Genomic DNA, 121896 nt, shown 5'->3' with positions numbered 1-121896 from the left:
TGGGCAGGGATAGGGAGCAAGAGGAAGGGGGCTGATGGCCTGAGCCTTTGCTCAACACATGAATACCCTGGTCGGACCTCTCCTAAGGAACGTGGCCACGAACTGCACTCTGGACCCCCCTCCTCCATGTACATGGAAGGGAGCAGGGCGCATTCTCACTCCCCAAGATTAGGCTACCTTTCTCCACACAAGGGGGTTGAAGAGTAACTAGAGTGTTTTTCTAAAGACAAAGTAACAGCATGGGGAAATAGCAAAAAGGAGGAGGTTAAATATCCCTGGTGAGTTTCAGCATGAAGTTCATCTCATTAAAATTATCCCACTTGCAGCACATGTGTGTGCAGCACTCATGCTGATTGCACCTCACGGAAAGCAGAAGGGCCTGGGAACTGCCCTCCTGAGCAGGGCCGGTGCACAGGTTGGGGGGCGGGGGGCGGGGTCAGGGGAAGGAGAAACGCAGTGACAGCACTCACTCTCCACCTCCAAGAGGAAGAGAACTCCCCTAGTTCAAAAGACCAAGTTTTACTGAACCACGTGCTGATCTTAATAAGAGCAGAGATAGTTGTAAAAGACCAATTTTAATTTATGCTGAAAAAAATTTTAGGAGATAACATTCTGATGTTTCTTGGAAGCAGGTAAATTGGAGCATTCAATGTTTTCTTTCAACACAGGTAACACCGGAGATCCTACAGACAAGAAACGTGGAGAAGATAAATCCAAAGACATGTGCATCAGGTACACTCCAAAGTTCACCTGTGAATGAAACAGCAACAACAGCAGCAACAAGCTAGATTATTTGGCAGTTGAAATCATTTTGTAAATAATAATGTTCAACTAAAATTAAGTCAGATCTTTAAAGACGTGTCCTGGGACTTGATCGGTCACTTAGTAAAATGGAGTGGGAAACGAGGAGAATCCTCATTTCAGACACCAAAGATTCTGATTCTAAGGCGTCCTTTCCCAAAAGTCACCCCATCCCTCTTTATGGCTGGGCCCATTCTTTCTCCTTCTTCCTGTCTCCCCTGCATTTTCCTTTGAGAACATGTAGTGCGAGTTAAGTTCTGCAAATTGTCCATAATAGGTAAAAAGTCCAAAATGAAGTCTATTCTTGGTTTGCCATCAATGCCAGCAAGCCAGTAAGAACACTTTGGAGTCTGTGACGTGCTCCCAGCTCTGTTCACTCCTGTGATAACATCAGTTGGCCACTCCCTCTCCATGTTGCAGGCGCCAGACCAGGGGCTGGGGCCAAATGAATTCTAAGGTTTGCACACTGTGCATGAAGAGTACACAGGAACTCTCTGAGCACTCTGTAATTTTTTGGTAAATCTAAAAATATTCAAAAATTTTAAAACATAATAAAAGATTTCTGCACATGAGAATTACAGCGATGCTCTGATGCATCGTAATATCTGTGCCCACCCATCCCCTCTCCTGGCAGCCTGCATGGGGCAGGCTCAAGGTCCCCACGCCCCCAGCTGACACAGCCTGCCTCAGCGGACAGAGAGGCATGTTGGCATAACACTCAAGTGCAACACCTCTGAAGGCCGTATCTATCCCAGGTCTGTAGGGTGACCGTGTCAATCAAATACTGTGAAGCGAACGCTGGTTTTGGAGAAACACAGGAACAGTGCAGGACATTTTACCCTGATTTAACCTGCCAATTTATTATTGGAGAAAGATTAAATATTTGCACTATTTCAGTTAATTTTCAAGAACTGCTCCATGCAGCCTAACTGCTTACTTGACTTCCTAGAATTCTTTGCAAACAAAAAGTCCTAATAGAGAGTGATCCTGAAAATAAATCTTCCTAAAGAACCAATCTGTTAGAAGTTTAGCTTTTCTAGACAAAAACCACATGATCATCTCGAACCACATGATCATCTCGACAGACACAGAGAAAGCATTCAATAAGGTACAACACCCATTTATGATCAAAACACTCAGCAAAATGGGAATAAATGGGGGCATTCCTCAACGTAATAAAGGCCATATATGAAAAACCTACAGCCAATATCATACTCAACGGGCAAAAACTAAAAGCTTTCCCACTAAGATCGGGAACACGACAAGGATGTCCACTTTCACCACTTCTTTTCAACATCATATTGGAAGTCCTAGCCACAGCAGTCAGACAAGAAAAAGAAATAAAAGGCATCCAAATAGGAAAGGAGGAAGTAAACTATCATTGTTTGCAGATGACATGATAGTGTACATAGAAAACCCTGTAGACTCCACCCAAAAAACTACTCAATCTAATAAGTGCACTTGGCAAAACAGCAGTCTACAAAGTCAATATTCAGAAATCAAAGGCATTTTTGTACACCAGCAATGAAAGAGAAGAAGAAGAAATCAGAAAAAAAATACCATTCGATATAGCAACAAGAAAAATAAAGTACCTAGGAATAAATTTAACCAAGGAGGTCAGAGACCTGTACACAGAAAACTATACAACATTGAAGAAAGAAATTAAGGAAGACACAAATAAATGGAAGCGTATACCGTGCTCATGGATTGGAAGAATTAATATCATCAAAATGTCCATACTACCCAAAGCAATTTATAGATTCAACGCAATCCCTATTAAGATACCAATGATGTATTTCAGAGAAATAGAACAGACATTTCAAAAATTTATATGGAACCATAAATGACCCCAAATAGCTGCAGCAATTTTTAGAAAGAAAAACAAAGTAGAAGGGATCACAGTACTGGACATCAAACTATACTACAAAGCCACTATCCTCAAAACAATCTGGTACTGGCACAAGAACAGAGCCATAGACCAGTGGAACAGAATAGAAAACCCAGAAATAAGCCCAGGTCTCTATGGACATCTAATATTTGACAAAGGGGGCAGAAGCATAAAATGGAGCAATAATAGCCTCTTCAACAAATGGTGTTGGGAGAGCTGGACGGCTACATGCAAAAAAATTGAAATTGGATCATCAGCTGACACCATACACAAAAATAAACTCAAGATGGATAAAAGACTTAAATATAAGTTGCAACACCATAGAAGTCCTAGAGGAGAACATTGGCAGGACACTCTCAGATATCCCACACAGCAATTTTTTCACCAATATGTGTCCTAAAGCAAGGGACATAAAGGAAAGAATAAAGAAGTGGAACCTCATCAAAATAAGAAGCTTCTGCATGGCTAAAGAAAACATCAGCAAAATGAAAAGTGAGCCAACCACATGGGAAAATATATTTGCTAATGATACATCAGATAGAGGTCTGATCTCCAAGATATATAAAGAACTCACTCGACTCCACTCCAAGAAGACAAATGATCCAATCAAAAAATGGGCAAAGGATTTGGGTAGATGCTTTTCTAAGGAAGAGATACAGAGGGCCCAGAGACATTTGAGAGGATGCTCGGCATCACTAGCCATCAGAGAAATGCAGATCAAAACCACCATGAGATACCTCCTCAGACCGGTCAGAATGGCCGTCATAAACAGATCAACAAACAACAGGTGCTGGTGAGGCTGTGGAGAAAAGGGAACCCTAGTACACTGTTGGTGGGAATGCAGACTGGTGCAGCCACTGTGGAAAGCAGTGTGGGATTTCCTCAAAAAGCTGAAAATGGAACTGCCTTTTGATCCCATGATTCCCCTGCTGGGACTATACCCTAAGAATCCCAAAATGCCAATTCAAAAGAACCTATGCACCCCAATGTTCATAGCAGCACCATTTACAATAGCCAAGTGTTGGAAGCAACCTAAATGCCCATCAGTAGATGATTGGATCAAAAAATTATGGTACATTTACACAATGGAATACTATGCAGCAGAAAGAAAAAAAGAACTACTAAACTTCGTGACAGCATGGATGGAACTCGAGAACATTATGCTAAGCGAAATAAGCCAAGGAGCGAAAGACAAATACCATATGATCTCACCTATAAGCGGAACCTAACCAACAATACAAAGATGCAAGGAAAATAAGACCAGCAACACTGAAAGGAAAAGAAACAAACAGAGACAAGAGGGAAGGAGGGAGGGGTGGGCAGGGGAAAAGGAAGGGAATGGGAAAGTCAAGGAACACATAGCAAGGACTCATGGACAAAATCAAAGGGGAAGGATTGAGGCAGGGAAAGCGGGGAGGGGGCAAGGGAATGTGGTGGAGGGAAGGCAGAGACAAATGTAGTTGAAAAAATAAATTAATTAATCAAAAAAAAGAAGAAGAAGTTTAGCTTTTCTAATCTGGACTCCGCAACAACAGCATTTAGTTATTTTAACCCTCAAGAAGATGAGTTACAAGCTTAGTACAGTGACATTTATTGACTGTTATTATGCAGCTACACTATTTGCCATAAGGTACCTTACATTTCATAAGAGCTCTGCAGTGAAGAAAATAATGATTCAAAAATAGAGTTACTTTACTTATCTACTTCTTATTTACACTCTATATCTCTTCAACAAGATTTGGGGACATCGAACGTACACATAATAAGAGCCCTATAAAAATGAAGATATGTATGAAAAAGATAAGATGGTGCCACAGATGAAATCAGAAACTTAATGGTAGCCCATCAGCCTTTGAATGTTTCCCTGCTTCTAAAAATTACTCAGCACTCTTAGGGATATAGTTCTGTGGTAGATAACATACCAGGGTCTTAAATTGGGTTATCATATTTTGCATTCATGCTTACCTTTCGCTCTCGACATTCAGAAAGCTTTTGGAAAACATCTTGGTTTCGTTGCCCAGTTTGCTGGTCAATGCAAATCATCTGGCACCTGTGACAAGGCCCCAAAACCTGGGTGGGGAGGATGGAAAAGACAGCGTTGCAATGAAAGTAACCAAACCCCCCAAATCCACAGGGAGGACTCTGTGTCCAGGAGGATTTGGGTTGTACCAGGCCATCCTCCCGCCAATTTCAAACTGATACACAAATCCCCAATACCCTACTCTTAACTGTAAGGAACCAGGACGTGGCCCCCCTTCACAATGACACTGGAGAATCATCCGTATTTTTTTATCAGCTGAAAGGTTGCTGATAAAACCTTCTGGGCTTTGCAGAGAAACAAGAGTGGTTGTGAATCTCACATGGTTACTGGGGAATGCTGGGGAGCCTCCAGCAAGAAGAGAACTAACTGACTGGAAGACAAACTGGGAGAAGATAAACAGCCACAGACCCGGCACTGAGTCTCTGGGAGGAGGCCATCAGAAAGCACCCGAGTGCGTCCCTGTCCTTTGACCCAGCAATTTCACTATTAGGAATTTAACCCAAGAAAACAATCAGAAGTACCAACAGAGATTCACATACAAGGATATTTCTCACATTATTTATAATGGGGAAAATCTGATAGTATTTTAAACATCAAATAGTAGAGAAGAATGGTTAAACCAACCCCGCTACATCCTGTCATACAACCTGTGTCATGCACGTTTTAAAATTAATGCATAAAGGGCTTTAAATAAAATGGCAAATGTTTATTTTTACAACTGCAATAAGCAGGAAACAAAATCACATATGTATTCATGTGTATGTGTATGTACACATGTATACACAATACACACACTACATAAAACACAGTACACAGCCTCTTACCAGGGGTCATACTCGTACTTCTAGTCTGGACGGTCCACCATGGGCATGAATTGCTTTTATAGAAAGAAAATCCCCCATAAATGTTAACATAGAAAAAGAAAGAATGCTGCTCAGTAGTGACAAGCTGCTTTTTTCATTGCGCACAGAAAAGGTGCAAAGGTACTGGATTTTCTTATAACCATTTCCTCCTCTGCTCACACACAGGGAAGCACAAAGTGGGCACTCAACTAAATCTGGTTGTGTCTTGGCCTCTGCCTATCACTGGCATTCTCGCTGTTGGGCATTAAACCAGGGGAACCTGCTGAGGTCCCCTGGGTAAGAGTCAAAGGCTAGGAGGGATTCCCACCTGCCACCTGCCGCCGTCCTGGGCTAGGCTTCAGTCTCCATTAGCAGCCCTTAAGGAAGGATAACAGAACTCACCTGGAAATGCAAGGAACCAATTGAAATCTCATCCCATTTCTCTTCTTCGAAAGCGCTTGTTCCATTGGTGATAATATTGGCACGAAAACGGGGGATGAGATCTTTCATTGGGAATAATTCCTCCTTTCCATTCTCATCACTGTTTAAGACATATCAAAAAGGGAAAAGGGAGGGGGGTGGATAATTACATTGTTTTGACAATTCAATGTTTCTACCACTTAAAACCTGACTTCATCCACTGCACTCTGTCCTGAGGCCTGGGTGATCAGAACAAGCTCTTACCGTGAGGCCAAGAGCCACCACATGTTAGAGAGACCTCAGCGGTCTCCTCTGGGATAGGGTCCCAGGTCTGGGGAGAGGCCCACAAGAGGCGGGGCAAAGGGTGTGTAGACCTTAGTTTAAGGTGTGAAGGATTTTGGAAACCAGGAGAACAGAAGTGAATAAACTTCTGAGAGAACACCAGTTCTACAAGATGAGTCAGGATAAGGCATTTAAAGAGTATCAAGCTTAATTACCAAGACATCACACTCTTTGGGGGATATTAAAACATCATAAAGCAATATAGAGTCTATTTGGGGGGTTAGATTTATTCCCTAACTTCTATTCTGTTTGCAATATTAACTAGCATATGCTATTTTTATAAGTCTTGTTTAAAGTTTTTGTTGACTGCCATGAGGTCCCATAAAATGGCTCTCTTCATATCTGTGCACCCTCTCTCCCAAGGGAAAAAGCAGTAAAAAGCGTCTGGAAAATGAACAGAAGGGTATGATGCTTTACCCCGTTACACGGGGTTTAAGGGCAGGTGACCCCTCCACGGTGGAAGAAGTGGGAACAGCAGCGACCTTCCGTGGGGCTCACTGCGAGGGGGCAGAGGGAGGCTTCTGCGGTCCTGGAAATGTGCTCTGCTTGATCTGGGCGGTGGTTACGTGGGTATATACACCTGTCAAGTTCACTGAGCTGTGCACTTACGATTTTTGCACTTTGTTGTACTTCAACAAAAATATTTCAAAAATTGTTTAAGTTGCGAGAACTCCTTGAGTAGGACTGAGTTTTCCCTGGGGACAGAACTGACGGGCTCTGAGGGGGAAGGGGTCCACGGCTGTATCCCAGGCCCCTCCCCAACAGTGAACAGAGTGCGGAAAGCCGGGCGCAGGACGGCTAAGGCTGGCTTGGCCTGTAGCTGTGCAACTCCCGTGACCTGTGAGACGTAAAGTGTCCTCACCTAAAATGACTGGGTTACCACGTGCCAGGCCTAAAATCCTTTGATTTTAGATTTACCCTCCAGGTTATAAAGCTTGCTTTTATGCTTCATAAATAGGAAAGTTTTATGTCCAAAAGCTATCATGGTCAACATGTATATGACAGCAGCTGGCAAATTTGAAAAGAGAACACAAAGATACACCAACCAGGGTCCCCAGGGACCATCCCTGCGTATGAGCCATGAGACTGTTCCTCTTATCTCTGAGTAGCTGTCCCACCCACCCCCAGGGTATCAGCTTTGCACCAAATGAACCAGTGGGAAACAGGGTCCCGTCCTGGCAGCAAGCCTGCCTCCGCTTCCTGTCTTTCTGCACCAAGCATCCCAGAAAACCACAGACCTGCTCTCTCCAGTGCCCTAGGTACCTGAAGAGAAGGGTCACTTGGTGCGGCTCTAACTCAGTGAACACCCAGGGACCCATGAGCCACGTCCACTTCTGCTCCCAAGAAGGCTGAGCTGCGCCAGGTCAAGGGAACAATAGCGTATGTTTTTGCCAGTGACTATAAACAGGAATTACTGCAAACAGTCTATCTTTGTCACATTTGTTAAGCTATGCTTGTGTGTCTTTGTGAGCGTGCACACAAACGCACAGGACGACGTGACCCGTGGGAGCCACAGGATCTCCAGCTCACAGAGCTGGCAGTGTGTGCTCCTCCTCCCTCTGTCCCCTGGACTAGGAATGAGCAGACCAGCTCCCGCATATAGTGATTTTTTTTCCCTAATTGTCTGATGACCTTGGGACAGCAATTTCCTCTAAAGAACAATGAGGGAGATTGGACCCAACCAAGTCCCTTTCCAGAGCTGACCTCATTGCCTTCAGGGCCCATGGGAGGGCACTGGGTGGGAGGGAACAGGCAGGGGCGCTGGTTCTGTCTAATGATACAGACAAGTAATGTCTACAATTGCAACTTTAACACCTTTTATAACCACTCTTCTTCCCCCTTTAAGGGACCGTGGAAGTAGAGCAAGGCTCCTGGGGGACAGAAGGCAGTGGGAGGGTGGGCAATGTAATTAGATCGCATTGGTGGCAATTCCATTAAAGTAAATGTTAAGAAATGTTAAAAAATAAGAATTGGGGTTCTCCACTAAGCATCTTGGGGGCATCAAGGACATTGGACGACAAAAGAAACCCTCCAAAAGAGTAATGAGGATTTACCTACAGGGCTCTGTGCTTTCTCCGGGTCTCAGTCTCTTCATGAAAAGCCTGGACTCCATGACTCAAGGAACTTTCCCCCCCCCCAGGTCAGTGTCAGGCTCACTGGTAGGGACAAGTGGGTACACCTGCATGTTATTTCTGAGATAAACAGCAAATCGTAAAAGGGTCTCTCTTACCTGGTGGTTAATTGCTGCTGGAGTTCCAAAACACTGGATCTATTTATCAGCAGATACTGGGCCTCATTCACCAGAGAAAGAGTGGCTGTTGTACCAGCAGATTGACCTAAAGGTGATGGAATAGTTGAAGAGATATGGAAACAACCTTAGAGTTCATCAATGGATGACTAAATAAAGATGTGGCATATATATACACATATATACACATATACATCTCTCTCTCTCTGAGATCTGTCCAGAAAAAAATCCAGCCATTGTTAATATAACAAGAACAGTTTGTGTAGCATTGATGTAACCCGGCAGCCAAGGAGAGTGGACTGGAATGCACATGCGTGAACAATGATGACTTCACTGTACTAGTCAGGAGGGGCAGTAGCCACTGTTGAGTGAGCATGTGTACTGTGTGGCCATCACATTCGAAATAACTGAGCGAGTTGAGCAACAAATCTGCATCAAATTTTGCATTAAGCTTGAACATTCCTCTGCTGTAACTATCTGGGTGATTCAGAAGGCCACAGCTATGGTCAACTGGTGACTGGCAACTTCATCACAACAACATCCCTGCTCATGCGTCACATCTCGTGCAGAGTTTTTTCAAACCGCCCAGGTGACTCAGCCCTCCTATAGCCCAGATTTGGTGCCCTGTGACTTCTGGCTTTTCCCAAAACTAAAATCAGCTTTGAAAGGGAAGAGATTTCAGACTGTCAATAATATTCAGGAAAATAAAACGGGGCAGCTGATGGCGGTTGGGAAAACTGTGTGAGGTCCTAAGGTGCCTATTCTGAAGGGGACAGAGGTGTCATTGCCCTATATACAATGTTTTCTGTGTCCTGTATCTTCTTCAACAAATGTCTCTGTTTTTTCATATCACATGATATGAATACCTTCTAGACAGACCATAATATTATTCAGCCATAAAAAGAAGGAAATCTTGCCATTCGGACAGCATGGATGGACCTGAAGACTCTTATGTCAAATGAAATAACTCGGAGAAAAGCAAATACCATATGTGGAATCTAAAGAACAAAAACTAAAACAATCTCATAGAGACAGAGAACAAATTGGTGGATGCCAGAGGCGAGGGGGATGGTAAGCAAAATGGGTGAAGGGGGTCGAAAGTGACTACAGTTCATAACATTGTGTTTCGTATTTAAAGTATCTAGAAGAGTAAATCTTAAAAATTCTCATTATAAGAAAAAAATTTGTAACTATGTGTGGTGATGAGTGTAAACTAAATTTATAGTGGTGATAATTTTACAATATATACAAATATCAAACCTAATATGTTGTTATATCTGAAGTTACTATAATGTTATATGTCAATTAGACCTCAATAGAAATTTTAATACACTTAGATTTTAAAATTTTTTAAACAAAATAAAGGAAGAGTTGTTTTCTTGGAAAGCAAATGAACTGTGCTCCATTGACATGCATGTTTTAAAAACAGAGACTGTTTCTATAAGGGGAAAAAAATGCCCTGAAAATAATAAAAATGTCTTAGGCATGGCTCAAACCTCTCAAAAACTAAAAGAAAAGGAGCTCCTAGAATACTCTGTTAGTAATCTGAAAATAACAATAAAATGCTGCAGTGAAGCTGTTCCAGCAGAGAAGACTTGGCGGCCACAGTAGTAAGAGAAGAGATGGGCGGGGGCGGAGCCTGGGCCCTGCCCCAGGACTGCAGCCGGGAAGGGCGCTGAGGGCCTCAGGCCCAGGAAGGCCTCAGGCCCAGGAAGGCCTCTGAATCTCAGTGCAGAGAAGCTGGTTTTTGCCCTTGGGCAAGTGTGAAATACTGACTTTAGAAATAAATAATACATGGTTTAAAACTACTAAAAGGGATCAGAGTGAAATCAAATGTGTCCCTAACTGCTGGCAGCCCACGGCCTAGCATCCATCTCCCATGTGTGGGGCCAAGATCGTTGTCTTTTTCCAAGACGGTGATGAGAAGGGTTGGTTGGACCAGAGCCTAGTGAGCTGTCTCCAAACCAGGTCTGAGGGCCCTGGAGTCCACGGGAATGGCTACTTCTAAGAGAATTGCTTTCTGGACCCTCCACTTCCGAATGTCCTCTTCGCTGTAATGGCTCTGTCAGAGAAGCGGGTGTAATCCCAGCCCTTCCACAGAAGGATTTTCTCCAACTTCACAGAGGAAAGCCTGCACCTCTCCTTGGGCACATTGCCCCTTGGGGCTAAAAATCTGCAGGGTGGAAAACAAAAGCCCCATTCAAAGCCCCTGGGCCTGTGCTGAGACAATTAGTCTCTAAAGCTTGTGTGAATGATCCTCCTATAGGTCAGATGGGTTCCAGTTCTTTGCTCTCCACAAAACTGCCACACCTAATTAAGTTGTCAAGTGACATGATTAAAGTCATCTTAATGTTAGATCCCTGGGACTCAGAAGAAAGGTTTGAGTGACAGTAGGTTAACCATACTCCTTTCATCCCAAGCTCTTTATTGACTGAAATAAGATTACTCAGAAGAGAACCAGTACTGGGCACCAGCTATTCCGGTCATAAGTGACAGTTATTTGTGAATATGGGAATTAAGGAAGGGAAACCCAGCCTTCTCATTAAGAGATTTGTTTTCAAAAATGTTTTCACACTCTTTTGAAATTTATAATATACTTTTGTTGCTTTGATCAACTGTATATTATTAAAAATTATAATAACATAACCTAGAAGAAATTTCCTAACAATTACTTACAATCACAATAAACTCTAAAAGTGTTTATATATTCCAATTTACATAGTATTTTAGTTTCACATAAATATGATAGGGTGATCAAAGAAAGATTTTCAAGCATAAAATATATAACAGGAAGATAAAATCCCATTAAAGAAGTAGAATGGAAATATAAGTTGAAAAAGGAAAAGGAAAGATAAAATATCTGACCAATAGAAGGCAGTTTGTATATATATTTAATAAATATTCATGGGAACCAAATTACTAAATTATTGAGAGTCCACTGGCTAATGTTTAAAAGCATGACTACACATTTTAATTTTAAAAGACTATATTCATAATATGCTAGAAATTGCATAATTTGCAATTATTTAAACTACATTTTGTTTGCTTTTTAATTTTTATTGAATTTATTGTGGCGACATTGGGTTAATAAAATTATATAGGTTTCAAGTGTACAATTCTACAATACATCGTTTGTATATTGTATTGTGTTCACCACCCCAAGTCAAGTCTCTTTCCACCACCATTTATCTCCCTCTTTGCCTTCTTCTACCTTCCCCCATTGCCCCTTCCATCTGGAATCATCACACTGTTGTCTGTGTCTATGAAGTTTTTTTCCTTTGCTTAATCCCTTCACCTCTTCACCCAGCCCTCAAACCGACCTCCCCTCTGACAGCTGTCAGTCTCTTCTCTGTATCTGTGAGTCTGTTTGTATTTGCTTGTTAGTTTATTTTGTTCATTAGAGTCCACGTATGAGTGAAATCATATGGCACTTGTCTTTCTCTGACTGGCTTATTTCACTTCCTATAATACTCTCTAGGTCCAGCCATGCTGTCACACAAAGTTAGATTTCCTTAGTTTCTATGGCTGAGTAGTATTCCATTGTGTAAATGTACCGCAGCTTTTTTATCCACTCATCTACTGATGGGCACTTGGGCTGCTTCTAAATCTTGGCTATTGTAACACTGCAATGAACATAGGGATGCATACATTCTTTTGAATCAGTATTTTGGATTTCTTTGAATATATTCCCAGAAGTAGAATCACTGGTCATTAGACAGTTCCATTTTTAATTTTTTGAGTAAATTCTGTGCTGTTTTCCACAATGACTGCAGCAGTCTGCATTCCCTCCAACAGTGCACTGAGGGTTCCTTTTCTCCACATCCTCACCAACACTAACTGTTTGTTGAGTTATTGATGATGGCCATTCTGATGGGTGTGAGATTTTAATTTGCATTTCTCTGCTGATTAGTGACATTGAGCATCTTTTCATATGCCTGTTGGTCATCTGTATGTCCTCTTTGTGTAAGTGTTTATTCATATCCTTTGCCAATTTTTTAATTGGGTTGTTTGGCTTTTTGGTGTTGAGTTGTGTAAGTTCTTTATAAATTTTGGATATTAACCCCATATTAGATATACCACTGGTGAATATGTTCTTCCATTAATTTTGTTGATGGCTTCCTTTGCTGTGCAAAATCTTTTTAGTTTGATGTAGCCCCATTTATTTTTTTTCTTTGGTTTCCCTTTCCTGAGGATATTTGTCGGAAAATACATTGCTATGAGAAATGCTTGAAATTTTACTGCCCATGTTGTCTTCAAGGATTTTTATGCTTTCGAGTCTAACATTTAGTCCATTTTGAGTTTATTCTTGTGTATGGTATAAGAAGGCAGTCTAGTTTCATTTTTTTACACATGTGTCCAATTTTCCCAACATCATTTATTGAATAAACTGTCTTTACCCCATTGTATGTTCTTGCCTCCTATGTCAAATATTAATTGACCATAAAGGTGTGGGTTTATTTCTGGGCTCTATTCAGTTCCATTGATTTATATGTCTGTTTCTATGCCTCTGCAATGCTGTTTTTATTACTATGGCTTTGTAATATAGTTTGATACCAGGTCATGTATTTCTCCAACTTTGTTGTTGTTTCTTAAGACTGTTGTGGCTATTTGGGGTTTTTTTTTCTGGTTCCACATAAATTTTTGGAATATTTGTTCTAGTTTTTTTGAAATGTGCCATTGGTGTCTTTATAGTAATTGTGTTGAATCTACAGATTGCTTTGGCTAGTACAGACATTTTAATGATATTATTTCTTCCTCTGCATGAGCACAGTATGTGCTTCCGATTATTTGTATGTTCTTCAATTTCTTTCTTCAGTGTCTTACAATTTTCTGAGTACAAGTCCTTTATATCCTTTGTTAAATTGATTCCTAGGTATTTTTTATGCAATTTTAAATGGAATTGCTTTCTTAATTTCTATTTCTGATAGTTCATTATTGGTGTATAAAAATGCAACTGATTTGCCCTTACTGGTGAGCTCAGTTGGTTGGGTGTCATTCTGCAAAGTGAAAGGTCACTGGTTCAATTCCTGGTCAGGGCATATGCTCGGGTTGCAGGTTCAGTCCCCCAGTCATGGCACATGCAAGAGACAACCAATCAATGTTTCTCTCTCACATCAATGCCTCTTTTTCTCCCTCCCTTCCCCTCTCTCTAAAAATAAATTAAATCTATTTTAAAATGCTTCTAATTTAAGGATATTTATTTTGTATTCTGCTACTTTACTGACTTCATTTATCAGTTCTAGTAGTTTTTAGGTGGAACCATTAGGGTTCTCTATATACAGTGTCATGTCACCTGCAAATAATGACAGCTTCCATGTCTCTCTGTGTTTTCAATTTTTTTCTCGTGATTGATTTCTAGTTTCATACCATGTTGTCAGAGATGTTCGATATTATTTCAATCTTCTTAAGTTTACTGAGACTTGTTTTCTCTCCTAACATACGGTCTATTCTAGAAAATGTTCCATGTGCACTTGAAAGGAATGTATAGTTTGTTGCTTTGGGGCGAAATGCTCTGAAGATATCAGTTAAATCCATCTGATCTAATGTGTCATTTAAGGCTGCTGTATCCATGTTGATTTTCTGTCTTGAATATCTGTTCACTGATATCAACATGGTGCTAAAACCCTGCACTATCACTGTATTACTGTTGATCTCTCCCTTTACATCCATCATGATTTGCATTACATATTTAGGTGCTGCTATGTTGAGCATATAAATGTTTATAAGGGTTATATTCTCTTGTTGGATTGCTCACTTTACCATTATGCAGTATCTTTCTTTGTCGCTTCCTATACCCTTTGTTTTAAAGTCTTACTTGACCTTTTGTTTTAAAGCTACCCCAGCTTTTTTTTTTCCATTCCCATTTGCATGAAATGTCTTTTTCCGTCTTTTAATTTTTAGTCTGTGTGGATCTTTTGATCTGAGATAGATCTCTTGTAGACAGCATATATAGGGGTCTTGTTTATTATCCATTCCACCACCCTATGTCTTTTGATTGGAGCATGTAAGCGTTTACATTTAAAGTGATTATCTATAGGTATGTATTTATTGCCATTTTATTCTTTATAACTATATTCTGCTGTTTTTTTCTCTTTTTCTTTTTAAATAAGACCCTTTAACAATTCTTATAATACTGGTTTGGTGGTCGTGAACTCCTCTTAAGATGCAGCTACAAACTCTTCTCTAAAGCCCTTCGTGACTCCCTCCAGGTGCAGAGGATGCTTCCCCCACGCTCATGTCCTTTCCACAGATCTTCACTGTAGAGTCATGTCTGCTGGTGAGTCGTTGCCTCTAAACTGAGGTGCAGACGGAAGATGGCTTGACTTTAGATGGTGGGCATACAATGTGGTGCACAGATCTAGTATCACAGAGATGCACACTTGACACCTGTGTGGTCCTGTTAACCAATGTCACCCTATAAATTTAATAAAAATTATCTTAAAAATGAAAATAAAATAGTTTTCCAAAAAATAAACTGAGGTCCAGAAGGACCATGACTATAGCTTAATAAGCTCAGCCAGCCTCCTGAGGACCCAGGGGGGCCCCCGGTAAACAGGAGGCATTATGAATAACTGGAACATATTCAATAAGATCATTTATAAGGGTATTGCACGTCCTGAAAAGTCCCACTCCTTATGTGTCTCTACTCATGAAAATGTTCATTTTTCTCTCCCATATAATCATATCTCTAAGCTAACCCATGCCCAAACGCCACCAGCTTACATCCTCATAAAATGAGCATAAATTTCTTCTCCTTCCCTATCACATAGCAACTCTAATTTTTAAACAGCTCATGACATGAAAAATTGTCAGAACTTGTAGAAGTCTAAGTAGATTACATCTTTTGATTCTTCTCTCTATCTCACATTTTCAGGGGGGTCGTAGGCTCACCTTTGCTGGCCCCAAGACCCCATTACTGGTCCCCAGATGATCAAAATGCTACTTGGAGTCACGGGCCAGTCTCCCTGAGAGCTAATCACTAGGACAGGTCATCCCTGCACAAACCAGTATTGTAGCAATGATCCACGCCTTCATTCATCCAGTATTTACTAAGCAACTACTATTTGCCAGGTGCTGTTCTAAGCACAGGGGATGCAGCACTGAACAAAGCAGACAAAAATCCCTGCCCTCATGGAGCTCAAGATCTAGTCGAGGGAAGGCAGGACATATGCAGTATAACAGCGAAATGCATGGCCTACAGGATCTGAACGTGCCACAGAGAAAGGTAACACGGGGAGGGGAGCGGGGCAGTTGCAGTAAGGGCTTTGGTTCTATGGACAGAAGTCAGGCAAGGCTCTCCTGAGAAGACAAGATTTAAATGGACACCTGAAGATGATCTGTTCTTTCTCTGTGGTATGGTTACCTTTCAAAGTACTTTCTTCTCTGCTGTCTCACTTCATCTTACTAACAGCTTATGGCAGGAAAACTGTCAAAATGTGTTTAAGTCTAAGCAGCTGAGGCCTCCAGAAGCTGAGGCACCAAGGACTTGCCAAGGTCTCACGCCATTTTGAGACAGAGCCAAAACTAGAAATCCAGGTTTTCTTAGGACTTAGCAAGCTACCCCTGTTTTTATTTAACAAAACAAAATAATGCTTCTAAACATGCATGGCTGAAGCAGAGAGCTTGGGCAGAGGTGAGGCAGCTGTCTGGGAGCCCACCCTGACTCCCAGGGTTCTCCTGGAGACCACACATGGGTCCTGCTGACCTGGGGTCACCAGGGCATCTTTTTACTGAAGGTAGACCACCCACTTTTTATACATGAGCAAGGTGCTCTGTAACTCCACTTCACAGGCTGACTTTGGCGCATGCAATGGTAAGCCTGAGGTCCTATGCCCCAAGGACCAATCTGAAATGTGATACCTTGCTGATGTTTCTTCTTCACATTTCTCTGAAAGCTCGAACTCTGTTTGATCAAATGGCATGGACGGCCCAAAAACTTTGACAACCAGCTTGAAATTTTTTCTCCACAATCATAGGTATTTACCCTGCAAAACAAAGGAGTGGGAGGGGGAATGGTGAATGTTACATAACATTTCTTTAAGTAACAATCTAAATGGCAGAACGAAACATGATATGAGATTATGATATGAGATATGATATGATATGATATGATATGATATATGATAGAAATCATCGAGCCCCCAGCCAGAAGGAAGCCTAATGTGACAGGTATGCTTAGGAAGCTGTGGGGAGATTTCCAAGGCACAGGTAGACCTGAGATCTGCAGCTTGTGCAAAGCTTTAAGATTGGATAAAAAGATTTAGAAGTTCCTCTTGAAAGACAGTGTTTATATAAATTATAGCCACTGAGAAAACAAACCGTGGAATTTTAGACTTTCTAGACCGATATTTGGCTTTAAGAAGCCCTTGCACCTAGACGTGTGTCTTGGGTTTTTTAATATGGGCCTGACTGTAATATTTTCTCTCATAGCCAGACCACATGGACTGACATGTTTGGTTTGTTAAAAACAAAAACAAAAACCCACCCTATGCCCCTGTTTATAAATTCCCAAGGGAAGTACATTTATTGACCTGGTTCTAAAACTCTGCAGTCTTCTAGAACTTTTGAATAGAATTTCAAATTTAAAAATTTTTAAATCTGCACATCACCAGAATTTTATATGAAACATTTCCAATATCTTGCACTGGACCTATAAGACAGATATTATTGCAAACCTATTTTATCCTTAATTTTTACTGGAAAAAAGTTGCCTTTCTCTTCTCTGAAGAGAAGAGAAGAATGAAACCTCACTTCTTAGCACATTCTCTCTGGTGCTTTGAGAGCCAAGTTGTATTTTCATTGTATTAAGTACTCATGGTTCCAAGCATAAGAAGCCTAATGTCTAGCTATATGAAAAGCTTTATTAACCAGAAAAATGGCAACCCTCTCAGATGCACCTGAGGGAAATGTACAACCAGGATAAGCCTGATAAGTAACTGCAAGAATTCCTAAATGGCTATACTTCTCTCTATGAGAAGATTTACAATAGTGTCAGGCCAAAGCGTTTACCCAAGATTCATTGTCCTAATTTGATGTGCTACCGTGAATGTATATTGGCACAAGTACTGGTGATAAGATGCACCCTGTGCTCAACCCTCAGCCCTAGGATGGCCTGGTGCCCATGATGCTCAGCTAGGCCCAGCAGGATCTCTACCTTCACATCTTTCCTGAGGGGTAGCCCTTCATCATCCCACTGAGGCCCAGGGATCCTTAAAATTTGAGCCCAGTTTAGATATAGCTTTAGTGTTTAACACATCATTCACAGCTTACATGCTGAGGCAGTACAGAAGGAAATGTAATCAGATTCCATGCTGTGCAGCATCGCCATCTACTGAGCACAAACAAGTCTCCTAATGAGCTTATTGTGTTAACTAATAGGCAATTAGTATTTTTAAAGCCTTCTATATATAAATCTTTAGTGAACTGTTACAGTTAACTGTTTTAGTTTGGGGAGTAAATTGGTTGAGGTATTAGATGAGCTGGGAACCTACTGGATAGATTCCCACAATCAGAAAAGTAGCTATTCCACAAGTTTCGGGGTTCAGATTAGATTTAGATAAAAAGGGGTGCAGGTATTCAATATAGTCAATAAATAGATTTATTATATAGTCAATAAATAGGTTTATTGACTGTAAACATTCACAATCAAGAAATAAAATAGGAATGCTATTATTACACTTAACCTCACTTTCTAAATTTCCTAGAATTTAGCAGATGACTTATCATCAGTAACTCAGATTAGGCAATGGTCCACAACTATATGAGCTATAGTTTATGGGCTATCTGAAAATTATACAACCTGAGGGACATGACACCCCCTCACCCTCAGCCTCCACATCCAATCCATCAGCCAGTTCAGGTGAGTCTACCTTCAGAATATATACCCGACACCCGCCTGATTTTCTCCCGGACCCTGGCCCAAGCCCCATCTTGCCTCAGCTGTCCTTCCTACTTCCACCCTGATCCCCTTCTGACTATTCTACACCCACAAGCCAGTCCTTTCAAAATACAAATCAGGCCCCTGCCCTCACCTCTGTCTGGCAGCCACCCTGCCCAAGCTTCCCCAGGCCTCCTCTGAACTGTCCCTCTCTCACCCTGCCTCCCCCACCGCCCTCACGCCACACCGTTCCCGGCTCTGGGGGAAGCACACGGATGGAGCCCTTCCCGCTCAGTCAGCCTTCTCGCAGGTATTCCAGGGGGAGGGACTAACAATAAATGTTGGGGAAACAATAAGTGCAAAGGAGAAGAATGCAGCAGGGTATCAGAGGGCAGGGGGCTGATTCAGTGGGACATGGTGGGGGGGCCTCTGACAAAGGAGCTTCTCGGCAGAGACCTGATGGAAGCGAGACTGTCAGAGGTGAGGGAGCAAGTCCGTGGAGGTTTAAATGGGGGAAGAGCATTCCAAGCACAGGAAACAGTAAGTGCCAAGTCCTGAGAAGGGAGCAGGCTTGGTAGGTTTGGAGGACAGCAAGGAGCCAGTTTGGTGAGAGCAGTGTGCACGTGGGAGTGGGGAGTGGCAGCAGGCGGGACTCAGCAGAGGACTCTTCCCCCTTCTGGTCTCCTGCGGACGGACCTGAGATTTTCACCAGCTGCAGAGTCTCACCTGTCCGCACAGACCTTGCTTTGGCAAATCTGAGCCCCTTCACCATCCTCCTCAAGAGGCACTTCTATGGGCTCCATTCCTGATGGACAAAGGTTAGAGGCAAATTTATCACCACGCAGAACAACTATGGAAGTCAAAATCCATTGTTATACAATACACAAGACTCTTAATGACCCTGGAAGTTGGTTGAATCAACTAAGTGTCTGGGTCTTGCAAATCTTTGTCATGTTCAGTACCACCTACAGCACGTGCATCCAGCTGCTTTGGCAGGGGAGACCCTGCACTGGCCAGTCACATCCACGGTCCCTGGAACACTATAAATTCCTGCGAAAGCTTTCTCGACCCGTGGGTGAGTCTGCGCCCGAGGCCGTTGTTCTCTATGCCTCCTACAATTCTTTAGGAACAGACAGGCAGTTGTGAAGACTCATTCTGTAAAGATGCCCGCACAGAGTGTCCCTTCTCAGGAGCCCCTAGGAGTCAGCAGCAAAGCGGATTCCTGCACCAGTCATCATTAGCTTAAAAAATCTGTCACTATGTCAATGGGGTTGGGAAGCCATTTTTAAATTCTTTTCTATATACATATAAAGGAGTATATCATACTGCTGCGTAACAGGTTAAAGAATAATAATAATTAACACTCATGTACCCACTACTCAGCTAAAGTGGAACTCATTCTCTAAATAAAATTAGAGGTAAATATGTAGATAAAACTAAAAGACATTGAGCTGATGCCATTGAGAAGTGGAAGACCTTTGATAAAGGCGGGAACTGCTGAGTCCCTTTGCCACTCGGCTCTCCTTCTCATCCTGCATGAGTCATTAAAAGTGTAGGGGAGAGATGTGAATGCAAGACCCCTGAGTAGAATTTGTGGACAAAAGAAGTGGGACCCCCTCCTGTGTGGCCCCCGTGTCCTCCAGCCCTCTCCGCGTTGCTGCCAGTCACACTGCCCGCCGTACGACTCAAACTGTCCCTCAGGTAAGCACATGTTAGGCGCACCTGCATCCCTGCTTTTCTTGGTCCTGGTTCACCATTTGCAGCACAGCACAATTCCTACACCCTTGTACTCAGAAGCTTAAGGTCACGCCTGCTGCCCAGATGCGCGCCTATCACAGCAGGCTTTTCACCACCACAAAGAGAGTGAAGCGAAATTTGTGTAACAGATATTCCATGAACTGTGTCCCCTGCTTATCTGCCTCTTACACATGCACAGCCAGTTCCACACACCTGTCCCTGCAGGGGGAAGGCCAGAAGTGGAACTAATCCAGAATTCTGCAGACTCTTTGAGAAGGGATATGCTGCACTGAGTGATTATAGATGCTGCCATGTCGGAAGGGTGTGCTGGAAGAATGATACAGTGCCAGGCATGCACCCACCTGGGAGAGCAGCGCAGTGAGCCTGGAACATCGGTTACAAGGAAGTAACCACAGCAGAAGTGACAGCGCGTGGACAAGCACCATGGCACGAATACACCCTTGGGCAGCTGGCAGGAGGACTGCGCTCAGCCTCTTTCTATCCTGACCCAAACTCCGCATGAACCACATAAGATCATAAATATGGCCCTCAGATGCCTCATAAAGGCCATCACAGACATCTGGTTAAGGCAACACAATCTGGGGTCCCCGCGTGCTTTGACCTCAAGGAGTCCCAAACAAAGTTCATTGACACTGAGTTTATTCCCTACGTAGTAAGCCCTGTGTTCAGCTCGGAGATACAGAAATAAAAGAGCCTAACCTCTGGACTCAAGATGCATAAAACCTTAGAGAGCAACAAGTCCCACACATAGAACCATTATAATGCCTGTTTTATTGCTTATTTCTTCGTTTGTCCTGTCATACATTGCCAAAGGACACTGTTACTCCACCCGCAGTGCTGGCAGCTGCTGCAAGGGAGCAGAATATCTGATGTGTGTGGGGGACACCACACCACCTCACAAAGTGCTGCTAGTTCGGAGCAGAAGACATGTGAGTATTTAGAGTCTTTTTTCTCTCTCTCTCTTTTCTTACATTCTGGGACAACGTCTACTTAGTTATGATACACATTTTTATTCTTTGGAGAATAGAAAGTGGAATGATCCACTCAACTCTTTTTGTATGTTATTACACTAGGTACACTAACTTGAACAAGAAAAGTACAATAAAAGGTGACATATCGGTATCACTAATAAAAAAATAGGTACAAAATTACTAAATAAAATATCTGCCAACCAGCTATATCAACAGCTCACAACCAAGTAGTGTTTTCTTTCCCCCAAGAGTGTAAGGATAATTCAGTACTAGACAATCTGCTAACGTAAGACATCACACTAATAGAATATAGGAGGAAAATATGATAGCCAACAGGTACAGAAAAAGCATTCAGTAAGAACTGACTATTATTCCTAAGTGCTCATCACTAAATGAGCGGATCAAAAGATTGGTACATTTACACAATGGAATACTATGCAGCAGAAAGAACTCCTACCTTTCTGGACAGCATGGATGGAAGTGGAGAGAATTACGCTAAGTAAAATAAGCGAGTTGGTGAAAGACAAATACTATATGATCTCACCTATAAGTGGAACCTAATGAACAAAACAAACAAATGAGCAAAGTAGCACCAGAGGCATGGAAACAAGGAACAGACTGACAGTAACCAGGGGAGAGAGGGGAAGAGAAAAAGGGTGTAGGGAAATGGGGACGGGTCTAGTCTAGGAACAGGTATAAATGACCCGTGGACATGAACGACAGGGTGGGAATTGACTGTGGGAGTGGGGGTGGGCAGGGTAGGGAGAGCAATGGCAGGAAAATTGGGACAACTGTAACAAAACAATTTAAAAAAGGAACTATTATTCATGGTAAAACTTTTCGTTAAATAAGAAAAGGACTACTTAGCCTGATGAAGCAAATCAATCAAATACCTATAGTAAACATCATCCTTATTTTTGAGACTTTAGAACCATTCTATTCAAGTCAGTAATAAAGAAGGATATCTTCCATCACTGTTCCAACATTATACAAGAATTCTTAGCAAATGAAGTAAGATTAAAGAAAAAGAGAGAGGGAAATAAAAATTAGAATAAAAAGTATGAAGCTATGATTATTAGATAACATGCCTATTTACACAGAACATGCAAGAAAAATCTTCAGATCAACTAATAAAACTAACGAAAATGCAAGAAAAGTTACTGGGTAAAATACAGATACACAAAAATTGTGTGTTTTTATATGGCATTAATAACCATTTAATAGAAAATAACCACTTAATAGAAAAATAGTATTTGAAACACTTGAACTACTCTATAACCAAAAAATGTGCAAAACTTTTCTGGAAACAATTATTAAAATTTGAAGTAATTAAAGAAGTCTTAAATGAAGAGAAATACTATTTACATATAAAGACTTAACAGTATATGACATAAATTCTCCTGAAATGAATATATGGCATTACAACCAAAGTATAATTACAAATATATAATTTAAAAATACATGATTTTGCAATCAAAATCCCAACAGAACACACCACTGAAAATACAGAGATTGTCAAAATGGATAAAAGAGCATGAGCCATCTATATGCTGGATACAGCCACTCTAAATATAAAGGTATAGGCAGATTAAAAGTAAAATGGAGCCATCAAGAAGAGGAATAGGCTACCTATATAATAAGAGAAAATATTTGAAAATATTAGATCTGAAAAGGGACTTGTATTGGAATGAATAAAGAACTCTTACAAGTCAATAATTCAGAAGTAAATACGCAAAGAATTTGAATAGATATTTTCCTGAAGAAGATATACAAATGGCCAAGAAACACATGAAAAGATGGTCAACATCATTATCATTAGGGAAGTGGAAATCAAAGTGACATGAGATACCACGGCACACCCCTAGGATGGCTATTAAAAACCAACAACAGAAAATAACAAGTGTTGAGGAAAATGTGCACAAATTAGAACCTTTATGCCTTGCTGGCGGGGATGCAAAATGGTGATGCAACCACTTTGGAAACGTTAAGAATAGAGTTACCATATGGCCCACCAGTTTCACTCCTAGGTGTATACCCAAAACAACAATTTGTATACAGATAACCATAACACTATTATTCCTAATAGCCAAAAGTAGAAGCAATATAAAATATCCATAAACTGATTAATGGATTAAAATATGGTATATCCATACAATGGAATACTATCCAACAATATAAATGATCCTTGAAAACAGCTATGCTAAGTGGAAGAATCCAGTTATACGTTGTATGATTCCCTTCATGTGAAACATCTGGAATAGGCAAATCCTTAGAAACAGAAAATAGATTAGTGGTTGCCTAGGGATGGGGATGAGATTGGAAAGGGGGAGTGACTATTAATGGGGTGGAGTTTCTCTTTTTGGATGATGGAAATGTTCTAAAATTGATTGTGATGATGGCTGAACAACTTTGTGAATAAACAAAAGAAAATTGAACTGTATACTCTAAACAGAAACATTTTATGGTATGTTAAATAAATATAAATGATACTGAAAGAAATAAATGAATGGGTTGAAAATAATACACCTTGCAAACACTAAAAAAAAGAGAGCTGAATGGCTATATTGGTATTAGACACAGAATTTCATACTCACATGAGAAATTACCATGTATAAAGAGGGACATTATTAAAGAAAAAACAATTCACCAAGAAGACATAATAATAATAATAATAATAGTACTAAATGAAGCAAAAACTAACAGCATTAAAAGGGAAATTTAGACAAATCCACAATTATAGCTGGGAACTCCAACACTCTTCTCTCAGTAATAAACAGAACTAGTAGTCAGAAAAATCAGCAAGCATACAGAAAAACAGCAAAATGGTCATTCTAGAAAATGGTCTGGCAGTTTCTTTTAAAAGTAAATATACACTTACCATAGGAGTCAGCAATCCACACCTAAGTAATTATTCTAGAGAAATGAAAACTTCTATTTACCCAAAACTTGCATGTGAATGCTTATAGCAACTCTACTCCTTACTCAAAACGGGAAACAACCCAAATGTCCATCAACAGATGAATGGATAAACACACTCTAATACATCCATAGAGTGGAATACTACTCAGCAATAACAAATGAACTATTGATACATGTAATAACTTAGATGGATCACAAAGGCATCATGCTGCATGAAAGAAACCAGTCTCAAAACATCATCTACTGTATGATTTTATGTATATAACATTCTCAAAAATAACACTACAGTGACAGAGAACAGATCTCTGATTACCAGGTGTTAAGGGTGAGGAGAAGGGAGACCACTAAGGGACAGCATGAAAGAATTTTCTGATGTTACGGAATTTTCCTATCTTGATTGTGGGAGTGGCTACACAAGTCTATGTATGTGTTAAAATTCACAAAGGAAAACAAAAGGCCAAGGAATAGCCAAGACAATTTGGAAGAACAAAGTAGAAAAACGTGCCCTACCAGATATCAAGACTCCTTTTATAACGCTAGTAATAACACTGACCTAGTGGCTCAAGGAAAAATAAACCACTGGAACAGAATAGAATACCTACAGCCAAGAAACAAATATATGGAAATGTGATATATACAAAAGTTCAGCTACAAGTTAGGAGAGACATTGGAATAGTCTACAAATAGTAAGTGGGGTGCCGAAGGAGGAAGAGTGAGACCAGGGGGAAGCACTCAGGGAATTTCAGCTATATCTGTAATGGTTTTTATTTCTTAAAAGAAAGAAGAGGAAGAGGAGGAGAAGAAGGAGAAAGATAGGAAGAGGTGGGGGGGGGAGGCATCTGAAGTAAATGTGGCCAAACACAAAGATGTGTTAAAATTGGATGCTCTGTGAAGTCCCCAGGACTGGAAATTACTAGAAAGCAAGAACAGAACTAACCGCTCCCTACAGCCACATGGGGAAGATAACATTGGAACAAAGGGCAGCCTCCCGGTACCCCGTCCCCAAAGCCCAGGGTCCACACAACAGCAACCCCGCCCTTTTTTAATCCAAACATAATACAATAAAAGCTCAAAGCCCTCACCCTCCAATGCTGGTGCATCTCTCCACACCATGCCTCTCTCCTTTCTTGGAGACTGAATAAAAACTTTATTGTCTATAAAAAAAATGGATGCTCTAATTGTATATCATGCCATTCTCTATCCTTGTGCTTTCCAACACTATAGCCACTAGCCACATGTAACAATTTAACCAAAATTAAATAAAATTTAAATTTCAGTTCTGGAGTCTCACTAGCCAGATTTCAAGTGCTCAGTAGCCACTTGTGACTGGTGGCTACCAAACTGGACAATAGAGATAATGAGCATTTCCACCATCACAGGAAGTTCCATTGGACAGAGCTGGTCTGTACTTCAATATATGTTAGATAGTTTCTAGTAAAAATCAGCATGGAAGAATTAGAGCTTGTAATACATACAGGGGTGGACAGAAGTATGTTTGGATTCAACCACCTCAGGAGGCAGTGGGGCTAACCCAGGCAGGTCCCTGAAATTCAGGTTTGCTTACTGATTTTCAAAGGCTGTAAGACATGTAAAAAACAAAGGCCAGCAATTTGATACCTAAGTGCACCATGCCATTGTGATGTTCTTTTGAGTTAATAAAGGTATTGTAATAATTATAACCTAGCCTCAGCCGGGTAGCTCAGTTGGCTAGAGTCATCCACACACACTGAGGTTGCAGTTTCATCCCCAGTCAGAGCCCACACAAGAATTCGGTTCGATCCCCAGTCAGGACACATACAATGAATTATAAGGAAGTGGAACAACACATTGATGTTTTTCTCTCTCCCTCCCTCTCTCTCTCTTTAAAATCAATAAAATTTTTAAAAATCATAACCTGCATATCTTTCCATATAAAGAACTGTAATCAAACTTTTGCTCACCCCTGTATTATGATGACTGAAGGAAATAAAAGGAATGTAAGTGAACAGCACATCACATAATCTCAAAAGCTATGCTTCTTTACTTTCTGATTGTATCATTAGATTTTTACCTTTCCCCAAAAAATTCTTGTAACAAAACAGTCACAAGTTTTTTGTTGTCTCTTCTCGACATCATTTCACTCTCAGATTATTTTAATATTTGGTAGAGGAAAAACCACTCTCTTACTTTCATGTGAGTATAAAAGCCAGTCTTAACAGGAGTGTTGTGAAAACAAAACCCAGTTTTCATACCTTTGGCTTTAATGACCATGATCCTTCGCTGCAAGTCAATGAGGGGCTGGATCAGGCAGAGCCGGGGCTCCTGCTTCTGACTCAGGCAAATGCCATTGTGATTCACAACCATCCAGCTCCGGTCATGCAGCAGCCCTTGACTTCCTACAGGCCACTTGGTCACCTAAACAAAAAGATAAGCACATTTTAGGTCAGGGCTCCTCCAAAATGACCTTCACATTATTGCACAGTGGCTGCGCAAATACAGATGGTCTTCAGGCATACAGCGCATACTCTTGGAGGAAGAAATGGAGAAAGAGAAGACAGTAAAACAAAGAGGACAATGCAAAGGAGACAGTGTAGGACCTAGATAACTTCCATTCACTGTACAGATCCACTTTCCACTTCAACCTGTTTCTGAAGCAGATAATGCATGTGCATGGTACAACATTCAGAAAGAACAAGGGTGAGCCCTGACTGGTGTAACTCAGTTGGTTAGGTGTTGTCCCACAAACAAATGGTCATTAGTTCGATTCGCAGTCAGATTAGGGTGTGCAAGAGACAGCCAACTGATGTTTCTCATACACTGATGTTTTCCTCCCTCTCTGTCTCCCTCCCTTCCTCTTTCTCTAAAAATAAATTAAAAAAAAATTTTTTTTTTAAATTTAAAACATAACATAGTTCACTGCCACATGGAGGGCTGAGCAGAACAAGTCACATAAGAACATGGACCCAAGGATTCCGCAGACCTGGGTTCAAGTCCCTACTCTATCATTTATTAGCAGGTGATCTGCATAAAGTGCTTAATCTTAGTAGCCCTCAGGGTCCATATTTGTAAAACAGGGATGACATTACCATGTACCTCACATTATCGTGTTAAGTATCAAATAAACCCTGGCTGGTGTGGCTCTATGGATTGAGTGCCGGTCTGTGAACCAAAGGGTCGCCGGTTCAATTCCCAGTCAGGGCATATGCCTGGGTTGTGGACCAGGTCCCCAGTAGGGAGCACATGAGAGGCAACCACACATTGATGTTTCTCTCCCTCTCTTTCTCCCTCACTTTCTCTCTCTCTAAAAATAAATAAAATTTAAAAAATGACAACAGCCAACACAACTTTAGCTGGCCAGTGTGAATAAATCAAAATTACACGTACTTTTAAAAAAAGAATCAAATAAAAGAAAGCATATAAAATGCTTCAGTAGGGAGCCAGCCCATCTGTTCAGTGAAAGTTATATCCATAATTATTAGCAGTAACCAGATGTTTATCACTCTGAGACAGAGTTCTCTCAAGAGTCCCCACAAGCAGAGCCATGTTCACAAATCAGCCCAAACCAGATATATCAAAATACTCTGAAGTTGAGTAGGATATTCTGCATTTTTTTCTTTACTTTCTGTACTTTTTTCTTCAGTTTGTCAAAAAAAAAACAACCCATAATAAACAAAAAAAGAAGCATTCTCTGTTCTGTCATTAAAACCCCTCTCTTACCCTGGCCGTGTGGCTCAGTTGGTTATGTGATGATGTGTGGCGTCACCACATAACCAGAAAGGTCTGGGTTCAATTCCCAGTCAGGGCATATGCCTGGGCTGCAGGTTTGGTCCTCAGTTGGGGTGCATGCAAGAAGCAACTTGTTTCTCTCTCACAATGATGCTTCTTTCCCTCTCTGTTTCCCTCCCTTATCCTCTTTCTAGAGTCAATAAGCACGTCCTCGAGTGAGAATAAAAAATGAAAGAAAAGAAAAAACAAAATGCCTTACCTCAAATGCAGCACAGGATTTGATTGGGTAGAGGTAAAGGTTGGTGATGACTTGAGCCCCAAGGTCTCCATCCAGGACTCCTTTCTCTGAAGGGGTCTCCTGGGTCCTAGTGGCCTCTGGAAGAGGTGAGTACAAACCTATAGCCTCCACAGCAGTGGGCAAGTCATTCCAAAGCCTTGGGTCTGTGAGAGCGTCTGCCTGAGGTGAGGGACTACATCTGTGCATGGTGGTCGGCATGGTATTCTGAGCCTCACTCTCTGCTGGCAGGGCTCTAGTCTCCCCAGGGGTGGCCTTAGGGACAGACTGGCTACTTGATGGGCGCAGTCGGGTTGCTATGATGAACTTGAGAAAGGCTTGGGCATCCTCAAGAGTAGACATGTATCCAAATGAAATCCTCACAGATCCTGTAGGCTGCCCATCTATGAGGTCTACATCATCTCCACAGACATGACCCGCCTAGAAGAAAAGGGAAATAGGTCAGCCACTCCTCACAGATAAATTGGAAACAGTTTTGTAAAACAAATTTTGTTCACTTTATAACGTAAAATTGACCCAGAAAATGGAATTGCAACTCTTAACGTGTGCTAGGTGCCCGAGACAGTTTCTTAATTGCAGGGGCTCATTTTCTGGACCACACTTTGCTAAAGTGCAACATGAGGTCAACACCAATCTCTAGGGGTTATTAAAAGCTTAACAGAAATACTTCATGGAAAGCATTTACCCAGAGTTGCACACAGAGAGAGGTATCAAAAGATAGATCAAAGCTTCAGAAGCACTGAGGGGTCAACTTCATGGTCCAGGCAGGGCTGAGGTGGGAAGAACACCTGCTGGCCACGCCCCTTAACCTCTCTCAACCACGGGGAGACCCGTAGCCCTGAGAGCTGCCCTTTGACAACAGGGCAAGACAGAGATGCTGCCCTCCAAACAACCATCCTGAGGCCACTGCGAAAGCCAAAGGAAATTTGAGTGTCCCTGCTGCGCAGTGGGGAAAGAAAGGCAAGAGGGTCCCCACGCCTCTCCAAGCTCAGCTACCCAGTGTCGTCACTGCCCGGGACGTCTTCCTCCCCTAGCACTAAATCCAGGTCAGTCGTCCAAAGAGATGAGGCCATGGCATTCCATAAGGTCAAAAAAACTGGAACTTCAGTTGTTTGTGTTTTGAGCTCTGCTCTCTCTCTTTTAAATAAAATCCAGTTCATGGTTGGTTGAGATCTAGTATATACAATATTTAGTGGCAACCAAAAGAAATGTAAGTTAGAAACTATTTCAAAATAAATAAGGGCTCTTTGTCACTCATACTGTTTTTATGAAATGGTTCCAAAGAGGCTGTACACTGAAGGGAAAACCTCAGCTCAGAGCAGGCAGGGAAGGAAGGGATTCTGACAGAGGTGGAATGCCCCCCGGAAGGGCTCCTCTCCGCTCCCAGCCCAGAGAGGAGCTAGCTCCAGCTTGAAGATTTTTACCCTGTTAGGACTGAATGAGCTAAGGGCCTTCTGAGCGTAGGAGCACATTGCCATGCGTGCTTGTCCTGCGTTAAAACCTCTCTTCAGCCTTTAAATTTTTGCCTTCAAAGTAAAACATGCTTTTCATGGAGATACTATCTTGAAGTATTTTCTAATTTTGTTAACCCCTTTTCCTGTGCCCATCCACAGGGTGGGCTTAGAAAACAGAACCAGCCTCCACCCCAGACAAGCGACCAGCCTCCAGCGTTGCTGGTGGCACCCCCATTGGGTGTTGCTGACCAGCGTTTGGCCCACAGGGCCTGACACCAACCTGAAGATGCTTCTTGACCATCTCGTCGCTCATCCCCAGGTGCTTCTGGCAGGCCCCAGTGTTACAGAAGCAGCCAGTTCGCACCTGGATGTTGTAAAGACTGGCCATTTTCTCCACCTGCGGGTTTAATGTAACACAAGACCAGTGTTAGGAATGCCCAGTTTTACTCTGGTGGCCTGGGACGGAGATTCAGGTCAATATTTGGACCTGTCTTTCCTAACAATAAAATGAAAGTATGAGCCTGCAATTTTGCACTAAAGTGCCATGATCCATCACAAGTTTACTGAACACATTTGATAAGATGTTACTGATAATTAAAGTTTATCCTGGTGGGTTATAGATGTATTCCAAGTTAGGGCCCCCACATTGCAAATGAGATTACGAAGTACAAAACCAGAGTGCGGCGGGGCCGGGGGGCAGTTCCTTGGCGTCCTCTGCCACAGGGCTGATCACAGAGCAGGACCCGCCGAGCCACCGCTCAGAGCAGTCCTGCCTGGGCTCACAGCCTGGACCAGAAGCACTACTGTACTGACACTGTGTGTTATCAATTTGCTTTTCATAGTGTCCCTAACTTTGAGGCTGAATCACAGAATCGCTATTCAGTCCAGAAGTTCCGAGGCTCTTTCCTGTCCCCTGGAAGCTCTGGGAGGTTATTCACATTCACTCAAGGTGCAAAGGCAGGGTTAGCACAGGGGATATTTGCCCCAGGTCTTCTGCCTGGGGGTCCAGGGCTCCATTTCCCCAGGGCCTGGAGGCCAGGAGGGTCCTCAGCCCCGGTGGCTCAGGTTAAACTCAGAGAAGTACCTAACTACACTCAGAAACAAATACATCTTGCCCAGCTGGGTGGTAAGCCTTTGCAACTTTTCTCCCTGGGAAGTCGCACACAGGGTGCCAGAGACAGCCATGAGGATACGGCACCCTCTGCAGACCACAGGTGCCCACGAGGTCAGTCTGGGCCCTAGCTGAGCCGTGCATGACAATGGCTCCTCCCTGATCAAGACCACGGCTATCTCCCCTGGACTGTCCGAATGAGAAGCTATTCCCTGGGCTGAACTGAGAGCCTCCGGAGGACAACTGTGCTCCTTTATCCTTGGTGAACAGCCCTGTGATCTGGAGATCTGACCATGAAATCCCAGGCGAGCCCGGCTCTCTGAGATGAGACCTGGCAGCACCACTGGGTCTGGCCAACTCCACATCCAGAGTCAGGCAGTCTCCATTCAGAGGGCAGTGCCTGGGGAAGCCCCTTGCTCCCCAGCCCCAACTCCTGCCACGCTGAATTAGAAGACTCCTAAGACACCCTTCTTCCCCGCCCCACTCCTAGTCAACCATTGCTGTGAAACAAGCCACCCACACTTGGTGGAGTAAAACAACAACCATTTTATTGTGCTCCTGCCTACAGTGGCTCAGTGATTCAGAAAGGGCACCAAAGGAGATGACTTGACTCTGTTTCCTGATTTCTCAAGTCTTGGCTGGGAGGTCTCAAAGGCTGGGAATGATGTGGCGTCTGGGGTTGGAATTATCTGGAGACTGACTGACTCATGTGTGTGTCTGGCCTCCCCAGCCAGGCAGGCGCAAAACAATCCTGCCACCACAGTGCCTGCACTTGGCCTCTCCCCATGGCTTGGCCTCCTCACGCCATGACAGCCTCAGGGTAGAACGTCTTACATGGTAACTCAGGGCTCCAAAAGCGAGTGACCCAGGGAACAAGACCAACTGGCTTTCAATGCCACACAGTGTCACCTGGGGCATTCTCTCGGGCATAAGCAGGTCATAAAGCCACCAAGATTTAAAGGGGAGGGGACAGGGACCCCACCTACAAGAGGATGTGGGTAGAAGGTGCTGTTTTGGTCACCCTTTCCTTCATCCTAATTTTCCATCATGACTGAGTGTCCTCTCACTCTGAACCCTGCTGAATCCCACACAGGCTCGGCCTGTGCCCAGCCAGGTGAAGAAGTTGGTCGCTGTGGCTGGACGAGCCCTGTGTCCAGGGAAGGTGAGGTCCCAGCCTGACCACAGGGCGACATCAGAAACTCCTCACCCAGGAGCGTTTGCGCTCAGTGTGTTTTGAACACTTGCTTTGTCCTGGGCCCTGTGCTAAAAGGTTGTATGTTGTATCTCATTTAATCCTTATAACAACACAATCAGCAAGGCGCATGGTTAGCCTCACTTCACATAGACTTGGAAGTTTAAATTAACTTGCCCAAGCTCACGGAGCCAGCAAGAGGCAGTCAGAATCTGAACCCACACTCTTAACCACTGGGTAGAGTGACTTCTGCCAGAGAAGAGAATGTAATTAGGAGGCCCAGCATCAAAAGCAAGAACCCTAAGGCTTCTCATAGAAGGCTAAATTCTTTTACCCTTCACCTGAAAGAGACGGCCAAACCCAGCCGTGACACCATCTGGTCCCCACACTGGGAAGCTCCTTTAGCCCAGGAGAAACATGGCTGGACTTCCCTGACCCAGCATGGCTGGCCGTGCCTTGGCCCCGGAATCCATGCAAGTGACCGGCTTCCTCTACAAACGCACAGAGGGAGACGCGTGTCCTGTGGGAATGACTTTCCTGGTAAAGTCACTGAGGCACCTAGACAGGCAGCTCTTTCTCCCTGGTGGTCCCTCTTACTTGGGGCTTCTCTGAGCAGATGAGGAATTCTTTCCCTGCTCTGCCTGCCACAGCACACAGCATAGTCTGTCTTCCTCTATCCCCCAAGAAGCAAACATTTATTTTAGGTTTAAGAATAAAACTTACTTTACCAATGACCTAGCATAATGTATTTAAGAAGATGAACCTTTTGTCTCGATGCATTTTCCAAACACACAAACCCCGAAAAATTCAAACACATGCTTCTGGGTGCGCTGGGGCTGCTTCTGCAGGTGTATGACTAGGGGACTCTCGGGGGTCTGCAGTCAACCTATGCAAACCCCAGCGAAAACTGACATTTCCCCCAGGAGAATATTTCTCGAGATTATTCTTCAGAAAGCTTAAGGCTATTCAGAAGAGGGGAAAATGATTCCTTGGGAAATAGATTTTCTTTGAGGAATTCGGGATTTAACAAAGGTGTTTGGAGACAGTGGCTTTCAAAGGAAGGAGAAAACCATCTTCCAAACTTATCTGATGATTAAATCTGCTCCTCGCAGAGCAGCGGGAGGAAGCCCGGCTCTGGGAGAGACCGTGGGACCCCCGCACCCAGTCTGTGGCACTCCGTCTGATGCCCACCTACCGCCATGTCTGAGTGCTCGGTGTCTCTGTGGACCTTTGAAAAGACTGGACAGCGACCAGCTTACTCAACTGTGGCAAGAATGTAAGCAGTTCCCAACCTACAAACCACTATTAGCATTATTTTCATGAGAAAATAGATACAAGAAGTGTATCTGCAGAAACTATTTTATAACCAACCAACCAAATTCTTTGAACTCATAATATGCATGAACTGTGGCAGAAATAAGGGCTTCTGTAGTACTAAGAACATCATTTCTACTTGCCATTAAAAAAAAAAGTTCTGCTTTTCAAGAGGCATGCAAACAAATGGTGGAAACTGGCCCATAATTTTGGGTGACACTGTGATATGGTCTCGTGCATCACTGGGCCTCCAACGTTGTCTGTACATAAAATGACCTCAGACACGGTGTTCAGTCCACACTGCTTTTTTGTCCACACTCTTTCAGGGCCTTTTTTCCCCTTGCTAGCAGACCTCAGCTGTCCCTTTCCACGGCTGTCAGAGACTGGGCCTCTCTCTTCCTACTTGAAATTGACTATTTCTGGCTGAATAAAAAGAGCTGAAGAACTAAAAAGCCACGCTTGCTCTAGCTGTGTGTAGATGACAGCCAAGCACCTCTTAGGAAGGACCAGTGGCCTCTGCCACCACATGTGGGCTTCGCCGCAGCTACTTCAAGGGCCCAGAAGCCCTGACCGCACATTTCAGGGTGGCCAGGCGGCAGAGTTCCAGACAAGAGCACTTCCGTTGCGAACAGGTGAGCAAGATGGAAAGAAAACCCACCTGGGAATAACCAATGATGTTCCCCTTGTCGTCGAGCACATTAAGATTGAGGATGGGACCCTGCACCTCCGGGCTGCTGAAGTCGGAGTCACTGTAAATCCGCACCACAGGGGCTCCGTTAGGGTACCGTAGAGACGATAGGGCAATGTAAGTGTGCTGGGCCAGGGTGAAGGTGTGCTGCCTTATGTTCTCCATTCCGCCTCAAAAACAAGTACGAAATGTGGTTACTAAGGACATCGTCTCTACTTGTCACAGAAAAGAGTTCTGAGTTCCAAGCATTAACTTTATATAAAATTATTAACTTCATGTAGAACTTTATATGTAAGTATTAACTTTTTATACAGTTCACTCATTTTTTAAGAAAACAAGATCATTATAACTGGCAAACTTGGACCTGATATTAATGGTTTTAAATACTTATAAATATTTGGTACTTCCCTCATGATATATGTTTAGGTCTTTGGTATTAAACAGCAGTTTGCCATTCATGAATTGTTCCATAGGAATTCATGTCATCCTCTTTTTTTTAATATATAATGCTACTTAAGCTTTCAGACAATTTAGACCTTTTAGAAATAGATAGCAAAAATGTGCAATTTTGTCTTTAAATGTATCACTCTTTTGCTGTTGGTTTTTGTTAATGTTTAACTCATTTTAGTATAATACAAAGCAACTAAGGATATATGCTACCACATGCATAAACTTTTAAAAATGTGTGCTAAGTGAAATAAGAGAGACCAAAAAAAGGACAAATACTGTATTGTTCCTCTTATTTAAGGTGCCTAGAATAGGCAAATCTATAGAGACAGAAAAGAGAATAGAGATTATTAGGGGCCAGCAGGAGGGTGACCGGAGAGTTGTTGTGTAATGGGCAGAGTTTCAGTTGGGATGATGAAAACGCCCTGGAGGCGAATGGGGGCGATGGTTGCACAACAGCGTGAGTGCACTCAGTGCTGCTGAGCTGTGCACTTAAAAATGGCTGAACTGGTGAGCTATATATATATATATATATATATATAGTTTTTTAAAAAAAGAACAATTAAGTTGGACAAAGCAGGGTTTGCTTTATTGGAAAACTGATATTGTCCACCTGCTTTCAAACGTGCCTCTGGCCTTGTCAGACCCTGTCACTTGTGTTTTGGGTCCCATGCTACTCTCTTTCCTTGGAAAGCACTCATTTCTCAATGTCTGTCTTCATTATCTCCTCTTTGCCCTGGATGATGCCCTCTCACTTCCCTGCAGGGCAGTCCTCTCTCCCCATGCACCCTGTCTGCCCCGAGGGCTGGGCTAAGGCTGTGGACCTGCAGGGTCCCATTTCTGTAACTAAAGAGCAAAAGAAAGGACTGTCTAACCGCCACGCCACGCCCCTGGTGCACCGCGGCTCCATCTCTCCGGATGGCGGAGCAGTGCCACCCAGCTCTAGAAGCTCAGCCTCCAGAAGCAGCACCCAGGGGCGCAGCAGGATGGTGGATGCCCATCTCACCAGACAGAGGTTCTTCCAGTGACATACCTTTGTGTCAAGCCCCACGAATGGAAGTAGCACCTGTCTGTGTGTCAGCCTATGGTGACTGTCCCCATCTGTCCACGCACCCTAAGCACTTGTCGGGAAGGAAAATGTGCGTCATTGCCGAGGCCAGCAGCAGACATAGTGGTTGGCGACTCAGGGTTAAGTGTTGGTATGTCCTGGCTTTACACCTTAGCCCTCCCAATCACCAGCTCCCTGATCCTGGGAGGCCATTTAACCTCTCTGAGCATAAGCTCCTTCATGGATAAAGTAGGCTCGGCCTCTAGCTCCCAGGGGGCTGCAGCAAGAACCCCACAAGGTAAGAGCTGAATAAGGTCTCAGGATCTGTCACCATGCCCAGGCCAGGAACCCAGGATGTCTCCTCTGCTTCTGTGAAGCTATTAATCTCCTGATTCGGGATGTCTCTTACCTACTAAAATCTTCTCTTAACAGACAAAAACCAAAAGCCACAGCCTCTTGCCTTTGTGTCAGTGGTCATGTTGAAGTTCTTTAGAAGCAGCCTGAACTGCATTCATGGGCCAGCTGCCTTGTGCCGGTCCCAGGCACAGAATCTCCTTCCCCTGAATCACGCCCATGCTGGGGCTCCCTCAAGGGCATGGGCAACAGGAGGAAATTCCACAGTGATGAAGAGGTCCCCCTACCTGTGAGGCGCTCTAGGGCATCAAATCCATGTTTTAGCGCTATCACGTCAAGGAATGATATGGTGCCGTCTTCAAACCTGCAGCCAGGGTGAGGGGAACAAGGTCAAGCTGCGGCCTGCGTCTCCACGTGCATTTTGTGGTACCTGATGAGGCTGTGATTCTAGGCTCGGCCATAACCTATAAGGGCCTTCTCTCTGCTGCCTTAGAAACCATTGCTCTCTCCCCCTCAGGACAGAGGGCTTTGCACAACAAGCCCCGTCAGGCTGCCCCTGTCCCTGACCCACTCTGCAGCTTTCTCGAGATGACAGGTGGCAATGACAAAAGGCCCCAAAAGGCAGTCACCATCTTCAGACATTAACAAGTGGAGAGATGCTTTGCTGCCCTGGGAAGACTTGGGACTTGACAAAATCTCAGGTGCTGTGGGCTCTTGAAATGCTGCACTTGATCCCAAGAGAGCACCACTGACAGGGCGGCAATTCAGTTGGACCCGCCGTGCAGCTCTGGGACTCTTAACAAGGGCCTGCCATTCCAAAGGCTATACAACCACAGGCTTTGGTTTAAATAAATAAATAAATACATAGGCTCTGTACAGCAGATGTACCTCTTCCTGATTATCAGGGTACCCATATGTTGGCATTTTATAAATATTCATTCGGTGAAAATATTCACCAAACCTTTATTGCACTGTGTGCTGGACACTGCCTAGGTGCTAAGGATGCGGCAGTGACCATGACAGGTAAAACCCCTGCCCTCATAGAGCTCCCATGCTCCAGAGGCCACAGAAACAAAGAACAGCAAGCAACAAACATGCAGAGAGAAGCCAAATAAGCAACAAGTCAAGCAGTGACAAGTGCAGCCATGATGAATAAACCAGAGGGCTGGTGGCTGCTGTAGACAAGACGGTCAGGGGAGGTCCTCTCTGAGGGAGATCATTTGAGCAGAAACAGCGGAAGTAAGGAAGTGGGGGAAACGGCCCATTTTGAAGCAGCTAAGTTCCCAGTTTCAGAGTGAACAGCATTCCAGGGAGAGGGTGCAGCAAACACCCTGAGCAAGCGGGGCCTGGCACAACCATGGAACAGTGAGGAGGGCCGTGGGGCCGGGAGGGAGCAGGCGAGGTGGCGAGGGGTAGGCCATACAGTCGGAGAACTTCCTCCCTGGATGAGATGACACAGGCTTAAGGGCTCGGAGCAGACAGGAGTGACAAGATGGGATCTAGACTTTGACCAGACACCTCTGGCTGCTGCAGAAGTGATGGGGAAACTGGGAGACAGCGAGGAGGTTTCAGCAAAGAATGAAGGATGGTGGCAAACAGATGCCTGATACAAGTTGAAGCTATCCATGGGAATATTGTGTTTTGTATTTTAATACTCTAGGGATAAGATTTGCTCAAAATATTGTTACTGCAATATTAATTTCCTTATAACACTAATGGTAATTAATAGACATACAGAATTAATGAATCAATAATAAAAAACAACTAATTGATTAATCACTAATGAATTAGTACATAGTCTTTAATAAAAACATTACTAGCCACCCTGGCTAGTGGGGCTAGTGGACTGAGTGCTGGCCTGCCAACCAAAAGGTTGCCGGTTGATTCCCCATTAGGGCACTTGTCTAGGTTGAGAGCCAGGTCCCCAATAGGAGGCAGGCAAGAGGCAAGTGATCCATGTATCTCTCGCACATTGCTGTTTCTCTCCCTCTCTCTCCCCCTCGTTTCCCCTCTCTCTAAAAGTAAATAAATAAAACCTTTTAAAAAATATTAGCCAATAACTTGTTATTACTTGGTAAATAGTAAATAATTATTTATTCATCAATAATTAATAGACTCTGAGGGTAAAAGGAAGGTTGTTTCCATCAAACACTGTCAAATAGGAAAGATTAACACATGATCTAGGTAACATTTTCGAGAAACATTTAGGTTGGGTATTAAATTTCTTAAGTTCTATTCCTAGGTTCACAAGATAAAAATTAGGCTTCTAATTGTGAATAAAGACATTCACCTTTCTGGGAATCTTGATGTGGTTCCTGCTGTACATAAGGCAACCCACCCAAATTGAAGAAAAGTGGTCTGGTCCAGCCCAGCCCACCAGCAGCCTGCCTGGAGTGAGCTGCGCCACTTCCCTCTGCCTTCACCTGTCCTATTGGCTCAATAAAGTTTGGGTTGTCACCCTGGCCAGTGTGGCTCAGTTGATTGGAGTGTCGTCCCATAACCGAAAGTTGTGGGTTTGATTTCTGGTCAGGGCACATACGTAGGTTGTGGGTTTGATCCTTGGTCCAGGTGGGTGTGGGAGGCAGCCAGTCGATGCTTCTCTCTCACACTGATGCTTCTCTCTCTCCCTTCCTCTCTCTCTAACAGCAACAAAAAAAATGTCCTTGGGTGAGGATTAAAAAAACGTTTGGGCTGTCATTTTGTTCTGCCTTTAATTTATATGTTGTGCCTATCTTTCTAGTCTCATTTAGTCATATTACATACTATATTATCACATTTGAATTCAAAAGGTTTTACACTAGCATTCCTTTTTTTCTAAAGATTCTATTTATTTATTTTTAAAGAGAGGCAGATAGAGAGGGAGAGAAACATCGATAGGTTGCCTCTCTCATGCCCTCAACTGGGGATCTGGCCAGCATCCCAGAGATGTGCCCTGACCGGGAATCGAACCAGTGATCATTGGGTTCGCAGGCTGGCACTCAATCGACTGAGCCTGGGCAGTGTCCCTGTTTTAGAATCCCACCTATGGAGAAGTTCTAAATTTAAAAAAAAAAAAAAAAAGATATTAAATAGCCTCACAATGTATTGATGCCAACTTCATCTTGGTGCTTCACTTATATTAGTTCAAAAAAATTGTATCCCTTAGAGGCCCACTTTATGGGAAAAACAGGAGGGGCAGAGATCAAGTCACATGCCCTTGTTCCCACAGCTGGCATGTGGTGAAGCCAGGATTCGCTCTCCATCAAACCAGCTCTGGGGCCTACACACTTTACCATGAACTCCACTGTCAAAGCCACATCCCTCTCTGCAGGACCCTTCAGCCTGCACCTGGGTCTGTGGGGGACCCGATCCACTTTCCCGTCCAGGCCTCAAGCCTTCTCAGACACCAGCAGGTGACCCAACCTGTCCCAACCCCACAGTATCCCCTCTGGCTGGAGACAGCAGCACGCTGATTCAGCTACCATTTCCACCCTCTCACGTATTCAACCTCGTAGGCACCAGCCATCACCATCTGGGAAATTCCTGAACATAACCCGTACCACCTGCCCAGCAGCCTGAGGAAGACACACATACCCTCAGAAGCCTGAGCCATTTCAGGGCCAGTAGCCGCCTGCCCTCCAGTGTCCTCTGTAACTCACTGCGGAGCTCACAGAGGCTGCTGTCAACAGTGCACCACAACCCTGGTGGCCTCTAGTTTAACTGATTCCTCTTATTAACTAGGGCCAAGCTATGCTGATTCCAAGGGCTGTAAACCAGCGATGCTGTCACCGTGTATACACATTTGTTCAAAATCTCTTTAGTCACTGCTTTCATTGACACCTCTTGCCAGCATGCTGTGCAAAGGCCTGTGGCCCACCCCCCTCACTCTCTGGAGGTCCTTTCACCTCCTGCTTGCAGCCCTTTCCTGCAGGCTCTTGTCCTCCCGCAGCTGGGAGGGAGTGACAGAAGCAGAGTTCACCCAGCCGCAGACCTCTACCTCCCACCTCTGAGCCCTGCCGCCAGTCATGGCCGACTCCCCTGACCTCAGTGGCCCAGCCTGGTCCCCTGCACAGGCCTGCAGGTGGCCCAAGCCAGACCCCAGACTTACTGAACTCTGCCCAAGCCACACCCACGGCGAAATTACCTTTCTGCCACCGACTGTCTTGGGATATAGAAGTCTTCTCCTGCAAGATACGCAGCAGCCGTGCCGCCTCCAAAGTAGGTTTTCCTCAGCAGAGAAGCCACTCGATTGTGCACCAGCAGGGCACCCAGGCCGGTGGGGAAGCCGAAGATCTTATAGAAGGAGAGGGGGATGAAATCGGCCTGGTGAACCGACAGGTCCAAAGGGGAGGTGCTCACGTAGGAGGCTGCGTCCAGCAGCACGTACCACTTCCCAGGCACACCCACAGGGCGCGTCTGCCCAGACTTGACCTCTCCTATCCAGGACAGAGGGTATCTGGCCCCAGAAAAGTTACTCTGAGCTGGGTAACAGAAGAGATGCACAAGCTGGCAGTCAGGATCACAGGTGGCGGCACCCTGCTTCTCTGCCGAGCACATATCCTCTGGCCTGATCGGCATGAAAGTGACGTTCTTGGCTCTGGCGACTGTTCTCATGCCCACCACAGAGGTGTGGTTGTCTGTGAGGTAACAGAACAAACTCCCGCTGCTCTCTGGGCCCGGGGACGCCCACGGGAAGGCCTCTGCCACCAGTTTCAGAGCAGCCGTGCTGCCGGCTGTGAACACCACACTGTAGTCGTCTGGGGAGGTGCGGAAGTGCGCCAAAATCCTGGAAGAAGCACAGCATTGCGACAACCACTTGGCCTCACTCCAGTGTCCAATGTTTGGAGTTAGTTGCATCTCTACTAAGTAAGACATCTCTCTACCTTAATAGCTAGGAAAAAAACAAAACAAAACAAAAACCCAGGTAGGCTCTGCCATCACTGCAAAGTGAGAGCAGGCACAGAGGAGGTTGTGGGAAGAGATGACAGATGGAGTCAAACCGGCAATATCACCTTGCCTCCCAAGTCCCCATCCCTCACAGGAGAAGATGACAAAATTCCACAACCACCTCCACCTTAGTAGAAAATAACCTCCCTTGCCCCCGACCTTCCTCTACTATCTGGTTCTGCCATAACAAGTTTTAAGTCATCAACTTGTTTCACATTGCTTTTAATATTGGCAACCCAGTATCCTTTTCCGATTGGAAATAATTTAAAATTGTATCAATTCAAGTAACTTTAGGTACCACCTGGAAATTATTTACCAAAAACTAATTATTACATGTGGAAAAATATAAAGAGCTGTTAAATGCACAAATATTATTTTTAAAAAGGGGGGATGAATAAAACAAGAAGCCTAAATGAAACATGAAAAGCAAAACCAGAGAAATGGTTTTTCTTCTCTCTAAAAGCAAGACTTAGGACTGGGGTCACTTCTCATCACTCTGGTCCCCAAGAACCATGGCACCAGCCTGGAGCCACACACAGCGGTACATACTTCAGAGCTGCCTACCTGTGTTTCTGGTATTTCCCGCTCTCACCTTCCTGTCCTCTGACCCTGATCTTTATATCATTGTGTGTGTGGCCATTCAGCTGAAAGTTATCTTTCTGAAACTGATTCAGATCCTCTGCAGGGATGTGGACAGGCACTAGGAAGGAAGTCCATACACCTGGGAGTGCCCGCGCAGGCTGGCATCCCTGCCACTCACCTGTAGCGCACCTGCTCCACGGTGTCATGGGTGAGTTTGCTGCTGATGTTCTGGCTGTGAGGATTACCTGGCAGGTTACAAACACAAAGCCATTAAGTCACTCACTACTTGTGTTCCTCCAAAACCCTGTCCCTTGGTTTCTCAAAAAGTTAAGCATAAAACTGTCATATGCCCCAGAGATTTCGTTCCTATACACTCAAGAGAAATGAAAACATGTCCACCCAAAGAGTTACGCACATGAATGTTCACAGCATCTCTATTCGTAAAGAACATAAATGTCCATCAGCTGGTGAACAGATAGATAAAATGTAATATATCCACACAGTGGAAAATGATTGGGCAGTAAAAAGGAACAAACTACTGTCTATGTCATGCATGAACCTTGAAAGCATGCTAAGTGAGAGATGCCAGACACAGAGATCACATATTGTGTGATTCGATTTATAATTTCCAGCAAAGGCAATTGTATAGAGATGCAGAAAATAGTAGATCAGTGGTTGCCTGGGGCGAGGGTGAGGGAACTGGTGGGTAGAGAGGCCAGGGGAGCAACAGAGATGAACTGTGAATGGACATTAGAGATCTGAGTGCAGGAGTGAAAATATTCTAAAGGACTAAGAGTGATGCTTGCATTCATTGGTAAAGTTGCTAAAAAATCATTGAATTGTGTACTTGTAATAGGTAAATTTTATGAATACAAATTATAACTCAAAAAAACTGTTAAGCAAACCAAGAAAAAAAAAACCCTCTCCTCACTAGCAAAACAAGACAGGATCTAGGAAGAGCATTTTGGAACTAGGAGTCTGTTCAGAAGCAGCCAGGCCAATGCAAGAACATTTTCTGCAGGTTTCCCAGCAGGTGCCCAGCCTGGTTCTTCTGTTCATTAACTCCAGGGAGTGACATCTACAACCTCAGGAGGCTGCCCTTTCCCCTGACCATGGGACAGAGCCACGAACACCACAGAACCTAAGTCCCCGTCTGTTGCCTGCACTCACATCCCTGCTACTGGCACTGTGTCTGCAGAAAGACATATGCCTCCTTCTCCAAACATGTGAAGTGGGCATCCCCACTCCCCAGAGCCACCCCTTCTCAAGGCTAAAGGCTGTCCCAATTTCAGCTTTCCTTTGTCAATTTCCAGTGTTTCCCCCTGTTCCGGTGCCCCTCTGTGTCTGTCCCAGAGTATCATTAGCGCCCTCCAAACAGGGGCCCCCAGATGTGAACACAGACCTTTCCAAGTACATAACCTGCAGGGCCTGGTCACCAGCATTACTCAGGAGCAAGACCACATGTTCATGTTAAGGTAAATCTTGTGGTTTTCTGTTTTGAGGTTTTGGTTTTGGTTTCCTCAAAGTACCCTGGATGTGTGGCCATTGACGCTACCAGTGTTCCTTTTCCATATCAGCTAGTGACCTGTGGAACTTGGTATTACCCAGGTTGCCTTTCATCTCCTTGGTTTGTAGCCCCGTACCATTAGGACCACCTGCATCATCTCTCCAGTCAGCTTCTTTCCCACCAGTATGACTCTTACAAAGGTTAAGGAAAGAGAATTACAGGTCTTTTCGAAAACCATGGATTAAAGTCAGGATAGAATGCAACATGGGCATCTTCCCTGGAGGCTGTACCCCAGATCTAAGTATCTGCCGGCCAGCAGAGCTTCAGTGTGGCAGGACAAGACTGTCATGCCCTGGGGCGGTCGGGGGGAGGCTAAGGGCTTGCACTGTGAAGCCAAACTGCCTAGAGACTCAGCCCCCTTATCTTCCTCTAGCTCCAGTGTTTCCTGACTAGTGGCCTCAGAGTAATTACCTGCCCTCGCTGAGGCCCGTTTCCTCACTTCTACAACAGGAGGGATAACAGAACCTATACCCTAACTTGTGAGAATGGAGAGGCAATACAGAAGAAACACTGGGAACAGCACCGGAAGTGCCATGAGTGCTCTATTCCGTTGTTATTACTATTATTCACTGCTATTATCATTACCACTGTTACATCCACTACTACTGTTATTTCAAACTCCCTTTCCAAAACCATCTCCTGATGCCATGATGCTGCTGATTAACACCTTCAGTGACTCACCATTGTTTCTAGAATACAAATCAAATTCTACCAGGCACCTATCAGGGGCCTCCCTCCCTCTCCGTTCATACTTCTGCTGCTCTCCTCCCCTCCCTGAGTTCCTGGGCTGGTTCCTGAAACCACAGCCGGGTCTTGGCTCCTGCTGTTCCCTCTGCGGCGAAGGAAGGCCCGTCTCCCGACCCTTTTCCCAGTGAGCTCCAGCATCGACCCCACTCCTAAGGAAACCTCCCTGACACTCACACTGCCACCCCACTGCCGCTCTGCAATCCGGACCCCCAGGGCACCACAGGCCTTCACACAGTTGGTAATTCACATTTATTTGGAGATGACTGGATTAAGGCCTTGCCTTGACTACACCAGAGTTCACAGTCCATGAAGGCAGGGACTTTGTTGCCATTTGTACCACGCCTCAACACCAGAGTGGCTGAGCAAACATTTATGGAGTGAGTGAATGAATGAATGTTCCTCTGGTTGTCCCACTCTCTGCACAGTGTCAGTCCTACAGGGTCATCACACCACCAAATATAGCACCTTGTATCTCTGTGCCCCTCTTGATGCTGGCCCCTTCTTCTGGAAGTAACCCATGTGTCCCTGAGCCAGTTCTCCCATCTCAGCAGCACGCGTGTTGTAAGGAATGACCTGTGTTTGCCTGATCTCCTCTTTACCATGCTTATTCAGATTTGGGTGTTAGGCTTGGCCCTGTTCTATTAACCCAGCATTTATTAAGCAGAGATATATCAGCTGAATGTAGTTGGCTGATGCTCAATTCAAAAATCAGGTATGGTGTGTTTTTCTTTACCATAAATATTTTCCACGAGATCCTGAGTGAAGCTTGTGAGCTGGCTCTGGGCGAACAATGTGGCTCCTGCATGGTCAAGGTAGACGGTTCCTGAAAGAAAGCACAAAATAAAGCTGTGGTTAATCTCCAGAGGTTTTCCACTCATTTTACCTAGAGCTTGTTTGTGTGAGCTTGAACAGTGCTCATTGGATGCATTAAGATGTAACGCCAGGCCATTCTTATCTCCCAGTCTCTCAATATGTGCTTCTGAATCCAAGTGTAGACATGACCGATGGAAGAACTGCATATTTAATGACCTCTTGATCCCTGAGAGAACCTTCCTGATTAACCAGCTCCCTTATGAAGCTGGAAGAGCCTCTCACATGGAGGAGCCCAACAAACGTCTGTGATCAATGACGGTAAAGCTAGTTCGCCTACGGCTCACACCCTCTTCTGGAGTCTCTGTGCGGCTCCCCCGGTGGGCAAGCCCCGATTCTGCTGTCCCATAGTGAATTCTCCCACCCCTCAGAAGCTTTGAGCGCTACAGAAAATACCAGTGCACAATTTAAATGATCCTTCAGGCCTCTCTCATAAACCAAGAAAGTCACACAGAGATGAGAGTAAGATGTCGAGGTTTACCCATCAGGTGGCCAAGACCAAAAGGCTGAATAAGTGACTGCATGGGGGAGGGTGTGGGGAACTGGCTCTCTGGTACATGGTAGGAGCTAATTCGTACAGCTTCTTTATGCACAGCAATTGGGCAATATTGGTATGGCTTTAAAATGCAAACTCTTTGACCTAGAAATTATTCTTCTAGGAATTGATCTTATAAATAATGGTGCTTTTGTGAAATGGCCTGTTTATGAGGATATTCAATGCAGCATTGTCTGACATAGTAAAAAATCAGAAGTGATTTAAACCTTCATCACCATGCATTTAAAATAAAGAATTACTGCACACCCATCTGGTACTTTAACATTACCGACATGGAACAAACTCTGAGATACATTTTCAAGAGCATACAAGGTAAATCGATTTATTCATTCTTTTGTTCACTTAACAAACATTTGTTTTCTATGCAGGATGGGGTTTGTTTGTTTTATAAGTTTTATTGAGATATTATTCACATCTCATACAATTCTCCCTCTTAAAATATACTATTTAGTGGCTTTAGTATTTTCATAAAGTTCTGCAACCATCACAACTAATTTTACAAATTTTCATTTATCCCAAATAAAGACCCTATATACATTACCAATCACTCCCAATCCACCCAGTCCCAGCCTTGGCAACCACTAATCTACTTTGTGTCTCCATATTTGCTTATTCTGGACATTTTACATGAATGAAATCATATACTATGTTGTCTTTTGTATCTGGCTTCTTTCACTTAGCGTAATATCTTCTAGGTGCATCCATATTGCAGCCTGTATCAGAACTTCATTGCTTTTTATGACTTAGTAGTGTCCCATTGTATGAATATACCACATTTGTTTATCCATTCATCTGCTGATGAACATCGGGTTGTTTCTACTTTTTTCTCTATTATAAATAATGCTGCTATGACTATTTGTGCACAACTTTTCTCCCATCAGTGAGGTGTCCTTTCACTTTTTTGAATTTTTTGTATCCATTGAAGCATTAAAGTTTTAATTCTGATCGAGTCCAATTTGTGTATTTTTGTTATTGTTCCTTGTACTTTTGGTGTCATAAGAAACCATTGCCTAATCCAAGGTCCTGATGATTTATGCTTATGCTTCTAAGAGTTTTATACTTTTTTTTCTAATATTTAGGTCTTTGGTTCATTTTGAGTTAAATTTTAAATACTGTGTGAGGTAGGGATCCAACTACATTCTTTTGCTTGTGGATATCCAGTTGTTTCAATACCATTTGTTGAAGAGGCTGTTCTTTCCCCTGTTGCAATAGATAGTGTTGTCATCCTGTTGAAATCAATTGACCATAGATGCAGGGATGTATTTCTGGACTTAAAATTCTACTCCACTGGTCTGGGTGTCTATCTTTATTCCAATACCACAGGATCTTGATTACTGATACTTTGTATAAATTTTACTTACTATACTTTTATGAAAATGTGAGTCCTTCAACTTTGTTCTTTAAGATTTCCTTGGTTATTTTGGGTCTATATGAATTTTAGGATCATCAATTTCTGCAAAAACAGTACCTGAGATTTTGATAGGAATTGCATTGAATCTGTAGGCCAATTTGGGGAGCACTGACATCTTACCAATATTAAGTTTTCCAATCCATGAATACAGTATGTCTTTTCATTTATTTAAGTCTTTTTATTTCTTTCAATAATGTTTTATAGTTTTCAGTGTATAAATCTTATACTTTTTGATAAAATTTTTTCCTATGCATTTTATTCTTTTGATGCTTTCATTTATTTCACTTTCATAGTGTTCATTGCTAGTGTATAGAAATGGAAATAATGTTTGTGTATTGATTTTGTATTCTGCAACCTTGCTGAATGTGCTTTTTAATCCTAGTAGTTTTGTATGTGGATTCCTTAATATTTTTCTACATACAAGATTATGTTATCAGCAAGTAGACATGTTTTACTTCTTCCCTTCTAATCTGGGTGCTTTTTATTTCAGTTTCTTGCCCAATTGTCCTGGCTAGAACCCCTAATGCAATGTTGAATAAAAAATGGTGAGAACCAACCATCCTTGTCTTCTTCCTGATCTTAGGGGTAAAGCTTTCAGTCTTTCACCATTAAGTATGATGTTAGTTGTGGTTTATTCTATTCTATTTTACTTTATAGATGACTTTTGTCCGGTTGATTACGTTTCCTTTTAGTCCTAGTTTATTGCATGTTTTAGCATGTAAATGTACTATCTAGTTCAGGAAATTAGTATTAAAATAATGTTCTTTTTTACTGAAGATTCAGAAATACAAAGGTACATAACCAAAAGAAAGTCTTTTATCCACCCAAGCATTGGGAAAGATGCTTATGTGAGGCCTCAGAGCACATGTAAAACCGGAGGAGCTGCTGGGGGTACCATGCACCCTGTCCACAGACTTCTGCAGGGCCAAGAAGCCATTTTGGAGAAGGCTGCATAGGCCCTTGGTCCAGTAATTCATGTTGCAAAACAAGGCAGCCATGCCACATCAGCTAGCGATCTTAGGGGAAGGTCAACCATCACAGCGGTTAACAGTGCACAGTCCAAGTCGACCAAACTTAATTGAATCCTGCTCCACCACTAGCCATTCTGGGTCCCTGTTCCTTCATCTGCAAATGGGATGAGAGTTAATAAGTTGGTATATGACAGTCCAGCGTCTGGCACACATTCCACAGGGTTTGGCCGTTATTAGAAGACAAATTACCCAAAACAAATTAGTATTAGGTCTTCCAGAAAGGAAATTTCAGTGTCTCTTCAGGTCATCCTCCTTCAATTCTCAGTCCCATTCAGGGTAAGTGGCCATCAACTAGCACCCTGAAGCTTCAAGAGCCACTGAACCAGAGCTGTATATGCAATATGCTCCCTTCACCAAGACAAAGACTTTCCCATCCAATTGATTAGGCAAAATATTTCAGACTTAAAGATTAAACATTTAATTATCCAGAGATACCACTTAACCAGACAAATTCTCAAACCTGCAGAAAATCTATAGGGGGAGGCAGAAGGAAGAAGAAGTAAAAGTTATATCATTTTGTTTTGTTTTTCCCTGCCCAATGAGGGGGAAAAAAAAAAAGTGGATATGTTCCAAGATTCCTGGCAGTAGGAGGGATGAGTTTAGTCCATGAAAGCCTACTTCAACCATAATGTAGAGAAAATGCTGGGAACTTGCATGAAATAGATAAATAGCTAAATGCATAGGGATACACACAACACTACCACAAGGGCGGACAATCCCCAACTTATGATGGTTTGACTCACGATTTTTTGAGTTTATGATGGTGTGAAAAGCAATACACATTGAGCAGAACTTGTACTTGAATTTTGATTTTTTTCCTGGTCTAACAATATGCAGTACAATGTTCTCTGTGACACTCGGCAGTGGCAGTAAGCCACGGCTTCCAGAAAGCCATGCCATCACAAGGGTAAACAACTGATGGGTGAATGTATTCCTTGCGTTAGATGATTTTGCCCAACTGTAGGTTAATGCAAGTGTTCTGAGCACAGCTAAGGTAGGCTAGGCTAAGCTATGGTGTATGGTAGGGGTATTAAATGCATTTTCCACCTAGGACATGTTCAATTTATGATGGGTTTGTCCAGAGGTAACCTCATGGTAAGGAGAGGAGCATCTATAGCAGTAAAGAGGATCTGAAGCCCAGCCTGAAATCCTGGCTATCACATCTAAATTATATATTGCAGGGGAAAGGTGCTGCTCTTTAAAAGATAAGAGTGAAATGAGGAGGTCCCCAGGGAACACAGCTCTACTTTCCCAGGGGGGTACTGAGGGGTCAGCCAATGATGGTGTGAGAGATCAGAGCTGGAGGGGATTAGGGGATTAAGGTGCTAAAATAATTATGGACTGGATGATTACAGCTTCTGGGACTTGCTTCGAAAGAATGGGAAGCCTACCTCCTTCCTTCTGCACCTGTGGGTGTTCATTGTGTCCGTCTATTTCTGTGGGTAGGAAATTTCTATACTAAACAAGTTCAGAGGGAGAATGTGGAGACAGAGGGACAAGGGCTGTCTCCTGCAGGGGAATGTGCCGCTGTGAAGCACAGGGAGGAGGTAGAGGATGCCGGCCAGAAGGGCCTGGCCTCCCGAGCCTCCCCTCTTAACCACACACAGGGGACACCCGAAGAGGAGGCCACAGCCCTCAGAGCCCCTCAGAAGAAGTCACTAAGTGAGACATAAGGAACTGACTCAAGGAGCTGGAATCAGCTACCTGATTAATGAAATGTAAATCATGGTTGCATTCCACCACCAGCAAGGGGCAGTCACCAATTACCGTATTTTGCTGGGCATAATGTGCAGCCTTATTTTTCCCTCAAAAATTTGGGCAAAACAGTGCGTATTATACATGGGTAGTACTAATTCCATATCTGTATAAATGTTTTTAATTCTTCTGTTTATGCTTATGTGTTAACAAATGTAACTCTAGAAAATAATAATGACATCCCTATGCATATTAACACCGTGGAATATGACAATCGGTTTTGTTTCTAAATATAAATAAATACATAACTGAATTAAAAAATTGAAATGAAAGACTTCTTTTCCTGAAAGTTTGGGCCAAAAACGTGGGTGCACATTCTACAAGGGAGAGCATTCTACACGGCAAAATACGGTAACTGTTCATCAAGACAATAAATACGCTTCAAATCCAGGTGCCGGCACCCTGACCTGCCACTTAACCGGAGAAACGGCTGCTCTCTTAGCACGCGGTTCTTAAGGCTCATGGAAGCCCCCCGTACAAGGTCTGTGGCTAAAGGGTCAATCATACTCTGGGCGGGGCGGGGCGAGGCAGGGCTCCTGCCTGGCAGTAATGGGCTGGGAACCGCCGCAGGACCAGATCCAGCTTGATTTCAAATTTAACCAGACTGTCCCACCTTCGGGAATTTAGAGGCACGACGTGATTGATCCCCATCATCTGGTCCAATTGACAGGCTCACCTTGTACTCAACCCTCAAATATTACAATTTGCTAATTCTTCAAGTCCCCCAGCGAGCTAAAGTGCAGAGGCGTTGTTCTAAAATGAGAAAAAGGAGGTTTCGAAAATAAAAGCTGCTTGTGAGCCGTCTCAGCGGACTGGAACGCAATCTTGGGGGCGGGGCGGAGAGGGCATGGCCTGGGCCCTGCGTGGCGGCCTTGGCCGCCGGGCGGCCCGGCTGCACTGACAGCCCCCACACCGCTGCTGTGCCCAGACCAACAACAGAACAGACAGGGCCACTGGGCATTCTTGAATTTTATAACCCCGGGGCCAGATAGACCTTTAGAGTCGGCACTCTCGAAGGCAGAATTTAAAGCCCTGTTCGTGGAGGACGGGGACAGGTGACAAAAGTCTAGGTCGGTCCTGTACCACTGGAAAGTCTAAGGAGCCTGAGAGCGAGCAGTCTCGGGACTGCAGGAGGGACCTCAGGGAGCCGTATCCACAAATCGGACGCGTGGATATGTCCCTCCAGGTCTTTCCACTCAAAATGCGCCCCGAGTGAGGTAACATCACTCCCCTCTGGAGCAGAAAGCTCCTTAGGAACCGCGTGCCCCCCCACGCTGCCCGGCCAGCCCCGCGTGGGAGCCCCCGCCGTTCTCACCTGCCAGGCGGCCGAATTCTCTCGCCCGCAGCTCGCTCAGGCTGCGCGGGCCGTAGCCGTAGGCGAGGGGCTGCGTGCTCGAGTGCCGGGACCGAGCGAAGGCCAGCAGTTCGGCCCCCGGCTGCGCCTCCCCGCCTGCCATGACCCAGGCCTGCCTGCTGAGCAGTCCTCGCCGGCCGGGACGAGGGAAAGCCGGCCCACACGCACTCCGCCCCGCCACGCCCGGGCCGCGCCCCCACGCCGAGCAAAGGCCCAGGGTCCGCGGCCCGGGGGCGGTGCGTCTGGAAACCCGCCCGGCCGGCCAGGGCCGCGCGCACTCTCACGCAGAGCTTCGCTGCTGCTTCTTAAAAAAAAAAAAAAAAAAAAAAAAAAAGATTTGGGAGAGGAGGGAGAAAGAGAGAGGAGAAACATCGGTGTGCGAGAGATACTTTAAAGGGTTGCCTCTCTCACGGCCCCAACCAAGTATCTGGCCCGCAACCCGGGGAAGTGCCCTGACTGGGAATCGAACCAGCCACCTTTCACTTCTTTCCTGCTCTTTTCCCACCTGGGGGTCGGAGGACAGAATGCCCGTTTGTGTTGTCGCTTGGAACAGCTTCCCCACGTGGCCCACGGAGATGCCCCGGGACACTTGGAGTGCTAAGTTCTTCTTTATCTGTGGTCGCATGGCGAGGCTGGTGGAAGGAGCAACAAATGGCGTTTTCTTGCTCGGCATCCTGTGGCAAGGCTCACCGCCCGACCCTCCTCGGCCCCAGCTCCTCCCAGCTCCTGGGACCGTCTCCCTCGGCGCTGGGGCTCCAGCGTGCGGGGCAGAGCCTTTGCAGGGAAGGCTTCCTGGATTGGCGCTCCCCAGAGCGGTGTGTGCTCAGCGTTTCTGAGAACGCGGTTGAGCAAGGGGTGGAGGAGGAATAAGACTTGGAATTCTCGGGGCTGGTTGATAACGCCTCGGCGGCTGCGCCCCGTTCGAGCCCGGGATTCGAGTGACTTCTGCTCCGCCCTGGATCCTACATCCGGGATGCCGGGGGCGGGGGCGGGGGCGGGGGCGGAGCGGGGTGGGGGGAGACGAGCAGAGCGGTGTCCCGGGACACCGCTGCGTCTAGTCGCGAAGGGCAAGCCACACTCCTGTTCGGCGAGTGCTCTGCGGGGCCCCGGGGCTGCTGGGGAGGTGCAGGATATGGAGCCCAGGTGTAAAGTAAGGGACCCTCAGGTGCTATCCTATGTACAGGGCCCGCCTAGGGGAGTGGAGTGAAAGGCGACCGGGTACTAGGGGTCCTGGCGAGGTGCATGGTGTAGAACCAAGTGAGAGAAGGGCGTCCTAAGTAAGGGATTCAGATACGGGCCGGGTGGGGGAACCCAAGGTTCTCGAAGTATTCCGCGGTGGGACGAGGTGGAAAGGGAGCCCACGTAAAAAACAAAACGATACAAAAAAACCCTCACCGCGTACGTTGCGCGGCCAGGCGGGCGGTGGTCCTGTGCTGGGCGGCACGCGCAGTGGAATGAGTGGAGTGAGGATGCGTGCAGCTGAGTCCCGGACCCCAGCCTCTGGCTGTACAAAGAGCGCCCGGAGGGTGCTGCCACCAGGTAGCCCATCGTGAGAGCCTTGGAGGACTGTGAACAGCCTCACCTCCCCTGGCCTAGCCGCCCCCCCCCCCCCGCCCCGCGCCCCGCCCGCCTCTCGTACCTGATCTGAAGAAGAGTGCTTTGGGGGCTACACTACTAGAGCTGGTACCGGGGTTCCCCTGCTCCTCTGTAACCCCTGCTTGCCCCTTCTCTCGCTCACTGCCTAATCCCCAGGCCCTTCCTCCACAGGCGTCACCGCCCATCCCTACCTCCTTCTGGATACCTTCTGGCCACACTTGCAGCAGGGACCTTGGCCACTATCCACGGCACTTCCTCCTGCAAATGTGACTTTGGGTAACAAAAGCTAGTGTTAAGGAGTCGTCCCTGGGTACTAGGCACTGCATTGGTCACATGTACACTCTTATCTGTACTAATAATGATTCAACAGTTAAATAAGCAGATACACGAGGTGGCTCTGACAGGTGGGGGAGATGAAGCAAAGACAGTGCCTTTCTCAATAGCACACAAAACCGATGAGCTAGCACCTGGGAAGTCAGTCCACAGACCCCACCAGGCGTGGCCTGGGTGAAGTGAGATCTAGGGTCCGTGAACTGTGCTCTGAGCGAGGGCCTAGGTCACTTTCCTGGGAATGTAAGTTTCCTCTCCTGGAGGTATTCTGTGGCAGAGAAACAAATCCCAAATCCACAGGCTGCCACTTCAGAACAAGCTCGCCTAGTGAACAATCTGAATGGGCCAAGTCAGAACTTTTTTTTTTAAATTTTTAATTGTGGTAAAAATATACATATCATACAATTTACTATCTTAGCCATTTCTAAGTGCGCAGAGTTCAGCAGTGTGAGGTACATTCACATTGTTGTGAAACCAATTCCTGGAACTCTTTTCATCTTGCAACTTTTTTTCCTGCTCTGGCCTCTGGCAACTATTTTATTTCCTGTCTCTATGAATTTGGCTACCCTAGATACCTCTTATAAGTGGAATCATGCTATATTTACCTTTTTGTAACTGCCTTATTTCACTTAGCATAATGCCTTCTAGGTTCATCCATGTTGTAGCATGTGACAAGATTCCTTTCCTTTTCAGGCTGAATAATATTCCATTGTTGATCCATTTGTCCGTTGATGAACGCTTGGGGGATTACTTCTGACTCTTGGCTATTGGGACTAATGCTGCCATGAATATGGGTGTACAAATATCTCCTTCAATTCTTTTGGACGTATGACCAGAAATGGGATTGCTGGATTATATTTCTAATTTTTGTGGAACGGCAATACTGTTTTTCCATAGCTGCACCATTTTATATTCCCACCAGCAATGTACAAGGATACCAATTTCACCAAACTCTTACTGTTTTTGTTTGATAGTAGCTATCTTATGGGTTGTAAGGTGACATCTCATTGTCTTTGATTTTCATTTCCCGAAGATCAGTGATGTTGAGCATCTTTTCTTGCACTTATTGGCCATTTGTATATCTTTGTAGAAATGTCTGTTTAAGTCCTTTGCCCATTTTTTTTCAGTTGATTTTTTTTTAATTGTTGAGTTGTATGAATTGTTTTAACGTATTCTGGATAATAACCTCTCATCAGATGTGTGATTTGCAATATTCTCCCATTCTGTAGGTTGCCTTTTCACTGCTGTATCCTTTGATGATAGTGCAAAACTCTCAAAGGTCATTTTTTAAAAAAAAATCACTTAACTACAATTCAGTCAAGAAATATCTTTAAGCCCTTGGCTCTGTCTAGGGCACTGTTTGCTCAAAAGGATGTAAAGATACTGTGCCAAGAGCCAAGCAGGGGGAATGAATTATTGCATTTCTAGCCATAAGGCCATGTGGGCTGGGTACCCTACCATTGCTTCAGGATGTGGGTGAGTATTGCAGAAGAGAGGGAGTTACTTCTAACCACAGAGTCCATGGAAGTACCCGAAGGAGGAGGCTTTGACCAGAGCCACGGCAATGAGCCTGTGAAAACGGGGAGAGTAGTGGTCATGGGGGGAGACCGACAGTCTCAGCCTCTAATTGGCACCCAGATTCCCTGGGCCTCTCCTGCCAGAAAGAGCCTGTCAGGAGTTGGATTGCTTCCTCTCACTTGCCTGAAGTGGAACCTCCAGCACCTGACAATGAACGTCTTACATGTGTTCATCACTCAATGAGCTCCAGTGTCTGTACTAAAGAACTGCCACTGTCTCGTCTCACCTGGTCCAGCTGCTGGGCCTGGGGCTCAGAGGAGCCCGAGTTGGTCCATGCTGAGGTCCCAGGCGACTACCTTCTGCACCCAAAATTTACAGCTTTGTGAGGAAGCAGCTCTTCAGCTCCTACTCACAGCCCTGTCTTACCAGAGTTTTCATAGAACCATGAAAGCTGTGTCCAGGGGCCAGATTGGGCAGACAGGACAGCCCTGATTTTCTACTTCAAATCTCTCCCCCTTGGTGAGGCTTCATCCCTGGTCCAGCTCACTGAGCCCGGTTCCATACTCAGGATGATGTGTCCCCGAGGGACGGGCTCCGTTTGTGGAATCTCCCTATACATAAGCTATTCACTCATGTATCCTTTCATTCACTCCCTTGGCAAAAAAAAAAGTTTAGTGAGTGCCTCTTGGAGTTAATAATTCCTAAAGGAATTATTGGTGAGCCAACAATCACTCTCGGAGTTAGGCTGTAGTGGTCAAGGAAGAAAGCAGGTCAGATTTACAGGCAGGGTTTGAAAGGCTTTAAGCCAGGCTAACAGACTGGATTTTTATTCTGAAAAATTTTAAGCAAATAGATGATTTGGGCAGAACTGTCTAACAGGCATGAGCAGGCTGGATGAGGTCGGGAGAAGTAGGTGCAGGGAAATAGGCTACAACTTCCGGCAACTGTCCAGCCCTGAATCACTAAAGACGAAAACAGGCTTTGTCAGGGGTGTTCATTCAGCGTTCAGCGTTCACTGGGCAGCTGCTCCCTGCCAGGAACATGGTAGGTGCTGGGAACTCAAGAGTCCATAAGGCAGCCCCCGGGCCTGAGGAGCACCGAGCACATGAAGGAGATGGGTCTGCAGTCAGATCGCCCCTCTGCGCTGCAGAGTGCTGGAGAAGGGGCCTTCCAGCAAAGGTTGAGGCTGAGGGCTTCCAGCAAAGGTGAGAGCTTCCCCTCCCTGGGATTCCAGAGGTCTTGGAGGAGAAGGTAGGGAAGGGAGGGCAGCACTCACGTGCAAAGGGCTGGAGTGCAAAAGGCTCAGTAAATCCTAGAAGCAGGAACTTTGATGAGACTGGAGCACAGGCTGTGGTTGTGTGGGGATGAGGAGTGGGTACGGGGCGTGAGGGGAGTGAGTCAGGTTGCAGCGCAGGAAGATTCTGGGGAGCCCGCCAGGACAGTGGCCATGTCAGCCTTGTGTCTGACACCCCTGGCAGCACTGAGGAGAGGCGGGGTGGGCGGTGGGGAGGCTGCAGGCAGCACTGGCCACCAGAGGCCAAGCAGGAGTCCTGCTGAGGAGCAACCCAGACAGAGGCCCAGATGGTGCAGAGGTGATGGAATTCAGCGACAAGGGGCGACCGATAAGGACCAGCTCAGGATGACTTGCAGCTGTCAGACTGGGTGACAGGGTAGATGCAGGGAGGCGGGGGCTCAGGCTTAGGGAGGCACTGTGAAGCTCAGTTCAGGATGTCTACAGGAGATTCAAGCCCAGGGCTCAGGAAGGACAGAGTCCAGGGCTGGAGACACACTTACGGGAGGGGTCACCCCAGGAGCTCTGGTGTTCAGGGAGAGGGCAGAGCCCTGGGTATAGTGAGATTTAAAGGGCACCTGACTCCATGCCACCGATGGGAGAGAAGGTACAGATGTGGGAGAAGAGCCAGAAGAAAGTGCTTTAGCAGTACCTAAGGCTGAAAGATATAAGATTTTTGAATTTGCTGGTTAGGTGGTATGTGGTGTTATCTCAGTGGGGATAACAATCCATTACAATGGTTGAGTCTTAAAAGGTGAGGAAAGGTAGAGGTTTTCGCAGTGGCTTAAGCCCCCAGGCCTCATGATCATGGAGGAAGTTGAGGGCTGCAATTAGGACGCATCGAATTTCCTGCCCAGTAGTTGGGATGGGGGTTGGGTGATTCAGGGAAGCTGAATTTGGCTTGGATAATGAAATTAATTTAGTACTTCCTGCTAGAGTGAAGTAAATGCCTCCCTAACAATGAGAATCTGCTGACCAAGATGTCCTGGCACCTGAGAAATCAGAAGAGGGCCTGTGCAGCAGGAAGTAATGAGAGACACAGCAAGAGGGCCGGGTTTTCACCCGAGGTCTAGCAGAGTAAAAGCTCTGGTAGCAACAACTCCAGGGCAGTGGAAAGATAAGAAACCCCAGGACACTCCCTCCCCTAGAGTGACAGAAGACCTTTTCTGTGAAAAGCAGCTAAAAGGGCAGCTCAGAATCAACACATGGTTGGGAACAAGGCTCCATTATATCTAAACTCGTAATGTTCAAAACAACAAAATCCCACCAGTACTAGGCAGACCACAGGAGCAGTGGGTGGACCCAAAGTAGAGATCTCCCTGAATTTGTTTTTCTGGGGAATCAGCTTCTGTGTTCATTCAGGGGAAGCTCCTCTGAGCCAGGTTACTCCCTGCTGGGTCCCTTCTGTGTTGACTCTTTTCTCCTGCTCTTTGTGCCACGCCCCCAGCCCCCCTCCTGCCCCTGCCCCCCACCCACCTCTTTCTGCCACCAAGATAGAGAAAGGATCTGACAACCATTCTATTTACTGACCGATGGATTACACTGGAGAATGCTTCCTCCGCCAGCCAGCTGTCTATGTCAACCTTATCCCTGAATTCACCGCATACTTAACACACTGTGCTAGATGCTGTGGAGAAAAAGAAAACAAATCTGATTCCCACATGTTTAGGCTTAGTAGCCATGTAGAGTGGGCTTCCATGGGTTGGCTGCCCCTGATTTTGCTTTGGAAAAATACCCTATGTAGAGCAGCAATGTGGTCTTAACAGGACGGATCTTGCCTCCAGCTCCAGAATAGACTTCTCATGGCTGCTGCTATTGCTACCTCAGGTGGGCACTCAACGTGTGGTTTTCCCCTGCCTGCTATGATTAGTTCAGGACATTCAGGTCAGAGTAAAGCTAGGCTCTTTAATGATACGAGGAAGGAAATCTGTCAGGGGCTGCTTTCATCCACGAAGGAGGGCAGCCTTAGAAGAGAGCTGACACATGGAGATGGCGGAGCTGAGAGAACAAGAGAAAGGGAAACAGTGCCCTAATCAAACTGTAGCTGAACTTTGTCCTACCACTGCATTTTTTTTTTTTTTTTGGTGAGCCAATAATTCCTTGTATCACTTTGAGACAAACTTTCTTACCATAAAAAGCATCTTATCGACAGAGCTTAAGACATACATAAAGATAGGAATGAGAAATGCCATAAAAGAAAATGAGAATAAAATACTATGGAATTCAAAGAAAGGAAAGAATACTTGAAAAAACGATTAATAAAGGCCCCATGGAGGCAACATGGCTGAGCTTTAATTGTAAAATAACAATTACCAATTATTAACATCTTGTATATATCCAGGCCCTGGGCTAGTGTTTTTTTCATACAGTATTTTTCATGTATTTTCATTTATTCCTCAGAACAACCCTAACGAGGTGATTATTTTTATGAAACAAGACTTAACATTTGTTCTTTCTTTCAGAATAAAGCACCTCATTTCTCAGCTGAGCACATGATGGCCTGCAATTAAGGTTTATTTCATTTCCCTGCTTCTTTTGAGATATGGCCACAAGATTAAGTTTTGGTCATGGAGATTAAGCAGAACTGTGTGGACTTCCAAGAAGTTTTCTCAATGTTGCTGGCCAGGCTTTTCGTATGCCTTCCTCAGTTCTGCTGGCCTGGACACAAAAGATCACGGCAAGGAGTCAAGAAGCCCCTCTGGACAGTGAGGAAGCCACTGACGATAGCAGGCAGCAAAGAAAAGCGCCTGAGCCCCCTGGTCACACTGAAAAGTCTCCCTGCCCCTCCTAGTCTGCCTACCTTAATTCCTTTTGATAGACACAGTATCTATCTTGCATACACTAGAAAGAACGTTTTGCGTTGTCAGACTGAACCACTAATATTATCTCAATTTACAGAGAGGAGGGGTAAAGCTTACACTCAGTTATAGCCACTTGAGCCAGGATTTAAACACATTTCTGATTCCTTAAGTCCAGTTTCCAACCCTCACCTACCTGCCTTGAGAAATACAAAAAATTTGTACAAAAGTTGGGGTAGAAGGCCTTGTACTCCTCTTACAGACAACCCAGGATTTTCTACGACGGTCAGGATTTTTAATTTAAAAGCAAGAGTGTGATTCTAACCTTTTATTTTATTCCTGAATTTCAGTCTCCCTCTAATTCCCACATTCTCCCGTTGGAATCAATAACCAACTCTGCTTCCCCTGAGGTTACTGGGAAGACAGTGATTTAGTTCCCTGCTGTCCAAGGAAACCGTGTACTTGGAACAGCAGCCCAATCCCCTCTCCTGCATCTAGGAAAGTTGTATTGGTCAGAAGACAGCAACTACTTAGGCTGGCGCTTGGCATCAATCTGAACTATGTGCTGCGAACTAGGCAGTGAAATGAGTTATCAGGGAGCAATGGGGAAGGGCAGGTTGCAGATTCTGAAATATTTCTCAGCTCCTCTGAAGCGAAGGCCCAAGACTGCCTTTTTTGCTTTAGATATTACAAATAACTACAATAGGCTCAAAGGGTGCTCCTTCAGAAAATTATGGCCTACGTGTGTAAAATTACAGTGTGCACTAAGAAATTACCATGCAGACTACCCAAGACCTCTGAACGTTTACTCAACTGAATTACCCAGGTGACTTACTAAGGAAGATGCTTCAGGACAAACTGGGACAACTGTCTGCCTACAAACTCAACTAACAAAACAATAACCAACCAGGAACTCAGTCTCTCCGAGACTAGGCCTGCTTTCAGGGAAACTTCAAGGGTTGAGTTCTATGTTAGAAAAGGCTCTAAAGGACTAAGCCCACTGCATCTGCTCTGGAATCCAGCATACATGGGATCTGAAGAAATCCTTGTGTGCTAGTGGGGTTAAAGACAGCTCCTTCAGCTGATAAGCAAGGAAATAGTTCAGGGCATACTGATTTCTGAGGTTAGGCAGCTCAGATGCTCACTGCTTTGGTGCACGCATGCACACACACATGCCTAAGAAACAAGTTTATACAGACTCAATCGTCTAGAACTGCAAATATGGCTAGCCTCTAGCCACATGTGGTTACTTGAGCACTGGAAATATGGCCAAATGGAATTGAGATGGGCTCCAAGTTACTACAAGGGGGCAACCCAAAAAACCCCAGAATTATCTTCTGGAGGGCAGGCCCCTTGTAGTACAGGCTTCCCCCACTAGGTTAGTGTTCTAGGAACCCATGTGCATCAGTGTACCAGCTAGAGGTGTTAAGAGGCTGTGTTCAGCTTCAGTGAATTTTTTTTTAAAACTCTTTCAAGAAAGAGTTTGCCCATTTCATGATAGGTGATTTATGAGTGTACCTGACTACATTACACTGAGTGTTCAGCAATTTTTGACCAAAAACAGCATGATCCCTGTGCTCTACCCTCCCTATTTATCTGATCTCATCCCGAGCGACTTTCTGGTTTCCCCAGATGAAAAACCTCCTCAAAGGGAAAGATTTTGTCAATGTGAAAGAGGTGAAACAAAAAAAGGCAGAAGCATTAAAAGGCATCAAAATTGAAGAATTCAAAAACTGTTTTGAGCAATGAAAAAAATGTCTCGATAGGTGTATTGCATCAAATGGAGAGTACTTTGAAGGTGACTGAAGTTTAAACTTGTAAGACTAAATACACAATTTTTTATAAGTAAGTTTTGGGTTTTTTTGGGTCCCCCCGCACATGTATTTTTTATTGTACAAAATATAATCAACAATCTTTTATACTGACGTGTTGAAATGATACTGCTTTGGATATATTGGGTTAAGACAAATATGTCATTAAGATACATTTTACCTGATTTTTAAAATCTTTATTATATGGCTACTAGAAATTTAAATTACATATGTAGCTCACATTATATTTCTATTGGACTAAGAAATATTGGATAGCGCTTGTCTAAAAACCTCAATTTAGACAAAATGCCATTTAACTTTTTTTGGAAGCAAATGTCATTGTTAGATAATGGCATAAACTCCCACTAAGAAAGTCCTCACCTCCAATCTTTCAGCACACTTATGTACAGTATTCATTTAATTGCCAATTTGCCAGATGACTCCATGTTCTAACAGGGTCAGGACAAACGTCCTCTCTCACACCCACTCTTAACCTCTCTCCACCCGTTCCTTGTGCCCACCTCCCAAACCTCGGATGGCACACCCAACAGTCTGTTTCTAGCACCTTCTTCCCTCTGCTCTTGCACTGCTCATTCTCCGTCAAGCACATCCGTTACTCTCATGACTAATTTGTGACTTCACATAAAATCAAATGATTAAGAATTCGACTTTTCAGCCCCCATCTCTATTGGATTAAAGTCACATCCTAAAAGAAGAATCCATGTATTTTTAACAAATGAAAGAAATTTGTTAAAATTTCAAAGTCCGAACCGCCTGCCAAATTCCTAGAATGGTTGGTGTGTACTGGGAAGAAGGGATCAAGACTATACTTTGTGTGTGGTCTGTTTATTTACAAAAACGGTTCAAATAAAAATTGAGTAATCTGGCTTTTATCTCTTTTTGTTTTCTATGTCCTCCCTCTGAAGAAGGTAATAAACAATGAAATGTCCCAAAGAGGGTCATATGAAAAGAGAAGGCCCAGCCCTGGAGCCCTAGCTGATGTGGCTCAGTGGATTGGGCACTGGCCTGCAAACCAAAAGGTCTCCAGTTCAATTCCTGGTCAGGACACATGCCTGGGTTGCGGGCCAGGTCCCTGGTTAGGGGCGTGTGAGAGGTGGCTGATTGGTGTTCTCTCTCCCTCTTTTCCTCCCTCCCTTCCCCTCAGCCTAAAAATAAATAAATAAAATCTTTAAAAAAAAGAAAGAAAAGCGAAGGCCCAAAACAGCATACAACTAGGCAATTTTGGTCATAAAGAAAGAACGGAAGTTCTTATTTGGAGCACATGGATGCAGGTCTGAATTCCTGAAAGCATGGGCATGGTTCTGAGGGTGTCTGCATATGTAACAACACTGACTAAAGAGCCTGAAGCTTTCATCATACTTCAAAGGGTCTGACCCAAATACATACTACTCCTATAGGACTTACAAACGAAACTATGATGTAAAGACAGGTTATCTATTTACATGATAAATATCTTAAGACACCAATGTTATACGATTGAGGTTATTAAGTCCATCACAGTGCACCTCTGTTTACTCTGTGTATCTTCACAGTATGATCTTCACCACAACTTGCAAAATATAACCACTCAGTGTCTTCTGCTTCCTTCTGTTCAGTTTTTCCGTTACAATTCTTCCAGCATAATTTTTTGATAGCAAGTGTATGGCTTTGGCTAAAACAAAAATAGAGAAGGCATGAAATGAATGCATGTTATGAGTACAAAATATTTTCCTGGGTGCTCACATAGACACTAATTTAACTATTAATATTGTTAACATAAATCAAAGTCAAAACCTGAAAAGTCAGAATGTACAGATTTTAAAATACCATCACTAATGTTTTAGCAATTTATTCTAACTTTGAAAACATCTTTTATTGAAAACTGTCCAGTATCATTTACTAAACCAAGGATACCAGCAAATTTTGTTTTAGTGATCAGTGGAACACATGACACAACTATTAAAATCAAACTTTCAGATAACTTCACTAAATGCATTTCTTGAAGAATTCGAACTTTGCAACATATTCTAGATTATTTTATTCTTCCAACATCCCTATGACATGGATGGACTCTTACATTTTTACTGCTGGGTAAGGAAAGGCAATGAAAGATTTAATTACTGCCCAGTAAAAGAGTCTTGGTCTCCAACTGATCTTCAACTGCATGACCTTGAGCAAGCAGCTCATATTAATGCCCATCCCAATCCCCATGGCAGACCTATAATGCTCCCAACCATAAGATTATTAATAAATCTCTATGAAAATACAGTATCCTCTGTAAATTTAACCAGCAAATTAGACCTCTAAACCAAAAAGGAATAAAGTGAAAAACTTAGACTTTAAGGCAGTAACACTGAAAATAATGTCAGAGCACACAAATTATACTTTCAAATGCTGAGAATCCATTACCAGATGTACTCTAAGGTCCAAAGATAAGGCTAAAGCATAACCCTGAAGTATGAAACACATCATTAAATCAGCACACCGGAATCTACGCAACCAAATGACTGTGAGCCCTTGTAAGTGGCCCCACTGGGAGGTTACACACATTTCCACAGTGCTGCTGTGCCTCAGTGCTTCCCAAAATGCTTCTAAAGGAAATGCTTCCATGTTATATTATGCAGACTATGACCTGAGTACTATCAATGATAGCTCATCTTTGTGTGTGGATGAATTTGATTACTAAATACAGTTAAGTCATTTAGAGATGAGCTTTAAAAACAGCAATCAGCCCTTGCTGGTGTGGCTCAGTGGGGTGAATGCCCGCCTGTGAACCAAAGGGTCACTGGTTCAATTCCCAGTCAGGGCACATGCCTGGGTTGCAGGCCAGGTCCCTGGTTGGGGCTGTGCAAGAGGCAACCACGCATTGATGTTCCTCTCCCTCTCTTTCCTTTCTCTCCAAAAATAAATAAATTAAAAAAAAGAATCCCTATTCTCTAGGCAGGTAGAGGTGGAGAGGATGTTCTAAAGAGCAAGTCCTCTAAGCCAGCTCACGTGGCAAAGGCCCATGCCCGGGATGTGAGGCTTAGGGACAGGTTACTGTGCCTGGCAGCCAGTCACAGAGCTTTGAGGAGCACTTAACAGCTTACTCCATTGCAGGACCTGAGGAGAAGTGTTCAAATGCCTCCAAAACACAAAAATATTTTTAAAAAACCACCAACATTTTGAATCAATTTTACCAAATTCTAAAATATATCATTATGAAAATCACTTTTCTCAAATGTGTTATCTGTAAAGATAATATGATGCAAACAAATAATCTGGTCAAACTTTTAAAAATCAAGTGCTATTTGGCAACACCGCCGATTTCAAGAGATTATGCCACAAAACACAGGGGGACTAGCGGTGGGCATCATAAATACAGATTTCTGTCCTTCTCCATGCAGATGTGGCATAAAATTTGCTGCTAAAGATTTCATTTCAATCTAGTCTGATGGAAGCAAAACTGGGAAGAAAATACCTTTGACTTGTTTCTACACAGTGGGTCCAGTCATTTACTTCTGGAACTTGATCAGTCTTTTTCCAGGTGTATAAACAAATCTTTCCACACTCTAATCCTATTGCAACAACGTATCTGGTTTTAAGGGAGGGAAGAAGGCAGTTATTAATGTAGCAGGATCTTCTGTCATCTCCATCATCACACTTCAAGTAGTTCTTCAGTGTTCCCAGCTGCCCCATGCTTACAAAGGCCTCTGTTGAAAACCACCAGCCCAGAACACAGTGCATTGCTGTACTGTGCCTTCAAGGAGCCTCCTCTCCATCGAGGATGCCCACTGTTTTACCTCTGTCCTCCACTGGCAAAGCTCAAGAACCAACACTTCCCTGGCAGGCTGCAGGGGCCTGCATTCTGCTGGAGACACTTATTTCACAGAGGGCACGATAGTCCTGAATTTGGTAAAGAACCTTTGAGCTACATTCCCAATCTCCCTTCACCATGTTGAATATCATCAAGTTCTATCCATTTAAAAATTCTTATGAGAAACATAGCATTATGAAAAAAATAAGAGCTCGGGAGCTAACAGAACCCATGAATGAAAAGTGTAAGAGGGCTACATATTGACAAACCAAGTGGTCTTCTTAGAGAACACATGTAAGGAAGCCCTGCACAGAGACTAACCGTTGGGAACGGTTAAGCACAGGGCAGACGCTGACAGCTGTCACAGACCCGCCCACATCCAGGACAGAGGAGCAGGGGCCGATGCTGTGCTCGACGGAGTCATCGCTGGAGTCGCACTCACCCCAGACAACCACCTAACAAAAAAAGAGCAAACTCTGTAAAGCTTTCTCTTGGCAAGACTTCCAGCAATGCATTAGAGTTTCAGTGACACAGATTATGCAAAATATTTGCTCTGGCATTCAAAAATATCCAATATTTACATTTGTGCGCCAGGACTTAAGAGCACTTTAAGCATCACAGAGAAGCCACAGTGTAGCAGACACAAGTCTCTGAGACCTCAATGGCCTCACAGTGTGCCAGCCTAGATGCACTGTCCGTGCCAGGGGTGCCTTTAAACTCAGGAAACCAGTTCTGATCCAGTGAGTTTCAACTGATCATGTCCTGACTGAGAGGCTCATGCACCTGCCCAAGAAGTTACCACAAATGTATGGAGACCAATCAAGTCCTGGCTCCTCCTCTACACCACCCACTGCTCAGGGCATTAGCTCAGCTGTCAAGAGGCCCTAACCTTGAGGAGGCCTCGTAGTAGACATGAGGCTTCCCTGGAAGCTCATGCTTCAAGGGGGTGTGATTGGTCACAAAGAAATGGAGAGGGAAGTAAAGCAGATGATAATTGCAAAATGCAGGACCAAGGCAAGATTCCAGTCAGAAGCCTCTGCCCATGCAAGAGGAAGAGTGTTTCGGAGCATGTGCAGCAGATAAGGCTTTGTCTGTTTCAGCCCTGCTGTATCCCTGAGAACCACAGCGGTGCCATCTGTTATTGGGCATGACTTTGGAGGACACATGCAGGCCTGCTTCCTCAGCAGCCAGCAGAGGTTACGCAAATAAATGCCACAGAGGAATTAACAGGCAAGTGAACATGAACGAAGGTCTGAAGGTGTTTTAGGGCTGACATTTCAGTGTCTCACTGAGAGACAACATGCCCATGCCGGCCCTCTGCTTCAGTAATCTGTACCATGACTAGGACTGGAAAGGGCACGGAGAGGAAAGGAAACTGCCTCACCACCTCCAGTCTGCAGTGAAAAGGAAACAGTATGAAAACAAAAGAAAGATCAGAAGCCAGGTGAACATTTCCCAGAGAACAAGAGCAAGGGGTCACGGTCAAGACACTATTGCTAGCTAACTTGCTCTGGACTGTGGAAAGCTGGGATCACATCCCTCCCCAACACTCTCACCACTGAATGAAAAGGTAATAATCACTCATTATAGAAAAAAACTTCACTCATAACAGTATGAAAAAGAAAAGTAGAAACTGCTTCCCCCCGCACGCTCCCTTTCCCTGCTCCTGCTCTTACTTCCTTAGTCTTGATCCATTTCATTTACTCCCATTGGGGTCATTTAATTCAGGTTATGTGTTTTACAGGGCTTCTTATATTTGAAATTTCAGAGAAATGTACTTATAGCATTTAACAAGAAAATACTTTTTTATGTATGCATAAGAAAAACACAGAGTAATACACATATCAGTTTTTAAAAGTTGTATCAGAAAGTCAGGATTATGTGGTTTCTATCCAAACATACCTGTAATAATATCATTTCGCATCTGAGAAAATATTTTTTAAAATTACCTTTTTGTCCCGACTTCCAGTGAAGAAAAACTTGCTATCAGGACTCCAATCACATGACCAAATAATTCTACTGTGCACAGCAGTGACTTTGTTGGTGAAGGCAAAGAGACTGAAAATTGGGTCTGAAAGAAACACATAGGCACTACTCACAAAGCAGAGAAAGCTGTCCTGGCTTTTTTTGACTGTTAAAAAGCTATGTTTAAGTGTCATATTCAATTTACATATGCTGACTTTGGCAACAGACCAAGGCTAGGCAAATGACCCCTTACCAGAGGCTATGGGAACACAGTAATTGTTCTATTAAAAAATGATTTTATATTGGCTGCTCATTCTCTAGTGACTGATGACAAACATCTTCCCCGTACGCAGCTAACGGTTCATTTTATGCCTAAGGTAAAAACATGAAGCGATTCACCTTACTCAGGAAATAGCCAAATTTGGATGTTAAACCATGGAAAAAAAAATTAATGTTCCCTTAAATAATGTTAAAAAAAGAAAACCCAAATTAAAAAAATCTTTTCCTTTGTAGGATTTAAATGTGTGAGGTAACTTCTAGCCCTAATATGGACTAAACCTGAAACAGTAACTGCTTATGAAGAAGGTATCTATTAATCCATAATCCATAAAGATAAAGCAATTAATGGATATGTTACTAGTATCACTTTAATTTTTTGAAGATTAAGGATTGCATGTTAGAAAATCACTAGTTAATTGCAAGAGAAAATCTTCTAATACATACTGCCGTGTATGTCTTACAGCTCCTGGTATTCTCTAAAAGACAAGAAACTAAGGGATTAGAGATATCACAAGATCAAAGTAAATGCAGGTAGTATCAATGGAAAATTAAAAGTAGGTGTAAACAACACAGAGATATTTTAAACACTCTCTAGATTTTACCCAAAGAAACTGGGGGAAGAGGAATGGCCACTGTGTAAACAAAACAAAGCTTTTTTCCTTCTTTCTTTTTTTAAAAATTTATGCCAGGCTCAGCACAGAATGCGGGTAGGTGTGTTAACATGTCGCCCAGGGGTCATGTTATTCACAGGTGGATGCCTAAACTACCCTTCCCAATGATCAAAATGACAGGAATGGGGAGGAAATGGATAAAGAAAATGGCCCTTTTACATTCATAAATTAATTGCATTTTCATTATTCCTGTCCTATAAATTCCTAGATTGAAATATGCCATCCATGTGTTTTTTTGGCAACATTCTATAACCATCTGCAAAATCAAAATTTTCTACATATAGATTTTTATGTTTATTTAACTGGGATGTCTGAACACATGTCATCCTGACTACATAATCACAAAGAAGTCCACCCAAAGACCACCTGCATTTAAATCTTAGAAGGAAGGTCAAGTCTTCCTCAATCTTAACAGAATTTTGAAAGACTTCACAACAGTGAGACTCTGCCCTTCACCGGTTATCATTTTTGTTTCTCTTCACCCAATAGCTGCTCAAGGTGGACAAAGTGGGTATCACTGTCTTACTAATAATCTTCCTAATCAGAAACTGTTTTTACCTAACTCAGGTGAGATCGTGTCCTGCTTTTTCCATAGTGACCAGGTCCGATCTCTGGAAACAGCTAGTAAGAACTTGTCATTAGGTGAGAAGGCCATCTGTGTGACAGTCAGACTGTGGAAAACTAAATTCTGCACCTGTTTCCAAGATGTAGTGTTCCAGAGAATGATGGCTGCATGCTCTTTCTTAGCTGCCTGCAGGAGAGAAATGAAACAATAGTTTAAAGGCATTCACTTCACCCTGGCTGGTGGTGCAGTGGCTTGAGTGCCCGCCTATGAACTGAAAAGTCACAGGTTCAATTCCCATTCAGGGCACATGCCTGGGTTGCAGACCAGGTCCCCAGCTGAGGGCATGCAAGGGGCAACAGATCCATGTATCTCTCTCTCACACATCAATGTTTCTCTCCCTTCCTCTTTCTCTAAAAATAAATAAAATCTTAAAAAAAAGAAAAAGACATTCACTTCTAGTAAATAGGATATAACAGGATCAGGTTTACTCTCTTGTGTGAAAAAACTAAAAATCCAGACCAAATACATAAAAATGATGGCACTCCAAAACTGAGATATCTGGAAACAGAGAACACTGATCCTTGAGAGACAAAATGAATCAGAGTGGGGAAAAAAATGAGTATCATCAAACTCTATGACAACTTCAAGCAGTTAAATTCAAGTGTAACTAAAGTCCCCAGAAAGGATGAAAAGAAAAAATACTTAAAAAGATAATGGCTGAATATTTTCAAAATCTGATGAAAATAATACCTATGGATCACAAAGTTCAACAAAACCCAAGCACGAGAGGCATGAAGAAGCCTCTATCAACAATAATCAGATTGCTTCAAACCAGCAATAAATATGAAATTGCAGTTGGAGGGAAAAAATTGATTACTGAGGATCAAAGACAAATTACAGCAGACTAATGAGAAACAATGCACATCCAAAGAAAATAAAGCAATGTTTTAATATACAAAAGGAAAACCAATAATTCTTTACCAACCATAAATATCATTCAAAAATGAAGAAACAGATTCTAGGCTAACAAAGTCGAAAAAGAAAAATTCATGACTAGCAGAATTACACTGCAAAGAATGTAAAAGAACATTCTTTAGGCAGAAGGATAATGATATCTGATGGGAATTTTGCTATTGCTAAAATCTCTGTAAAAGATAATTAACTGGTCAAAACAGAAATAATAACAATATGTTATGGGATTTCTATGATTAAGTAAAATACCACAAAGTAGGGGAAAATAAAAGTATACTTTTGTAAAGTTCTTAAATTGTACATAAAATAGTGCAATATTACTTGAAGGCAGACTGCGGTAAATTAAAGATGTATACTATAAAATGTAAAACAGCCCTGGCTGGTGTGGCTCAATGGATTGAGCTCTGGCCTGTGAACCAAAGGGTCACTGGTTCGATTCCCAGTCAGGGCACATGCTTGGGTTGCAGGCCAGGTCCGCAGTAGGGGGTGTGCAAGAGGCAACAACACATTGATGTTTCTCTCCTCCTCATCTCCCTCCCTTTGCCTCTCTCTAAAAAAATACCCTTTCCTTCTCTCTAAAAAATAAAATCTTAAAAAAAGGTAAAACCACCAATAAAATAATACAACAAAAACTTATATCTACTAATCAAACAGAATAAATAAAGTAAAATCATAGGAAGTAATCAATGAATCAAATCTAAGTAAAATGGAATAAAGAACTGATGAATCAAGTAGAAAGCAAATAGCAAGATGACAGATTTATATCCTACCATATCGATTATGACAATAAAGGTAAATGGTCTAATTAAACCCCTATTAAAATGAAAGATTAACAAGATGAGTAAAAAAGCAAGACCCAACTATATGCTGTCCCCCTTAAAACCCACTTGAAATAAAAAAACAAGTAGCTTAAAAGTAACATTATGGAAAAAGATATACAATTCAAGCACTGCTCAAAAGAGAGCTAGATGGCTATATTAACAGTAAAGTAGATTTCAAAGCATAAAATATTACCAGAAATTAAAGATGGTTGATTAATCAAGAAAATATGAAAATGAAAAATATTTTAACCACAGACTTCAAAATATGTAAAGTAAAAACTGACTGAATTGTAAGGATTAAAAGACAAGTCCACAGTATATAGTCAAGATTTCAAAATGCCACTTTCAATAAAACTGAAAGGACAAAGACTTGAACAATGCTATCAACCAATCTCATATGGTTCATATTTTCAGAACACTCCACCCAGCAGAAATAGAATCCATTCTTTTCAAAGTGAACATGGAAATTTACCAAGATTAAATTTTAAAAGATTCAAATATCTGTTTTCTGACCACAAAGAAATTAAATTAAAAGTCAGTAACAGAAAGATAACTGGAAAATACTCAGAATATGGAAACTAAATAATACATTCACAATAAACTATAGGTCAAAGATAAAACCAAAGTAACATTAGAAAGTGCTTTTAATTAAATGAAAATGAAAATTTGTGTAATGCCTCAAAAACAAAGCTTAGAGGAAAATCTATAGTATATTAAAACAAAGAAAAATCTCCACCTAATATGGGAAAATTGGTAAGTTAGACTTCACCAAATCATACAACTTCTGCTCTTTGAAAAACACTCTTAGGAAAATGAAAAGAAAAGCCACTGGGAATAATTATCTACGTAGCATATATCTGAGAGCTGATCTAGTGCCTATAAAGAACTTTTCAAAACTCAGTAGTAAAAATAATCTAATAAAGAAATGGACAATATATGTGAAGATAAATTTCATCAAAGAAGATATATAAATGGAAAATTGACACATTAAAAAAATGCGAATAGAACTACAGTGAAATATTACACACCTATTAGAATAGTTAAAAAGAGTGACCATACCAGTCTTCTAGAGAAGTTCCAGTCGAGATGGAGGCACAGGTAGAAATACTTCACTTGCTTCCACAATCAAAAGAAGGATAACAAACAATTTAAAAACAAAAAACAACCAGAACTGCCATAAAATCCAACTGTATGGAAGTCTGACAACTAAGGAGTTAAAGAAGAAACCTTCATCCAGACTGGTGCACTGAAACAAGGAAATATGACCCAAATGAAAGAACAGATCAAACTCCAGAAAAAGAACCAAGTGACAAGGAGATAGCCAACCTATCAGATGCAGAGTTCAAAACACTGGTAATCAGAATGCTCACAGGAATGACTGAGTTCAGTTGCAAAATGAAGGAAGAAATGAAGGCTATACAAAGTGAAATAAAGGAAAATATACAGGGAACCAACAGAGAAGGGAAGGAAACCGGGATTCAAATCAACAATCTGAAACAGAAGGAAGAAATAAAACATCCACTGGTACCAAATGAAAAAAACAAGAATTCAAAAAAATGAGGAGAGGCTTAGGAACCTCTGGGACAACTTTAAATGTTCCAACATCTGAATATAGGGGTGCCAGAAAGAGAAGAGGAAGAGCAAAAAATTGAAAACTTACTTGAAAAAAGGAAAGAAAACTTCCCCAATCTGGCAAAGGAAGTAAGACGTCCAGGAAGTCCAGGAAGCTCAAAGAAATTGGACCCAAGAGGGAACACACCAAGACACATCATAATAAGGAGGTAAGGAGAGAATCTTAAAAGCAGCAAGATAAAAGGAGATCATTACCTACAAAGGAGCTGCCATAAGACTGTCAGCTGATTTCTCAAAAGAAACCTTACAGGAAAGAAGGGGCTGGAAAGAAGTATTCAAAGTCATGAAAGGCAAGGATCTACATTCAAGATTACTCTATCCAACAAAGCTCTCATTTAGAATGGAAGGGCAGATAAAGTGCTTCCTAGACAAGGTAAAATTAAAGGAGTTCATCATCACCAAGCCCTAATTATATGAAACGTTAAAGGGACTTATCTAAGAAAAAGGAGATCAAAAACTATGAACAGCAAAATGACAACAAACTCACAACTATCAACAACTGAACCTAAGAAACAAAAACAAAACCTAAGCAAACAACTAGAACAGGAACAGAATCACAGAAATGGAGATAACATGGAGGGTTATCAGTGGGAAGGGGGAGGGGGAGAATGGGGGATAAAGGTATAGGGAATAAGAAGCATAATTGGTAGGCACAAAATAGAGAGAGGGAGGTTAAGAACAGAATAGGAAATAGAGAAGCCAAACAACTTACATGGACAACTTATGTACATGAACTAAGGGGGGGAGGGGAATGCTGGAGGGTGGAAGGGTGAAAGATGGAGGGGGATAAAGGAGAGAAAAAACTGGGACAACTACAATAGCGTAATCAATAAAATATATTAAAAAAAAAAAAAAAAAGGGCCCTGGCTGATGTGGTTCAGGGGATTGAGCACTGACCTGTGAATCAAAGGGTCACTGGTTCAATTCTCAGTCAGGGCACATGCCTGGGTTATGGGTCAGATCCCCAATAGGGGGAACACAAGAGGCAACCACACCTTGATGTTTCTCTCCCTCTCTTTCTCCCTACTGTCCCCTCTCTCTAAAAATAAATAAATAAAATCTTAAAAAAAACAAACAAACAAAAAGGAGTGACCACACCAAGTGTTGGTGAGGGGTGTGGAGCAACTAGAACTCTAATATACTGCTGGTGGGATTATAAAATGGTAAAACCACTTTGGAAAACACTTTGGCCGTTTCTTAAAAATGTAAATATACATCTACGAAATCATCTAGCAGTTCCACTCTTAGGTATTCACTCAAAAGAAATGAAAGCATATACCCACACAAACTTGTACACAAATACTTATGACAGCTTTATCGGTAAAAGCCAAAAACTTTGTAAACAATTCAAATGTCCACTAAAAAGTGAATGAATCAACAAATTGTGATGTATCTATAAAAGGGAAAGCTACTCAGCAACAAGAAAGAAGTACTGATACATGAAATATAGATGAAAAAAGCCAAACCCCTAACCCCACAAAAAAGTATATACTGTATGATTCCAATTATATAAAATTTTAGAAAATGCAAAGTACTCTATCATGACAAAAAACCAAATTAGTGGTTTTCTGTGGATTGGGGCTAAAGAGGGTAAGGAGGGGATGGGAAAAAAATTGCCATGGGGCAGATAAAATTTTAGGAATTGATGGATATGTACGTTATCCTGATTGTACTAATAATTCCACAGGTATAAACATTTGTTAAAACATCAAATTGTTCACTTTCAGCATGCAACTTATAGAACAGTAATGGCATCTAAATAAATCTGCTAAAACAATTAGTTTAAAATAAAGATGCATCTAGTCATTTGCTTTACTAGTCAAAACAAAATGTTGGCTGGCACCTTCATTCAAGAAACCCAGCTACCTTCAGGCTGGTGTCTAGAGAATAAAGCTACTAGGAGTTTCCATGGTCCTTCTATTGAGCAAGTGAGTTTACACCAACGTTCAGATTTAAACTTTCCAAGCCACATTTTCAACCATGCCTCTTTTCCACTGTATTAAATATAAAAGAGAAAAAGTACACAAACTAAAAAAACAAGTTAGTTGTACATGCTTGCTACAAGTGAGCCAACCTAAAAAAATAATCACTTGTATGATTAACAGTGCCCAGAGCAAAAAACAAAATTAGCTGTTCAGCAGAAGCACAGCTATTCCTGCTACTAAACCACATTCTTCCCAGAGACCCATGTAACAGAAGGAAGTGCTCTCAGTACCATCCTCACAGAAGTGACAACAAGCAAGGGCAGGGGTTGGGGGGCAGGGGTGGAGGAGGGGAGCACAGAAATGTATTTCTTATGATGCCTCTCAGTACAGGCCAGTGGCAAGAAGCCACAGCAAAAACAGGGACAGTAGAGCATCCAGATTGACACCTCTCACCATCATGTTTAAAACAAGTAGATATGTTTTAGGAAATTTAGAGGACTGTGTGAGTCTTAGACCCTTCAGACAATCCTCTATAAATATTATTTCACTCCACAGCATATGGATAAATAATAAATAGTTCAAGATAAGTCTCCGAGGCAAATGTTTGAAGTGCACTATTCTGTAGCTTCATGCTGGTGGCTAGCTGAGCAGACCACCACCCTGCCTCACCCTGGCATGGGCAGAGGGACTCCACCTGTAGGTCCATTCCGAGAGCGTCCTCGAGAAACTTCAGATGGAGTGCCCCCTGAGTTTGACCTTCTCATTCCCTATGTCTCCAGGACTCCACTTATTTAAAATGTATCAGATTTTCAGGTCTCATTTTAAGATATCTGATTTAAGTAATTTTTGAGCAGAGGCATAAATCAATTCAAATCAAGTATTTAAGAATAGAAATATGCAGCTGAAGTAGATTTTTTTTAAAGATTTTATTTGTTTTTAGAGAGAGGGGAAAGGAGGGAGAAATAAAGGGGAGGAATATCAATGTGAGAGAGAAACATCAATCAGTTACCTCTTGCACCCCCTGATGGAGGACCTGGCCTGCAACCCAGACGTGTGACCTGACTGTAAATCAAACCAGCGACCTTTTGGTTTGTAGGACAACGCAAACCAAACTGAGCTACACCAGTCAGGGCAACTGCTGAAACAGATATAAATGCAACTGCAAGCTTTTTATGAAACAAAAAGAAAAAGAGACTGAGAAAGCAAGATTCAGAAAAAGCAGGCACCAGTGGCCAGTCACATAGTGTTCTGACTTAATTGCTACCAAACTTGCAGATGCCTAGTGACTCAATTTGTGACCAAGCAGAATAAGAAAGTAAAATTCCCTACCTTACAAGCTGAGGCAAGCAGAGTCTTTGAATTGTTACAAGCAACACAAAATAATTCGTAACCATGTCCATATCTAAAATTTAAAACGAGAAAATGCATGACCCCTGTATTAGTAAGTATCTTCATGCTGCAAAAACTACAAAAGTGAAAAGAATAACATCAATTTCTCTACCTAACATACAGTTCTTTTAGGGAACATTGAATTTCAGTCTGGGTAAACATTTGGGGAAAAAAGAAAGAGAGTGGAGAAAAATGCCAGCTTCCTGGAAGTTAACCCAACTTACCCACATAATTAGTTTAAAATACAAGTTTTCACCCCCAACCAGCTGGTACAATAAATAAACCATGGAAAGGTTACCAACAAAGGAAGGAAAACCAAACAGAATAACAAGACTTAAAAGTCTCTTTTAAGGGGACAGACGGACGGACGGGGACACACACACGGACGGACACACACACACGGACGGACACACAAACACGGACGGACACACACACACACACACACACACACACACACACACACAAGTTATGCTTCTCTACTTTAAAAAGACTGACAAGCCTAGTAAATATAAGATATTATAATAGAAAAACCTACATAAAATTTGATACTCCCCCCTCATGAAAGCCACTAGAAGATCTTTGGAGCAGGGCAGGAAATGTAGGTAAGAGGAAAGCAAACAATAAAAACAACAAGTTGTGGAGGCCAAGTCACAAGTTATGATAGATTCAGACCAAATTGCTAAAAGTTTAACTTACAGTTTTTGAACTTCAGGCCACAAAGTATTCTGCAGAAGTTGATCCTCAGTGGGAGGTTCTACAATAAATTTATAGCACTGCAATTATTTTTTTCTACTTCCATGCAAATAAAATAGTAAATGGTATAGCACTTATTTAGGTCATCAGTGACAAATATAAGTACTTAATGATTCTATTAAATCATCTTTTTAAAATTTCTTACCAGTAAGTATGGAGGGTTGAAAGGCCACCTGGTGGTACCCAAAACCTGTACTAGTTAACAGTTCTTCTTCATCAGAAGGCTGAGAAGCTATATCTCCTAGTTTAAAAGAAACATAATATCATGAATATAGTCACCATCTTTATATCTCCTACACATATTCTAATACTAAGGCCACCAGTGATAAAGTAGTGGCACTTAAAAGTAGTGTAATTCAAACCATATCCATGTGATTTCAAAGCCAAAGGTATTTCTACTACCCCAGTATTTTACAAATGTGCTCTTAGGAGCACTAGTCAATCACATAAGGACTTCTCCTTTTTCTTTGATCTAACAGTTCCCAAACTTTTAAGACTGTGGAATATTCTTTAGGTTACCCATGTTAGCATCCATGGTTTTAGTGGTCCATGACACACTTTGTGAAAGTTGCACATGCTTCAAGGTTTGCATGTGTACAGAGTACTTATCACAAAATGTGATAAAGACAGATGTGTGTATTGTGATTTTTAAAAAATATTGGCTATAATGAGTATTAAGTACATGCTGTACAAGTGTGTAAGTAGGTTTTATGTACCATTATGGGTTCAACAATTTTGGAGGCTAAAGCCTTACCCTGAAAGACAGCTTTATTTGATAATCCCAATGCAGGGACAGTAGCTCCTTCTGGAAGTTCACCGTCTTGCTGGAATAAAAAGTATGCTATGTTTTAAACACTGAAAGTTGCTGTTACTACAAAAATGTCATACTCATAAATGCTGAGAAGCAGCTTAGAGATCACTTTTATGTGGCTATCTGCCCACGCTTCCATTTCCTGCACCAACAGATGTCATGCTCAACAATCACTCTCCAATAGACAGGCTCCAGCTAAAACCCCAACCCTCTACCCAATCTGGGAAGTTGGGCATCCTCTCATCCATAAGCTCATCGAACCCTAACAGCTTACTGGGTTTCAGGGTCTTACTGGAAATGCATGGGGCTGGCTTCTAGCAAAGAGGAAGCTGACTACGGAAGGCCCAGAGCTCTACTTCCAAGACAGTCTCACAGGCACATCCCTAATGATGCTCATACAAACACAAATATTTCCCAGAAAGGCAGTCATCGTATTTTCATTTACCATGTTTAAATAATCAAATATTTTTAAAACGTTTTACAGAGTGCCATTTGAAATGCCAGTAAGTGGCTCAAACGCGGCAATTTATATCAAATTATCTCATATGAAACTATATGCTAACCATCAAAACCAGCACAGTGATGGTATATAGTATTCATATCTTAATTTAACATTTAGATTTTTTAGTGTCTTGGACAAAGTTGTTACAAAATTTCTGGTTTTAATATTAAATATTTAAATTACTGCATGCCACAGTTCACACAAGTTTGTCAAGCCAATTAAATGACTTAACTTCCTTTCTACCCATATATTCTCTTTACAGCCTTAAGCAAAAATTTCAAAAATTAAAATGAAGTGATTAGATTTAGTTAAAACATTTAGAGAGATACTCACCTTACAAAGCACATGATTCAGTGATTGGCCTGTAATAGCACAAAAATTTTCTACAAAATTCCGAGGTGCAGAAAATACTCGAAGAACTTTTTCATCTGCTCCAGATACAAACTGAAACCGATTAATCATTGCCAAACATTTCAGGTCATATCCATGTATCTGAGGCCGTGCAATTTCATGCCAAGTTACCTGAGTATTAAAATAGGATAAACAAAAACAATAAAACATTTCAAAAGAATGAATCCTTTCAACAAGCAAAATATCAGGCACAAAATTATTCATTATGCCGGTGATTTTCAACCTTTTTTTTAATCTCACAGCACACATAAGCTAATTTCTAAAATTCTGTGGTACTCCAAAAAAATGTATTTTTTGCCAATCTGAGAAGGAAAATAGGTATAATTTTGATTCATTCACACCAGACGGCTATTGTTGTGTTGGCTGTTTTCATTTTTTTTTAATTTGACAATCTAATGGAAAAGGTCAGTTCCCGGTTAGTCAAGCACTGCGTATTTCAAAAATTCTTCCGGCACACCAACTGAAAATCACTGTAATATGCCATGGAGATACGACCATGGGACAGATTTATCCATGGTGTTGTGTTTATCAATGTTCGATCCTTTTCATTGTTTCCTTGTATGAATATACCACTACTTCCTTGTATGAACATACCACTACTTTTGTTGATCCCTCCACCTGCTGATAAGACATTTAGGTTGTTTCCAGTTATGTCATTTACTACAAAAGCAGTCATGGAATATTTGTGTACACGTCTTTGTATGGATATAAGCTTCAATTTCTCTTGGGCAAACAGCAATTATAAGTAGAATGGCTGAATGATATAGAAGATGCCTATCTAAATATTTAAGAAACTGCCAAAGTATTTTCCAAAGCAATTATACGTTTAACAGCAGCATATGAGAGTTCTATTTGCCCACTCCCTTGTTCTAGTCAGTCTTTTACCTTTAATCATCCCAATATGTGTGCAATGGTATTTCAATGTAGCTTTAATTTGCATTGCCCTAATGACTAGTGGTATTGAGAATCTTTTCCTATTTTTATTTTCTAGCCATGTCTTCCTTGGAGAAATATCTATTCAAATCTTTTGCCTGTTTTTTTTTTTTTAATTGGATTGTTTATTTTCCTATTACTGAGTTCTGAAAAGCTTTATATGTATTATGGATATAAATCCTTCTCAGATACATAAATACTTTCTCCCAGTTTGTGACCTGTCTTCTCATTTTCCTGATAGTATCTTTCAAAGAGCAAAAATTTTACACTTTTGTTATGTCCAATTTATTGACTTTTTAATGGATTATATATAAACAACTGAGCCATATTAGTAACAAATCAATGGCAGCAGGAAATCACTCCAAATCATTTGCCTTGTTTTTCAATTGACTGTAATATTACTCCACATGTCCTCAACTCTTAACTTGAATCTGTCACATGCTACTGAAACAATAGTGTCAGCGGCAAATTCTGTCAGCTCTCATGGACTGACTCACATTCAGGTTCCGTGAATTTTTGTCAGAAATTGAAGCTGAGGACGCTGGCTTTTCCCTATTGCACTGCACAATTCACTGGCTTACCATTGGCAACGTTTTATTATTTTTTTGAGTTCAGCGTCAAGATTGAAAAGTTTCCTAAACAAAAACCACCCTCAACCACTATTATCTAATACTATATGGCTTTAGAAATTAGCTTGTACTGCAGATTTGATAATGTTTCCTAATTAAATCACAAGGCCTAATAGAAACTGTGTGTGAACTAAATTAAATACGTTTTGACAATAACATTTGAATTATAAAGAGGATGTGCATGTAAAAGATTTGAAGAAAATACCAAATGGTTTCCCAGAGTGCTTGTATCTTTTTACATTTCCACTAGCAATATATGAAAGTTCCAGTTGCTCTGTATCCTTATCACCACTTGTTACTGAATTTTTCACTTTAGCCTTTCTATGGGGTGTGCAGTGACATCTCTTTATGGTTTTGATTTGCATTTCCCCAATGGCTAGTGATGTTGCTCCACTTTTCACATACTCATGGATATTTTTCAAAGCGGATCAGTCAAGTAGGAGGATATTTTACCTGTGACTGGCCTTTTCTATTCCATGGAGCAAAAAGTCGCGTTGTCTGGTCAGTACCAACAGTGATGATAAATTCTCCTTCTGGATCCCACATTAGGTCTTGGACACCATCAAAGTGTCCAGAAATGACAATCTCTGGAGTCCACTCTCGCTGTAATGAAAGTGCTCATGATACATCAAAATAATCAAAGACCACTACCACTCAGAATAATGCCTTCAGCCCTAAACTCTCCTACTGGGAAAGACTGAGGCACCTGACCAAGGTGAAAAGCTAAGTAAACAAGATGGATTATTAAAATTATAAAATCTGTTTTTCAGTCAAGCATATTAGAATCTAAACATTTAAACTGTGCTGTGTCCTTTAAAGCAGTAACTTTGGGAAATTCCCCTCCATTTGTCATTTTTAAATTTTATTTTTTTATTTATTTTTAGAGGGAGGGAAAAGGAGGGAGAAAGAGAGGCAGAGAAACATCAATGTGAGGGAGAAACAGTGGTCAGTTGCCTTCCATACATGCCCCAGTTGGAGACCAAACCCACAACCTAGGCATGTACCCTAACCAGGAATCAAACTGGCAACCTTTCGCTTTGCAGGACAATGCCCAACCGAGGCACACCAGTCAGGGCCCCTCTATTCATTATTTATTAAGTGCCTCCTAGAAGCCAGGCACTATTCAACCCTTCCGTGGCTAAATTACCTCTTCTGTAAAATTACCTAATTCACAGAATCCTTATAAGGATTAAATGAGTTTATATTTGCAAAGCACACAGAACAATGCCAGCATGTACTAGGTACTATGTATTTATTTGTTAAACTAAATAAGAAAAGAGCACCATATAAAATGAGTTAGTAGATTTTGAATGTGTCTCTCAATGTATTTCTTTACAAAGTAAAAGGAATGCAAGTGTACAAGACAGAAGGGTGAATCAAACCTAGCTGGTCCACTTTTGAGGAAGCCTGTACCAGGCACAATATAAATAAACATTGGTCAGTTGGCTGAGTGTTGTGCTGCAAAGTAAAAGGTCACTGGTTTGATTCCTGGTCAGGGCACATGCTTGGGTTGCGGGTCTGGTCCCCATTTGGGGCATGTGCAAGAGGCAACCAATTGATGTTTCTCTCCCACTCTTTCTCCTTCCCTTCTCTCTCTTTTAAAATAAATAAATAAAATCTTTTTAAAAAAATTAACAATGACAATGAAATACAGAAAAGTCATATGCCTGGTCCACACAGCATTTTTCTGAATCAACCTCAAGTGGTGGTAAACTCGTTTTAAGAGGAAAATTAAACTTGTTTAAATACCTAAAAGACCATTCAAAGCCAAGTATGATGAAAGGGGTCAGTGATTAAGTTAAGCTATATTATTTTCTGATCAAAAATATAAAAAGGTGCCCTGGCCAGGTAGCTCAGTTGGTTTGGGCACTGTTCCGATACATCAAGGTTGTGGGTTCAATCTCTGCTTAGGGCACATAAGAGAAGCAACCAATGAGTGCATAAATGGGTGGAATAACAAATCAATGTTTCTCTCTCTAAAAATCTATTTTAAAAAATAAATAAATATAAAAAGGCTTTGACAAAGAAATGCTATTACTTTCCTCTGTGACATAAAAACTGATTCTAAAGTTAGCATTAATGAAAGTTTCCAAAAAGTTCTGAACAAAAGGCAGCACTTTTGCACTATCAGTACAGTCTTCCACTGTAAGTCCTAAAGGGCAGTGTTTGTTTTTAAAAGTCACTCTTCACTGTAACAAATGTACCTCTCTGGTTTGGGATGTTGACAGTGCAGGTTGTGTATGTTTGGAGAAAGAAGTCTATGTGAACCTTTCATGCTTTCTGCTCAATTTTTTCGTTGAACCTAAAACTGCTCTAAAAAATGAAGTCAGCTTAAAAAATCACTTTCTATACTTGAATGTAGCTATTATAAATTTGAAACCAAATTAAAAGCCCAAGTACAGTGAAATTCTGTCTTCTGGTTTGAGTCTCTCATTACTCATCTGATGCTTTCTTCTATGAAGGTTCCCAAAGACCACCTGAAATACAGCTCAAATGAACTCTGAGTTAGGAATGAAATTAAATCTATTCCCCCAAATACTTCTTCTTTAAAACTGTCATATGCCAGGCCCTGTTTTTTACACTGTACAAATATTAACTCATGTAAGAATCATAAAAACTTGTTTTTTTTAATTTTTTAAAATCTATTTATTTTTAGAGAGAGGGGAATGGAGGGAGAAAGAGAGGGAAACACTAATGTGTGGTTGCCTCTTGGGCACCCCCTACTGGGGACCTGGCCCACGACCCACGCATGTGCCCTGACTGGGAATCAAACTGGTGAACCTTTGCTTTGCAGTCCCCATGCTCAATCCACTGAGTCACACCAGCCAGGGCACATCATAAAAATCTTATGAATGGGTACTCTTACTATCCACATTTTACAAATGAGGAACTTGAGACAGAGCCTAGGCAATGCCCTCAAGGACACACAGCTGGTAAGTGCGTGCTGGGTAGAATGAGAACCCAGGATGTCTACCTCCAAAGCCTGTGCTTTTAGCTACTATGTTCCTATTTCATTTCCCCAAGCAGCAGATAAGAAGCAAATCAGAAAGTAAGAAACCAAATAACGTTGAGCATCATTAGAGGAAGACTACTCTTCTCTGAGAGGAGACAAAAAATTATAAGGAAAAACTAAAAGAGTTCATTATTTGGAGGGCCATGTAGAATTAAATATATTTACAGTCCCTGAGAGCATCAATCTATTTGTCACAAAATAACAGGTTCTTAGGATGTCATTTTGTCAGTCATTTGTTCAATAATTATCTATGGAGTTCCTAGTCATTCAACAAAAAAAGTATCAAACTATGTTACCTTCTTTAAGACAGGGAAGTTAAACAGTTTAGGAAAAACTCCCATAAAAATTTTATTTACAGCTTAAAGGGAGAACTTAAAATCTATATAGCTTAAACTTATGTAGAAAATTTATCTATGCGCAAATTTCAAAATGACAATAAATTCTGGAGAAATGTTTTTATCCTTAGAAAAGCATGAGCTTGTTATCTAGTAAACTACAATATGTTTACAAAAAGAAGTGATGTCATTTGAACTTAAATACCTCTACTATGTTTCTGTAGAGTGTTATAAGTAAAACAACATTGCTAACCTAGGTTTCAGTCAGATTCACTCTACTTGATCAGAAACACTTTGTTTAAAAGTGCTTTTCTTACTGGGTTAGCTGCACTCTGTTTCCAAAGGTGCAATGCTCCATGGAAGGCATGAGCGATAATCATAGAGCCATCTTCATTGAACTGGCAGTCATAAAACCCCAGAGTATTTCCACCTACTTCACCTACTCGAACCTGTGCAATAATAAAGAGAAAACAATTCATAATAAATAGTCCATATTTCTCACAATAGAAACCATTGATTCCAGAGATTATGTTTTCACTTACTTAACATATACAAAGAGTGAACACTGGCAGCTCTAGGAATTAAATATTCATTTTCAAATCCAATTTTCTATTCCTTAAACATTCACATTTTTACCTGTTCTAGCCAAACTCCTGACTCTTCATCTGGAGCCCAGAGAATCATGGTTTTATCCATTGAAGCAGATAACAACCTCATGGGCTGCTGCAGAACACCATCTAAAAAACATAAACTAGTTTCTTTACGTTTTCAAGAGGCATCATGTTTGTAGATTACCAGCAAAAAAAAACTATCATAGATTCTGCAAAAACGTTCACTTCAGCAATGCGATATCAAAATGTTGGCAACAACACAAATATCTACCAGTAGAACAGGTAGACAAGTTTGGGTATATTTAGACAGTGGAATGTTGAAATGCAATAAAAATAAACAACCAGAGCTACATGAATCAACATGGATGTAACTCCAAATGTTTAGCATGTTAAGCTAAAAAGGCAAGTTATAAGAGGGTAAGTACACACTGATATCATTTTAATGGCTGTAAAACTATTGTTTATGGCTACATATATGTGTAGTTCAAGTACAAAAACACATGGGAATGGGAATGCTAATGCCCTGAATTCAGTACTCTAGTTGCCACTGGGGAAGGATGGAGGGGCAAGGATTCAGGAAAAAATACACAGGGGTCCTCAACATCTATAATATGTAATTTTTTTAACTGCAGCAAATAAGGCATAGTATAATAAAAAGCTAAATGGTGGTTACCTGAATATTATTGATATTCTGTATTTTGTGTTGGGAAGGGGCTGTGGGAAAAATATGAGGCTGTGCCTTACTCAGCTCTACATCCTAGCCCCAGTTTGAGCATGCATCACTCCATAAACAAAGTTAAGGGCAACAGGAAGGAGGGGGGAGTCTTATTTTTTCATAAATTATGTGTCATTATTACCAACTTTTTGCCAAGGGTGAAAAAAGTATATTGCTAAGGGTAAAGAATCCAATGAAGTTTCTCTGAAAGTCAATTTCTCTTAAATCCCATAAAGACTAGTCTAACACTTTCCAGGAAAAAAGTTAATAGGAATGAGGTGGTTTTAGGATCATGGCAGGAATCATCCTTTTCTTACTCAGGAGTACAACTTTTTCTTTTCTTTATTAAATTTACTGGTTAGGATCGTACAGGTTTCAAGTATACATTTCTATGATACATAATCTGTATATTGCATTGTATGCCCAGCACCCACAGTCAAACTGTCTTCTTGCTGCCATGTATTTGGCCCAATATACGGGTACAGGTTGCAGTGCAAGTGAGTGTCCTGAAGAACAGGACTGAAGTATCACACTTTGTCAACTTGAAAATGTCTTACGTTTGAGATTTCTAATCACACTCAAAAACATCCTCCACTTTATTTATTTGCAGAGTGAGATTTAACTGAAACGAGGGATATGTGTATGTTGTTCTTCCTACCTTTGTAAAATGAAGGTTGCCAATGAACTGCATTTACCCAGTTTTCGTGACCAGCCAACACAGTCTCCAGAGTAACCGCAAATGCTGTTTTAATACCTGTAGCAAAAGCAATGAAGAAGTATTCTTTCTTCAAAGCTCTTCCAAAAGAAACATTTTCATAACCATTCATTTGTACATTTATATCCAGAAAGAAAAAACAACAAAACATGATTTATTAGTCAATAAAAAGAACATGCATTCTAAATTTCATTAACTTCACCCACTGTTCAAAATTACAGGAGGAGAAAAGGTCTATAGATAAATTTTTCTCTACCTTTGTCTCAACCCAGTCGAAAATAAATATGATGGAATATGCTCTCTTTTAAATATTTTTTGGAACAGCTATTGTTATACTACAATTTAAAAGCAAAAACGAATATGCCAGCCTCCTAGCTATGCTCACTCATGATCACAGTATAATAACCTAGAATACCATTTTTTTTAATTAAAATAAATGCAGAAGAAAAGGAAGTAAAGTCAGTATTGTGACCTTTCAAACAAAATAGTTAATAAAAATATCACAAAAAATTTCAAGTTTGGGAATAGCTACTCATAAGATACTGGTTATTTCTGGGTTCCCCCCATAAAACTGTTACCAAAATCTCAACTCTTATAGGTTTTATAACCAAGAAGAGTAATGACAAAAAAGAGAATTCTTGGGGGAACAATGTTCACTGAGAACTAACTTTACGATTAGATACATATCCAAAAATTATTCAACAGAATCAAGTCCTCACGCAGGGGTGTTGTTCTGATGCCAGACAATAAGAAAATCAGGATTACACACTACTTGAAGGGATTTAGCTTGTCTTGTAAAATATTTTCCAATGAAGGTATGAATAATTAACATTATTTCTTTAGATCGTTCTATGCTAAAATTACAAATTTAGTAACATTATACAATTTATTGAAAAAACATTAAAAATATTTTCAGTTGCCCTGGCCAGATGGCTAAGTTGGTTGGAGTGTCACCCCATACACCAAAAGGCTGCAGGTTCGATCCCTGGTGGGAGCACGTACAAGAGGCAACCAGCCAATGTTTCTCTCTCCCATTGGTGTTCTCTCTCTCTCTCTCTCTCTCTCTCTAATCAATAAACATAACCTCAGGTGAAGATTAAAAAATATATATATATTTTTCAGCCAATTTTTAAAACTCTCACTAATATGGTTTTGAAGAAAAATAAGTTTCTTATATCAAAAATAACTCTATTCCATAAAAATAAAAAAAGGGAAAATGCATAGTATCAAATTTCATGTAGGGCTCTGATACTTCTGAAAAACAAATCTTCACATAGGTATAAAGTGAAATATGAATGAATCAGCTAGCAGACCTAAGTATTAGTAATACCAAGTATTTTCATTATTACTCACTTTCATTTTCCACAGCAAAAGTACTTTCCTTCAGTCTTATATTATCATCATCCTGAGTTTCTAATGATGTCGATTTTATATACAGCTTCCATACTCGTATCAAGTAATCTTGGGAACAGCTTGCTAGGAAAAGATCTCTACCTAATTGAAAAACAAAATTTATTATTTTTCTAACACTATATTCTTAAATTAAGGTATAAGACCTGCTTCTCTATAATACATGTTTCTAGATTTCCTGGGGGAAAAAATAGACTTTGCTTCCTTACCCTTCTTACATTGGACCTATATTCAGTTTTACTAGCACTGACAAATATGTATGCAATGCTAATAAATGGTTGTACCACGTGGTTTTCCCATATACAGTCTACGCAGATCTTCAAAGAGCTTCTCAAGAATGCCTGCATGTAGAATAGTCAGCTCATGTCCTCTTTTAAAGATCAACTTGTTTCATCTTCTACCACCCCAATTAATAGTTATTAGAAGGGATAAGTATCCTCTTTTCTAATGGGGACAAATGTTTAAAATTAAAATATAGGAGGCTGCTTTCTTAGAAGTTATACACACTTGTCCCTATCACATGTATTTCAGCAAAATTTCATACTGACCAAAGGCTGCCCATTCCACGCCTCTTATCCAATCCTCATGTCCACAAAGAACAAGCACTTTCTGAAACTGGTAAGACAAAAATCATCAGGTTTGGTGTAAGAATTTAATATTTTCATGGATATCATTGATTTCATTTGGTCTTAGCCAGTCCTACTGAATCTTTTTTTTTTTAAACTGAGAACATCTGATTAGACATTAGATGGAGGTCTCATATGAAAAGTCTCAGTCATCTAATTGAGTAATGCTGAGTAGGCCGTATTTGTAGATGTCAAATACTCTAAATGTTTACAAATTAGAATGGTATCTGCTATGATGTAACACAGATAAAAATTGGGCAGTTGGACATTCACAACCATTTTAAACTGTCTTACACAATGCAAAGAAACAATTATCTCCATTTTCAAATAAATGAGCCTAGAGTTAACCAATCCCCTTTCTAGAAATTCCTTCCCCCAGTTTAACCACTCACAGTGTACATAAAACTCAGAAGGACAAACAAACACTATACCAGAGACTGTAGGTATAATACCTGTCATTTAAAATTTTAAAGAAAAAACACTACCACAGTATCTTCCTTCTCTCCTTCCCCCACCTAAGGACCTGTTTCTCCCTAATAATTCTGGACCTGATAGTTAAGGAAGCAGTTGCTTGGTGTTCAGAGTAGGAAATCATTTAACAAAGAATTGTAAAAAAATATTCCTCTTGATTTATTTTGGTTTAGATGAGAACATTCCTAAAACTCTATAATCTCGAAATAGTCTATATTAAAAAATGTAATTAAGCAGAAGCTAATACCAGTCCCTTAATGAACATCATTAATTACCTGGTCATTTTGTTGAACAAATAAGCGGATTTTGCAGTCATCATCGCCACATGCTAATATTGGTACTGCGGGGAAAAAAGACGCTTTCACTGTTAAGTATTCCATTATATGTTATGATTATCACCTATGCTGGATTCTAAACTCTAAATAGAGAACCTTGACTTCTATTTCTCACATCACTGAATAAACTGAAAATGCTCAATAAATATCTACAGGAATCAAGTGAACACTCTAAAATGTTCTATTAACTGGATACCTGGTAATGAATGACTACTGATGGACTATTTTTCTCTGTTAGATGTATTTTTATGATAGAAGGAACAGTGAAAAGGGAAGCTCAAGAGCAAGCTGGGATCACTTTCACTGTCAGCCAGACAACTAATATGAAAATTCAGCCCAACTGAATAATAAAATGGAAGAGCTACTATGAGCCTGGCATCATGGTAACTGCACAAAGGTGTAATGGTATGTTTGTTACTTTAAGGACCTTATATTTTGTTTGAGAATTCAATAGTAAAACAAAATTCCTGAAGCAATTAGAAAACCACATAAAAGAGCATGTAAGTAAATGTGTAGATTAAAAGCTATGCAAATTGCAACTGTAAAATTGGTTCTCTTTAATAGCACAAAAAACTAATTTACATTACCAAAGGAGAGCCATAATGACTGTAGAGCAAAATAAAATAGGAATTCTTTTTCTAAGGAAACGCCTTGCAACCCAGTGGGTTTTTCAAAGATTTTCAACCTTAAATGCACTAAAAACAAAAATAATAAACTCCAGTCACTTAGCCTTGAGGTATATGGAAAGAAATTAAATCCAGTTATGAAACCAGAATGTATGAGTTCCTTCTCTGAGGGAGCCCTCGCACAAAGTGGAGGCATTACAGGAAACCATGAAGTTGCAGCTCCTGCCCCAAAAAGCAAGAGGCTGGTAGCTTCCTCTCTCGCTCCAATCAGGCCTGTCCTCCAGATTACTGAGGAGGCACAGAGACTGACTCACACTGGTTATCATCTTTGTGAAGGATAATCAAAGAGAGGGACAGGTGGGTTTCACAGCAAAAGAGGTAAAAGAGGCAAAAATGTCATCATGTAGGACGTAAGGGGGCTGTTCTCCTGAACAAAATGTTCATGGTCCATCTTCAGTACTTTTTCAACTTATCCCAGACCTTCGCCTTCTGAAGAGTTAGACAATTTTCCTACATTAGATCTACATACATCAACAACATTCAGGGACTGGCACAAATAACACCCCCTTTTTATTACAAACTCTTTTATTACAAAATCACGAGCATGTAATTCTGTAACATAACAGTATCACACTCAAGCACACCACACGACATTTTAGGGGAAATGTTCAAATTAAAACTGTAAGTTATTACACCCATATTATTACCCTACCAACCACACTCAAATAGGCATTACTTCTGCTGGACCCTGTGTATGATAAACAGCAGTTTCAATCTTGATTATATTTTAACTCATTTAATTTTTTTAATTGGATTTATTGGGGTAGATTTTAATCAACAACCAAAGTTCCTAACAGCCTTCCTTACTCTTATGTTCTATGCTGAGATCATTTGAATATTGAAAACAAATGTGTATTACCTAGGTCTTGACCTTTTCATGAAAAAATTTAGATACAAAATTGAAACTCAGTATGTTTCTTTTAGGTTCTGCTCATATGGAGATATAAAAATATAGAATGCTCTTTTAATATGAACTTAACAGGATACTCACCATCAGTATTAGGCAAAAAAGATAAGCAGATAGCCAGAGTGAATCCATTTCCCACGTTCAAGGTCTGAAGGCATGTTACTAAAAAATAATGAAAAACACCACGAATAACTAACTCTGAGCTTATCTACCGAGAAAGGCTGGGTAGCATCATCACATCAGCAGGGAGACAACAGAAGTCAATCCTGAGCCCCTACTGACTATCTGAACTTAAATGGTCAATGTATAACAAGGTTACAGAGAACAAAATTACTTATATGAAAAGGGGCAAGGTGTCCAACCTTTTGGTGTCTCTGGGACACACTGGAAGAATAAGAGTTGTCTTGAGCCACACATTAAACACACAAATACTAACAAAAACTGATGAGCAAAAAAAAGGTTTTAAATAAATTTATGGTTTTGTGTTGAGCCACATTCATAAGTCATCCTGGGCCACATGCGGCCCACAAGCTTGACAACCTTGGCTGAGGAAATTTACATTAACACATAATTTGATATAAGGAATTTTGAAGAAGTATAAAAACTATAAACATTTAGATTAGAATTACAATGTTTTTAAAGCTGCTTGAAAGACTAAAAATTTAATTATATGTCTGCTCCTCTGGCTGTCATTCATTTGATAATTACTATTTCATTGGTTTGGATTATAATGCCTCTAAACATACCTTCTGAACCCTCTTTAGACCAGATTCGAACAGTGGAATCGGAAGCTGCAGAAGCGATCAGTGTATGTAATGCAACATCTGATGCCCTCCTCTGGTAAACAGCATGCACTGCATAAACAGGTCCCTCATGGCCATGGAGATGGACAGCTTTTAAAAGCTGAATGAGAAAAAAATGACAAAAAAATTATGATGAAACAGTCATCTACATTTAACTGGAATCATAGGATTAATGGTACTGTTAAAATTTGTGACTCAGAAATAGGTCCCTTCAATTGATGAGAATGTAAACTTCGGAGAAGTCTGTCTGACCATATTAATGACATATAAAATGTGCATACCCTTGACACAGTAATCTCACATCTAAGAATCTACTCTTAGGCGCTAATAGCAATAGTGTAACAAATAACAAAAGACAAATGCAGGATATTTATCATACACTTTTTTAAATTTTTTATTGTTTTTGGTGGAAGATGCAGGCCTCGATCACACACTCTTTATAATAGTAAAAAAAAAATCAACCAAAAATTATTAAGAGGGAACTGATTAAATTAATTATTGTAGGCATACACTGTAGTCAATAAAAAGGATAATATAGAGAAATGTATGATTATTACCATGGAAAGGCATCCATGACATTGATATTTTTGAAGAACATAGGCCAGCTTTGTAGAATGTTCCTTTTTGGATTAGTCTGTTTTCTCATGAACAGATTCAGGATATACATTTTGACATCATTACTACCTAAGTGCATTACATCATAAGATGTCAGTTTGTCCCAATTTTAATGAAGTTAACCTTTAGATCCTAGTAAAGGTAGTGTCTGACAGATTTTTTTCACTGTGAAGTTAAATTTTTTTGGTTGATAATATATGAGATTATACTTTGGGGTTAAATATTCTATTCTCCATCAAACGGCTACCAAGTATTTTTAGCATCCCCTTATGATCTTGCCTGAATCAATCAAGGCTATAAAATGGAAAAATGGCAAACAGAATTGGTAATCCATTTATCAAGTCCACGTGCTTGCCCTGCAAGATTCTTTACTGTGGCATCATTTCTGCTATTTTAGGTGTATTTCTTAGACTTCTGAAATGTATGAGATTGCACCACTTCCTTTGAGAGATATCTTCTATAAATTGTCTTCTGTTCCTTAAGTGTCTCTTCAACTGTTTTTCCAATTACTTAGGCAGAACTCTGCCAGAAAGTAATTAACAGTTACGCATCAGGGTTTATACACTAACTTCCTTTCATCATTAACCTCTGTCTTCTTTGAAAAAACATTTTAAGTAACTCAAATATGGTACGTCTAATTATACATATGTAACTATAGATCTGGACAATGTTCATTAGAATATTAACTTTGTTGACATTTTATATATATTTTTATATTTTCCTATAAATTTTTTAAATGATTCTGTATCATTATACCTTAAAAAATTAAATCTATTGAAAATACTTCACATCTTTAAGCAGAATTGTATTTCAACCATCAAAATTAAACAAAAGAAATCTCTCAAGTTCACCAGCATTTTAAAAGACAATGCTCACTGTTCACAAACTTGAAACTCTCATTATACCAGCTTAGAATTATTTCCTGTTATCATAAGTCAAGGTGTGTTGAGCACCTGTGTACATGGAAATGCATATGGAAAACAACCTTTAAGTCCCTAAGGTTACAATGTGTGGCCCTTTCCTCTTATTCCCTCATCTCTCCTTACACCATTGATTCTCCTCTCTTCCCTGTTTTGTTTCACTCCTCTGGCCCCTCTCAAGCTAAGCTTGCTGTCTGCCATCAGATACTTGCTTAGCCTGCAGTCCTCTCTCCTGACAGAAGTTTGGGGAAGCACTGAGAAAAAGAATCTTGCTGTCTCACCTCGAGGTTTCAAAAGTGAATGCTAAAATTACCCTCTCTGGATTCCCCTGCCAAAGCCTTTCGAAACAGGAGTTAAGTTTGCTACATATCTTTTTGCTCTCATTCAAGTCTATGTGGCTCCAAAATCCCCACTTCCCAGCCTGCAGAGGACAAGTCTGGGTGCCTGGTAATTTAAATGACATGTCTACATGAAATCCATGTCTTCCCTCCTACTTGCCTATTTCCTTTGTAGAAGCACCTTTCTCCAGGGCCTCAAGACACAACCCCACCATCTCTGGTTACTCACTCCCCTAATCACCAGCTCACTACTCCTTTGATAACTATGTCATTAATACCAAAATCATTCTTCCTTCAAAATTACATCCCAGCCCTGGCTGGTGTGGCTCAGTGGATTGAGCGCCAGCCTGCAAAATGAAAGGTCACCAGTTTGATTCCCAGTCAGGGCACCTGCCTTGGTTGCAGGCCAGATCCCTACTCCGGGGCATGCGATAGACAACTATGTATAGACAACTATGTATCTCTTACACATTGATGTTTCTCTTCTTCTCTCTCTCCTTTCCCCACTCTCTCTCTCCCTCAAATAAAAAAAGTAAATAAAAAAATCCTTAAAAAAAACCCTTCCTTCACATTTTTTCCAGTTTTTAATTTGTCACATGGCTGTCAGATTAATCTTTTGATATTCATACTTCTCTTCTTAGAAATCATCAATGACTTCCAAATGCCTGCTAATAAGGAACAAACTCTTAAAGCAAGTGTTCAAATTCCCATAGGATCATCTCCTATTCTGCTTATCTAAAATTGCTGCCCACAATGTATTATCTAGAAACATTTCCAAAACTGTGATCCTCAAAGTTATGAGGGCTGCTAAGAGATTTAAAAGAAAAAAGTTCAGACTTGAAACAATTTTGGGAAATGTAAGTTCAACAAAGATAAGCAGGTTCATCCACAAAAGAACTTTTCGGAGCCCTCATTATGCTCGTGTGTGCTGGGATTCTCTGAGAGACGTGTATGATATACAGTGTTTCCCAAATTTGATTGGTCAGAGATTCCTTTTTTCATGGAATTTAGGGATGAATAATTCTCTGAACACATTTTAGAAAGCCTTAAAGACATTTTAGGCTTTGCTTAAAACCAGATACTCCTGAGCAGGTGCTCTGTTTTCTCACCTGAGCTTTTTTTTATTCATGCTATTTTTCCTACTAAGAATTCTTAACCCTTTATCTCCTCCAAAAGAAATCATCTCACACTTTAAGAACCAACTCAAGGCCACCTCTTAAAAATCTCTTCTGAACTCACTACACCATAGTTGTGGGACAGCAAGTTAGAGCACCTACCTTGTATTGCACTTTATTCAAGTACATTTTGTCTTCAAATTCTGTACATTTCATGAATAGGATTTTGTCTCATCTTCATTTTCAGTATGGCAGAGGTACAAATATCTAGTGTACTAACATTTAACTTTTAATCTTTTCTTACAACTAGAAACAACCTAAATGTCCATAAATAAAGGTCCATCCCTACCCGGCACTGCATGTTATAACATCGCTCAATTATGTAAATTTATATCCACATGACAACAGCTATCCTATGAACACAACAGTATTAATTTTTGTTATTTCTGAAAATGGATCAAACAGTCCATGTAAGAACAGCTTGAAAATTATTTCAAAATAATCAGAAACTCACAAAAATGACTGATAGCATATGAATATGGGAGCAAATTTTAGAGGGATGGGTATAGGGCTGTGAAGTACAGAAAACAAAGGATCTGAATTACTGATAAGCAAGAATGAGGCAACTTCATAAAGGAAGAACACAACAGAAAGGAGGAAAAAATTGAAAATAAAAGTGGATATAATAGCCATTTCTTATAACTATAAATGTGTCTACCCACCTGATTGTTCTCTAATTCCCAATGAATCACTTGACTATCAGATCCTCCAGAAATTAATTCAGTAGAAGGAGCTGTAAAAAATTATATCTCAGTAAATATTTTTATTTTTTTACCAGCTATTTTGAAAAACTTCAAAGCTATAGAAAAGATATACCTAGATCTCCATATACCTAGATTCACCAACTGTTAACATTCTGCCATATTTGCTAAATAATTTGCTCTCGGTAAATGTACAGAGTGGGACAAAAGTAGGTTTACAGTTGTATGCGAGACATATTTTTGTATTAATTATTGTATTATTTTTCCATAGAAACAACTGTAAACCTACTTTTGCACCACCCTGTGTATACACAGACCCCCTTTTTTTTCTGACAATTACTTAAAATAAGTTGCAGACTTCAGGATGTCTGATCCTCGAACACTCTGCTATGGATCTCTTAAGAAATGGAACATTCCCCTACATTACCACAATACAGTTATCACATTCAAGAATTTTAACAGTGATACAGTATCTTGATATAATACAGAAAAAATTTCTCCAAATTGTCCCAGTAATGTCTTTTATAACCCTTTTTAAATTCAGAATATAGTGACCACATATTGCGTACGTAGTTGTCATCTTTTTCAGTCTCCTTTAACATAGAATAGTTTCCTACTCCCTTCTTTTTGTGTGATAATGCGCATCACAGCCAGTTGTTTTACAGAATGTCCCTCAATCTAGACTTTTTTCAAATAACTTTTTTCAGAAGTTATTTATTTATTTATTTTTAGACAGAGGGAAAAGGAGAGGGGAAGAGAAACATCAATGTGTGGTTGGCTCTGGCACGCCCCCTACTGGGAATCCAGGTATGTGCCCTGACTGGGAATCAAATGGGTGACCCTTTGCTTGGCAGGCCGGTGCGCAATCCACCGAACCACACAAGCCAGGGCTCAATCTAGATTTTTTTAAAAGGGGGAAATAATATATAATTTTGGTTTGAATTTGCTATTTATTTGTTTCTTCTGGCCTATGTGCCAGACATTTAGCAGCAGCTGGGGACTGTCCGAAGCATTAGATAGGAACTCAGAAATCCCAGGTTCTCATCCTAACCCTGCTGTCAGACAGCCGTGACCTTGGGATTTAATTTCTTTATGCATCAGAGAAATTAAGCCATTTATCTAACTACGTGACTTTGAGAATTACTACAATGTACCTGATACATAGGTTAGAGAGAATAGCTAAAATATCTGGTGGCAGAGTCCTATTCTTAGAGGAAATCAATCCTAATAGTTAAAACTAGTGATGTACAAGCAATTTGCTTTATGTAACCTCACTTTTAAAGGGAAAATAAAATATACAAGCACAAATTAATATTTTATAATGAATCTCTATACTGATATTTAAGTAGTCTGTGATGTCATTTGGTGGCAATTAATAAAATTACAATTATGTTTTAATATCTGTACTAACAGCCACTCTCTACTGTCTAACAGTTTCTACTGACCTAATGTCACTAACTGCATTACTAACTGAAATAAGTAGCTTATTCAACTTCTTTTAATGCCACAGATAAAATCATACCAGAGTCTCACTAATTCAGGAAATCCTGCATTTGTACCTAGCTCAGAATGCTCTTAATAAATGTTCATGGGGACTTCGAGTCAAGATTGAGGATAAGTAAACATGCCTCGCCTCCTTGCACAACCACAAAAATTACAACTAAACTACAAAACAACTATCACCCAGAATCATCAGAAAACTGAGCTGTATGGAAGTCTGACAACCATGGAATTAAATAAGTCATATTCATCCAAAGGGTAGGGGGGACAGAGACGCAGAGACACAGAATGGGAGGTCCCATATCCACATGTGGTAGATAAAAATCAGGAGGGATACCTCGGGAACAAGGTATCCAAGCCTCAAACCAGACCACGCAGCATAGTGTTCAAGTGCCAGGAAGATAAGTCCCCCTAACTTCTATCTGTAAAAACCAGTGGGGGTTGGGGTAGCAGAAGAAACAGCAGGACTCTCAAGAGTCTTCTCTTCGAGGACCCACAACAGACTTAGGACTTATGCAGACTCACTCCCTCTGGGTTGCAGCACCAAGGCAGCAGGTGAAGGGCAACAGTAGTATATGGGCAAAAACTGAAGTGTCTGACATCAAGGTGAGTGATGGGGGACAGCTTCCTCCTGGACAAAACTCCAGAGGCCAGGCAGCAGCACTGACCCCTTTCTGAGCCCTCCCCGACACAGAGCCACAGAGCATCAGAGACTCCAATACCTGGCTCACTCACGTTGCCCTGCCCTGGCAATTAAGGTTCCACCCCAGCCAACTTACCAATGAGCAATTTCTACAATAGACCACTCTACTAAGACAAGAAGTTAAACCAGCTCTACCTAATGCCTTGAGGCAAACACAGGGAGGCTGCCAAAATGAGGAGACAAAGAAATATGGCCCAAATGAAAGAACAGAACAAAACTCCAAAAAAAGAACTAAACAAAATGGAGATAAGCAATATCAGATGCAGAGTTCAAAACACTGGTTATCAGGATGCTCAAGGAACTCACTGAGTACAGCAACAACATAAAAAAGACCCAGGCAGAAATGAACATTACACCAAGTGAAATAAAGTGAAATAAAGAAAAATTTACAGGAAACCAACAGTGGAATGGATGAAGCCAAGAATCAAACTGACAATCTGGAACATAAGGAAGGAAAAAACATTCAATCAAAACAGCAAGAAGAAAAAAGAATTCCCCCCCCCCCATCCCCAAAATAAGGATAGGCTAAGGAGCCTCTGGGACAACTTCAAATATACCAACATTTCAATCATAAGGGTGCCGGAAAGAGAAGAGGAAGAGCAAAAAATTGGAAACTTATTTGAAAAAATAATGAAAGAAAACTTCCCTAATTTATTGAAGGAAATAGACATACAAGTCCAGGAAGCACAGAAAGTCTCAAAGAAAATGAACACAGAGAGGATCACACCAAGACACATCATAATTAAAATGCCAAAGGATAAAGATAAAGAGAGATTCTTAAAAGCAGCAAGAGAAAAGCAGATAGTTATATACAAAGGGGTTCCCATAACACTGTCAGCTGATCTCTCAAAAGAAACTTTACAGGCTAGAAGGGATTGGCAAAAAGTATTCAAAGTGATAAAAAGCAAAGACCTACAACCTAGATTACCTTATCCAGCAAAGATGTCATTTAGAGTTGAAGGGCAGATAAGTGCTTCCCAGACAAGGTAAAGCTAAAGGCATTCATCATCACTAAGCCATTATTATATGAAATGCTAAAAGACCTTATAAAGGAAAAAAAAAACCAAAACAATGAACATTAAAATGGCAATAAATTCACAATGGTCAACAATTGAACCTAAAACACAAACTAAGCAAACAAGCAGAAAAGAAACAGAATCATAGATACGGAGATCATTTGGAGGATTATGAGTTGGGAGAGGAAAGGGAGATAATGGGGGAAAAGGTACTGGGATTAAGAAGCATAACTGGTAGGTACAGAATAGACAAGGGGATGTTAAAAACAGTATAGGAGATGGAGTAGCCAAAGAACTTATGTGTATGACCCATGGACATGACCTAAAGGTGGGGGGAGCAGACTGCCAGAGACAATTGGGGGTACCGGGTGAGGGGGCTAAAAGTGAAAAACTGGGACAACTCTAATAGCATAATCAATAAAATACATGAAAAAATGTTTATGGAATAAAAAATGAAATTAATTCAAAGTCCATAATAAAACTACAGTAGGTATATTTAAGACATTTGGGGAAATTCCACAGAATTTTGGTAGCAACTTCTGAAAGCAGTATGTTAATCAAACACTCTGGAGTCACAGAATCTTAGAAATAAAAAGAGACCTGGGGATGATCTAGCCCAGCAAATTTCAAATTGTTTGGTGTCAGGACTCCATTATGCTCTTAAAAATTTTTGAGGACCCCATAAAGCTTTTGTTTATAAGGTTGACTATATATACCAACCTTAAACACATTAGAAATTTAAACTGAGAAACTTGAAAACTACTTATCAGTTCATTTAAAAATAACAAACATCATTACATGTTAACAAAAATAACATTTTACAGTGAGGGAAAACCCTTTATTTTCCTAAAAATTAATGAGAGGCACTGTTTCACATTACTGAAAATCTCTTTAATACCTAACTTTATTAAACTACAGCTGGATTTTCCTGTTTCTGTATTTAATCTGTTGCAATATCACACATCATGAATCTGCTGGAAAGTGCCACTGTATAACTGTAATAGAATGAGAATGAAAACTGTGAATAATCTCTTGGTATTATTCTGAAAATAATTTTGACCTCCCAGGTATCACAAACCTCTAAGGGTCCCCTGATCCACTCCAAGCCTTCACTTTTCAGATGTTAGGAAGGTGCAAACTGGGGTAAACAAAACATGTGACGTCCTGCCTAAAAAACAATAGCTTCTCTGTGGCAGAAACAGTCCCACAAGCCAAATCTTCAGAGTCCCAGCCTGGGCCCAAGACGGGTCCTGCTTACAGGCTTTGAGCAGAAGCTCTGAGCAATGGTGGCAATCTTGCCAGAGTCAGGGCTCTATTCTCATTCTAAGCTCTGCGGAGGTATCCGTGCTTCAATTGCTATAAAGTAAAAGTGCAGGCCAGAGATTTCACTGGGCATACCATTTTTCTTCTATTTTCCAATTGCTTAGTATCAGATAAGCTTGGTAAGGTAATAGAAGTGATGAAAGAAAAATGACTAGTCATACTTTATCAGAAAACAATTGAGATCAGCTTTTACAATCAGATTAATACTTACAGCCATCCTGTTTACAAATCCACTGTACGCAATTGACTCGAGCAGTGTGACCATTCAAGTTGGTAATAACAACCCTTTTCTTTAACAAAGAAAACACCAGTTAGTAAATTAGAATCTACCTTACAGAGGAAATAAAAAATCAGATTTCAGTGGTTTTCATGCTAAAATGTTCAGGATTATTTCAAACAGAATCACCTTCCTTAATTTATAAACTTGTAATCATGCTTAAACTATCTGTTCACTCTATTTCATTCTTTTCACCACTCCGTATTTCCAGTGCTGTGTGCTCTCATCACACTGAGCTCTCAGGTCTTCATCTGCCTAACTCCTGCTCACCACCCCCACCCTCTTCCCACTCCTGCTCTCATCCAGGGAGCCTGTCTTGACATCCCGGACTAAATAAGGAACCCCTTCTTTCTTGAGCTCCCACAGGTCTCGGTCTCAGGGTCTTAATTCTATCATGCTTGCACCAATTTGAGAGTTTTGTTGACCAAAAAAAAGACAAAAAACTTTCTATAGTGGAATTCATATTTAATGCATACAAATTCATGGCTCACTTTGCGTGTCATGGCTAATCAGGTGTTGGGTTCTTGAACTGTAATAACACAAGGTCACCACCAAGCCACAACGACTAAGGTCTTCAGACATCAGATTTCTTCGCACTGCTGCTTTTACCAACAACACTCCACACTTGGGCTCTCGTTACTTTGCCCACTGCTGAAGACGTTAACTCTGTGATTATAGTGCCTTCTTCTTTACAGACTCTTTCTCTATCTATTGCCAACTGTACAGGCTTAATATCCACTTATATGCCAACTAGGATTCTCATGGCTGAGAAAAAGGTACACAGAGGTAAGTGTGCATAAACTAATATATTTCAGACACAAGTTATTTGAGGCTGGGAAACAATTTATAGGTTTCTCTCTCACTAGACTGGGAATTCCTTAATGGGCAGGAGTACTTATTACCCATTATCTTTGTGTCATTACCACCAGTCCAGGGCTGGCCCATGGAGGGTCCTCAAAAATTCGCTGACTGAACATCACCCCCAAAACTTTATTTTAGCATCTCCATGCTCTTAGTCCCACATTTAATTAAATGTCCAACCAGCAAATAACGTAACAAAACAAAGTACTAAAATTTTTAGGCTCAATACATTTCTTTTTTGATAGGTTAAACTCTCCTAACCTGGCCACCAGAATATCACTAAAAATAAAAATGTGATGTAAGGCATGGTACAAATCCACTAAATAGCTGCAGAAAGACAGGTTTCCACAGCTGAGTCAGTGCTTGTTTGATGGCCGCTGTAAAATTTACTCTTGGTGTCATGTGTTTTTTCTTGCCAGTTAAGAGTGCAGAGCTGTAAAAGACAAAAACTGGAAGGAGGCAAGCAAGCTCAAGATACAGTAAGCTAATACAACTATTTCCTATATAAATCTGAATCCGCAAAGGGTGTGAGGATAATGGAATTTTTAATCAAATTAATAAAGCAGTACAAGAAATACATAAAGCTAGCTCCCGCACTGCATTTCAATTTCCTGCACTTTACCTTTTTATACTGAGGTTCTTCTTGAGAAACATTAACTGTATTGTCCAAAATTAACCAGTGGGAATGGGGGCAAAACGAACTCTGAGAAGCATGCAAAAACTGGCCATGAAGTTTGACAGGGAAAGAGCCAAATAATAAAATCAATTGGGTGAAGCTCAGGGAATGGGTTAAGTCCTGCCTCATAACTAGTGCTTAGGATCCCTATCCCCTATGACCTTTACCCCAATGGCACTTTCTTTAAAACATCCAATTCCAAGGCTAAAATATAAGCGATGTATTTTTTTAATCAACACAAAGTTTATAAAATACTGGGTGAAATACAGAAATAAGATAGCACCTGTGATAATGTATTAGATCCATACCTAAACCTCAAATCTTTCAAAACCCAAACTGTATTTTTAACAGTACTACATACAGTTAATTGTCACAGAAAGCTTCAGAGAAGGTTATCATCATTCGGGCATCTACATGAGGTTAACAGGTCACTGGTGGGATTTGGCGACCCCAGGGTGACGGAGCACGCGAGAGCTCGAGGAGCGAGTCTGGCGTGCCAACGGGAAGAGTCCTGGCCTAGATACCTCCCCCAAGCGGACCAGACCGCACACCCAGCGTCCTCGCTCCGGCGCAGCGCCTTCACTCCCGCAGGAGAGCACCCAGTTGATTCAGCCCCACGGGGTCTGGCGTCGGGCCACCTCTCTTACCCAAGAGTCATAGAGCACTACGGAACAGGACGTGCCGAAGGCTAGAAGTCCTCCGGGCCCGGAGCTCCAGCTCAGGGCTCCCCGCACCCGGTTTGGGCAGCAAAACACGTGAGATGTCTCCAGCACGGATGCCACCATGTTGCTGGCTGGTCAGCGGCCGAGACCCGGGCGCACACTTCCGCCCTGTGAGCGGAACTACTCGCGAGGCCGCCTCCCCAGCTGGCCGATTCCTCACCGCGTTTCGGAAGCAGCCGGAGTGGCGGGGCGCTAAGTGCCCCGCCCCCCGGCCCGGCTTCTCGGCCCCGGGTCTAGTGATCCTCTGGTTTGGGCCGCCACTGCCAGCTCCTGTCTTCTGTACCGCGACCCAGCGGACAAACACGGCCGCCGTCCCAAGGACCAAGACCCGACCCGAGTAGCCCAGGACCTTATAGAAACACCCGTGGCTAAAGTGCGGGGGCAGCCTGAGAAACGTCCCGCTGCCCCTCACGCCCGGGTCCGACACGCCAGGGCTCCTACACGCCCGTGCCCGAGCGGACGGGGTTGGCCCAGGCGAGAGCCTTTGCAAGAGAGTCTCGGGTCTCCGTTGCGTAGGGGCGCGGAGGACTCGAGGAAAAGGTACCCAGTTAGTCTCGGCGCTCTTAGTCCGCTCGGGCCGTGCCTTCGACCCCTCCCGCCCCTTGGAGCCCCGCGGCGCCGGCGAATAGGCGTCCACACAGATCCACTGGCGGCGGACGGGGGTCTGAACCGCACTGCGCATGTCCTGCAGTCTGGGCCGGCGGAGGCGGTGGTTCCCGGCCGCGCGCTGCGCGCGGCGGTAATTAGTAATTGTCCTGCTCCAGCGAGGCGAGGGCGCGTGAGGCGCGGATTCCTGGTGGCTGTGCGGCGGAACCCGGACCGAGGGGCATCCGGGCCGATGAGATCGCCCCTTCTTTGTGCCTTGTAGAGTTTTTGAGAGAAGAAAAGCACGGGCCGGTTCCGAGCCCTCCCGATCGCCTGCGGGAACTGAACCTGTGCGCGGGCCGGGCCGTGGGACTGCGAGGCCGCGGAGAGGTGAGTCCCGCGGGGCCGGGCGGGGGCTGTAGCGAGGGGAACCCCACGGGCCGTGAAGGCTGCACTTTCCAGTTTGGGGTGCACAGATGGGCTTCAGACTTCAAAGGAGGACTTTCTGAGGAAACGGCATTATTCATCTACTATGTGAAGGTAGAGTCGTGTTTAAAAATAAACAGCCCTTACAAGCAGTGGTGTGCCCTCTTTTCCTTTTTCTTCACTCTCCTTCTTCAGGCCCTTTCGTTAGGCTTTGTTTTCCAACAACAGCCGAGGACTTACGGGGAAAGAGGTCCGCCCGTGGGACCGCGACAGCCTTAAGCATCCTCCCTGGAGGAAGGCACGGAGGATTCCGTCTGTGCTTGTCCCAACCCATCGAGCTCCTTGCCTCTCTCCATCCTGCAATTGATTTCTTAATAGTTCTCGTTTGCCTATTAAAACTCCAGGTGCCAAAGATTGTTCTTTAAGGAACCTAGCCCTATGGTACATACATACTTTCATTTTCACTTCTCCCAGTATGATAAAAACTGCTCCCAGGATGGAGCAGCCCTACTCCACCCGTGCAACACTGCTAACATTGTTTGGAGCATTTCTGTATATACCGGTCATGTAGTTTCTTCAGTCACCCTGTAAATAGTTATTGCCAGCTTTTCCTGGTGCGAGAAAGAACAGTTGAAAGTGGTAGAGCTGGGGTGTCCCATGCCCTCGCTCTCTCGCTCCAGAAACACCACCTCTGTTTCTTTCGCTGGAGGCAGGTGAGTTTTGTGACGACTGGACTTGTGGGTCCTGAGACACCAGTCCATCCACGTACTTGGACTATGCATTCCTCGGCTTAACTGGATTCTGCTGTGCCACGCTCAGTTCTGCATTTCCTAACTCCAAACACCATTGTCTGGATGAGTGATGGTCAGTGATAAAATTTTCACTGATTTATAGCAACATAAGAATGATAGAGGGTTTTTTTTATGACCTTTAATTTACTTAAGGAACTGTTATTAATGTAGTCATTCAAAAGCATGAAATCAACATATATGTACTGACATGGAAAGGTGTCATTTCTGAGTAGGGAAAAAGATCCCATTTGTGTGGTTTGAGTACACATCTACTTGAGTATGAGTAGAAAATATCCTGAAGCATGCACAAACTGGCAAAATTGGGTGACTTTAGAGTAGTATGGTGGGGGGGGGAGAAGCCTTAAATTGATTTGTATGTAGTTTAAGAAGAAATTGAATTTAAATGTGAATTCTGAGATTGCCATATTTATTCCTTTTGATGTTAAAATATTGTTTTATGAAATGATGACGATCATGATGGTGGTAGAGGTATGTTTTGTTTTATTTTAAATCCTTGTTCTCAACACAATAGGAAGTTGTCAATATGGCTGTGGCCACAGGACCTCTCCATTGTCTGAATTGCTCTTGCTTTTATAGTGCTAATTACAGACTCTCTTAACACTCAACAGTTCTCCAATTGTTTCACCTGTTTTAGCAATGCAAGGGTAGAGCGTGGGACTCTTGTTTCTGTGTTTTCACAGTACCTTACACTGCATTGATCACACTAAATGATGCACTGTAAACCTTGATTGTTTGATTAGATATCAGTGTTCAGCATGAGATTTCTTAATTCAAACTATTTTAGAAATGAAGGCAAAATTTCTTTTTCTGTCTTCTGTAGGAAGGAGCAATGGCGAGGAGTTTAACTGTAATCTTCATCTTGACCTTCACTCTGTCAGTCACAAATCCCCTTCATGAAGTAGAACCAGCGACTGCTTTCCCTCAGACCACTGAGAAAATTATTCCAAACTGGGAATCTGGCATTAATGTTGATTTGGCAGTGACCACACAGCGACATCATCTACAGCAGCTTTTCCATCGTTATGGAGAAAATAATTCCTTGTCAGTTGAAGGGTTCAGAAAGTTGTTGCAGAATATAGGCATAGATAAGATTAAAAGAGTTCACATACACCATGACCATGAGCATCACTCTGACCACGATCATCACTCTGACCATGATCATCACTCTGACCATGATCATCATTCTCACCATAATCATGCTGCTTCCGGTAAAAATAACCGGAAAGCTGTTTGCCCAGACCATGACTCTGATAGCTCTGGTAAAGACCCTAGAAACAACCAGGGGAAAGGATCTCGCCGATCAGAACATGCCAATAATAGAAGGAATGTTTTAATCAAGGATGGTGTTGGTGCTAGTGAAGTGACCTCAACTGTGTATAATGCTGTCTCTGAAGGAACTTACTTTCTAGAGACAATAGAAACTCCAAAACCTGGAAAACTTCTCCCCAAAGATGTGAGCAGTTCTACTCCACCCAGTATCATGGAAAAGAGCTGGGTGAACCGGCTGGCTAGGAGGAAAACAAATGAATCTGTGAGTGAGCCCAGGAAAGACTTTATATATTCCATAAACGCAAATGAAAATACTCAGGAGGTAAGATAAAGGCTGTTCTTATTTTAATCAATATGCCTCTATGTCTATTCTGTTACTGCCATTCTATCTCTAGTCATAAGGAGTTTAAGGTAAAAATAAAATGGTGAAGTTATTGAAAAGGGAATTTCTACTTTCTCAGCAAGCCACTTAGCCCAAAGCGTCCCTACTGTGTTGTAATCATTTCTGATAAAAAAAAACTTGGGAGATAATAAGAATAGTACTGCCTGCTAAAAACATTTTCTAATATAGAATTTAAAATAAGTATAGAAAGCAGATATTAAATTATTTTTGGAGAAAGTCTTTAAAGGTGAATATTATTAATAAAAAATAGAAAAGGGGAGGTTGAAAATGCAGGAGTTAGAATCTATATTTTAGGGAAAGGTGTGATTGAAGGGGCTGAAGAATGCAAGAACAGTATTACTTGCTTGGCAGAGGGCTCGTAATGACTTGTGGAGTGATTGAAATTGAAACTGCTACCAAGAGCGACCTACTGGACAAGTGAATGCCTGCACAGTAAAGGTCTGAGTTCATGTGTTTTTTCTAGACTAGACTTCCGGACTAGACTCAGTTTGCCTTGCCTGAAAGATGTCAAGAACAAAGAATTAGTTGATATATGTTAATAAGTAAAACTTAAGTACTTCATTGAAACCATCATATGACTGTACTAATTCTGGGATAATCCTACTAGAGGTCATTTCCACAGTGACACTGCAATAAAGTTTGTACTGAGTAGTATTAACCAAGAATTGGTGGAGTTTAAAATATCTTTATAGAAGATGAGAAACAGGTGCTACCACCAATTCAGGGGGAATAGAGGGGCTTAGATTACTCAGAAGATTCGCTTCAAACTAGTCATCTAATTAAATTGTTGAAACAGCTGCCTGTCAGTACAGGTTTGTTTTATTAGCAACCTTGCCCTGCTCAAGAGTAATGTGCATATTTTAATATTCTCTTGTAGAGCATTATTTGCCAAGTATGTAGTCAGAACAGAGCTAAATTTTCTAAATATGGTCATTGCTGAAAGAGTGATGTGTTTTGAACTTGCTTAGGCCCGGTAGGGTAGCGTTGGTACTAAGACAACATATGTCCCAATCTCTAATGAATCCCTTCTTGAAATTAAAGCTCATTTCCTTAATAGGTTTATACAATGAGTTAACAGGCTTGTGAATGTTCATTTATCCTCAGGTTTATTGCTCTTGAGGCTTTCTCCCTTAGTAAGTAGTGATATGACTGTTTTCTACCAAGAAGAAAGTAGGCGGAAAGGTGGGATAACACAATTGTGACATAGTATCTCCAGGCAGTTTCAGGCAAATTCCAAAGTACTCAAAACTGAAGTTGATTTGAATTAGTGTTAACTTAAAAAAAAAGAAGTAGTTAGCTTCAGTAAGGAAAGGGTGTTGTGTCATCAAACAGTGTTTTTGGAGTGTCTAATGGGAATGCTTTTTGGTGATTTTCACTGCTTTGTTTTCTTTAGTGTTTCAATGCATCCAAGCTGCTTACATCTCATGGCATGGGCGTCCAAGTGCCACTGAATGCATCCGAGTTCAACTATCTCTGCCCAGCCATCATCAATCAGATTGATGCTAGATCATGTCTGAGTCATACCACAAGTGAAAAGAAAGCTGAAATCCCTCCAAAGACCTATTCTTTACAAATAGGTAGAATTATGTTTTTTATGCAAAAATAATTTCCAATAGATACATTCATGTTGTAGTGTTCTTTGTTTTACAAAAATCCATTCATTTTTCAGCATAATTTCAAATGTATCATCTTAATTGTTCTCTGCCTTGAATGTGAAGAAGATAAGTGTGTTAGCCTTACCCTTAAAAAAGAAAACTTAGATTGTAACTTGTCTGTGTTAGCCTTATCTTTAAAAATAAAATAAAACATAGGTTGTAACTTGTCTGAGGTCATTCCACAGGAAGTGTCAGGGTTATCTGAAATTTGGGCTTTTTCTATATAGTCATACTGTTTGGGAAGAAGGATTAGAGTTAATCTACATTGCTTAGGAGCCTAATTCTGGTCTGTTATTGCTAATAAATGAAACTAGGATAAGCTCAGCTATAGAGTAGGGTTTCAGTGCTCAAAAACTAGAATGAAGAACTCGCCCTGGCCTATGTGGCTCCATTGGTTGGAACATAACCAAAAGGTTGCAAGTTCAATCCCCAGTTTGGGCACATAGGAGAGGCATGTTTCTCCCTCTGTCTCTTCCTCTCTCCTGTCTTTCTAAAAAGAGCCATGAAAAAATGTCCTTGGGTGAGGATTTTTTTTTTTTTTTTTTTTTTTTTTTTTTAACTGATGAAGAAATAATCACTGCCCTGGCTGGTGTGGGTCAGTGGATTGAGCGCCTAGCTGTGAAATGAAAGGTCCTGTGAACTGAAAGGTCGCCAGTTTGATTCCTGGTCAGGGCACATGTCTAGGTTGCAGGTCAGGTCTCCAGTTGGGGGCTTGTGAGAGGTAACCAGTGGAGATGTTTCTCTCTCTCTTTATCGTATTCTTCCCTTCCCCTCTCTCTAAAAATAAATAAATAAAATCTTTTAAAATAAATAATCAGTTGTTTAAAAAAATTACTTTTTTACTGAGGAAATTATTAAATTCCTAGTTTTCTTTTTTCTTTTCCTCTTTTTTTTTTTTGTACAAAACTTCCTCTTTTCCTTCGTAATTTGGGTGTTATAGGAGTCTGAAAGTTCAGTTCCCAAATAAGCTAGAGTTCATCCTTGTTTATCATTTCCCCGCTTCTTTCAGTACAGCTGAAGAATTTTCCACTAGGTTTATGCTCTTAACTGGAGGGTTCAGTCAAAGTGTTCATTTGAGCCCATTTGTGGCTTACTGCTCTGTTATCACAGTCTTATTCCTTTGAGTTTTTATTTAAGATTTCCCTACTTTTACGAGTTATTTTATGCTACTCCAAAGTCTCTCTTTTATATCAATTCTGTGTTTTTTCCTTTGCTCTCTTTTGTTTGACAGCCTGGCTTGGTGGCTTTATAGCCATTTCCATCATCAGTTTCCTGTCTTTGCTGGGCGTTATCTTAGTGCCCCTCATGAATCGGGTGTTTTTCAAGTTTCTCCTGAGCTTTCTTGTGGCATTGGCTGTTGGGACATTGAGTGGTGATGCTTTTTTACACCTCCTTCCACATGTAAGTATGGTAATTTGTCCTATTAGTGTAGTGTATTACTCAGCATTGAAAATACACGTTTATTTTTGTTTATACTGGAATTTTTTGTATTGCTATGTATAAAAGTTAGAAATTTGGTTTAAAGGAGTTGATTTTAAAATATATTTGGTAACAAAAGCTATGTTTTTGTGCTTGATATACTTTTTTTGCTTTTTTTTTAAAGAGAATTAACTAAATTAACTTTTTAGAGCCCAGCTAATAAAAGGAGACAGATTCTACTCATATATTAATACTGACAGACCCCAATAGTATGAATTATATGCTCACATGTTAGTGTAGTTGTTACAGAAATAAAAAAACATGGCTCTTTGTACCCAAGAAACTTAAGGGTTTTTCTTCAGAGTTGAATTTATGTGTGTATTTAGAGATTTACACTTTGTAACACAAGCGAATTCTTAAATACAGCAAGTTTGATAAAGTGAGTTTACTTTTCCATTAAATATTTGGGATAGGTGCACAGGCAGAAAATAATCTGGATCTCATTTTCTAAATTTCCCTTAGAAGTTTACAGGTAAGTGGGGGCGGGAGGGGGGAAGGGAATTATTCCTGAAGTCCTACGTATCTCACTATGCTTTATCCAGTAGTGAGAGAGAACTATTTTGCTATTTGCTGTGACAAACTCCCTAACCATCAGATGGCAGATGTTCAGAAATACCTGCTACACAAAGTGACATGCGCATGGGGTATACCCTTGACACCACCACCCCCAAACTCACCTCTTTGTATGTGCCACACCCTATTTCCTAACATGCAATAGCAGTAGTTCCTACTGTACTCAACTGCAGGCCACTGAGGTAGTGCCCTGGGGAGGTACTTGCCAGGGTTCATTACACAGATTAGGCTTATTGTACACTTGCTGATGACAGTGCTGTGAGCTTTTCAGCTAGGAGTGTGAGCAGTAAACACTATAGGCCTGTTAAATTGGGCTGTCTTCTATTACTTGTGACCATGATAACTTGTCAAACATTGAAAATACCCACTACCTATGTAATCTAAGGATCACCGGGGAATTTCTCTATCTTTACACTAAACAGATCCAAGCTGTTAAGGTCCATAGTACATTATATGCATTAAGCTCTAGGTAGCTGGCTGTATATTGGTTATTTTATTTTTAACATCCTAAACTTCTCCTCATTCCAAAGTATCCCATTAATTGCCTAATTCTGAATGATTTCAGATTTGACCTTGGCCAGTTTTTCTGGCATGTATGAAACTAATGAATTTATAAAATACATGTTGTTTTGCCTTTAGTCTCATGCAAGTCACCACCATAGTCACAGCCATGAAGAAACAGCAATGGAAATGAAGAGAGGGCCACTGTTTAGTCATCTATCTTCTCAAAACATAGAAGAAAGTACCTATTTTGATTCCACATGGAAGGGTCTAACAGCCCTGGGAGGCTTGTATTTCATGTTTCTTGTTGAACATGTACTCACCTTGATCAAGCAATTTAAAGATAAGAAGAAAAAGGTAAGAAAAAATATACTGAGTACTTTCTATGCATCAGACATTTATTTAGAGTAGTATACTAACTAGACTGTTAGCAGAGCTTGTCCAGAATGTATGATCTTTGAGAGGGGATTGAGTATTCTTGAGATACTTTATGCTCTCAGAGGCATTAATAGAGACCATTTCTGTATCTTTATAACCCTGGAGTTCTCTCCATATTCCCTTCAAACTCATGACAGGGTGAGAAAGGCAAGGATAAACACATACAAATGATCAAACAAGGCACAGATGATCCTTGAACATCAGAATCATCATGATTATGGCCTTGATGGTGGCGATGGTTTCATGGCTGTATACTTATCCTCAAACTCACTGAGTTGTATAAAATATGTATAGCTTTTTAAATGTTAATCATACCCCAGTAAAGTGCTTTTAAGAAAAAAATGTATCATGGATATGCCATCAATATTCATTGGTAGTTACAATTATGTGATTAACTTCAAATTAATTTTTTACCCAGTGCCTGGATATTCTGTTTTATTTGAAAGGATGTGTGACCTTGGCAAGTTGCCTCTAGAAAATAGTTTGAAGCCAAGTAGTAGGCTTTTTATCTCTGGTAGAAGTAACTTTGAGCTGCCTGTGGTTATCTTCCTGTTCTTATATGATGTGACCAGACAAGTCAGTCAGAATGAACCCGGAAAAGTCACTGTTTGTGCTGCCTGTTACTACCAGAACCAATAAGTAGAGATAAAGATTGAATCTTTATGGGTGCTTTATTCAGATGGCTGGCAATCTGAGAAGCCAGTAGGTCATGTACCCTCAGAAACCATCTTAACATCTCATTTCAAACTGACTTTTTTTTAAGAAGAAAGGGGTTGGGAAGAAGGTTAATTGGATAAAAGTTTGCAGTAATTTTCCAAGTACTTCTTTATCTGCATCACTGGTCTTCCCTCCCTGGAACACTGTGGCTCAGATACCATTTCTATTCGGTGCAGAGCCCTTGGGGCATAAAGGCTGAATTGCTTGTGACCTCCTGGAGTTGCATAGTACCTCCTGAAGTCATGCATTCCAGTTCCTGGAATAACAGCTTTCCATAGGCATTAATCACTTAGATTAAGCCTATCAACTAAGGCTAAAACCTTTTAACTTTTTAAAGAAATATTTTATGTATTTACTTTTAGAGAGAGGGGAAGGGAGGGAGAAGCGGGGGAGAAATAGCAATCCATAGCCTCTCAACTGGGGCCCTGGCCCACAACCCAGGCATGTGCTCTGACCAGGAATTGAACCAGCGACAGGCCAGTGCTCAATCCACTGAGCCACACCAGCCAGGGTTAAAACTCTTAATTCTTGAGTTCCCCTATCGAAAAGACTATCCTAGTGGGGATTCTTAAATTTCCAGATAGAGACATCCTACAGGAGTTTGCAGACCTTGTCCTCTTACTTTTTAGAATACATTGAGGATTTTTTTTCAAGGGCATCCAGATCTTAGTTTTACTTAACAGTTTTTAATCTAATCTGGTTCCTCAAAATGAAAAGTAATAATTTATTACATGATAAGTATTGAGAGCTCTTTCACCCGTAATAGGACATTTTACCTAGGATTTTTGCTTACAACATCCATCCTGCACCCCTGTATATCATAGTTTTAGATTACTTGCCATCTCTGTAAATCTGAAATCTCTATATTCAAATTAGGGTTATATTTCATACTTGGTATAGATAGACCCTTGCAATAGTTCAATGTCAAATTTTCTTTCTACCAGTAAAGGTTATTGCTCATGCTGGAGACCTGAGAATCATTTGTGACATCTCTGTCCTCATATTTAACCTAGTTTTATTAAATATATCTAGAGTTTTTCCATTTCCCTCCATCTTCCTTGCTATTCTAGCCTATACCATCCTTATCTTCCACCTAGGTGACAGTGGTTGCCTCCTAACTGACCTGTCTACAGTATTTTGTCCTCTCCTTATCCAGGCAGAGGGATTTGTTTAAATGAAATCTGATGAGGTTAGGCTCCACTACTTCAAATTCTTCCTTTAGTGATTTCTCACTGCTTTAGGACAAAGCCACAGCTCTTAACAGGTTTGTATTGTGTGGTCTCCTCTAGCTGTCCAGACTTATCTCTCGTCACTCTGTCCTTGATCTACTAGGCCCCAACCACATTGTTCTTTCTTTACAAGATGGGACTGGCTCCATTCTGGCCCTCCCACATGCTGTTCTTCCTGCCTGGAATGCTGGCTCTCCTACCTTTCCCCAGCAAACCCCTGTTCATCTTTAAGTCTTGGTATAAATATCACTTTCTTAAGGAAGCCTGTCCTGGGATTATTTTTTGTTTTGTTGTTCTACACTTTTATAGCACTATATTTTTTCTTAGTAAATGTCTTGAAAATTGCAGTCAAAGAATTATATATAATTTTCATCTGTATAAAGACTCCCTCCCTGTTGGTGATAAGCTCCATGAGATCATAAACCCTTTGTATCTTGTTTTACATTGTATTGACAGCAAGTAACAGAAAGAACATTCCTTAATACTTAAGGGATAAAAGACTTCATTAAAATCTGAAAGTTCTAGAGAGAGTCATTGCAACAAGAAATAAAGCATTAAGTGATTTAAAATACCCTGAATTTGTTTATATTCACAAATATTTAAATACTTTCTGTATTTGAGAAAATTCTTAATCTGTTGATGTAAGAACATCCAAAGCTGTAGAAAATTTTTATGAGTTTATTAGAATTTATCTCAGCCAAACAGGACATGCCTGGAAGCAAAATCTCACCAGCCTGAGAACAGTGCTCCCCAGAAGGACAACTTGCCATTTCTTTTATGCATTTGGAATTAAGGAGGGAATGTAAGATTACATGAGGTGAGAAAGCAAGGCAGGGAAATCTCTGTGACTGGATTACAGGATAGTTAACAGGATGTGCTCATTTAAAAAATTTTTCAGTGATTGATTTTTGAAGAAATGTTGATTTGATATTCTACTTATTTATGCATTCATTGGTTTCTTCTTGTATGTGCCCTGACTGGAGATCAAACCCCCAACCTTGGGGTATGTGGATGATGCTCTAACCAGCTAAGCTAGGACAATTTTGTGGGCCGATTTTGTGCTCTCTTGAGTGTGGTTATGGTTCCATTCCAAGGGGTCTGAAAAAGCTGCATTTCAAAGGTGTGTTAATGTAGATGCACCAAAACAATGGACAGGCTTGCTTAGGGCAGTAATGACCTTTTACTGTGGAAGTTACAGGCCTGAGGTGTGACTACCCACCACAACTTGCCCTGTTAGAAATTTATGATCAGATGTCCCTGTGAGGTTATTTTCAGTCACTGCAGTTGTCAGATTTATTATAGAGCTCTTTTTTTGTCCACAAACCTAAGAATGTACACATATTTTATATACTGTTAGAACTAGAAGAAATCTTAAGTTATAGTGAAGGTACTACAAATAAGAAATATAACTTGTGTGACATTTTAAAATATTTTTAATGTTATCTTCTATATAAGTAGATAATAGGCACCATTGTTCAAACAGTGACCTTTATGCTTGGGCTCAGAGATAGGAACAATATTTCAAGTATGTTGCTTAAAAACCCAATTATAAATTCAAGGCTAACCAATAGAGGTATAAAAAGAGAAAGCTTGTTAATGGTGTTTTATTATAGGAAAAGCATTTAAGTTGTAATAACAAATATATCTCAGTGTCACAGTGTAGTTTTGACAGGGGAACTCTGGAGTTAAAGGTTTCAGCCTTAGTTGATAGGCTTGAGTGGTTAATGCATGCAGAAAGCTGTTATTCCAGGAACTGGAATGCATGACCATTATGTGAAGGAGCAATTCAACTTTTGTGCCCCAGGGGGTCTGCAAGCAATGGAGATGGTGTCTGAGTTGTTGATCAACAGATAAAGAAGTACTAGTAACTTCTTATCTGATTAACCTTTTTTCTAAACCCCTTACCAACCCTTTCTTCTCCTTATAAAAATGTCGATTTGAGATGAGATGTTAAGATGGTTTCTGAGGGTACATAACCAGCCATCTGAATAAAGCACCTATTAAGAGTCAATCCTTGTCTCTACTTATTAGTTCTGGTAGTGACAGGCAGTACAAATGCTGACTTTTTCTGTTTTCAATTTTAAGATGTAAAAAGTATGGAAAGTGTGAGTTTTCAGCATACAAAGGATGGATGGAGAAAAGCAAGCAATTGGTCAGTAGAATCTGCCTCAGGTTCTAACCTGAGGCAGAGCTAAATTTTAATGTGTATGTTAGTCATCTGGGATCTAGTTAAAATCCCCATCTGATTCATTAGGTCTGGGTGTGGCCTGAGATTGTGCATTTCTGACAAGCTCCGAGGGGATGCTGTCTGCTTCTGTAAGACCACACTTAGAGTAGATGGGCTAGGGCACGTTCAGAAAGGTGAACGTGATTTTTCTGCATCTTGTATTACTGAGGCATTGATTCTTCACGTTTTGAACAGTTACCATGACTAGGACACTGCTAGGTGCTGTGCAAGTAAGGTACAGGGTGGCTTTTGTCATTGGAGGTCTGTTAGTCTGCACTCTTTTTCTATGTCTTTTGCTTAAGTGTTTATTTAAAGCTGTTCATATAAACAAATGAGCTATTTTAAAGTATTGCTTTCCTTTGCTCTTTTAGAATCAGAAAAAACCTGAAAATGATGATGACATGGAGATTAAGAAGCAGTTGTCCAAGTATGACTCCCAACTTTCAACAAATGAGGAGAAAGTAGATGCAGATGATCGTAAGTCCTTATGAATCTGCGGGCTGGAAGGAGTTCATTGCTCTGCTTAGACTATATGGAAAAGATGAGACCATGTCCCTTTCTTTTTTTAAACTCATACTTTTTCTTTTTAATTGCCAGTGAGTAGGATATTCTTATGTATGTTTATATATATTTTTAATTTTTATTTTGAGGTAATTCCAGACTTACAGAAAAATTTCAAAAATAATACAAAGAATTCCTATATCCTTTCCTGTATTCCCCAGCTATTTTATCTATACTTATTATTCTCTTTCTCTTTCTCTGTGTATACATTTTTCTCTAAACCATTTGAGAGTAAGTTACAGACATGATGTATTTTTTTTTTCCTTGTATTGGTTCTAGAAAGAAGGGAAGGGAGGGAGAGGGAGAGGGAGAGAAACATCAATGTGAGAGAGAAACATCAATGTGAGAGAGAAACATCGATTGGTCACCTCTTGCACACACCCCAACTAGGGACCGAACCCGCAACCCAGGCATGTGCCCTGACCAGGAATTGAACTGGCTACCTTTCGGTTTGCAGGACAACACCCAGCCACTGAGCCACACTGGCCAGGGCAGACAGGATGTTTCTTTACTCCTAAATACTTCAGCATATGTTTCCTAAGAAAAAAAAAATTCTCTTATGTAACGTAGTTTGGTTATTGAAATCAGGAAATTAATATTGATATAGTTATCTAGTCCATAGACCTTACTTGTATTTTTCTAATTTTCTTAATTCCCTCATAATCCCTCTTCACCCAAAGGGGGGTAAAAAGATCTAGCATACAATCTAGGTCAGATGTTGAGTCTAATTTTTTTTATAAATATTAATCAGTGTTAGCAATACCACAAAGTGGTATCATATTTTTTTCAGTCATATAATATGCTACTTGACATGATGCTCTTTGTCACATACCGGTGGTACTAATTTTGATTACTTGGCTAAGGTTATATCAACCATGTTTTTTCACTGAAAAGTTACTATTTTTCCTGTTACTCGACTGTTAGCTTGGCATTCCTTCTTGAGTTAAGATTAAAATTTTATTTATTTTTTTAAGATTAAAATTTTAAACTGAACTCTTCATCGTGACTTTCAAGGTTTTAACCTGCCCTCTACTCCCTCTCATTGTTCTCTGTCCAGCCTGCTGGCGTTTTTAACCTTCAAGCATACCAAGTTTGTCTCAGAGCTTTGCATTCACTGTAACTTCTTGGAAGCCTCTTCTCCCAGATCTTCACATAAATTCCTTCTCCTATTGTTTAGGTCTCAACTCAGACATCTCCTCAGAGGCCTTTCCTCGGTCACCCAAATACAAAGGTTTTCTAGTCACTCTGTCATATTACCCTTTTCTATTTTCTTCCCTTGCTTTCTAATGTCTTAAATTACCTTATTTATACCTGTAGTTCCTTGCTAACTGGCCTTCTTCCCACAGAACGTAAGTTTCTTGAAGACAGAGATATTGTCATGCTCATTTCTAGCACCAGTGCCTGACCCAGAGTAGGTGCTCAATAGATAATTGCTGACTGATGAGAGAGAAAAACTATTGTTGCTACTGCCTATTTGTATTTGTCCACCCTTTGTTTTCCAACATGCTGTTTTTCTCTAAGAGCAAGTAAAATGCTCTTGCTCTTCTTCTTGTATCTATTCTCTCTAACCTTTTTTGATGGACTCCAGTGAAATATGTAACAATGAGAAGAAAGAGCTGCTTTACAGTTGGACCACAGTGTCAGCAATACTTTCAGGAAGAGCAATACTAGAAAAGAGGACAAAGGAAAACAAAACCTTATTGTTGCATTTACTTCTTTTTGTACAAATAGATAGTAAGTGGTTCTTGGTGATGATGGTATTTCAGATTCTTCTGCTTTTCCTTGAATTTTGCCAGCAAGAAAGGAAGTCGGACATTAGAATTATGTATGGTTTTTTTTCCAATTTAATTATTTTTCTTAAATAGTTTTCTAAAATAAGTATCTGTTTCTTTTATAATCAGGGAAAAAGTCATGTAAGTGACTTTAAAAATGTAAGGAGGCAGAAGAAATTAAGGGAGGATCAAGGGGGTAATTAATGGAGATTAAAGTTAAAATCCATTCTTAATATGTGAGGCCGTTTAATTTCTAAAATTCATTAAAACCTATTTTTTTTCATAAGTAATGCTCTAATGTTTAGTTCTTCAGGCATATGTGAGAGAGTTGCTCCACTTTAAGATCTTTTTTGATTTTAATTGTCAGTGGGAATGTTTGAAATGTGTCTAAGCTTATTAACAGCCTTCTGACTGTCCCAATGTCCTTTTTGTTTGTACCCAGGACCTGAAGGCTATTTACGAGCAGACCCACAAGAGCCCTCCCACTTTGATTCTCAGCAGCCAGCAATCTTGGAAGAAGAAGAGGTCATGATAGCTCATGCCCATCCACAAGAAGTCTATAATGAATATGTACCCAGAGGATGCAAGAATAAATGTCACTCCCATTTCCATGATACTCTGGGCCAGTCCGATGATCTCATTCACCACCATCATGACTACCATCATATTCTCCATCACCACCACCACCAAAACCACCACCCCCACAGTCACAGTCAGCGCTACTCCCGAGAGGAGCTGAAAGATGCCGGCATCGCCACGTTGGCATGGATGGTGATAATGGGCGATGGCCTACACAATTTCAGCGATGGCCTAGCAATTGGTATACATCTACATGTTTGCCCTTTATTGGTTGATTATCAAATGTTCTTTCTTCTTTGGCTGCTTTGACAATGAAATACTCAGTAAAGTGAAAAGAACTGTGCCTAGTCCATTACCTAAATTGCACCTACCAAAAGTTGTTTTAATTTGCAAGGCCTTAGGACAGGCTTCAATGTGTTTGGAGCATGTGTGAGTTATCCCCCATGCATTTAAGTTGTCTTATCTGCAATATAAACAGTATTTATGAAGGTAAAAGAATCTCCTCTATAATTTTTTTCTTTCATGCTATAAAGGAATCTTTGCATATATGATAAATTCAGTTGCTAATCTCTATCCAAAGAAGAGCTAGAGTTTTTGCTATTAAATTGTTATGCTGCAATTAGGAGATAATAGAATACTTCTGAGTTTTAGTAACTTAGTGCTGAAAGGGACCGTGGAAATAATTATAGTTTAGGCAGCTGAGGCCTGGCAAGGTAACCAGTTGCCCAAGGAGACAGTGCTGTTTTGTAGTTCAGATAAGATGAGCCCAGGCCTGGCTCTCCACTGAGAGCCTGGTGCTTTTCCTCCTGTATGTGCTGTGCACAGCAGAAGCAACAAAGGAGAATATTCAAGTGCTAAGTCATGGTTTATAAGTGATCAGTTGTATAATATGTTAGCTTTTAAAAGGAAAGGATATATTTGTCTTAGACTCTTTTTATGAGACAGTGAAAGAGTGAATGTACACATGTCTGATATCATGGTGAACACCTGAGGCCAGTGAAACAATTTGTACTCTCGACTGAGTTTTTTGTTTGGTTTTTTTTCCTTAAACCTTTTAAGTCATTTTATTTTATATTTTTAATTGTATTTTACAGGGTAGCAATTACTTCTCAGGTTTGTATAAGATCATCTAATCACTGTTAAGGCATAGTAGAACCTTCCCTTCTTAATCATACCAGCTTTTGCTCCATTGGGAAATTTAAACTTAATTGAATGTAATCTGTGATTACTTACAAAGAAGATACAGAATGCACTTGGGAATATTCTGTTTATTCACAACCAGAATATAGTTTATTTCTTTTACCTCATTTTGTATGATGGTAAGATTTTTTAAAAACACACCCGCAAAATAATGTAGTCAATCTTTTTCCGATTGATTTTTACACAGGTGCTGCTTTCACTGAGGGTTTATCAAGTGGTTTAAGTACTTCTGTTGCTGTGTTTTGTCACGAGTTGCCTCATGAATTAGGTAAGAGAACCATATAAATGGTATTTTCCAGGTGGCTGAATTGTCTGAGTGCCATTAGCTTTTGCTAATCATAGTTTCAGCAAGCTTCCTCATAACTTTTATGCCTTCTTATAAGTCTGCTAACCTACTTAGCTTTTTTTTCTTAATGAACGTAAGTTTGTTTCCAGCCAGAATTCTGACCCTATAAGTACAATAACAATTACACAATTGCCTATGTGGGGTTGCCAAAGAGGTACCTTTCTTACTGTCTTTCCCTACTAAATATTTTCTTATGCCAGCATTCTGCTAACCTCAGGGGTCATTATCTTCATATACACAATATGAATTAGACCACAGGAATCAAATGAATCATCTTCCATTAACAGAGAATCTCACTGGAGGTAATAAAAACCCTTCCAAGAGTTGTTCTGCATCCCAATCCATGTCCTTGGTTTTTGTTTTTGTTTCTGTTTTTTCTTATAGACATATAATTGCAAACAACCATGACACCATTTTCACTTTTGTTCCTTGGCATGTGCCTGCCATTCAGAAGACTTCCCATCTACCTGCTTAATGCTTAATATCAACATCAGTTTAAGTTCTCCATTCTGGATCCTTCACACTCCACAAAGCCTTAACTATTCCCATCTTAATTTATGTCATGTTCTCCTCTTAAAACTAGAACATTAGACTCTAGCTCTTAATTATAAATTGCCTTTACCATTTGCTGATCATTTCATGTGTGTTCGCCACTATCCTTCTCTTTGTGGCCAATTATGAGCTTGTTGAAGACAGTGTAAGAACATAATAATAGTAGGTTTGTGGTATTTATCACTCATTAGCAAAGTGGGAGCCTTAAGAAAAACTTTGGATAAAAAAAAAATCTTAGTTTATAGAGCTGTTATGGTGATTTACACTGTTGCTTTTCTCTTTCTCTCAAAAAATTGGAGAATTTCTTAAATCTGTGACATCTCTTGGATATGTGTTTTAAAAATGCTTTTTCAATTGCTTTATCCTTTGTTTTGTTTTCTGTTAAAGGTGACTTTGCTGTGTTACTAAAGGCAGGCATGACTGTTAAGCAGGCTGTTCTTTATAATGCTTTGTCAGCCATGCTGGCATATCTTGGAATGGCAACAGGAATTTTCATTGGTCATTATGCTGAAAATGTTTCTATGTGGATATTTGCACTTACTGCTGGCTTATTCATGTATGTTGCACTGGTTGATATGGTAAGTTTTTAAGATGTCAAATTACAATACTGACTAACAATAAATTAGAAAAAAAGTTTAATGAAAGCTTTTTTCGAAAGGTTTTAGATTAAGTGCAATAGTGGTAAGAAGTCATTCTATACTCGGGGAGGTATCATATAAAATATAGTTCCTTTAGAGTATCTTTTTGGATTGTTGATCACATGCACATCTTCATCCAGCCTAAAGTGTATGAGGATACAGAGAAATATCTACCCCTTTTGTATGTCTTTTTGAGAGTAGAATCTCAGCAATCATGCTTTGAATTCTGTATAGATTTGTAGGAAACCTAGCACAAGCCACATATTATTGGCATGCTGTGTGTATTGTGAATACTTTAAAGTTCCTTATTAATGGACAGAGGAGTCACATCTCTTCGTCATCAAAGTACTTTGACTTGCTAAGCAGATCATAAATAGTCATTGTTATTTAAACTGCTAGGAAATGCTATGTGACGTTACTAGCTAAAATCACTATGTATCGTGGTCATGTTTTAAGGAATTGAATCAATATATCCAGCTACATATAATATGAATATACTGTCCTGCAAAGGCTTATAAAAACTAATCTGTAGTTTTGAAACCTTAAAGGTTGTTCTTTTTTCTTTCTTTTCTAAGGTACCTGAGATGCTACACAATGATGCTAGTGACCATGGATGTAGCCGCTGGGGATATTTCCTTTTACAGAATGCTGGGATGCTTTTGGGATTTGGAATTATGTTGCTTATTTCCATATTTGAACACAAAATTGTGTTTCGTATAAATTTCTAATTAGGGTATAAACAGTAGAGTAGCTTAAAAAACTGCTGTCTGTAGTCTGAATAGGTCATAGGAAGATGAGAGTGTATGCTGTGACATGCAGTATTTAAGGTTAGTGTTTTTGTGATTTTTGTATTGAATATTGCCATTTGTTATGCTTGTAAGGTCAGTTATGGTGATAACATAAAGGTACGTTTTAATATTTAAGTTATTCTATTTTTGGAATATAAACTATATGTGCAATTTACCAGTTTTACCAGTTTATTGTATAAACAAGAGATTTGGCGTGACATGTTCTGTATATTTCAAGCAAAATGTCTTTAATATTTTTTCTAGAACTAACTTAATACAGTAATTCCCATGCAGGATTTTAGGCCTCCAAGGAACTGCTGGTGTTTAAGTGTAAAAACATGCACGAAGCCTAAGATACCAATCAATAAAGCTTGTACTGAATTTAAGCTATAAAGTAAGGAAGAAAAGAATATGTAAGAATTAAGAAGGCATAAATTTCTTACCAAAAAAAAAATCACAAAATTGGTTATAAAATAGAAGGAAAATTTAAATTAGAAAGGCAATACTAATAAAGTATGAAGTACATTCATGACCTTTTTTGTCACACTATTAATGTTCCCATAAAACCACAGTGAGCACTTTCACTAATTTAGTTGTACATTTAACTTTGTATAATGGAAACGTCTAAATATATTTAATGAATTCAAACACTATATTGCTTGACCAAGAAATTTGAATTTTAAAATATTTGTGTGGGGATATACCAGATGAGTATTGAGTAAGTTTATGTATTGCCAGAAGACTTAGATATCATCAAGTTGTGTATTGCTTAAAGTTATGATTGGATGGTTATCTGGTTTACCAAATGTTCAGTGTTGTTATAACTTTGAAGTAAGGCCATTAAAACCATACTGAGTATAATTTGACTTCTGGATTCAAGAAGTACTTTGGTATCTATCAGTGCTTCAGTGTTGTCATTATGAGCAATTTTCAAGTTTATACGTAGTACTGTAGACATACTAGGGCTGTCTGTGGCATTCTCTAGATGTTGTTTTTCTACAAAATAAAATCCCATGTCAACTTTATATTAGATGTCTGTTTTTTTTAAACATCTTACCTGTTTTTAAATGTACAGTCCAGTAGTTTTTATTCACACTGTTGTACCGTGGATCTCTAGAATCTTTTCACTTTGCAGAACTGAAACTCTACCCAGTATTTCAACTTATTTCCTCCTCCCATAGACCCTGGTGGCCACCATTCTACTTTCCATTTCTACGAACTTGAGATAATCAGATTTTCTTCAATATAATCCACATTATAGTATACTTATCAGTTCATTTATATTATTGTATTGGGTGGCCTTATTCAATTTTAAATTCTTTATCCACAGTTTGTCCCACACTATCCCTGACTTTTTAATGAGAGCCTTAAGATAAAGGACAAGCATTAATATCCTACACTCTAAAGAGAATCATAAATAATTGGACAAGACCCATTACCCCACCTAGGGCCTACTGAGAGGCAGTTGGACCAGCATTTTGTTCCCCAAACCAAGTGAAAGGGATGCGGATGGGTAACAAGAGTTTCTTGGATTGGGGGTGCTTGAAGGAGGGGATGAGGATTTCCGCTGGCTGAATGATAAACTGCTGCTGAAGTCCACAGACCTACCCTCTTGCCACTGCCAGATCAGTGCAAGGTAAGGAAGTTCTGGAATACTCAGAAATGTCCTCGAGTTTGGGGAGCACACTTTTGTACCTACTCCTTTCACAGAGATTCTCAAGATGGAATGTGTGCTGAATCAGGCCACAAAATAGGATGAAAAGGAACAATAGTTCCTACTCCACTTTGAACCCATTAGTGGATATGTAGATTTAAGTAGTAATTAGTTTCCATGGTTCTGTGTGGGGGAGAATGGAGATTAGTGGAAATGGCATATTAAAATATGGATGAAATGCTGATCCTGGGGGTGTGGGGTTGGGGGTGCCCAGACTGATAGGAAAAGAAAAGGCATGAAAAGAAATATCTTCAATGAAAAAGGCATAAACAAAGATAAGGGGGGAACCCCACCCATAAAAACTCAGAATTATCTTCTGGAGGGTGGGCCCCATTGTAGTATAGGCTTTCCCCAATAGGCTTATATTCTAGAAACCCGTCATCTAGCCGTGTACCAGCTGGTACCGTGAGAGGCTGTGTTCAGCTTCAGTGAATTTTTCGAAGATTTTCAACATGCTTGCTCATTTCATGATGCAGGGTGAATTAATGCATCTGCCCACACCACTTTTGCCTGTTCAGCAGTTTTTGACAAAAATTGGCATGACCCCTGTGTCCCAGCCTCCCTAGTCACCTGACCTCACCATGAGAAACATTTTTTCTTTGTTTCCCCAGCTGAAAAAAGTTCTCAAAGGGAAACATCTTGCCCAGGTGAAGAGAGAAAACAAACAGCAGAAGCACTAAAAAGTATCAAAATCAGCTAGTTCAAAACTGTTGGGAGCAGTGGGAAAAATGTCTCAATAGGTGTATTGCATCAAAGGGAGAGTACTTTGAAGGTGACTGAAGTTTAAACATGTAAGATAAATACACAATTTTTTGTAAATAAATTGTTTTGAGGGGGGGTCCCCCCTCATATACAATAGTATTGAATAGATACAAGGAATCATAAAAGCAGACTATTTGAGAACTTTATGGATTAATTTTCACTCAGAAAAAGTAGTCTATTACTGATAAAATGATCACCATACCAAAACTCCCCTCCTCCAAAACAAAGCATTGTTTGCATTTTTAACCAAAACTTAAATCAACACAGCAGTCCCTAGCTTATAGAAATACTTTCTGGGATTAGAGAAAAAGAACGTTGATTGTGTTCATTTAGGTCAGCATAACCTTTATATAAAATTATGACGAAAAAGACAGTCTAGCTAGGACTCTTAGGATTCCCTCTACATTTCGCGAGCTATGTTGGGAAGGTAAGGCCCTGACCACTGTCCAGGCCATTTATCAGTGAGCAACTTTGAAGGATGAGGTCTGAAACAAAGATCAGGCCTTGTGTAATAAAGGTGAATTCTGCAAGCTCAGCTGCCTCACAAACTCACTTGTGTTGCATCTGCCTGAGAACTGAGACCCTTTACTTTGCTTCTGCAGGACTTGGGGCAGGGGCTGGGGGGGTGGCGGTCAGTGAACAGCTACTGATGCAAACGATGCTTGCACTACTTACTTACTATGCTGTGAGCTATAAAAGTCCTTTGTGTCCCAGGAGTCTCATGTCTTGCCATTATCCACGAAACAGTAACAGCTACCTTGAAGCTTTAAGTTGGATAAAATCCCAGAACCTCAAAAAATCTAACGGGATGCAAATGAAAAATAAAAATGAATATAGATAAAAAGAATCCTAAACAGCAAATCAAACTCAACAGTATATAATATGTTATGATCAAGTAAGGTGTTCCTAGGAATGCAAGAGTGGTTCATCAGAAAACCCATTGCTATAGCAGACCATGTAAACAGATTAAAGAGAAAAAACTTAAATCAGAAACTTAATAAAATAATTCAGGATTGAAGAAAAACACTTTAGCATAATAAAAATAGAAAATTTTTAGAATTCAGGAAGTATTAAAAACTTTGTCTTCCTGCCTTCTAGCCGGTATGACTCAGTGGACTGAGCGCCGGCCTGCAAAACAAAAGGTTGCCAGTTGGATTACCACTGTAGGGCACCTGCCTGGGTTGTAGGCCAGGTCCCCAGAAGGGGCGTGAGAGATGCAACCAAACGTTGATGTTTCTCTCCCTCTCTTTCTCCCTCCCTTCCCCTATCTAAAAAATAAACAAAAAAACAAACAAATAAAATCT

General features: G+C 41.1%; 3 protein-coding genes across 8 annotated transcripts; 1 reads left to right on the top strand and 2 right to left on the bottom strand.

Annotated features, from left to right (window-relative positions):
* Positions 1-593: 593 nt before the first annotated feature.
* Positions 594-50655, bottom strand: MOCOS (molybdenum cofactor sulfurase). Of its 3 annotated transcripts, XR_008529994.1 has the most exons (16): positions 50476-50655; positions 44271-44360; positions 41402-41468; positions 39839-40480; positions 36003-36079; positions 33837-34036; positions 29842-29958; positions 28072-28527; positions 26339-26501; positions 19186-19264; positions 16443-16567; positions 8565-8670; positions 5975-6113; positions 5555-5607; positions 4655-4759; positions 721-750 (listed from the first exon to the last, which is right to left on the bottom strand). XR_008529994.1 is itself a non-coding variant. In XM_054583544.1 (15 exons), exons 1-15 carry the CDS (start codon positions 50615-50617, stop codon positions 598-600), a joined length of 2661 nt encoding a protein of 886 aa, XP_054439519.1. In that variant the 5' UTR covers positions 50618-50655; the 3' UTR covers positions 594-597. The 3 variants fall into 3 exon arrangements, 2 of the variants coding, with proteins under 2 accessions (XP_054439519.1, XP_054439520.1); XM_054583544.1 differs by lacking the exon at positions 5555-5607 and having other exon boundaries at positions 594-750; XM_054583545.1 differs by lacking the exons at positions 721-750; positions 4655-4759; positions 5555-5607; positions 5975-6113; positions 8565-8670 and adding an exon at positions 14702-14997.
* Positions 50656-60033: 9378 nt separating this feature from the next.
* ELP2 (elongator acetyltransferase complex subunit 2) lies at positions 60034-99544 on the bottom strand. Of its 4 annotated transcripts, none has more exons than XM_054583539.1 (22): positions 99292-99544; positions 97042-97120; positions 92250-92320; positions 88483-88639; positions 87821-87898; positions 86084-86148; positions 85260-85326; positions 84655-84795; positions 83245-83340; positions 81897-82018; positions 81578-81709; positions 78366-78515; positions 76273-76461; positions 75381-75450; positions 74772-74867; positions 74570-74627; positions 73814-73886; positions 67128-67320; positions 65604-65725; positions 63976-64109; positions 63319-63432; positions 60034-61530 (listed from the first exon to the last, which is right to left on the bottom strand). In XM_054583539.1, exons 1-22 carry the CDS (start codon positions 99427-99429, stop codon positions 61374-61376), a joined length of 2502 nt encoding a protein of 833 aa, XP_054439514.1. In that variant the 5' UTR covers positions 99430-99544; the 3' UTR covers positions 60034-61373. The 4 variants fall into 4 exon arrangements, with proteins under 4 accessions (XP_054439514.1, XP_054439515.1, XP_054439516.1 ...); XM_054583540.1 differs by having other exon boundaries at positions 81897-81997; XM_054583541.1 differs by lacking the exon at positions 81578-81709.
* A 497-nt stretch (positions 99545-100041) lies between these two features.
* SLC39A6 (solute carrier family 39 member 6) lies at positions 100042-119125 on the top strand. Its single transcript, XM_054583543.1, has 10 exons — positions 100042-100341; positions 102010-102780; positions 104255-104438; positions 105748-105917; positions 107208-107426; positions 112052-112157; positions 114456-114833; positions 115980-116060; positions 117078-117268; positions 117904-119125. Exons 2-10 carry the CDS (start codon positions 102019-102021, stop codon positions 118054-118056), a joined length of 2244 nt encoding a protein of 747 aa, XP_054439518.1. The 5' UTR covers positions 100042-100341; positions 102010-102018; the 3' UTR covers positions 118057-119125.
* The last annotated feature ends 2771 nt before the right edge of the window (positions 119126-121896 follow it).

This window comes from Pteronotus mesoamericanus, unplaced genomic scaffold (genome assembly GCF_021234165.1).
Source record: "Pteronotus mesoamericanus isolate MK-2021 breed Mesoamerican mustached bat unplaced genomic scaffold, CSHL_Meso_final contig_74, whole genome shotgun sequence".
Lineage (NCBI taxonomy): Eukaryota > Metazoa > Chordata > Mammalia > Chiroptera > Mormoopidae > Pteronotus > Pteronotus mesoamericanus.
This window is presented reverse-complemented; position numbering and strand designations above follow the sequence as displayed.

Excerpts from the sequence above, each read along its gene's own strand:
- SLC39A6 (XM_054583543.1), top strand. The coding sequence starts at position 102,019 with ATGGCGAGGAGTTTAACTGTAATCTTCATCTTGACCTTCACTCTGTCA. Across the intron at positions 107,427-112,051 it reads TTAAAGATAAGAAGAAAAAG|AATCAGAAAAAACCTGAAAA; the intron begins GTAAGAAAAAAT and ends TTGCTCTTTTAG. Across the intron at positions 117,269-117,903 it reads ATGTTGCACTGGTTGATATG|GTACCTGAGATGCTACACAA; the intron begins GTAAGTTTTTAA and ends TTCTTTTCTAAG.
- MOCOS (XM_054583544.1), bottom strand. The coding sequence starts at position 50,617 with ATGGCAGGCGGGGAGGCGCAGCCGGGGGCCGAACTGCTGGCCTTCGCT. Across the intron at positions 44,361-50,475 it reads AGAATTCGGCCGCCTGGCAG|GAACCGTCTACCTTGACCAT; the intron begins GTGAGAACGGCG and ends GCTTTCTTTCAG. Across the intron at positions 6,114-8,564 it reads CAGCAGCAATTAACCACCAG|TGATGAGAATGGAAAGGAGG; the intron begins GTAAGAGAGACC and ends TGTCTTAAACAG.
- ELP2 (XM_054583539.1), bottom strand. The coding sequence starts at position 99,429 with ATGGTGGCATCCGTGCTGGAGACATCTCACGTGTTTTGCTGCCCAAAC. Across the intron at positions 92,321-97,041 it reads GATTTGTAAACAGGATGGCT|CTCCTTCTACTGAATTAATT; the intron begins GTAAGTATTAAT and ends AATTTTTTACAG. Across the intron at positions 74,628-74,771 it reads TCAACCCTCCATACTTACTG|AACCTCCCACTGAGGATCAA; the intron begins GTAAGAAATTTT and ends AATTTATTGTAG.